This window comes from Salmo salar, chromosome ssa29, assembly GCF_905237065.1.
Source record: "Salmo salar chromosome ssa29, Ssal_v3.1, whole genome shotgun sequence".
Classification (NCBI taxonomy): domain Eukaryota; kingdom Metazoa; phylum Chordata; class Actinopteri; order Salmoniformes; family Salmonidae; genus Salmo; species Salmo salar.
The window spans coordinates 36,364,050-36,508,228 of NC_059470.1; the positions used below are offsets into that span (position 1 = coordinate 36,364,050).

Here is a 144,179-nt window from a genome sequence, read left to right on the forward strand (position 1 = left end):
TACAACACCCGTTCACTCCCCCTATCTGAGATATCTGCTGCAGCCCTCATCCTCCACCTTACAACACCCGTTCACTCCCCCCTATCTGAGATATCTGCTGCAGCCCTCATCCTCCACCTTACAACACCCGTTCTGCCAGTCACATTCTGTTAAAGGTCCCCAAAGCACACACATCCCTGGGTCGCTCCTCTTTTCAGTTTGCTGCAGCAAGCAACTGGAACGAGCTGCAGCAAACACTCAAACTGGACAGTTTTATCTCAATCTCTTCATTCGAAGACTCAATCATGGACGCTCTTACTGACAGTTGTGGCTGTCAGTAAGTTGATGTATTGTTGTCTCTACCTTCTTGCCCTTTGTGCTGTTGTCTGTGCTCAATAATGTTTGTACCATGTTTGTGCTGCTACCGTGTTGTGTTACTACCATGCTGTTGTCATGTTGTATTGCTACCATGCTGTGTTGTCATGTTTTGCTGCCTTGCTATGTTGTCGTCTGAGGTCTCTCTTTATGTAGTGTTGTGTTGCCTCTCTTTATGTAGTGTTGTGTTGCCTCTCTTGTTGTGATGTGTGTTTTGCCGTATATTTATATTTTATTTATTTTATTTTTAATCCCAGCCTCCGTCCCCACAGGAGGCCTTTTGCCATTTGGTAGGCCGTCATTGTAAATGAGAATTTCTTAACTGACTTGCCTAGTTAAATAAAGGTTAAATAAAAAGTCCAATGGCGGCGAGCTTTACACCCTTCCAGCCTGCACTTGGCATTGCACATGGTGATTTTAGGCTTGTGTGCGACTGCCTGGCCATGGAAACACATTTCATGAAACTCCCGACAAAGAGTTATTGTGCTGACGTTGCTTCAAGAGGCAGTTTGGAACTCGGTAGTGAGTGTTGCTACCGAGGACAGAAGATTTTCACACGTTGCGCGCTTCAGCACTCGGCGGTCCCGTTCTGTGAGCTTGTGTGGCCTACCACTTCGCGGCTGAGCTGTTGTTGCTCCTAGAAGTTCGCACTTCACAAAAACAGCACTTACAGTTGACCGGGGCAGCTCCAGCAGGGCAGAGATTTGACGAACTTAGTTGGAAAGGTGGCATCCTATGACGGTGCCACATTGAAAGGCGGCATCCTATGACGGTGCCACATTGAAAGGCGGCATTCTATGACGGTGCCACGTTGAAAGGCGGCATCCTATGACGGTAAGGGCCATTCTACTGCCAATGTTTGTCTAGGGATATTGCAAGGCTGTGTGCTCGATTTTGTACACCTGTCAGCAACTGGTGTGGCTGAAATAGCTGAATCCACTAATTTGAAGGGGTGTCCACACCTACTGACGCAGGTGTCCAGACGTTGTACTACAGCTCCTGTCTTATCATTATCATTAAATCCTTAAAGGTACCAATATGCAGAAATCGCTCCGCCAATTTTACTGAGATCATGTCTCATGACGGCCGGTGTGTCGGTAATATGGGACACTGCAATAGCCCTGAGACTAACACACTTCCACACCTCGATTAGGCTGATATAAATCCTCATTATTAAGTTTAATGATTTTTCAATATGAGCGTCAATATTTCCATATAGGATACACTTTCTCATTCTGAACTTCTAACGTGAGTGGGACGGGTGTGGCTTTGTGACAATGATCAAGAGCAGCTGCTCACTGATTTGATAGCTCTAACCCAGCTAACTCCTCCGACACTGCCAAAACATAAACTATAAACCAGTTCCGAACCAACCCCATGCTGAGAGAGATTAAACAGGTCCAAACCAACCCCATGCTGAGAGAGATTAAACAGGTCCAAACCACCCCCACTGAGGAGAGATTAAACAGGTCCAAACCAACCCCATGCTGAGAGAGATTAAACAGGTCCAAACCAGCCCCATGCTGAGAGAGATTAAACAGGTCCAAACCAACCCCATGCTGAGAGAGATTAAACAGGTCCAAACCAACCCCATGCTGAGAGCGATTAAACAGGTCAAACCAACCCCATGCTGAGAGAGATTAAACAGGTCCAAACCAACCCCATGCTGAGAGAGATTAAACAGGTCCAAACCAACCCCATGCTGAGAGAGTTTAAACAGGTCCAAACCAACCCCATGCTGAGAGAGTTTAAACAGGTCCAAACCAACCCCATGCTGAGAGAGATTAAACAGGTCCAAACCAACCCCATGCTGAGAGAGATTAAACAGGTCCAAACCAACCCCATGCTGAGAGAGATTAAACAGGTCCAAACCAACCCCCATGCTAGGAGAGATTAATCAGGTTTAAACCAGCCCCATGCTGAGAGAGATTAAACAGGTCCAAACCAACCCCATGCTGAGAGAGATTAAACAGGTCCAAACCAACCCCATGCTGAGAGAGATTAAACAGGTCCAAACCAACCCCATGCTGAGAGAGTTTAAACAGGTCCAAACCAACCCCATGCTGAGAGAGATTAAACAGGTCCAAACCAACCCCATGCTGAGAGAGATTAAACAGGTCCAAACCAACCCCCACTAGGAGAGATTAAACAGGTCCAAACCAACCCCATGCTGAGAGAGATTAAACAGGTCCAAACCAACCCCTACTAGGAGAGATTAAACAGGTCCAAACCAACCCCATGCTGAGAGAGATTAAACAGGTCCAAACCAACCCCATGCTGAGAGAGATTAAACAGGTCCGAACCAACCCCATGCTGAGAGAGATTAAACAGGTCCAAACCAACCCCATGCTGAGAGAGATTAAACAGGTCCAAACCAACCCCATGCTGAGAGAGATTAAACAGGTCCAAACCAACCCCATGCTGAGAGAGATTAAACAGGTCCAAACCAGCCCCTACTAGGAGAGATTAAACAGGTCCAAACCAACCCCATGCTGAGAGAGATTAAACAGGTCCAAACCAACCCCATGCTGAGAGAGATTAAACAGGTCCAAACCAACCCCATGCTGAGAGAGATTAAACAGGTCCAAACCAGCCCCATGCTGAGAGAGATTAAACAGGTCCAAACCAACCCCATGCTGAGAGAGATTAAACAGGTCCAAACCAACCCCATGCTGAGAGAGATTAAACAGGTCCAAACCAACCCCATGCTGAGAGAGATTAAACAGGTCCAAACCAACCCCCACTAGGAGAGATTAAACAGGTCCAAACCAACCCCATGCTGAGAGAGATTAAACAGGTCCAAACCAACCCCATGCTGAGAGAGATTAAACAGGTCCAAACCAACCCCATGCTGAGAGAGATTAAACAGGTCCAAACCAACCCCATGCTGAGAGAGATTAAACAGCTCCAAACCAACCCCCACTAGGAGAGATTAAACAGGTTTAAACCAACCCCATGCTGAGAGAGATTAAACAGGTCCAAACCAACCCCATGCTGAGAGAGATTAAACAGGTCCAAACCAACCCCATGCTGAGAGAGATTAAACAGGTCCAAACCAACCCCATGCTGAGAGAGATTAAACAGGTCCAAACCAACCCCCACTAGGAGAGTTTAAACAGGTCCAAACGAACCCCTGCTAGGAGAGATACAATACGTCCAAACCAACACCTTCTCTGAGAGATTAAACAGGTCCAAACGAACCCCTGCTAGGAGAAATTAAACAGGTTAAAAGCAACCCTTGCTGAGAGAGATTAAACAGGTCCAAACCAACCACTGGGAGAGATTAAACAGGTCCAAATCCAATTGTGCTCAGACACATTTCCAAACAGCCTCCGACCATCCTCCTTCCCACAAGAACACAAACGTTGCTCAAAGCCAAAGATGCTCTTCAACACAATCCGAACAAACAAACATCAAACAACTGAGACTGAAGCAGCAACTGCTGCCACTGACCAGGTCTCATTGAGGCCCAGCCTCTTGGTGTGTTTTACTGACCAGGTCTCATTGAGGCCCAGCCTCTTGGTGTGTTTTACTGACCAGGTCTCATTGAGGCCCAGCCTCTTGGTGTGTTTTACTGACCAGGTCTCATTGAGGCCCAGCCTCTTGTGTGTTTTACTGACCAGGTCCCATTGAGGCCCAGACTCTTGTGTGTTTTACTGACCAGGTCTCATTGAGGCCCAGCCTCTTGTGTGTTTTACTGACCAGGTCTCATTGAGGCCCAGCCTCTTGGTGTGTTTTACTGACCAGGTCTCATTGAGGCCCAGCCTCTTGGTGTGTTTTACTGACCAGGTCTCATTGAGGCCCAGCCTCTTGGTGTGTTTTACTGACCAGGTCTCATTGAGGCCCAGCCTCTTGGTGTGTTTTACTGACCAGGTCTCATTGAGACCCAGCCTCTTGGTGTGTTTTACTGACCAGGTCCCATTGAGGCCCAGACTCTGGTGTGTTTTACTGACCAGGTCCCATTGAGGCCCAGACTCTGGTGTGTTTTACTGACCAGGTCCCATTGAGACCCAGCCTCTGGTGTGTTTTACTGACCAGGTCCCATTGAGACCCAGCCTCTGGTGTGTTTTACTGACCAGGTCTCATTGAGGCCCAGACTCTGGTGTGTTTTACTGACCAGGTCCCATTGAGACCCAGCCTCTGGTGTGTTTTACTGACCAGGTCCCATTGAGGCCCAGACTCTGGTGTGTTTTACTGACCAGGTCCCATTGAGGCCCAGCCTCTGGTGTGTTTTACTGACCAGGTCTCATTGAGACCCAGCCTCTTGGTGTGTTTTACTGACCAGGTCTCATTGAGGCCCAGACTCTGGTGTGTTTTACTGACCAGGTCCCATTGAGGCCCAGCCTCTGGTGTGTTTTACTGGGATCTTTAGAAACACCCTGATCCATTTTGTACAATACATAATTCATTTCCATGGCAACACAAAGTGAATTGTGCCGTATCAAGCGACACATACGCTGTGAAAGTCTTTGGAGACGAATGTTCACATATGGCTGAAAGGATAGATTTTCTTAATTGATGGCAGTGTATGGTGACATTAAAAATAACCCTGACACAGAATGTTTTCTGTTCCTGTCACATCTAATTCATCACATACCTTCTGTGGCGGGGGAAAAAAAATGATGAAACATTATCACATATTTTCTTCTGGTATGTTCCTTCCAATAAGCGCTACTATAGTACTGTAAGCATTTCAGACAGATAGACAAAACTAACAAAACAAAGGTTTGAATCTTTAGGGAGAGAGAGAAAAATGTATAAGTGTTTCAGAGTAGGAGTGCTGATCTAGGATCAGGTCCCCCTGTCCTTGTAGGCCGTCATTGTAAATAAGAATATGTTCTTAACTGAATAGCCTAGTAAAATAAAGGTTAAATAAAAAATACATTAAAAAAAAAGTCTTATTCACTGTGATCTAACAGGCAAAACTGATCATCGATACATTAGGTCCGCCGAACTCCACTAGCAAGTAAAAGTTGACAGCAGTCCTTCCACACAGGGGACAGACAGGGCAGTGTACCAGAATATTAATAATAATAATCCAATAAGGGAAAAGTCTGTCCAAAATGGCACCCTATTCCCTATATAGTGCACTACTTTTGACTAGAGCCCTATGGCACCCTATTCCCTACATGGTGCACTACTTTTGACCAAAGCCCTATGTCACCCTATTCTCTATATAGTGCCCTACTTTTGACCAAAGCCCTATGGCACCCTATTCGCTATATATAGTGCACTACTTTTGACCAAAGCCCTAGGGTTTTGGTGCCATTTGGTAGGCAGACAACAACTCCAGTGATGTTCTGTTCTACATTATGTCCCTCTACTCTGGTGACTCTCAGTTAGCAGTGACTCTCCGCTACTTAACTAACCATTCGAAATGGCTCTCTGTTGCTTAACTTACCGTTAAACTGGCTCTCCGCTACTTAACTAACCATTACTAATGGCTCTCCACTACTTAACTAACCATTACTAATGGCTCTCCGCTACTTAACTAACCATTACTAATGGCTCTCCGCTACATAACTAACCATTACTAATGGCTCTCCGCTACTTAACTAACCATTACTAATGACTCTCCGCTACTTAACTAACCATTACTAATGCCTCTCCACTACTTAACTAACCATTACTAATGGCTCTCCGCTACATAACTAACCATTACTAATGGCTCTCTGCTGCTTAACTAACCATTACTAATGGCTCTCCGCTACATAACTAACCATTACTAATGGCTCTCCGCTACTTAACTAACCATTACTAATGGCTCTCCGCTACTTAACTTACCATTCGAAATGGCTCTCTGTTGCTTAACTTACCGTTAAACTGGCTCTCCGCTACTTAACTAACCATTCGAAATGGCTCTCTGCTGCTTAACTAACAGTTAGCAATGTCTCACTGCTGCTTAACTAAGAGTTATTTATGGCTCTCTGCTGCTTAACTAAGAGTTAAACTGGCTCTCCGTGACTTAACTAACCATTCAAAATGGCTCTTTGCTGCTTAACTAACCGTGAGAAATGGCTCTCTGCTGCTTAACTAACCATTGGAGCCCCCCAGGGGCACAACAGTGGTAGGCCTGATCACCGACAACGACGAGACAGCCTATAGGGAGGTCAGAGACCTGGCCGGGTGGTGCCAGAATAACAACCTATCCCTCAACGTAACCAAGACTAAGGAGATGATTGTGGACTACAGGAAAAGGAGGACCGAGCACGCCCCCATTCTCATCGACGCGGCTGTAGTGGAGCAGGTTGAGAGCTTCAAGTTCCTTGGTGTCCACATCACCAACAAACTAACATGTTCCAAGCACATCAAGTCAGTCGTGAAGAGGGCACGACAAAGCCTATTCCCCCTCAGGAAACGAAAAAGATTTGACATGGGTCCTGAGATCCTCAAAAGGTTCTACAGCTGCAACATCGAGAGCATCCTGACTGGTTGCATCACTGCCTGGTACGGCAACTGCTCAGCCTCCGACCGCAAGGCACTACAGAGGGTAGTGTGTATGGCCCAGTACATCACTGGGGCTAAGCTGCCTGCCATCCAGGACCTCTACACCAGGCGGTGTCAGAGGAAGGCCCTAAAAATTGTCAAAGACCCCAGCCCCCCCAGTCATAGACTGTTCTCTCTACTACCGCATGGCAAGTAGTACCGGAGTGCCAAGTCTAGGACAAAAAGGCTTCTCAACAGTTTTTACCCCCAAGCCATGACTCGTGAACAGGTAATCAAATGGCTATCTGGACTATTTGCATTGTGTGCCACCACAACCCCTCTTTTACCCTGCTGCTACTCTCTATTTATCATATATGCATAGTCACTTTAACTATACATTCATGTACATACTACCTCAGTTATATATGGCTCTCTGCTGCTTAACTAACTGTTAGATATGGCTCTCTGCTACTTAACTAACCATTATATATGGCTTCCTGCTGCTTTGGAGAGTCAATCAAGGAACCAGCGGCTCCAACGAGTCCTCTACAACAACAGGCTGTGATGTCACCCTACTGCATACTGTTTACCTTCTACAGTGGAGCTCAATCAATCTGTCTGCTGTTAGGGATGAAGGATATTAATGTTTTAATGGTCTCATTCAACACAATCCTTCACAACAGACAAATAGCAAGATATTCAGTATTCAGCGTAGGTTAGTGAACGCATAAGAAGAGCAACAAATTTAGATAATTGTTTTAATTGAAAGACTGTACATTTCATTTTGTTTACATTGTAAAAGGTCATGATTTGATTGATGTTAAAGTTAAAAAGAGATAGGAATGAAATACAAGTATGGTAAAATAACTGGGTGGGAATACTATCAACAGCATCTATACAAAATGAATCACTATTGCTATAATGACAATGTGACCATCTGAATTCAAACCAGGAAGAAGAAAAATAAACTAAAAATCAGCCATTTAAAAAAGGATCATGAAAGAATTAAAGTCTTGCCTACTGACCAAAACTTGTTTTAACAAAAAGGTATGAAATAGGTAGTAGACTTTTATAATATAACATAAATACAGGAAATATTAACATTATTCACAAGTCAAGAGTATAAAAAACATCTGAACATGTCTAGCCTAGATATATATTTAAGGATCCAACCCTTTTTTTTCAATTTTCACCTAAAATGACAAACCCAAATCTAACTGCCTGTAGCTCAGGACCTGAAGCAATGATATGCATATTCTTGATACCATTTGAAAGGAAACACTTTGAAGTTTTGTGGAAATGTGAAATGAATGTAGGGGAATAGAACACATTAGATCTGGTAAAAGATCATGTTTTTTTTTTCTTCATCATCTTTGAAAGAGAAAGGCCACAATGTATTATTCCAATTCAGGCGAAATTTTGATTTTGGACACTAGATGGCAGCAGTGTCTGTGTAAAGTTTTATACTGATCTAATGAACTATTGCATTTCTGTTCAAAATGTTGTATCAAGTCTGCCCAAATGTGCCAAATGTTTATTGATACATGTTTATTGATACAAGTTCATAACTGTGCACTCTCCTCAAACAATGGCATGGTATTCTTTCACTGTAATAGCTACTGTAAATTGGACAGTGCAGTTAGATTAACAAGATTTGAAGCGTTCTGCCCATATCAGACATGTCTATGTCCTGGGAAATGTTGTTGTTACTTACAATGTAATGCTAATCACATTAGCGCACGTTAGCTCAACCGTTCCGTGGGGGGACACCGATCCTGTAGAGTGTATCATGGTATCTCATATGGTATCTCATGATAGCAAAACAATCCAGTACTAATAGTCAATTGATAAAATAAACAACACATGTACTGTAATTTTTGTGAACAAACACACACAGTACGCACAGTACACACAATACACACAGTACATACAGTACACAACCATAAGAAAATAGACATCAATGTTTGGCAAAAGGAAATTGAAGAATGTATACATTTTATACAGCTATATTTTTTCATAATTTTAATATAATAACACTAAACAGTTAAGTCTTGCAACGCACATGTTAGCAGATTTTACTAATCCTGAATTTATATGTATATTTTTCAAGCAGCATCAGTATGGGTGGCCACCTTGCCTGCGGTTTTGACTCGAGTTTGATTTTAAAGTGCTGGTGAGTGTCACTATGTCCTTTGTGATAGTTAAGTGCTTTAGTGAGCATTACAAAAATATTGTTTTCAAGGGGCAACATAACAGAGACATCGATATTATGCTCTGTTTTTCTCTACTGATGGAAAAGACACAAAATGATTATTTAGAAGTGATGAATAAGAACCTATATAAAATGGATAAATCACCTCCATGGTGAATTCCTCTCTGCTTCAGTAGATAGTGGCATCTGTGTCACAGCAGGTCATGTCGTGTAAAGACGAGTCCAGTCGATTCAAGTTGATTCCAGTTGATTTTCTTCATTGGGGGATTTAGTCCCAAAATAGATTAAATAAATGGAGAAACACAGCAAGGCCTTTCCCATCATGCTATTGAGGAGTTATACCTGACTGCTGTATAGACCATGATACAGAGACATAACAGACAACAACACTAACAGACCTCATACAGTAGCCATGCATAATGAGTTAGCGTTGCAACTTGACTATTCGATTTTTTTTGATTGGCAGGTGAAGAGCTATTTGATTTTTTTGATTGGACGGTGAAGAGCGTGGCTGTCCAATGGGTTTGCCAAACGGCTGATTCAGCATCATGTGACCTCAGCGAAGGCGATGTGATTCTAAAAAAGGAGGAAAGACAACATTAACGTAATAAAGACGAGTTACAGAGGGAAAAAAAGTTTTCTGAAGAAATAAAAAGCTTTTGAAATGAAGAAGTGCAAATCCTTACGAAGCTGAAAGCTGTTAGAAGCTGTTAGACCAAGGCTGCTGTTCAGCATGCCTATGAGCAGGGAGGAAGTTATCATCAGGTGGCTTTGCTCAACACAGCTTTGGGAGTAAAGCAAGGGAGAGGGGGAATCTGTGTGTTTTAGTAGTTTTAAAAAGTAGTACTTCAAGATGAATGTGGGAGCCTTAGAGCGAGGGGTGTGTGAATAGGTGAGTGAATAGGGGGGTAAATGTGGGGGTGAATGGTGAACAGGGTTAAAGAGGGGGGGTGAATAGGGATAAATAAAGGGGAATGGTGGGGTGAACAGGTGGATTAATAGAGGGGGAATGGGGGTTAATGGGGGATAAATGGGGGGTGAATGGGTATGAATGGAGGAGTTAATGGGGTGAATAGGGTGGGTGAATGGGGGGGTTAATAGGGGTGAATAGGGGGGTTAATAGGGGTGAATAGGGGGGTTAATAGGGGTGAATAGGGTGGGTGAATGGGGGGTGAATAGGGGGGTGAATGGAGGGGTTAATAGGGGGGTGAATGGAGGGGTTAATAGGGGTGAATAGGGTGGGTGAATGGGGGGGTGAATAGGGGTGAATAGGGTGGGTGAATTGGGGGTGAATAGGGGTGAATAGGGTGGGTGAATGGGGAGTTAATAGGGGTGAATAGGGTGGGTGAATGGGGAGTTAATAGGGGTGAATAGGGGGGTGAATGGGGGGTTAATAGGGTGGGTGAATGGGGGTGAATAGGGGTGAATAGGGTGGGTGAACGGGGGGGGGTCAATAGGGGGGTGAATGGAGGGGTTAATAGGGGTGAATAGGGTGGGTGAATGGGGGGTGAATAGGGGTGAATAGGGTGGGTGAATGGGGGTGAATGGGGGTGAATAGGGGTGAATGGGTGGGAATGGGGCGGTTTAATAAGGTGGGTGAATGGGGGTTAAATGGGGGGTTAATAGGGGTGAATAGGGTGGGTGAATGGGGGGGTGAATGGGGGGTTAATAGGAGTGAATAGGGTGGGTGAATGGGGGGTGAATAGGGGGGGTGAATGGGGGGTGAATAGGGGTTAATAGGGTGGGTGAATGGGGGGGTGAATAGGGGGGTGAAGGGAGGGGTTAATAGGGGTGAATAGGGTGGGTGAATGGGGGGTTAATAGGGGTGAATGGGGGGTTAATAGGGGTGAATAGGGTGGGTGAATGGGGAGTTAATAGGGGTGAATAGGGTGGGTGAATGGGGGGTTAATAGGGTGAATAGGGTGAGTGAATGGGGAGTTAATAAGGGTGAATAGGGTGGGTGAATGGGGAGTTAATAGGGGTGAATAGGGTGGGTGAATGGGGGGGTTAATAGGGTGGGTGAATGGGGGGTTAATAGGGTGGGTGAATGGGGGTGTGCGGAGTGTACTCTAGCTATATGCTACCTTGATAGTCTAGATCAACTGTCATATAACCCCTCTCTGTGTCAGATGCAGGATACATATGGCGTTCAAAAAGTATTCTTAATCAGTTTACACAACAGCAGTTATAATTCATAAGGTTTTAGGAATGCTTCATTAAGCCCTTAAAATGTTGTAGTTTGTTTAAAATGGGACTGAAGACTGATGCAGTTATTTGTTTCAGTGTTGCTGGGTAAAGAAAGATGGGTGGACTGAGAGGAGGGAGTCACCCCACCACAGCCTGACTGATGCAGTGCAAGAGGTTGGTAAGGCCTCACATCTAAGGTTAATTAACATAAACACATTGAACATCTCTTGGCTTCTAAACATAGCCAACCAGCCATTGACGCAGACCTTTGGAACATCTACATTTTATTAAAAAGTCTAATAAATCCATGTAATATAACCTACACCATAACATTAAATCCATGACTTATTTTAGACAGGTCTAAAGAAACATGATATCAAGAAAATGTAGTCTATTTCATTTTGAACAGAACAGCATACTCTGGAGTTGTCCTTATGTTAGGTCCTGATCTGGCTATGCCATATGGCTGTGGGCTACACTAGTTCATTTAGCAGGTCCTGATCTGGCTATGCCATATGGCTGTGGGCTACACTAGTTCATTTAGCAGGTCCTGATCTGGCTATGCCATATGGCTGTGGGCTACACTAGTTCATTTAGCAGGTCCTGATCTGGCTGTGCAATATGGCTGTGGACTACACTAGTTCATTAAGCAGGTCCTGATCTGGCTAGGCCATATGGCTGTGGGCTACACTAGTTCATTTAGCAGGTCCTGATCTGGCTGTGCAATATGGCTGTGGACTACACTAGTTCACTAAGCAGGTCCTGATCTGGCTAGGCCATATGGCAGTGGGCTACAATAGTTCATTAACCTCTCTAGGGTAGGTGGCAGGCAAATCGTCCCACCTACGCAACAGCCAGTCTAATCCCGTGGCGCGATATTCAAATACCTTAGAAATGCTATTACTTCAATTTCTCAAACATATGACTATTTTACACCATTTTAAAGACAAGACTCTCCTTTATCTAACCACACTGTCCGATTTCAAAAAGGCTTTACAACGAAAGCAAAACATTAGATTATGTCAGCAGAGTACCCAGCCAGAAATAATCAGACATCCATTTTTCAAGCTAGCATATAATGTCACATAAACCCAAACCACAGCTAAATGTAGCACTAACCTTTGATGATCTTCATCAGATGACAACCCTAGGACATTATGTTATACAATACATGCATGTTTTGTTCAATCAAGTTCATATTTATATCAAAAAACAGCTTTTTACATTAGCATGTGACGTTCAGAACTAGCATACCCCCCGCAAACTTCCGGGGAATTTACTAACAATTTACTCAATTACTCACGATAAACGTTCACAAAAAGCATAACAATTATTTTAAGAATTATAGATACAGAACTCCTCTATGCACTCGATATGTCCGATTTTAAAATAGCTTTTTGGTGAAAGCACATTTTGCAATATTCTAAGTACATAGCCCAGCCATCACGGGCTAGCTATTTAGACACCCAGCAAGTTTAGCCTTCACCAAAATCAAATTTACTATAACAAAAATGTTATTACCTTTGCTGTTCTTCGTCAGAATGCACTCCCAGGACTTCTACTTCAATAACAAATGTTGGTTTGGTCCCAAATAATCCATCGTTATATCCAAACAGCGGCGTTTTGTTCGTGCATTCAAGAAACTATCCGAAATGGTAAATCAGGGTTATGAGCATGGCGCATTTCGTGACAAAACATTTCTAAATATTCCATTACCGTACTTCGAAGCATGTCAACCGCTGTTTAAAATCAATTTTTATGCAATTTATCTCGTAAAAAAGCGATAATATTCCGACCGGGAATCTACGTTTCGGTAAATAGAGGGAAAAAAAGAAAGACGGGGGCGACCAGTGCACGCACCTAAGCCCACTGTCCCCTGATCGGCCACTTGACAAAGGCGATAATGTGTTTCAGCCTGGGGCTGGAATGACGACATTCAGCTTTTTCACGGGCTCTGAGAGTCTATGGGAGCCGTGGGAAGTGTCACGTTACCGCAGAGATCCTTTGTATTTGGAATGAGATGTCAAAGAAAGCCAATAAATGGTCAGACAGGCCACTTCCTGTAAAGGAATCTCTCAGGTTTTTGCCTGCCATATGAGTTCTGTTATACTCACAGACACCATTCAAACAGTTTTCGAAACTTTAGGGTGTTTTCTATTCATATCTAATAAGTATATGCATATTCTAGTTACTGGGTAGGAGTAGTAACCAGATTAAATCGGGTAAGTTTTTTATCCGGCTGTGTAAATACTGCCCCCTAGCCCTAACAGGTTAATGTAACTTTAGTTGTTCTACAAACGTTGGGCTATATGTTTTGATGTTTAATACATTCTAAGGCTGCATGATGTGGCTGGTTTGATTAAAGTCGCATGATAGGCATGAGCTCTACTTCGTTTTTTTGCAAAGGCTGCACACACTTCATCAGTCTCTCATTCACAATTTTACAAGCACTTGATAACGCCTCGAATTTCCCGGCGGCATCCCCTTTGTGTGGCCGTAATGCCCCCTAAACAAATACATGTATTTTGCAGCCAGTGTCCGTTGCGCCCTTGAGCTGAATATAATAATTATAATTCCTTTCTCCCGGCTGCATGCTCATAAGTACCTCTCACTCACATGGCTCTCTCAGATATCTCAGTTCTTATTAGCTGATGCCTGTCACGTGATCGGGTCCTTCCCACAGGCTACAAAAGAAGACAGACACATCGGGGCGTGCGTCCTTATCAAATTCCGAGGCACATATTGAAGATGTTGGAAGAACTGTCCATATTTGCATGATTCTTCGTCTGCCTACAAGACGAGTAGGCCTAACAAACAGCAAAAGCACTAGCCTATGTCAATCTACTATCCCCCATAGTAGAAAAGTTGACCTATTCTATTCCAAACAGTCTGGGACAGTTGTGGGACACGAAAGATCCCAAATTAATACAACAACTATCATCAAGAAACCTTTTAAAATCAATGAGGCTGATGCAACAGATCAGAACTTTAGCTTAACATTTTTATCATCTATTAGGCTATTTCTTCACATTATAAGCGCTGCAATGCGCACACGTACATGTCATCTATGCACTTAAATAGCGAATGGAGGTCGCTTTTCCCGAGGTTTATTTCAATGCCAGCCAGGTAGGCTATACTCCTGTTGTAAAGAGAAGCAATGTGCTTAATATTAGGAAAGTAGATACAGAAATATAGTAGGCCTAGCCCACAGAAAGCTGATGGGATCCTCCTCTTTTTAATAGAGGCCATCACTCTGATCTTTCTCTCAATCATTTCATAGCCTATATATAAATGTTGCGCAACATGTGCTCATGGGCGTTCATGAAGTGTTTGATTAGATTTTCGAAAACATTTGCAATGATGTCAGAGTGATTAGAGGGACAATAGAGTGCTGAGTACCAGGCAGTTAGCAAGTTTGGTAGGCTACTAATGACCATCAGCTGCATAAGAACTTGGAGATGCCTTGTTACCGTGACTAAACGGTCACGTTGGAGTTGACTGTGGTGATGACTCATGACCACCTGTGTGGCGGTAATGTGGTCACCGTAACAAGCTTAGTCACATCACATAATTCATAGCACCGCTCACTAACTAGTTGCTATATGACAGTACGAACAAATGCTCTTGAGCACCTGAGACATTGAGAACGTTGAGTAACTAACTATTACCTCCCACAGTAAAACAGCTCTGAAGAGCTTGATGCAGTGGAAAAACAGGACCCACGGGTCAATATTGTGGTTGGCAGGAAGGGATTATAATACATTTTCACCAACCACAGTAAGATAACTATGTGAGTGAGTCACTGGTAGAGAAAGACACAGTATTGTTAGGGTCAGTGCTCTGCTTCCACACAACACAGCCTCATTGAAACTGGGGGATTGCATGTTCTGTTTAATGCATTATTTTATGCCAACAGTACACTCTTCCAATTGGCTGGTTTTCACCTAAAAAAGTATAGAATTCAGAGAATATATTGATGTGTATCGGTGCATTATATAGTGCTAAGTTTATTCATTACATTAGTAGGGAAGAGTGGGGTACGTTGAGCCATTTTTTACATTCAGCATCACTCCGTCAAGGGAAATATAGTATTCTTTCTGACAAAGATATATACATATATTTCAGGATGTTGTGTTTCCCTGGAAATAATCTGAATTAATGTAAATATAACAGTTTTGAAAACATATTTTGTCCAATAAAACTGGTATGGGATAAATTAAGCATATTGACAGGGTAAGTTGAGATGCCTACACATTTCGGTACTGAATGAGATATTACCACTACCTTTTTAAAGCCATGTTTATCTATATTTCCCAAACACAATTCATCACAAACACTTTTTTGTCTTTTAATAAATTGAATCATCTTTTAACATAAGTTTAACGCCTAAGAAATACGTTTAAAAAATTTTTTTAACATAGACCAGACCCTGCTGTTACTTCATATCCCAGCGATAATACAAGAGAAGAAAACACTTCAATTTGCTCAACTTGTCATTAGCAAACATTTTGACTATATTGCCTCGCACATCTACAAAGAGGGCACTTTCATGCTAGGTTTAGGACCTCATATTGAAGCTTATAGAGACCCTAACTAATGTATAGAACAATAAAAAAAAAGATCTACTTTGGTTTAGGTAGAAGCATCATGAAACCTCTAACACGATAAATTCATTTGACTTGGTGAAAATATCTTTTTTTTGGATCTACTGCATCTTGCTTACCACTTTTTAAATGTGGTTTCTTCCTTCACAGACTCCATGAAATGATGTCCTCTTTCTAAATATTATTATTATTATTTGACCTTATTGGCCCTGGTAAAAAGTAGTGCACTACAAAGAGAATAGGATGCCATTGTTCCAGAGAGTTGGCAGGCAGGCTTGGAGCCTAGAGTTGGCAGGCAGGCTTGGAGCCCTTACACAAAGGGCTGGATACATTTATTGCCTTGTGTTCTGCCCCAGAATGCGCTCTTTGAAAGACCAATAAGGCTCATCCCCAATGTCTGTCTCAGACAGGAGTTTAGCGGTACTGATATGCACAGAATAAATAAGATACGCAAACCGGCCAGTTTGATAGGTACACCCATCTAGTACAGTCTGACCTCAATTGCATCCAGAATAGCCTAAAGTCTTTGGGACATTCTACACAGTGTCGGAAACGTTCCACAGGGATGTTGGTCCATGCTGACGGAAAGGCATCACGCAGTTGCTACAGATTGGATGGTGATACATCATGCTGCTAACAGCCCGTTCCCTCTCATCCATTTATTCTCTATAGGGTTGAGGTCTGGGGACTGACCAGGACACTCAGGTAAACTGAACTCACTCATGTTCCAGGTGATGTTTTTCCACTCCTCAATTGTCCAGTGTTGGTGATGGCGTTCCCACTGGAGCCTCTTCTTCTTGGTTTTAGCTGATAGGAGTGGAACCCGGTGTGGTCGTCTGCTGCAATAGCCAATCCGTGACAAGGACCGATGAGTTGTGCATTCCGAGATGTTGTTCTGCACACCTCTGTTGTACTGCACTGTTATTTGTCTGTTTGTGGCCGGCTTGTTAGCTCGCACGATTCTTGCCTTTCTCCTTCGATCTTTCATCAACAAACTGTTTTCTCCCACAGGACTGGCGCTTACTGGGTGTGTTTTGCTTGTCTCACCATTCTATGTAAACCTTAGACACTGTCGTGTGTGAAAAGCCCAGGAGGCCGTTTCTGAGATACTGGAACCGGTGCCAGGCGATCAGACCACTCTGAAAGTCACTTCGGTCACTTGTTTACTCCATTCTAACGTTCAATGGAACAGTAACTGAATGCCTCGATGCCTGTCTGCCTGCTTTATACAGCAAGACATGTTCAAAATGTTATTTATGTGCTAAAAACAACCTTGGTTAGAGTGTGACAGTATAGCAATCCTATACAATACGGTACATTTGGAAAGAATTCAGACCCCTTGACTTTTTCCACATTTTCTTATGTTACAGACTTATTCTGAAATTGATTAAATAGCTTTTTTCCCCCCTCATCAATCTACACATGATACTCCATAATGACTTAGCAAAATGTTTTTTTTTTTAAGACAAGAAAACTGAAATATCATATTTACATAAATATTCAAACCCTTTACTCAGTACTTTGTTGAAGCACCTTTGGCAGCGATTACAGCTTTGAGTCTTCTTGGGTATGACACTACATTGTTTAATTGAATCAATTTTAGAATAAGTCTGTAATGTAACAAAATGTGGAAAAAGTCAAGAGGTCTGAATACTTTCAGAATGCACTGTATATCCAAAGTGTACATAGGGTAGTGGGCAGGGTGTAGTGGACAGGGTGTAGTGGACAGGGTGTTTCTACAGGGTGTAGGGTGTTTCTACAGGGTGTAGGGTGTTTCTACAGGGTGTAGTGTTTCTACAGGGTGTAGTGGACAGGGTGTTTCTACAGTGTTTCTACAGGGTGTAGGGTGTTTCTACAGGGTGTAGGGTGTTTCTACAGGTTGTAGGATGTTTCTACAGGGTGCAGGGTGTTTCTACAGGATGTAGGGTGTTTCTACAGGGTGTAGGGTGTTTCTACAGGGTGCAGGGTGTTTCTACAGGGTGCAGGGTGTTTCTACAGGGTGTAGGGTGTTTCTACAGGGTGTAGGGTGTTTCTACAGGATGTAGGGTGTTTCTACAGGGTGTTTCTACAGGATGTAGGGTGTTTCTACAGGATGTAGGGTGTTTCTACAGGATGTAGGGTGTTTCTACAGGGTGTTTCTACAGGATGTAGGGTGTTTCTACAGGGTGTAGGGTGTTTCTACAGGATGTAGGGTGTTTCTACAGGGTGTTTCTACAGGATGTAGGGTGTTTCTACAGGGTGTAGTGTGTTTCTACAGGGTGTAGTGTGTTTCTACAGGGTGTAGGGTATTTCTACAGGATGTAGAGTGTTTCTACAGGGTGTTTCTACAGGGTGTAGGGTATTTCTACAGGATGTAGGGTGTTTCTACAGGGTGTAGGGTGTTTCTACAGGGTGTTTCTAAAGGGTGTAGGGTGTTTCTACAGGATGTAGGGTGTTTCTACAGGGTGTAGGGTGTTCCTACAGGGTGTTTCTAAAGGGTGTAGGGTGTTTCTACAGGATGTAGGGTGTTTCTACAGGGTGTAGGGTGTTTCTACAGGGTATAAGGTGTTTCTACAGGGTGTAGGGTGTAGGGTCGAGTAGAGCATAGCGGATAGGGTTGAATACCTGCAATGTGATGTACTTATCCAGCGGGCTCTCCACTCTAGACATGTTCTCCTGTGGGGGGTCTTCACCACTCAGCAACAGCTCGCCTTTGAAGTTATGCACCACACACACCACCTAGAACACACAGCAGGGAGAGACAGGGGTTATACACCACCTAGAACACACAGCAGGGAGAGACAGGGGTTATACACCACCTAGAACACACAGCAGGGAGAGACAGGAGTTATACACCACCTAGAACACACAGCAGGGAGAGACAGGAGTTATACACCACCTAGAACACACAGCAGGGAGAGACAGGAGTTATACACCACACCACCTAGAACACACAGCATGAAGAGACAGGAGTTATACACCACCTAGAACACACAGCAGGGAGAGACAGGAGTTATACACCACCTAGAACACACAGCAGGGAGAGACAGGAGTTATACACCACCTAGAACACACAGCAGGGAGAGACAGGAGTTATACACCACCTAGAACACACAGCAGGGAGAGACAGGAGTTACACACCACCTAGAACACACAGCAGGGAGAGACAGGAGTTATACACCACACCACCTAGAACACACAGCAGGGAGAGACAGGAGTTATACACCACCTAGAACACACAGCAGGGAGAGACAGGAGTTACACACCACACCACCTAGAACACACAGCAGGGAGAGACAGGAGTTTAATTGTGACCTCTATCTGACCAGCTGGTCATAATTGTGACCTCTATCTGACCAGCTGGTCATAATTGTGACCTCTATCGGACCAGCTGGTCATAATTGTGACCTCTATCGGACCAGCTGGTCATAATTGTGACCTCTATCGGACCAGCTGGTCATAATTGTGACCTCTATCGGACCAGCTGGTCATAATTGTGACCTCTGTCTGACCAGCTGGTCATAATTGTGACCTCTGTCTGACCAGCTGGTCATAATTGTGACCTCTGTCTGACCAGCTGGTCATAATTGTGACCTCTGTCTGACCAGCTGGTCATAATTGTGACCTCTATCTGACCAGCTGGTCATAATTGTGACCTCTATCTGACCAGCTGGTCATAATTGTGACCTCTATATTATGTCCTATATTACTTAGCCTACTGGTCATAGATAAAACCTCTCTAGGGTATGTGGGACGAAATCGTCCCACCTACTCAACAGCCAGTGGAATCCCGTGGCGCATTATTCAAATACCTTAGAAATGCTATTACTTCAATTTCTCAAACATATGACTATTTTACACCATTTTAAAGACAAGACTCTCGTTAATCTAACCACACTGTCCGATTTCAAAAAGGCTTTACAATGAAAGCAAAACATTAGATTATGTCAGCAGAGTACCCAGCCAGAAATAATCAGACACCCATTTTTCAAGCTAGCATATAATGTCACATAAACCCAAACCACAGCTAAATGCAGCACTAACCTTTGATGATCTTCATCAGATGACACTCCTAGGACATTATGTTATACAATACATGCATGTTTTGTTCAATCAAGTTCATATTTCATTCAAAAACCAGCTTTTTACATTAGCATGTGACGTTCAGAACTAGCATACCCACCGCAAACTTCCGGTGAATTTACTAAATTACTCACGATAAACGTTCACAAAAAACATAACAATTATTTTAAGAATTATAGATACAGAACTCCTTTATGCAATCGCTATGTCCGATTTTAAAATAGCTTTTCGGCAAAAGCACATTTTGCAATATTCTGAGTAGATAGCTCGGCCATCACGGGCTAGCTATTTTGACACCCACCAAGTTTGGCCCTCACCAAACTCAGATTTACTATTAGAAAAATTGGATTACCTTTGCTGTTCTTCGTCAGAATGCACTCCCAGGACTTCTACTTCAATAACAAATGTTGGTTTGGTTCAAAATAATCCATAGTTATGTTCAAATATCCTTTGTTTTGTTCGTGTGTTCAAGACACTATCCGAAGGGTGACGAAGTGTTACGCGCCCGACGCGTTTCGTGACAAAACATTTCTAAATATTCCATTACCGTACTTCGAAGCATGTCAACCACTGTTTAAAATCAATTTTTATGCGATTTTTCTCGTAAAAAAGCGATAATATTCCGACCGGGAAACCCTGTTTTTGTTCAAAGACGAGAAAATAAAAACATGGTGTCGCCTCGTGCACGCGCCTCCAGTCTCATTGTTCTCTGATCGACCACTATCCAAATGCGCTACTGTTTTTCAGCCAGGGGCTCCAAAGGCATCATTCAGCGTTTTGCCGCCTTCTGAGAGCCTATGGGAGCCGTAGGAAGTGTCACGTTACAGCAGAGATCCTCAGTTTTCAATAAAGAGAGTGTAGAAGCCCAAGAAATGGTCAGAGAGGGCACTTCCTGTAAGGAATCTTCTCAGGTTTTTGCCTGCCATATGAGTTCTGTTATACTCACAGACACCATTCAAACAGTTTTAGAAACTTTAGGGTGTTTTCTATCCAAAGCCAATAATTATATGCATATTCTAGTTTCTGGGCAGTAGTAATAACCAGATTAAATCGGGTACGTTTTTTATCCGGCCGTGCAAATACTGCCCCCTATCCCCAACAGGTTAAGACCTCATCCTAACCTGGTAATGATCAGCTGACTACAGCGTATTACCTACGTACAGTACTACCTACAGAGGATAGCAATTGGATACATAAAACATTGTTCGTGACATTTCTATCTGTTTCCATAGCAACTAATTAAAGTTTAAATCTGCAAAATAGTCTTACATTTAAAATAGATCAAGCAACGACACAAACAAATCTACATCACCATTTATTGCATATCTGATTATACAGTAATCATATCTTAATTCACCCACAGACAGAAAGACTGGGACACAGAACATAAACAGGCAGATCATTTGATTTGATTAATGATTAAAAAGAGTGGTGGGGGGGGGGGGTCAGATCCTCATCAAGGACCTCTGAACACAGAGGGGGCGATCCCGGAGCATAGTGGCCATCTTGAAGAGTGGGAGGGGGTCAGATCCTCATCAAGGACCTCTGAACACAGAGGGGGTGATCCCGGAGCATAGTGGCCATCTTGAAGGGTGGGAGGGGTCAGATCTGCAATGAAGAGAATCAGCAAATTACAATTTTATCAATTCGAGATTGTAAAAGATAACTAGAACAGGACATTCCCGAAGAAACTTTGCTGACTCAAAGCATTTCCATGGAACTAGTTGAAGAACCACCAAGGATGTCAGGTGCATATTTTAGGACTTTCCAGAGGGCCCGCAACACATCAACCTCCTGAGTTTTCTGGCTTTTCATGACACTTACTGGAAGAATAAAAAGAGAAGAAAATAAATGAACGATTGGCATAATGTGGACGTACAGGACACGACTGAACAGTAACACTTTGTGAAGTATCTTCAGTCAGAATCTAAAAGGGTTCTTCGGCTGTCCCCATAGAAGAACCCTTTTTGGTTCCAGGGAGAACACTTTTAGGTTCCAAGTATACTAAACACCTGCTCTTTCCATGACATAGACTGACCAGGTGAATCCAGGTGAAAGTTAGGATCTGTTATTGATGTCACTTGTTAAATCCACTTCAATCAGTGTAGATGAAGGGGAGGAGACAGGGTAAAGAAGGATTTCTAAGCCTTGAGACATGGATTGTGTATGTGTGCCATTCAGAGGGTGAATGGGCAAGACAAAGGATTTAAGTGCTTATGAACGGGATATGGTAGTAGGTGCCAGGCGTACCGGTTTGTGTCAAGAACTGCAGCGCTGCTGAGTTTTTCACACTCAACAGTTTCCTGTGTGTATCAAGAATGGTCCACCTCCAAAAGGACATCCAGGCAACTTGACACAACTGTGGGACGCATTGGAGTCAACATGGGCCAACCTCCTTGTGGAACTCTTTTGACACCTTGTAGAGTCCATGCCTCGACAAATTCAGGCTGTTCAAAGGGCAAAGGGGGTGCAACTCAATATTAGGATTGTGTTAATATTTGGTATACTCAGTGTAGATCCCTCTGTGGAAAGGGTTCTACATGGAACCCAAAATATTTATACCTGGAACCAAGAGGGTTCTACATGGAACCAAAAAGGATTTTTCAAATGGTTCTCCTATGGGGACAGCCGATTAACCCTTTTAGGTTCTAGATAGCAGGCGTTTAAGATAAGGCAGTCATGGGCAGCTGAATAGCACGTCTCCTGGGGAATCCAGTCTCAGTGAGACCTGATGCAGAGAAAAAACGTGTAATGATCATCAGCATAGCTAGTACAAACCTAGCTCTTACCAACCTAGCTCTTACCAACCTAGCTCCTACCAACCTAGCTCTTACCAACCTAGCTCTTACTAACCTAGCTCTTACCAACCTAGCTCGTACCAACCTAGCCCCTACAAAAGATCAGTATCAAACAGAACAAAAATGTAAATTTTGCACACATAACTGACTGTCAATGACTATGGATTTAAAGAGGGGTGTGTCTGCTCTCTCCTTCACCTGGGATGTGGCAGAATAGGTCACTGGTAACTGAGTGGGTGGCCAAGCACTGCTGTAGAGGCCATGCATCAGGTCATTGACATGTTTCAGGAACTGTAAAGACAGAGACAAATGATGCTTAACCAATTACCTAAGGTCTTCACTGAGTTAGACTTAACCTAGCAAGTACATTGACTAAAGTATGTTACCACCCAGCAATCTGGCAGTCAGAGGAGAGCGAGAGAGAGAGAGAGAGAGAGAGAGAGACATAAAAACAGGTATTTTTCCATTCCTTATTCAGCAGGCTGGATAACTTCTGTACTTCTGCCCTTTGTACCTTCTCCATCCTTCCATCCAAGATATAAGATTCCTGGAAGAAAGGAGAATCAAGAATTGAAAAGGGCAGTTAAGAGTTGTAACATTAGAATGAGTGTTGAGGGGGAGTATGGATAGGCAAAATGTATTGTATTGTCAAAAATACACAAAAATACAAGGATCACTGATGATTCAAGAAAGACTTTACATCCATATTGTGGGGTGCAAGTTTAAAAAATAATTTGGCTAGCTTACAATCTCTCACACACACTGTTTCCTGTATTCACTAATCTCTCTCTCTCATTTACTGTCATTAACTAAATAGATATCAAAATGTCAAAACGTTACTAGCTAGCTACAACAGGTACAAATGTAACTTTACCATGTCCATGGAGGATTATAGGACTGAACTCCACTCCATGATGTAGGAAATTTATGATGAATTTCACCAATGACGTTGAGCCCAGACCAGGATTTGTGGATTCTAGCCATGACTATCTAGCCATGACTACATCGATTCGCCCAAGGTCAATACTTCAGAAAATGTAAATTGTGAAACTCCCACTTTGTACCTATGTTTGTTCTCTCTAGTGCCTTTTTTGTTTGCTGAAATCCATACTTTTTCAATAAACGTTACTCAAATACAACCACAGATTGTTTTCTCATTGCTGTTACTCTGTTTGATTAACGTTTATAGAAAAAGTATGGATTTCAGCAAACAAAGAAAAGCACACACGTACATTATCTTGAAACACCGAGCTACAGGGCAAGATGGCTAACCACAGCCCCAAATGAGCTAACTCCAGCACTCCCAAAAAGCTAGGGTTGTTACAGTATTGTATGTTACTTAGTTATTGCAACATAGAGGACCGTAGGCTGTGACACAGTGATGTCATAGCGGTGTAGTGGAGGATGGTAGGCTGTGACACAATGATGTCATAGCGGTGTAGTGGAGGATGGTAGGCTGTGACACAGTGATGTCATAGCGGTGTAGTGGAGGACCGTAGGCTGTGACACAGTGATGTCATAGCGGTGTAGTGGAGGACTGTAGGCTGTGACACAGTGATGTCATAGCGGTGTAGTGGAGGACTGTAGGCTGTGACACAGTGATGTCATAGCGGTGTAGTGGAGGACTGTAGGCTGTGACACAGTGATGTCATAGCGGTGTAGTGGAGGACTGTAGGCTGTGACACAGTGATGTCATAGCGGTGTAGTGGAGGACTGTAGGCTGTGACACAGTGATGTCATAGCGGTGTAGTGCAGTGGTTCCTCTTGTTTAGACAAGTGTTTTAGTGCTTAAGGAAGACTTTAATTAGGTGACTTACTTCCAGACACTAAAGCCCCGTTTCCACTGGCACTTAAAATTAGGGCCAAAATCGAGCAGACTAGAATGGAATTCTCAAATTAAATCTGGTTCGAGGGAAACCCGTACCAGCGCAGACCAGTTTCACAACTGGTGTCAGCTCAATTAGAATTCCGGCTTGTGACACCGTTACTATGCAACCACCAAGCTGATCACTGCTGAATGCTGATACCTCATTTAGCTAGCTTGTTTGGGCTTGTTGATGTTAGCTAGAACATGGACAAGCAGTACTGCAGTAGTCAGACATGACACAAATTACCACAATAGCTAGATCCTGATGTTAAATAGCAAATCAGAGTTTAAATAAGCTAGCTAGCTAACGTGAGCTAGCCGTACTTTAGCTGGCCAAGACGTATTGAAAGCTAGCTAGCTACATCATATCAAACCTGTCGTCTGCTTTGCTTGGTTAGCTAGCTACCTAATAGCCAATGCCATGGCAAGTAAAGTGGGAATCTAGCTAGCTAGCCTTTTATGCTAGTGATGATGCTAACCGTTTAGCTAGTTAACTAAAGTCAGCAAGCTAAATACATGGCTCTAAGTCTGGCTAGTGTAACCGATGTGAAGTGGCTAGTTAGTTAGCGGTGGTGCGCGCTAATAGCATTTCAATCAGTGACGTCACTCGCTCTGAGACCTGAAGTGGTTGTTCCCCTTGCGTTGCAAGGGCCGCGGCTTTTGTGGCGCGATGGGTAACGATGCTTCGTGGGTGTCAGTTGTTGATGTGTGCAAGGGTCCCTGGTTCGAGCCCAGGTTGGGGCGAAGAGAGGGACGGAACCTACACTGTTACACTGGCAGGAGTATGGGGTAACGTTAGTTACAGCATGGTGAGGGTGAATTACATTCCTCAACATCTTGCTAGCTAGCGAGCAACATTAGCGAAGCCAGCTGCAGTCACATAATGGCTACCTCGCAACATAACATAATTTCACATTTCTGGAGGCAGTGGAAATTCTAATTGAGCTAGCCCACCAAGGACAGCCCAAACTGAGTTGACTTCGAAGTGCAAATGGAAACAGGGCTTAAGTAAAACCCTATATATCCAAACTTTGTATAACCTAACCTTATACACTGAGTGTACTAAACATTAAGGACACCTGCTTTTTCCGTAACAGACTGACCAGGTGAATCCACTTCAATCAGTGTAGATGAAAGGGAGGAGACAGTTTAAAGAAGGATTTTTAAGCCTTGAGACAATTGAGACATGGATTGTGTATGTGTGCCATTCAGACAGAGGGTGAATGGGAAAGACACAATATTATAAGTGCCTTGGAATGTGCTATGGTACTTGGTGCCAGGTGCACCGGTTTGAGTGTGTCAAGAACTGCAACGCTGCTGGGTTTTTTACACTCAACAGTTTCCCAACCTGACACTGTGGGAAGCATTGGAGTCAACATTGGAAAGCATCCCTGTACAACGCTTTCGACACTTTGCAGAGTCCATGCCCCAATGAATTGAGGCTGTTCTGAGGATAAAAGGGCGTGCAACTCAATATTAGGAAGGTGTCCCTAATGTTTTATACACTCAGTGGAGAAGCTTGCCTGCCCTAGATTCTCTGTTTGATCCGTCATGACACGAACCGGCATCAGACATAGAAATGACTATGTGTAACCGATGTGAAATGGCTAGTTAGTTAGCGGTGGTGCGCGCTAATAGCGTTTCAATCGGGTGACGTCACTCGCTCTGAGACCTGAAGTAGTTGTTCTTGCTCTGCAAGGGCCGCAGCTTTTGTGGCGCGATGGGTAACGATGCTTCGTGGGGTGTCAGTTGTTGATGTGTGCAGAGGGTCCCTGGTTCAAGCCCAGGTTGGGGCGAGGAGAGAGACGGAAGCTATACTGTTACAAATAGTCAATCAAATCATCAATCAATGTGAATCACAGACATCTCGTTAAAGTAACATCTGATGCTCAATCATATGCTTGAGCACCAACCTTGGAACGGGTTAGTAGTAGCATCATGGCACATTAAACGACTAGAGTTTAATTGATCTAAACTTCTCTCACTTCAATGCAATACTGAGAGGCAGCAATGACGCTCTACATCAGGGTTCTCCCATCATGTTCCAGTTATTACTATAACCTTGTCCTCTGATTTAAAGTGCCACCAGCCATGTTTTTAGCTCGCACAAAGTTAGAATCCATTAGAATCCATTATGAAAGGTGGTTCATTTCAGCAGTAACCACTAATAGCACTCAACAGTTTGGTGGGTTCAGCTTTAATGGTGCTGTGTCTCTTTAGAGTGAATGTCCTACTCTCCTAGCCTAGCCTAGCCCAGCCCACTACCCTATTCATCTCAGCTCCCATGTGCTAGAGAGAGAAGACAGAAAAGAGGAGAGAGAGAGAAGAGAGAGACAGAAAAGAGGAGAGAGTGACAGAGTGAGAGACAGAGGAGAGAGAGAGAGAAGAGAGACAGAGAGACAGAGAGACAGGAGAGAGAGACAGGAGAGAGAGACAGAGGAGAGAGAGAGTGACAGAAAAGAGGAGAGAGTGACAGAGAGAGAGAGACAGAGACAGAGGGAGAGAGAGAGAGACAGAGGGAGAGACAGAGAGACAGAGGAGAGAGAGAGAGAGAGAGAGACAGACAGAGGAGAGAGAGACAGATGAGAGAAAGACAGAGGATCTTGGATCTTATAGAGTTCCACTGAGGGGGAACGAGGTGGCTGCTAACATCCACATTATGTTTATCCCGTTCTGTGTACAGTACAGATATGGACAGGTCGATGGCTGGTTCAGACATCTGGGACCAGCCAGCCTCATGAACATCCATTGGACTACAAAGCCAGAACCACACCCCTGGCCCAGTCACCTCCAGAGTGGAACAGGAGCACTAGGATGAAGAGTTACGATGTTGAGTGACAGTAGAAGTTTCCCCTATATACGATGATGTGTGCCTAAAGCTACAATATGGGTGGTCTGCTATGGAGCTGCTGAAGGGAGATGGATCTGGAGGAGTGACGGCTGTGTGGGGCAGGAGGGTAGGATGATGTCAGACAGGTACTTGGGTCCAGGGTGGTGGACAGCTTGGTAGGTGTGAACCAGGATTTTAAAGTCAATGTGTGAGCATATGGGGAGCCAGGTAGAGGTTGAACAGCACTGGAGGGATGTTCTCACAGGGGGGAGGTGTGGTTGAGGACAAGTGCAGCACAGTTCTGGACATATTGTAGCCTTCTTAGGCACTTGTCAGATGTGTCAACTAACAAGGCATTACAATAGTCCAGACGGCATGCTATAAAGGCGAGGATGAGTCGCTCAGCTGCAGGCTGTGACAGCATAGGTTGTAACCTGGCAATGTTCCATAAAAGTGATCACACTTTTGATGTGGGTCTCAAACGAGAGTTGACTGTCAAATATCCTACCCATGTTGAGAACCTCCCTGGAGGGGAAGGACCTTGACACCATCAGTATTGAGTCTCTAGCTGCTGAACCTCCCTGGAGGGGAAGGACCTTGACACCATCAGTATTGAGTCTCTGGCTGCTGAACCTCCCTGGCGGGGAAGGACCTTGACACCATCAGTATTGAGTCTCTAGCTGCTGAACCTCCCTGGAGGGGAAGGACCTTGACACCATCAGTATTGAGTCTCTGGCTGCTGAACCTCCCTGGAGGGGAAGGACCTTGACACCATCAGTATTGAGTCTCTAGCTGCTGAACCTCCCTGGAGGGGAAGGACCTTGACACCATCAGTATTGAGTCTCTGGCTGCTGAACCTCCCTGGAGGGGAAGGACCTTGACACCATCAGTATTGAGTCTCTAGCTGCTGAACCTCCCTGGAGGGGAAGGACCTTGACACCATCAGTATTGAGTCTCTAGCTGCTGAACCTCCCTGGAGGGAAGGACCTTGACACCATCAGTATTGAGTCTCTGGCTGCTGAACCTCCCTGGAGGGGAAGGACCTTGACACCATCAGTATTGAGTCTCTAGCTGCTGAACCTCCCTGGAGGGGAAGGACCTTGACACCATCAGTATTGAGTCTCTAGCTGCTGAACCTCCCTGGAGGGGAAGGACCTTGACACCATCAGTATTGAGTCTCTGGCTGCTGAACCTCCCTGGAGGGGAAGGACCTTGACACCATCAGTATTGAGTCTCTAGCTGCTGAACCTCCCTGGAGGGGAAGGACCTTGACACCATCAGTATTGAGTCTCTAGCTGCTGAACCTCCCTGGAGGGGAAGGACCTTGACACCATCAGTATTGAGTCTCTAGCTGCTGAACCTCCCTGGAGGGGAAGGACCTTGACACCATCAGTATTGAGTCTCTAGCTGCTGAACCTCCCTGGAGGGGAAGGACCTTGACACCATCAGTATTGAGTCTCTAGCTGCTGAACCTCCCTGGAGGGGAAGGACCTTGACACCATCAGTATTGAGTCTCTGGCTGCTGAACCTCCCTGGAGGGGAAGGACCTTGACACCATCAATATTAAGGCTGCCACTGCTGTTGTTGTTACTGATGGTGCAGTGCCAATCAGTGCAACCTGTGTCGTTTGCAGTTTAACTGCAGGAAACTGCATAGGATGTCCTGCAGGCAGCTGACCAGGAGTGCAGTGCCATTGTCAGTGTTTGTGAGTGACATACAGCTGAGTGTCAACAGCATTTAAAGTTAAAGCTCAGTCCGTGTTTCCTCATTATGTTTCCCAGTGGCAGCATGTAGATACAAGACAACAGTGGCCCTAGGACCAAGCCTTGAGGGACCCCCCTGGTGGACCACCACCAGGGAATAGGCTGCTATTTTGGACACAACCCATAGTGATGCTGATCCAGGTTCTACAACAAAAGTGGTACGGTGTCCAAATTATGACAGCGTCAGAATCACAAGGAGTTGGTGAACGAGGCTGTCCAAATATGCACGCCGTACATTGTGAGGATTGTGATGCTGCTGCAGGACAGGTTCTTACCAGGAAAGTGGCAATGGCCACTCCTATGATGAATCCAGCGATGACGTCAGACCAGTGGTTCCGGTACTCAGCCACTCTGTTGAGTCCCGTGAGGAAAGCCAGATACATCAGACCCAGGGACAGCACAGGCTTGGCTAGCCTCGTTCCTTTGACTTCCACTGTACATGTGATGTAACTCTAGAAGATAGTAATGAACATACTGTTATCTCTTCACATCTCAGTGGATCTCTTTTTATTAAATTAGTGAAAAATAATCTACAGAAATCAACAATGAACATGCTGTTATCTCCTCACATCCCTGTACTGAGGTCAAAAAGGTAATATATATGCTGACAGGTTATACCACAATGTGTGGTTTCATTTAATTACCTCTATTAGTTTGTCCATACTATCAAAGAGTGCACTGACTTTCAATGGGAACGCTCTGAGAAACGAGGTCAGCTCTATTGTACAGTACACAATGATTGTCTCATTCAGATTCTGAAGAAGGGCCACAAGTCTAGCAGTCTGTGATAATGCTAGCAGCAACAAGGGATAACGCTAGCACCAGACTGTGATAATGTTACCAGCAGTCTGTGATAATGCTAGCACCAGACTGTGATAATGTTACCAGCAGTCTGTGATAATGCTAGCACCAGACTGTGATAATGCTAACACCAGCCTGGGATATCGCTAGCACCAGCCTGTGATAATGTTACCAGCAGTCTGTGATAATGCTAGTGCCAGCCTGTGATAATGCTAACACCAGCCTGTGATAATGCTAACATACTGTGATAATGTTACCAGCAGACTGTGATAATGCTACTAACAGCCTGTGATAATGCTATCACCAGTCTGGGATAATGCTACCAACAGCTTGTGATAATTCCAGCACCAGTCTGGGATAATGCTAACACCAGCCTGTGACAATGCTACCAACAGCCAGTGATAATGTTACCATCATCATGTGATAATGCTATCACCAGCCTGGGATAATGCTAGCAACAGCCTGTGATAATGCTACCAGCAGCCTGTGATAATTCTACCAGCAGCCTGTGATAATGCTACCGGCAGCCTGTGATTATGCTACCAACAGCCTGTGATAATGTTACAGACAATGAGGGTATAACAGGAATAATCCCCAATCTCCAGAGTGCTGCTAAAAAAACAGATGTATTGTCACAAACAATGGATATAGGTCCAGTGAAATGTGTTGTTTTACAGTAGTTTTATACTAGCATGCACCAAGCTTTACAGTAGCATGCTAACCACTAAACAACTGTGTGTTTGACTATAGCAAGCTAACTGGCGCTTACTGCTAATAAACAATGTGCTTTAAAATACAACTATGTGTTTTAGAGTAGTATGCTAATACCGCTAACCGCTACAAAACAATCTTCTTTAACATAGTATACTAACACCGCTAACTGCTACAAAACAATCTTCTTTAACATAGCATGCTAATACCGCTAACTGCTACAGAACAATCTTCTTTAACATAGTATACTAACACCGCTAACTGCTACAAAACAATCTTCTTTAACATAGCATGCTAATACCGCTAACTGCTACAAAACAATCTTCTTTAACATAGCATGCTAATAAAGCTAACTGCTACAAATAATCTTCTTTAACATAGCATGCTAATAAAGCTAACTGCTACAAAATAATCTTCTTTAACATTAGCATGGAAATACCGCTAACCGCTACAAAACAATCTTCTTCAACATAGCATGCTAATACCGCTAACTGCTACAAACAATGGCCCTGCTAACTGACCTACATGCTGTAAAGATCTGGGATCAGTTTTCCCTTTAAAATCATAATGAATAAGATTAAGATCCCAGTAGTGGTTTGTTCTGTAATAGGCAGGGTATCCCCCAAACGACCTGCAGTTGTGTAAAGTACTTAAGTAAAAATACTTAAAAGTACTATGTAAGTCATTTTTTGGGGTACTTTATTTTACTATTTATATTTTGGACAACTTTTACTTTTACTTCACCACATTGCTGAAGATAATAATGTACTTTTTATTCCTTACATTTTCCCTTACACCAAAAAGTACTCTTTACATTTTGAATGCTTAGCAGGACAGGAAAATTGTATAATTTACGCACTTATCAAGAGAACATCCCTGGTCATCCCTACTGCCTCTGATCTGGCAGACTCACTAAACACAAATGCTTCGTTCGTAAATGATGTCTGAGTGTTGAATTGTGCCCCTGGCTGTCTGTCAATGAAAAAAACTAGAACATTGTGTTCTCTGGTTTGCTTAATATAAGGAATTTTAAATGATTTATACTTTTGATACTTAAGTACATTTAAAACAAAATACTTTAAGACTTTTACTCAAGTAATATTTTACTGGGTGACTTTCACTTTTACTTGAATCATTTTCTTTTAAGTTATCTTTACTTTTACTCAAGTATGAACATGAAGTACTGACGACCTGGCATGTCAAGAAGAGACAAACAACAACTGAAGTGACATCAAACTTCAAATGAGCTAGACTAGGATTTTGGCCTCTGAAGCTGTGTATCATATTTATAATCACAAAATGGCAGCATGTTTTTCTTTTTAATCAGACGATCGAGTGAAAGATTAATTAAAGTGTTTTTAATTAGCTAATTGTGTTATACGGATATGTGATGACATGTGAAGCCACACATGACGACACGTTGTCTAATTTGGTTTCAGAGACCTGAGTTTATGGTTCCAAACTCTTGTCTTGAGGATGATTCATTCAAAACGAACGTTAAATGTTACATTTCTAAGAATCAAACACGTATACCAGTAGGCTATACAGTATGTATTGTGTGTATGTTTACGCACAATGTTCATTATCAATACGTTTGTCATGATCTGTTGTGATGTTGGATATATTAACCATGTTCCATGTAAGGCTTTCAGTTCCATGAAATGTTCCCAGATCTAGCCTGCGTCCAAAATGCACCTTATTTCCTGCATAATGCCCTGGTCAAAGGTAGTTTACTACCCAGAGTGCCCTGGTCAAAGGTAGTTTACTACCCATAGTGTCCTGGTCAAAAGGTGTTTACCACCTATAGCGTCCTGGTCAAAAGTAGTGCATTACCCAGAGTGCCCTGGTCAAAAGTAGTTTACTACCCATAATGCCCTGGTCAAAAGTACTTTACTACCCATAATGCCCTGGTCAAAAGTAGTTTACTACCCATAATGCCCTGGTCAAAAGTAGTTTACTACCCATAGTGCCCTGGTCAAAAGTAGTGCAACATAGCGCCCTGGTCAAAAGTAGTGCAACATAGCGCCCTGGTCAAAAGTAGTGCATTACCCAGAGTGCCCTGGTCAAAAGTAGTTTACTACCCATAATGCCTTGGTCAAAAGTAGTTTACTACCCATAGCGCCCTGGTCAAAAGTAGTTTACTACCCATAATGCCCTGGTTAAAAGTAGTTTACTACCCATAATGCCCTGGTCAAAAGTAGTTTACTAGCCATAGTTCCCTGGTCAAAAGTAGTGCAACATAGTGCCCTGGTAAAAAGTAGAGTATTACCCAGAGTGCCCTGGTCAAAAGAAGTGCACTATATAGTGAATAAGGTTTCAGACAGCATCAGTCTGCTACTATTATTTTCCCTGTGCTTAATACTGTCTCTCACACTCAAATCATTCAACTAGTAGGCTTTCCAGAGTGAGTAGGGTGAATCAGCAGAAATCCTCTTTATGTAAAGTAACAAGCTTAGTCTGCTATGAGTCAGTGGAGGATTTCCTTTTCAGCGTTACCATAAAACTTAAATTAAACGCTGAGTCTCAAATAGCCCCCTGTCCCTTTTAATAGCTGGTCAACTGCACACATTTCAGGAAATAAACACCTGTTTCAAATAAACACCCGCTGTAAATGAATTATTTACGAGGTTACCATGAATTGCCATGACTTGTTTACAAGGTTTAATGTTTGATTTGTTACATTAAATAATTCAGTAATGACTCGAAAAAATGATGGCAATCATTCGTTTTTATCTCCAGTAGGAAACTGCTATCCATTGGCCGCTAACAGCTGACAACTGCTAGTTAACTGGCAAGCAAAAAAAAAAAACGTCAACAACTTTGGGAGTACAGACCCAAAGAAATTGGTCCCCCCCCCCCCTCTAGTGGCGAAAGTAAGAACTGCTGAAAATGCACAGTTAAAGAGGAGAATAATTATTCAGGCAAGGCGTGCTAAAACAAAAGAAACATGATACAAACCACATTTCCATCCAACATTTTCATGCAGATGAATTACCTGACGCATGGAAAAAGTCATAACTGGGCTGATGGAAACATGAAATGCGGGTACAATTTTATAAACGCTGACAGAGAATTTGTTCGTTCGACATGGTGGGATCTTTTTGTGTCTGTAAAATGAATTACGCGAGAAATGGCGTTGGAAATGCCTTTATGCGCAAATATTGATATAATTAACACAGTGGAGGCTGCTGAGGGGTGGAACGGCTGAAAATACTGGAACGGAGCAAATGGAATGGCATCAAACACCGAGAACTCATTTGTTTAATGTATTTGATACCATTCCACTGATCCAACTCCAGTCGTTACCACAAGCCCGTTCTCCCCAATTAATGTGTCATCCACCTCCTGTGTTAAAAACATCATATGGAAGTAAAATTGGACTCACGCAACAATATGTTGTGTGGTCGTCCCACTACGACTCGGGAAAGCAGTTTATTGGGCTACAGATTAAATAAATGACGATGAACTTCACAGGGTGGTGAATGTGCAAGGTGATGAGCTTGATGTTCCTTTCCAATAAATATCGAGGGTGTTATTCTGGTGATATGATGATGGATGTTTGGCTGCCATTTAACAAAAACAAAATAATATTTATCTTATCCATAATAATCTCAAAACGTAGGTAGGCTACCCGCACTGTACAGCATCTGTGCCAAGGCTGTAGGTACATTCGTTATATAACCCACCCAGTTTTTGTGACAAAACCATCAATAGATTTAAAAAATGCGATGGAAACCCATTTACATTTTTTCATTTTTTTTTCATTCAGTACATGAGAATTTAATGGTAAAAGTCATGTTTATGTGCACTATGTCATCACGCGCAGACTTTATCCACAAAAAGTCCGTTTGATGGAAACAAATCTCTGGTGGGAAAATGCGCATATTGATTTATGCAGATTTTTGAATATTCGTATGCAAATCTGTCGTCGCCAATGGAAACCAGCTATAGTGTGTAAATGATGACACAGTGCAGGAAATGCAAGAAATTGATTAAAATGATGGAAGTGAATGCTGTAATTAAAAAAAAGTTTATGCAAATGAGCAAAAGCTCTGTGCATTAAGTAAATAGAAGCCTGGCACAAATAGAAGCCTGTCACAACTGCCTGTTGTGTTCAGTGATTTAAGGAAATAAATGGCCAGGCTATTATTCAAAGTTTATCGAAATCAAATCAAATTTATTGGTCACATACATGTGTTTAGCATATGTTATTGCGGGTGAAGCGAAATGCTTGTGCTTCTAGCTCCGACAGTGCAGTAATATCTAACAGTTTCACAACATATAACCCAAAATACACGAATATCGAAGTAAGGAATGGATTAAGAATGTACATGTCTGTCAGAACGTTATATTAAGCCATTTCTCTGATCTACAGCAAACAGCCAAACAGATTGCATTCAGTGGCCAAATAGGATATTCGTAGCCAAGATAGAAAAATACATCCAAGAATCAGTCAGGACTGTTTCAGTGTGTGTGTGTGTGTGTCCGTCCGTCCGTCCGTCTGTGCTTGCGTGTAGAGTAGACCAGCGTGGAGTAGATGTATGCACTCAAGGCCTTTTATGTGGCCTGTAGGCCTGGAGATGCTAAACGTGTTTATGTTAATTTTTGGTCAATTACTCTGAGACCGACAGTCTTTTGCATAACAATAACCAAAGCTCCAGTCCTATACAATACAGAGAAAAATAGATCTGCATTCTGCGGGCTTCATGGAAGAAATTGGATTTTACAAAGTTAAATATCAAATGTGAAATCTTCAACCAATTGTATCTCACCACCAGACACTCTTCGACTCGAATCCAGCGTCCAAAACGAAAACAAGATTTCCGGACACGAGAGTTAAGCCCAATCTGACAGGAATTGATGAACGGCTTATAGGGGTTTACACACTAACAGGATATATTTAGCAGTGTTCTCCACATCTCGTCATAGCCATCAAAGAAGCAGCTGAATAGCAGCACATTCAAGACCTGGCATCTATTAGGCCTACTTACTAAGTCCACTTGTTTCTTCAAGGACTGTTATAAAGGCCGTCCCTCATAGAATGTCCTAAGATTTCGCAGGGATGTCTGTAATGTCAGAAATCCTACTATTCTGCACATATCATCAATATGGAAACACTTACTCTAGTTATTACATTCCGTTAGTTAGTAGTTATAACACATCCGACTCAACTATTCAACTTGTATCTTTTGGTTCCTACTAATCTTTAGTTCTCACTCACAGCAAGATAGAAGGCTGCATAGACGCTGAGCGCAGCCTCTTTGGAGGGGAAGGTTTTGCGTGCGCGCAGGATATCCTCCTGGTTCCCGGTGCAGGCCTCCTGTTGGCTGATGTAGATCAGGGTGTGCTGGCAGCCCAGGGCTGTGTAGTTGGGCTTACACACCGTCAGGAAGTGGGGGGCCAAATTCCCAGTCACCACCTGGCCGGCGTTCACAAAGATGTCCACGGTGAACAGGCCGAACATGTAGACCCCTGGATAGAGGGGGAGATAGACACTGGTTAGACCCCTGGATAGAGGGGGGAGATAGACACTGGTTAGACCCCTGGATAGAGGGGGGAGATAGACACTGGTTAGACCCCTGGATAGAGGGGGAGATAGACACTGGTTAGACCCCTGGATAGAGGGGAGATAGACACTGGTTAGACCCCTGGATAGAGGGGGAGATAGACACTGGTTAGACCCCTGGATAGAGGGGGACATAGACACTGGTTAGACCCCTGGATAGAGGGGGAGATAGACACTGGTTAGACCCCTGGATAGAGGGGGACATAGACACTGGTTAGACCCCTGGATAGAGGGGGGGAGATAAACACTGGTTAGACCCCTGGATAGAGGGGGACATAGACACTGGTTAGACCCCTGGATAGAGGGGGAGATAGACACTGGTTAGACCCCCTGGATAGAGGGGGACATAGACACTGGTTAGACCCCTGGATAGAGGGGGACATAGACACTGGTTAGACCCCTGGATAGAGGGGGAGATAGACACTGGTTAGACCCCTGGATAGAGGGGGAGATAAACACTGGTTAGACCCCTGGATAGAGGGGGACATAGACACTGGTTAGACCCCTGGATAGAGGGGGAGATAGACACTGGTTAGACCCCTGGATAGAGGGGGGAGATAGACACTGGTTAGACCCCTGGATAGAGGGGGACATAGACACTGGTTAGACCCCTGGATAGAGGGGGACATAGACACTGGTTAGACCCCTGGATAGAGGGGGGAGATAAACACTGGTTAGACCCCTGGATAGAGGGGGACATAGACACTGGTTAGACCCCTGGATAGAGGGGGAGATAGACACTGGTTAGACCCCTGGATAGAGGGGGAGATAGACACTGGTTAGACCCCTGGATAGAGGGGGAGATAGACACTGGTTAGACCCCTGGATAGAGGGGGAGATAAACACTGGTTAGACCCCTGGATAGAGGGGGACATAGACACTGGTTAGACCCCTGGATAGTGGGGGAGATAAACACTGGTTAGACCCCTGGATAGAGGGGGGACATAGACACTGGTTAGACCCCTGGATAGAGGGGGAGATAGACACTGGTTAGACCCCTGGATAGAGGGGGAGATAAACACTGGTTAGACCCCTGGATAGAGGGGGGAGATAAACACTGGTTAGACCCCTGGATAGAGGGGGACATAGACACTGGTTAGACCCCTGGATAGAGGGGGAGATAAACACTGGTTAGACCCCTGGATAGAGGGGGGAGATAAACACTGGTTAGACCCCTGGATAGAGGGGGAGATAGACACTGGTTAGACCCCTGGATAGAGGGGGACATAGACACTGGTTAGACCCCTGGATAGAGGGGGAGATAAACACTGGTTAGACCCCTGGATAGAGGGGGGAGATAGACACTGGTTAGACCCCTGGATAGAGGGGGAGATAGACACTGGTTAGACCCCTGGATAGAGGGGGAGATAGACACTGGTTAGACCCCTGGATAGAGGGGGAGATAAACACTGGTTAGACCCCTGGATAGAGGGGGACATAGACACTGGTTAGACCCCTGGATAGAGGGGGACATAGACACTGGTTAGACCCCTGGATAGAGGGGGACATAGACACTGGTTAGACCCCTGGATAGAGGGGGACATAGACACTGGTTAGACCCCTGGATAGAGGGGGACATAGACACTGGTTAGACCCCTGGATAGAGGGGGACATAGACACTGGTTAGACCCCTGGATAGAGGGGGACATAGACACTGGTTAGACCCCTGGATAGAGGGGGGACATAGACACTGGTTAGACCCCTGGATAGAGGGGGACATAGACACTGGTTAGACCCCTGGATAGAGGGGGACATAGACACTGGTTAGACCCCTGGATATAGGGGGGAGATAGACACTGGTTAGACCCCTGGATAGAGGGGGACATAGACACTGGTTAGACCCCTGGATAGAGGGGGGAGATAAACACTGGTTAGACTCCTGGATAGAGGGGGAGATAAACACTGGTTAGACCCCTGGATAGAGGGGGGAGATAGACACTGGTTAGACCCCTGGATAGAGGGGGGACATAAACACTGGTTAGACCCCTGGATAGAGGGGGACATAGACACTGGTTAGACCCCTGGATAGAGGGGGGAGATAAACACTGGTTAGACCCCTGGATAGAGGGGGAGATAAACACTGGTTAGACCCCTGGATAGAGGGGGACATAGACACTGGTTAGACCCCTGGATAGAGGGGGGACATAGACACTGGTTAGACCCCTGGATAGAGGGGGACATAGACACTGGTTAGACCCCTGGATAGAGGGGGGAGATAGACACTGGTTAGACCCCTGGATAGAGGGGGAGATAGACACTGGTTAGACCCCTGGATAGAGGGGGAGATAGACACTGGTTAGACCCCTGGATAGAGGGGGGGAGATAGACACTGGTTAGACCCCTGGATAGAGGGGGAGATAGACACTGGTTAGACCCCTGGATAGAGGGGGAGATAGACACTGGTTAGACCCCTGGATAGAGGGGGACATAGACACTGGTTAGACCCCTGGATAGAGGGGGGAGATAAACACTGGTTAGACCCCTGGATAGAGGGGGACATAGACACTGGTTAGACCCCTGGATAGAGGGGGAGATAAACACTGGTTAGACCCCTGGATAGAGGGGGGACATAGACACTGGTTAGACCCCTGGATAGAGGGGGGAGATAAACACTGGTTAGACCCCTGGATAGAGGGGGACATAGACACTGGTTAGACCCCTGGATAGAGGGGGAGATAGACACTGGTTAGACCCCTGGATAGAGGGGGGAGATAAACACTGGTTAGACCCCTGGATAGAGGGGGACATAGACACTGGTTAGACCCCTGGATATAGGGGGAGATAAACACTGGTTAGACCCCTGGATAGAGGGGGACATAGACACTGGTTAGACCCCTGGATAGAGGGGGAGATAAACACTGGTTAGACCCCTGGATAGAGGGGGGACATAGACACTGGTTAGACCCCTGGATAGAGGGGGACATAGACACTGGTTAGACCCCTGGATAGAGGGGGGAGATAAACACTGGTTAGACCCCTGGATAGAGGGGGACATAGACACTGGTTAGACCCCTGGATATAGGGGGGGAGATAAACACTGGTTAGACCCCTGGATAGAGGGGGACATAGACACTGGTTAGACCCCTGGATAGAGGGGGACATAGACACTGGTTAGACCCCTGGATAGAGGGGGAGATAAACACTGGTTAGACCCCTGGATAGAGGGGGGAGATAAACACTGGTTAGACCCCTGGATAGAGGGGGACATAGACACTGGTTAGACCCCTGGATAGAGGGGGAGATAGACACTGGTTAGACCCCTGGATAGAGGGGGAGATAGACACTGGTTAGACCCCTGGATAGAGGGGGACATAGACACTGGTTAGACCCCTGGATAGAGGGGGACATAGACACTGGTTAGACCCCTGGATAGAGGGGGAGATAAACACTGGTTAGACCCCTGGATAGAGGGGGACATAGACACTGGTTAGACCCCTGGATATAGGGGGAGATAGACACTGGTTAGACCCCTGGATAGAGGGGGACATAGACACTGGTTAGACCCCTGGATAGAGGGGGAGATAAACACTGGTTAGACCCCTGGATAGAGGGGGAGATAAACACTGGTTAGACCCCTGGATAGAGGGGGACATAGACACTGGTTAGACCCCTGGATAGAGGGGGAGATAGACACTGGTTAGACCCCTGGATAGAGGGGGGAGATAAACACTGGTTAGACCCCTGGATAGAGGGGGACATAGACACTGGTTAGACCCCTGGATAGAGGGGGGACATAGACACTGGTTAGACCCCTGGATAGAGGGGGGACATAAACACTGGTTAGACCCCTGGATAGAGGGGGAGATAAACACTGGTTAGACCCCTGGATAGAGGGGGACATAGACACTGGTTAGACCCCTGGATAGAGGGGGGAGATAGACACTGGTTAGACCCCTGGATAGAGGGGGAGATAAACACTGGTTAGACCCCTGGATAGAGGGGGGACATAGACACTGGTTAGACCCCTGGATAGAGGGGGGAGATAGACACTGGTTAGACCCCTGGATAGAGGGGGGAGATAAACACTGGTTAGACCCCTGGATAGAGGGGGGAGATAAACACTGGTTAGACCCCTGGATAGAGGGGGACATAGACACTGGTTAGACCCCTGGATATAGGGGGGAGATAGACACTGGTTAGACCCCTGGATAGAGGGGGAGATAGACACTGGTTAGACCCCTGGATAGAGGGGGAGATAGACACTGGTTAGACCCCTGGATAGAGGGGGGAGATAGACACTGGTTAGACCCCTGGATAGAGGGGGGAGATAGACACTGGTTAGACCCCTGGATATAGGGGGAGATAGACACTGGTTAGACCCCTGGATAGAGGGGGAGATAAACACTGGTTAGACCCCTGGATAGAGGGGGGACATAGACACTGGTTAGACCCCTGGATAGAGGGGGAGATAAACACTGGTTAGACCCCTGGATAGAGGGGGACATAGACACTGGTTAGACCCCTGGATAGAGGGGGAGATAGACACTGGTTAGACCCCTGGATAGAGGGGGAGATAAACACTGGTTAGACCCCTGGATAGAGGGGGACATAGACACTGGTTAGACCCCTGGATATAGGGGGGAGATAAACACTGGTTAGACCCCTGGATAGAGGGGGACATAGACACTGGTTAGACCCCTGGATAGAGGGGGGAGATAAACACTGGTTAGACCCCTGGATAGAGGGGGGACATAGACACTGGTTAGACCCCTGGATAGAGGGGGACATAGACACTGGTTAGACCCCTGGATAGAGGGGGGAGATAAACACTGGTTAGACCCCTGGATAGAGGGGGACATAGACACTGGTTAGACCCCTGGATATAGGGGGGAGATAAACACTGGTTAGACCCCTGGATAGAGGGGGACATAGACACTGGTTAGACCCCTGGATAGAGGGGGACATAGACACTGGTTAGACCCCTGGATAGAGGGGGGAGATAAACACTGGTTAGACCCCTGGATAGAGGGGGGAGATAAACACTGGTTAGACCCCTGGATAGAGGGGGACATAGACACTGGTTAGACCCCTGGATAGAGGGGGAGATAGACACTGGTTAGACCCCTGGATAGAGGGGGAGATAAACACTGGTTAGACCCCTGGATAGAGGGGGACATAGACACTGGTTAGACCCCTGGATAGAGGGGACATAGACACTGGTTAGACCCCTGGATAGAGGGGGGAGATAGACACTGGTTAGACCCCTGGATAGAGGGGGGACATAGACACTGGTTAGACCCCTGGATATAGGGGGGAGATAGACACTGGTTAGACCCCTGGATAGAGGGGGACATAGACACTGGTTAGACCCCTGGATAGAGGGGGAGATAAACACTGGTTAGACCCCTGGATAGAGGGGGAGATAAACACTGGTTAGACCCCTGGATAGAGGGGGACATAGACACTGGTTAGACCCCTGGATAGAGGGGGAGATAGACACTGGTTAGACCCCTGGATAGAGGGGGGAGATAAACACTGGTTAGACCCCTGGATAGAGGGGGACATAGACACTGGTTAGACCCCTGGATAGAGGGGGGACATAGACACTGGTTAGACCCCTGGATAGAGGGGGGACATAAACACTGGTTAGACCCCTGGATAGAGGGGGAGATAGACACTGGTTAGACCCCTGGATAGAGGGGGGACATAGACACTGGTTAGACCCCTGGATAGAGGGGGGAGATAGACACTGGTTAGACCCCTGGATAGAGGGGGAGATAGACACTGGGTAGACTCCTGGATAGAGGGGGACATAGACACTGGTTAGACCCCTGGATAGAGGGGGAGATAGACACTGGTTAGACCCCTGGATAGAGGGGGAGATAAACACTGGTTAGACCCCTGGATAGAGGGGGGAGATAAACACTGGTTAGACCCCTGGATAGAGGGGGACATAGACACTGGTTAGACCCCTGGATAGAGGGGGAGATAGACACTGGTTAGACCCCTGGATAGAGGGGGAGATAAACACTGGTTAGACCCCTGGATAGAGGGGGAGATAAACACTGGTTAGACCCCTGGATAGAGGGGGAGATAGACACTAATAAAGTGATCTTAACTTTCCACGTCCACCACTAATAAACTGAGCTTGTCGTCATTTTTCTTCCCCTCACACATTAAGACAATGAAAACTGTTTTTGTAACATCCATTTATGAAAGATTATAGTTTCTCACATTATTTGAAAAACACTCTCCCGGCCTCACCAAGCCTCGGTGTGAAAGAGAAAAATATCATAATCTGATGATGTCATATTATCCAGTGGAAACGTCATAAAATAATGGGGGAAACTAACAGCTGTCCTGAGCTCACTGGTCTGGGAAACTCTGAGGACTCGGAATAGGCCAGTTAATACAATGTTGCAAGTTCGCTAGAGAAAAGCTTCAGGCCAAACCCAGTTGATTGATTACTTAGTTAAAAAGTTATAGGCATACTGCTGCATTGGCCCATAGGCTATTTCTGAGTACGATGTGCTCATTTCTTTAGCCACAAATGGATTACGGTCTATCAATGTGTCCATATGGCAGAGGCTGGTGTTCTCACATTAGTTGGACTCTGTGTCTCTGCATCTTAATGCGGCTTTCAGCTTTGAAGCCCACTTAGCTGGAAGAGCAGAGAAAAAAGGCTTCATTAATGTTGAGTGGCTTTCTGTTTTGTATCCCTGTCTCCTTGTTTTACATTTTAGTCACTGCTTTCTCATCTTCTGTATTCTTAATTAAAGGGAAGTAGGGATGAGACGAGATGAAAGGAGGGGGTGAGACAAGAGATAGGATGAGATGAGAGGAGGGGGTGAGACAAGAGATGGGATGAGACAAGAGATGGGATGAGACAAGACGAGGGGGTGAGACAAGAGATGGGATGAGACGAGAGGAGGGGGTGAGACAAGAGATGGGATGAGATGAGGGGAGATGGTGAGACAAGAGATGGGATGAGACGAGAGGAGGGGTGAGACAAGAGATGGGATGAGACGAGAGGAGGGGGTGAGACAAGAGATGGGATGAGACGAGAGGAGGGGGTGAGACAAGAGATGGGATGAGACGAGAGGAGGGGGTGAGACAAGAGATTTGATGAGATGAGACGAGCTTGGATGAGATGAGACAAGAGGGTGAGACAAGAGATGATATGAGACGAGAGTTGGGATGAGATTAGAGGAGGGTAGATGGGATGAGATTAGAGGAGGATAGATGGGATGAGATTAGAGAAGGGTAGATGGGATGAGATTAGAGAAGGGTAGATGGGATGAGATTAGAGGAGGGTAGATGGGATGAGATTAGAGGAGGGTAGATGGGATGAGATTAGAGGAGGGTAGATGGGATGAGATTAGAGGAGGGTAGATGGGATGAGATAAGAGGGTAGATGGGATGAGATTAGAGGAGAGATGGGATGAGATTAGAGGAGAGATGGGATGAGATTAGAGGAGGGTAGATGGGATGAGATTAGAGGAGAGATGGGATGAGATTAGAGGAGGGTAGATGGGATGAGATTAGAGGAGGGTAGATGGGATGAGATTAGAGGAGGGTAGATGGGATGAGATAAGAGGGTAGATGGGATGAGATTAGAGGAGAGATGGGATGAGATTAGAGGAGAGATGGGATGAGATTAGAGGAGGGTAGATGGGATGAGATTAGAGGAGAGATGGGATGAGATTAGAGGAGGGTAGATGGGATGAGATTAGAGGAGGGTAGATGGGATGAGATTAGAGGAGGGTAGATGGGATGAGATTAGAGGAGGGTAGATGGGATGAGATTAGAGGAGGGTAGATGCTGACGGACTTCTGTCAGATGCATTACTTCAACAGTGACTCACTAGATAAGACTCAGACGAGACTGAGACGAGACTGAGACGAGACTCAGACGAGACTCAGACGAGACTCAGACGAGACTCAGACGAGACTACTATAAGACTCAGACAAGACAAGACTCAGACAAGACAAGACTCAGATTAGTAGACAAGTATTTGGCAGTAGATTTCAGAAGCCTGACAATGTTCCACTTAGTAGAAGCACAAATAATCCGGGCCGGTCGCCTGTCTGTGGAAAGGCTACGTATGGGGTTTAGCTAAATAATTACTTAGCTGGCAATGTAGACGGGGGAAATCATATTCATATTAAGCAGATATATTTAATCAAACTTTTCAATATTCAATCAAAAAACAAAAACTTCAAAGCCCATCTCTTTTTTGTGTAATTGATCCCATGTCTTACCATCTGGGTGTGGTGTGTGGTGGGTAGAGGATGAATGGGTAGAGGATGGATGGGTAGAGGCTGGATGGGTAGAGGATGAATGGGTAGAGGATGGATGGGTAGAGGATGGATGGGTAGAGGATGGATGGGTAGAAGATGGATAGGTAGAGGCTGGATGGGTAGAGGCTGCATGGGTAGAGGCTGGATGGGTAGAGGATGAATGGGTAGAGGATGGATGGGTAGAGGCTGGATGGGTAGAGGATGAATGGGTAGAGGATGAATGGGTAGAGGATGAATGGGTAGAGGATGAATGGGTAGAGGATGGATGGGTAGAGGATGAATGGGTAGAGGCTGAATGGGTAGAGGCTGAATGGGTAGAGGCTGGATGGGTAGAGGCTGAATGGGTAGAGGCTGAATGGGTAGAGGCTGAATGGGTAGAGGCTGGATGGGTAGAGGCTGGATGGGTAGAGGATGAATGGGTAGAGGCTGAATGGGTAGAGGCTGAATGGGTAGAGACTGGATGGGTAGAGGATGAATGGGTAGAGGCTGAATGGTTAGAGGATGAATGGGTAGAGGATGAATGGGTAGAGGATGGATGGGTAGAGGATGAATGGGTAGAGGATGGATGGGTAGAGGCTGGATGGGTAGAGGATGAATGGGTAGAGGATGAATGGGTAGAGACTGAATGGGTAGAGGATGAATGGGTAGAGGATGGATGGGTAGAGGATGAATGGGTAGAGGCTGAATGGGTAGAGGCTGAATGGGTAGAGGATGAATGGGTAGAGGCTGAATGGGTAGAGGCTGAATGGGTAGAGGCTGGATGGGTAGAGGCTGGATGGGTAGAGGCTGAATGGGTAGAGGCTGGATGGTTAGAGGATGAATGGTTAGAGGATGGATGGGTAGAGGCTGGATAGGTAGAGGATGAATGGGTAGAGGCTGGATGGGTAGAGGCTGGATGGGTAGAATATGAATGGGTAGAGGATAAATGGTTAGAGGCTGGATGGGAAGAGGCTGGATGGGTAGAGGCTGGATGGGTAAAGGCTGGATGGTAGCGGCTGGATGGATAGAGGATGATGGGTAGAGGCTGGATGGGTAGAGGCTGGATGGGTAGAGGCTGAATGGGTAGAGGATGGATGGGTAGAGGCTGGATGGGTAGAAGATGGATGGGTAGAGTCTGTATGGGTAGAGTCTGTATGGGTAGAGTCTGGATGGGTAGAGGCTGGATGGGTAGAGGCTGGATGGGTAGAGGCTGGCTGGGTAGAGGCTGGATGGGTAGAGGCTAGATGGGTAGAGGCTGAATGGGTAGAAGATGGATGGGTAGAGGCTGGATGGTTAGAGGCTGGATGGTTAGAGGCTGGATGGTTAGAGGCTGGATGGGTAGAGGCAGGATGGGTAGGGTCTGGATGGTTAGAGGCTGGATGGGTAGAGGCTGGATGGGTAGAGCATGAATGGCAGAGATTGGATGGGTAGAGCCTGGATGGGTAGAGGCTGGATGGGTAGAGGCTAGATGGGTAGAGGCTGGATGGGTAGAGGCTGGATGGGTAGAGGCTAGATGGGTAGAGGCTAGATGGGTAGAGGCTGGATGGGCAGAGGCTGGATGGATCTTGATAACGTTGATGCTGACTGAGGAACTGAGGTTTCACTGCATCAGACAATGGCTCACGAAATGTCTCTCACAGACACACACCACACCACACACTACACACTACACACACACACACACACTGTCCGAGGATGGTACAGGGTTGAAGAGGTTAGGTTAAGGTACTGTAAGGATGGTACAGGGTTGAAGAGGTTAAGGTACTGTAAGGATGGTACAGGGTTGAAGAGGTTAAGGTACTGTAAGGATGGTACAGGGTTGAAAAGGTTAAGGTACTGTAAGGATGGTACAAGGTTGAAGCGGTTAGGTTAAGGTACTGTAAGGATGGTACAGGGTTGAAGAGGTGAAGGTACTGTAAGGATGGTACAAGGTTGAAGCGGTTAAGGTACTGAAAGGATGGTACAGGGTTGAAGAGGTTAGGTTAAGGTACTGTAAGGATGGTACAGGGTTGAAGAGGTTAAGGTACTGTAAGGATGGTACAGGGTTGAAGAGGTTAAGGTACTGTAAGGATGGTACAGGGTTGAAGAAGTGAAGGTACTGTAAGGATGGTACAGGGTTGAAGAGGTTATGGTACTGTAAGGATGGTACAAGGTTGAAGCGGTTAGGTTAAGGTACTGTAAGGATGGTACAGGGTTGAAGAGGTGAAGGTACTGTAAGGATGGTACAAGGTTGAAGCGGTTAAGGTACTGAAAGGATGGTACAGGGTTGAAGAGGTTAGGTTAAGGTACTGTAAGGATGGTACAGGGTTGAAGAGGTTAAGGTACTGTAAGGATGGTACAGGGTTGAAGAGGTTAAGGTACTGTAAGGATGGTACAGGGTTGAAGAGGTGAAGGTACTGTAAGGATGGTACAGGGTTGAAGAGGTTATGGTACTGTAAGGATGGTACAGGGTTGAAGAGGTTAAGGTACTGTAAGGATGGTACAGGGTTGAAGAGGTTAAGGTACTGTAAGGATGGTACAGGGTTGAAGAGGTTATGGTACTGTAAGGATGGTACAAGGTTGAAGCGGTTAGGTTAAGGTACTGTAAGGATGGTACAGGGTTGAAGAGGTTATGGTACTGTAAGGATGGTACAGGGTTGAAGAGGTGAAGGTACTGTAAGGATGGTACAGGGTTGAAGAGGTGAAGGTACTGTAAGGATGGTACAGGGTTGAAGAGGTGAAGGTACTGTAAGGATGGTACAGGGTTGAAGAGTTTAAGGTACTGTAAGGATGGTACAGGGTTGAAAAGGTTAAGGTACTGTAAGGATGGTACAAGGTTGAAGAGGTGAAGGTACTGTAAGGATGGTACAGGGTTGAAGAGGTTAGGTTAAGGTACTGTAAGGATGGTACAGGGTTGAAGAGGTTAAGGTACTGTAAGGATGGTACAGGGTTGAAGAGGTGAAGGTACTGTAAGGATGGTACAGGGTTGAAGAGGTGAAGGTACTGTAAGGATGGTACAGGGTTGAAGAGGTTAGGTTAAGGTACTGTAAGGATGGTACAGGGTTGAAGAGGTTAAGGTACTGTAAGGATGGTACAGGGTTGAAGAGGTTAAGGTACTGTAAGGATGGTACAGGGTTGAAGAGGTGAAGGTACTGTAAGGATGGTACAGGGTTGAAGAGGTTAGGTTAAGGTACTGTAAGGATGGTACAGGGTTGAAGAGGTTATGGTACTGTAAGGATGGTACAGGGTTGAAGAGGTTAAGGTACTGTAAGGATGGTACAGGGCTGAAGAGGTGAAGGTACTGTAAGGATGGTACAGGGTTGAAGAGGTGAAGGTACTGTAAGGATGGTACAGGGTTGAAGAGGTGAAGGTACTGTAAGGATGGTACAGGGTTGAAGAGGTGAAGGTACTGTAAGGATGGTACAGGGTTGAAGAGGTTAGGTTAAGGTACTGTAAGGATGGTACAGGGTTGAAGAGGTGAAGGTACTGTAAGGATGGTACAGGGTTGAAGAGGTGAAGGTACTGTAAGGATGGTACAGGGTTGAAGAGGTGAAGGTACTGTAAGGATGGTACAGGGTTGAAGAGGTTAAGGTACTGTAAGGATGGTACAGGGTTGAAGAGATGAACAAGTGCACATCATCGCTCCGCTTTGAACCTTGAAAGACCTGTGGGAGACGTAGAGGGCTGCTCTCCAGGATGGCTGTCATCTCTAACAGTCATCCATGTAGAGACCATAGAGTGGTGCCCTGAAAACTAGCTGATCCCTTCACAATAAGAGCGTGAAGAAAGGCAAATACTTAAGAGCGAGCGTGTTGTTATGTTCTAAATGTAATCTTTGCCCACAGAGCATTGACATGTGAGTCATTATGCAAAGTCAGTCTAAATAAAAGACCTCGATGAGATGACTAGTTTCCTTCCTGTGATGTATTTTCCTGCTCTGAAGGGAAAATAATGGCATCACGCATGCAAGCAAGCAAGAACACAAAAACACACACACACACACACACACACACACACACACACACACACACACACACACACACACACACACACACACACACACACACACACACACACACACACACACACACACACACAGCTGTGTTTCTGGCCTCTAGTAATATGAACTGAATAAAGAAATCAGGGACAGATGATCAAATAAACAGAATCAGAGATCAGCCAATCAGAGGGTTCCAGGATAGCTAGGGCCGTATCATTACAGAACAAGAACAGCCAATCAGAGGGTTCCAGGATAGCTAGGGCCGTATCATTACAGAACAAGAGCAGCCAATCAGAGGGTTCCAGGATAGCTAGGGCCGTATCATTACAGAACAAGATCAGCCAATCAGAGGGTTCCAGGATAGCTAGGGCCGTATCATTACAGAACAAGAGCAGCCAATCAGAGGGTTCCAGGATAGCTAGGGCCGTATCATTATAGAACAAGAGCAGCCAATCAGAGGGTTCCAGGATAGCTAGGGCCGTATCATTACAGAACAAGAGCAGCCAATCAGAGGGTTCCAGGATAGCTAGGGCCGTATCATTACAGAACAAGAGCAGCCAATCAGAGGGTTCCAGGATAGCTAGGGCCGTATCATTACAGAACAAGAGCAGCCAATCAGAGGGTTCCAGGATAGCTAGGGCCGTATCATTACAGAACAAGAGCAGCCAATCAGAGGGTTCCAGGATAGCTAGGGCCGTATCATTATAGAACAAGAGCAGCCAATCAGAGGGTTCCAGGATAGCTAGGGCCGTATCATTACAGAACAAGAGCAGCCAATCAGAGGGTTCCAGGATAGCTAGGGCCGTATCATTACAGAACAAGAGCAGCCAATCAGAGGGTTCCAGGATAGCTAGGGCCGTATCATTATAGAACAAGAGCAGCCAATCAGAGGGTTCCAGGATAGCTAGGGCCGTATCATTACAGAACAAAAGAGAATAAAATGATGCTGTGTCTCTGAGATATAATACCTGTAATTGGTTGAAGAGGTACTGTACTGGTGCACTACAATACACTGCAGCAGGCTGCTGTGTTCGACCTGTGTTGAAATGATCCCCCGTACAGGCTGCAGTCTGCTAGGGAGGCTTAGGTGACCGTGGTATCCCGATCTGATCCCATTGGATAATGCCCTTAGATTATCAGACAGACATAAATCCCCTCTTCTAGTGAGCTGCGTCATCCATACCTGTACAGCCAGCCGGGGGCCGTGGTAGCTACTGCTGGCTGCTGGGGCTGACATGATCTGCAGAACTAACTGTAAAATCAACACAGTCTTATTAAAACAATGTGGTCCTGTTATACTAAGTTATCCATGTAACAGCCTATGTGATTTGTAGAGAGACAGAGACATGAGAAGAGTGTATTCTCTCAAGGATCATGGTGATACTCCGTTGTAGCTGTAGTTTATCTAAAACAACCACTTAAGGGTGAGAGCAAAGAAGAGGTGACTTTATACAGTACTGTACCACTTCCTTCAGGGATCAGTACTTCCTTCAGGGATCACCACTTCCTTCAGGGATCAGTACTTCCTTCAGGGATCAGTACTGTACCACTTCCTTCAGGGATCACCACTTCCTTCAGGGATCAGTACTGTACCACTTCCTTCATGGATCAGCACTTCCTTCAGGGATCAGTACTGTACCACTTCCTTCAGGGATCAGTACTGTACCACTTCCTTCAGGGATCAGTACTGTACCACTTCCTTCAGGGATCAGTACTGTTCCACTTCCTTCATGGATCAGTACTTCCTTCAGGGATCAGTACTGTACCACTTCCTTCATGGATCAGTACTTCCTTCAGGGATCAGTACTGTACCACTTCCTTCAGGGATCAGTACTGTACCACTTCCTTCAGGGATCAGTACTGTACCACTTCCTTCAGGGATCAGTACTGTACCACTTCCTTCAGGGATCACCACTTCCTTCAGGGATCAGTACTGTACCACTTCCTTCAGGGATCACCACTTCCTTCAGGGATCAGTACTGTACCACTTCCTTCAGGGATCACCACTTCCTTCAGGGATCAGTACTGTACCACTTCCTTCAGGGATCAGTACTGTACCACTTCCTTCAGGGATCAGTACTGTACCACTTCCTTCAGGGATCAGTACTGTTCCACTTCCTTCAGGGATCAGTACTGTTCCACTTCCTTCAGGGATCAGTACTGTACCACTTCCTTTAGGGATCAGTACTGTACCACTTCCTTCAGGGATCAGTACTGTACCACTTCCTTCAGGGATCAGTACTGTACCACTTCCTTCAGGGATCAGTATTGTACCACTTCCTTCAGGGATCAGTACTGTTCCACTTCCTTCAGGGATCAGTACTGTTCCACTTCCTTCAGGGATCAGTACTGTACCACTTCTTTCAGGGATCAGTACTGTACCACTTCCTTCAGGGATCAGTACTGTTCCACTTCCTTCAGGGATCAGTACGGTCCATTCTCTACCTTCAGGGATCAGTACTGTTCCACTTCCTTCAGGGATCAGTACTGTTCCACTTCCTTCAGGGATCAGTACGGTCCATTATCTACCTTCAGGGATCAGTACTATTCCACTTCCATCAGGGATCAGTACTGTACCACTTCCTTCAGGGATCAGTACTGTTCCACTTCCTACAGGGATCAGTACTGTACCACTTCCTTCAGGGATTAGTACGGTCCATTATCTACCTTCAGGGATCAGTACTATTCCACTTCCTTCAGGGATCAATGCTGTACCACTTCCTTCAGGGATCAGTACTGTACCACTTCCTTCAGGGATCACCACTTCCTTCAGGGATCACCACTTCCTTCAGGGATCAGTACTGCACCACTTCCTTCAGGGATCAGTACTGTACCACTTCCTTCAGGGATCAGTACTGTACCACTTCCTTCAGGGATCACCACTTCCTTCAGGGATCAGTACTGTACCACTTCCTTCAGGGATCACCACTTCCTTCAGGGATCAGTACTGTACCACTTCCTTCAGGGATCACCACTTCCTTCAGGGATCAGTACTGTACCACTTCCTTCAGGGATCAGTACTCTACCACTTCCTTCAGGGATCAGTACTGTACCACTTCCTTCAGGGATCAGTACTGTTCCACTTCCTTCAGGGATCAGTACTGTACCACTTCCTTCAGGGATCAGTACTGTTCCACTTCCTTCAGGGATCAGTACTGTACCACTTCCTTCAGGGATCAGCCACTTCCTTCAGGGATCAGTACTGTACCACTTCCTTCAGGGATCACCACTTCCTTCAGGGATCAGTACTGTACCACTTCCTTCAGGGATCACCACTTCCTTCAGGGATCAGTACTGTTCCATTTCCTTCAGGGATCAGTACTGTTCCACTTCCTTCAGGGATCAGTACTGTACCACTTCCTTCAGGGATCAGTACTGTACCACTTCCTTCAGGGATCAGTACTGATCCACTTCCTTCAGGGATCAGTACTGTACCACTTCCTTCAGGGATCACCACTTCCTTCAGGGATCAGTACTGTACCACTTCCTTCAGGGATCACCACTTCCTTCAGGGATCAGTACTGTACCACTTCCTTCAGGGATCAGTACTGTTCCACTTCCTTCAGGGATCAGTACTGTTCCACTTCCTTCAGGGATCAGTACTGTACCACTTCCTTCAGGGATCAGTACTGTTCCACTTCCTTCAGGGATCAGTACTGTTCCACTTCCTTCAGGGATCAGTACGGTCCATTATCTACCTTCAGGGATCAGTACTGTTCCACTTCCTTCAGGGATCAGTACTGTTCCACTTCCTTCAGGGATCAGTACGGTCCATTATCTACCTTCAGGGATCAGTACTGTTCCACTTCCTTCAGGGATCAGTACTGTACCACTTCCTTCAGGGATCAGTACGGTCCATTATCTCCCTTCAGGGATCAGTACGGTACCACTTCCTTCAGGGATCAGTACTGTACCACTTCCTTCAGGGATCAGTACTGTACCACTTCCTTCAGGGATCAGTACTGTTCCACTTCCTTCAGGGATCAGTACTGTACCACTTCCTTCAGGGATCAGTACTGTTCCACTTCCTTCAGGGATCAGTACTGTACCACTTCCTTCGGGGATCAGTACTGTACCACTTCCTTCGGGGATCAGTACTGTACCACTTCCTTCAGGGATCAGTACTGTTCCACTTCCTTCAGGGATCAGTACTGTACCACTTCCTTCATGGATCAGTACTGTACCACTTCCTTCAGGGATCAGTACTGTACCACTTCCTTCAGGGATCAGTACTGTACCACTTCCTTCAGGGATCAGTACTGTACCACTTCCTTCAGGGATCAGTACTGTACCACTTCCTTCAGGGATCAGAGCTGTACCACTTCCTTCAGGGATCAGAGCTGTTCCACTTCCTTCAGGGATCAGAGCTGTACCACTTCCTTCAGGGATCAGTGCCTGTACCACTTCCTTCAGGGATCAGTACTGTACCACTTCCTTCAGGGCTCAGTACTGTACCACTTCCTTCAGGGCTCAGTACTGTCCATTATCTCCCTTCAGGGCTCAGTACTGTCCATTATCTCCCTTCAGGGCTCAGTACTGTCCATTATCTCCCTTCAGGGCTCAGTACTGTCCATTATCTCCCTTCAGGGCTCAGTACTGTCCATTATCTCCCTTCAATGCATGTAAAAGTATGTGATTCTATATGAGGAGCCACTGTCCATATGGACCTAATTTGCATGAATTGCACCATGGCTACTGAGCATGTATTGCGCCATGGCTAGGGACAAGACAGAGAGGCATTGCAACATGGCTAACCAGCATGCATTGCACCATGGTTAGGGACAAGACAGAGAGGCATTGAAACATGGCTAACCAGCATGTATTGCGCCATGGCTAGGGACAAGACAGAGAGGCATTGCAACATGGCTAAACAACATGCATTGCACCATGGCTAGGGACAAGACAGAGAGGATTTAATACATAAAATATATGCCACTAAGCAGATGCTTTTATCCAAAGTAGTCTATATATTATGCATGTGTGTGTCAGTGGAGGGTGCTGACAAGAGGACAGCTCATAATAATATCAGGAACGGAGCAAATGGAACGGCATCAAAAACTCCACTGATTCCACTCCAGTCATTACCACGAGCCCGTCCTCCCCAGTTAAGGTGCCACCAACCTCCTATGTGTGGAATAACGTGAATGAACATCCTTTTAAAAGACTGAGAAAAATGAACTGGCGCACGGGGAACATTTCATTTTGAGAAAATGGCCGATAACGTACTTTCTATAAATATGACAATTTATGTCACATTAATTAATCTCTTATTCATATATCACTTCTAAACTGACAAATAAACATAAAATATACCTTTTACAAATACATCAGCACGTTTAATACATTTGTTTCAAGCAATAGAGAATATGCTTTGAGTACTGGTCTGTAGGGCAAATCTGCTGTTTTGTGCAAATTCTCCATCCCTTTGATCAAAAGGCTTTTGTATGGCTGGTGAAATGTGCAGAACATTAATAAGCTATGCCTGCCCCATATGTAAGGCCCCTCTTTACTTTCTTGACTGTGTCATGGGACCTGCGCTTACGCTTGGCACTCTCCATTGACGCAGCATCAGCTCTCACACAACTCCTCTCTGATATTGCTTCCAGTTTCACCCAAAGTGCTGTCAAGCCTAAATGTGTTCATCACATTTGATATAGCAGTGGCTCCCTCATTGAACGTGTCTACCCAGTGGCTACCCACCCTATGATATAGCGGTACCATTTTCTGTGCAATCTCTCTATTCAAAAACGTATGTCCTCCAAGGTTTTTGTGACAGGGTGGATCTTCACCATTTTCTATGGCTCACTGGTACCGGCACCTATGCACTGTCATGACGTTGGCCTGTGGGTAAGGTTTATGACCCCCCATAAATACCTTTCTCCCTTCCCCTCTCTCTGACCCTACTGAAGGACTTTTGAATTGCCTTTGTTAAATATAGAGAGTCTGGGAACATCAAACAAGTGGGGGGAAAGGAACCATATTTCGGTAATAGAACCAGTTGGAAATATACCAGGTACTTAATGAATATGATGTCTGTTCAGTTGTCATCTGAGACATTATGACTGATGACAGGACGACATAAACTGTACCTTTGAAAGTCTACACATTCTAGTTATCAGATTCACATGGAATTGTTGTGCAATTTAAATGTTTGATATTGAAACTGTTTGTTAGAAGATTAATTGTAATTTTAGCTTCCAAATGAGAGAATTGGGTTTTCATAAGGAAAGTGCCCTGCTTAATCAGTGGCCCGCCCCTGTGAAGAGACATGGGTTATAAACGATGAAACACACCCTTCTCCCTCTCCACTATATAAGCCTTTGACGAAAAGATAACCACATGTTCCAGTACGTGAGGTCTGCAGCCTCTACGTTAGAAGGACACACATGTCAAGTACAGAACTAAGCCAACCTCGGCGTGAGCTTTGGTTGCGAATGGTATGAACTTTGAACTCGTATTCATTACAGAAGTGATACTTCCTAGCCGTTGAGTTAGCAGCGGCCGCTGTAAACGTGGGCTAACAGCATCTCTGTTATGTCTGGTTCTATATCTGTATCTTCAGCATCTCTGTTATGTCTGGTTCTATATCCTGTTGGGGATAGGGGGCAGTATTTGGACGGCCCGATAAAAAACATACCCGATTTAATCTGGTTACTACTCCTGCCCAGTAACTAGAATATGCATATAATTGTTTGATTTGGATAGAAAACACCCCAAAGTTTCTAAAACTGTTTGAATGGTGTCTGTGAGTATAACAGAACTCATACGGCAGGCCAAAACCTGAGAAGATTCTAAACAGGAAGTGCCCTCTCTGACCATTTCTTGGCCTTCTTTGTCATCTCTATCCAAAACAGAGGATCTCTGCTGTAACGTGACACTTTCTAAGGCTCCCATAGGCTCTCAGAAGGCGCCAGAATGTTGAATGATGACTCTGCAGTTACTGGCTGAAAAACAGTCGCGCATTTGGTAAGTGGTCGATCTGAGAACAATGAGACGGCGTGCTTATTTGGATTATTTGGAACCAAACCAACATTTGTTGTTGAAGTAGAAGTCCTGGGAGTGCATTCTGACGAAGAACAGCAAAGGTAATCCAATTTTTCTTATAGTAAATCTGAGTTTGGTGAGTACCAAACTTGGTGGGTGTCAAAATAGCTAGCCTGTGATGGCTGGGCTATCTACTCAGAATATTGCAAAATGTGCTTTCATCGAAAAGCTATTTTAAAATCGGACACCGCGATTGCATAAAGGAGTTCTGTATCTATAATTATTAAAATAATTGTTATGTTTTTTGTGAACGTTTATCGTGAGTAATTTAGTAAATTCACCGGAAGTGTTCGGTGGGAATGCTAGTCACATGCTAGTCACATGCTAATGTAAAAAGCTGGTTTTTGATATAAATATGAACTTGATTGAACAAAACATGCATGTATTGTATAACATAATGTCCTAGGAGTGTCATCTGATGAAGATCATCAAAGGTTAGTGCTGCATTTAGCTGTGGTTTTGGTTTTTGTGACATTATATGCTTGCTTGAAAAATGGGTGTCTGATTATTTCTGGCTGGGTACTCTGCTGTCATAATCTAATGTTTTGCTTTCGTTGTAAAGCCTTTTTGAAATCGGACAGTGTGGTTAGATTAACAAGAGTCTTGTCTTTAAAATGGTGTAAAATAGTCATATGTTTGAGAAATTGAAGTAATAGCATTTCTAAGGTATTTGAATATCGCGCCACGGGATTCCACTGGCTGACGCAAACATCCCACCTAGCCCAGAGAGGATATCTGTATCCTCCTTCAGCATCTCTGTTATGTCTGGGTCTATATCTGTATCCTCCTTCAGCATCTCTGTTATGTCTGGGTCTATAGCTGCCTGCGACCCGGAACCGGGTGAGTCTGCCACCAGTCCGGAGCCGCCAGAGCCGCCCGCCAGTCCGGAGCCGCCAGAGCCGCCCGCCAGTCCGGAGCCGCCCGCCAGTCTGGAGCCGCCAGAGCCGCCTGCCAGTCTGGAGCCGCCAGAGCCGCCTGCCAGTCTGGAGCCGCCCGCCAGTCCAGAGCCGCCCGCCAGTCCGGAGCCGCCAGAGCCGCCCGCCAGTCCGGAGCCACCAGAGCCGCCCGCCAGTCCAGAGCCGCCCGCCAGTCCGGAGCCACCAGAGCCGCCCGCCAGTCCAGAGCCGCCGCCAGTCCGGAGCCGCCCGCCAGTCCGGAGCCGCCCGCCAGTCCAGAGCCGCCCACCAGTCCAGAGCCGCCCGCCAGTCCAGAGCCGCCCGCCAGTCCAGAGCCGCCAGAGCCGCCCGCCAGTCCGGGGCCAACCGCCAGTCTGTAGCCACCAGGGTCGCCTGCCAGCCGGGCGCAGCCAGGGGAGCCACCTAAGTGGGCTAAGCCAAGGGTGGAGCGGGGTCCACGTCCCGCACCTGAGCCACCTCCAGTATAGGTGGGTTGGGGAGGGGGGGTGTAGCACAGGTGCCATCGTTGACGGCAGCCACCTTCCCTTCCCTCCCTTTAGTTAGGGGTTTATTTTGTTTTTGTTTTTTTGAGGTGCATCCGGGGTCTGCACCTTTAGGGGGGGTACTGTCATGTCCTGACCAGTATAGGGGTTATTTGTTATTGTAGTTTGGTCAGGACTTGGCAGAGGATTTTTGTTTTATGTGGTTCGGGGTGGTGGTTTGTTTAGAAGGGTGTTTGATTTATTATTTCTGGGTTTTGGGTTATGTTCTATGTTTTTGTATTTCTATGTTCTTTCAAGTTTAGTATTTTCTATGTTAGGTATTGGGTGTTGAACTCTCAATTGAAGGCAGGTGTTTGTAGTTGCCTTTGATTGAGAGTCCTATATATAGGGATGTGTTTTGTTTGTTAATTGTGGGTAGTTGTCTTTAGCACTGCTGTAGTAAGTATAGCCTGTTAAACTGTCTTCTGTCGTTCTTTTGTTTATTGTTTTTCTCGTGTTCACATTTATTTAATAAATTAATATGATGAGCACGCAACCCGCTGCGCCTTGGTCCTCTCTTCACGACGACAGCCGTTACACTGGTTCTGTATCTTCAGCATCTCTGTTATGTCTGGGTCTATATCTGTATCCTCATCCTCCTTCAGCATCTCTGTTATGTCTGGTTCTATATCTGTATCCTCCTTCAGCATCTCTGTTATGTCTGGGTCTATATCTGTATCCTCATCCTCCTTCAGTAACTCTGTTATGTCTGGTTCTATATCTGTATCCTCCTTCAGCATCTCTGTTATGTCTGGGTCTATATCTGTATCCTCATCCTCCTTCAGTAACTCTGTTATGTCTGGTTCTATATCTGTATCCTCCTTCAGCATCTCTGTTATGTCTGGGTCTATATCTGTATCCTCATCCTCCTTCAGTAACTCTGTTATGTTGGATATGTCTGCATCTCTTCAGTAATTAGTCTGGGTCTATATCTGTATCCTCATCCTCCTTCAGTAACTCTGTTATGTCTGGGTCTATATCTGTATCCTCATCCTCCTTCAGTATCTCTGTTATGTCTGGGTCTATATCTGTATCCTCGTCCTCCTTCAGTATCTCTGTTATGTCTGGGTCTATATCTGTATCCTCATCCTCCTTCAGTATCTCTGTTATGTCTGGGTATATATCTGTATCCTCGTCCTCCTTCAGCATCTCTGTTATGTCTGGGTCTATATCTGTATCCTCATCCTCCTTCAGCATCTCTGTTATGTCTGGGTCTATATCTGTATCCTCATTCAGCATCTCTGTTATGTCTGGGTCTATATCTGTGTATCCTCTTCTAATTAGCTTTGCAGCACTCTCCAATGACTTCCTCCCTCTCTGAATCTCTGCAACTAAAGTGTGTGGGGGGGTAGTACTTATTATGTCTGTTCGACATTACAGTCATAACTGCAGGACTGAATATCAGCATGTTACCCTCTGTAAATATCAGCATGTTACCCTCTGTAAATATCAGCATGTTACCCTCTGTAAATATCAGCATATTACCCTCTGTAAATATCATTATATTACCCTCTGTAAATATCAGCATGTTACCCTCTGTAAATATCAGCATGTTACCCTCTGTAAATATCAGCATGTTACCCTCTGTAAATATCAGCATGTTACCCTCTGTAAATATCAGCATGTTACCCTCTGTAAATATCAGCATGTTACCCTCTGTAAATATCAGCATATTACCCTCTGTAAATATCAGCATGTTACCCTCTGTAAATATCAGCATGTTACCCTCTGTAAATATCAGCATGTTACCCTCTGTAAATATCAGCATGTTACCCTCTGTAAATATCAGCATGTTACCCTCTGTAAATATCAGCATGTTACCCTCTGTAAATATCAGCATGTTACCCTCTGTAAATATCAGCATGTTACCCTCTGTAAATATCAGCATGTTACCCTCTGTAAATATCAGCATGTTACCCTCTGTAAATATCAGCATGTTACCCTCTGTAAATATCAGCATGTTACCCTCTGTAAATATCAGCATGTTACCCTCTGTAAATATCAGCATGTTACCCTCTGTAAATATCAGCATGTTACCCTCTGTAAATATCAGCATGTTACCCTCTGTAAATATCAGCATGTTACCCTCTGTAAATATCAGCATGTTACCCTCTGTAAATATCAGCATGTTACCCTCTGTAAATATCAGCATGTTACCCTCTGTAAATATCAGCATGTTACCCTCTGTAAATATCAGCATGTTACCCTCTGTAAATATCAGCATGTTACCCTCTGTAAATATCAGCATGTTACCCTCTGTAAATATCAGCATGTTACCCTCTGTAAATATCAGCATGTTACCCTATGTAAATATCAGCATGTTACCCTCTGTAAATATCAGCATATTACCCTATGTAAATATCAGCATGTTACCCTCTGTAAATATCAGCATGTTACCCTATGTAAATATCAGCATATTACCCTATGTAATATCAGCATATTACCCTATGTAAATATTAGCATATCAGCATGTATTTACTTCATGTAAAGCTAATTTCTCAGTAATCACAGTAGGCTACAGCCCTATGACACTGTAGGTCTATGTGACAGTTTCATTGTATAGTTATGGTTTCCTATCTCTCTGTTTTATTCACTTTGAATACATTTGTTGTAGCCAGGAAATACATATTATTTATACACAGCAGGCCACCTGACAATAATGGGCCACTCTCCCTTTTTATTTACCTGTCATTCTCCTGTCATGTCTCTGATATGTGCTGAGACACAGGGAAGGAATCCCTAGGACTTTGACAATTTTCTTTAGAGTTGCATAACCAAGTACAAGTTTGTGGGCTAGAAGAACCATCCTCACATTTATATCAAATGCCACATCTCCCCTGGAGCACTCCTGCAGCCTGGAGGAAGTGTAAACACTCTTATTAAATTCATCACGATCACCTTCAGAATTACAGAATCCCTGGTTGGTGGGGTCTATGGTGATTTTTAGTCCAGTGTTTAAACACGTAGGGGAAATTGAATCATGTACAATTTGGTTTATTTGTGACATGTGGAATAAAAGCCACTCTTGGCTGGCTGCTATCTGGTTGATCGCTGCCAGTTGTCATCTTTATCTCAATTTGCGTCTCGGCGAGCTGCTGGGGGCCTACCTCCTTTTCCTCCTCTACCTGACCTGTCACTGCCTCGATCGGCTGATCAGGCAACTTTTTTCTTTCACTGTCTTTCTCGCATTGGCTAACTGAGATCGCCTATTTTTATTCACACACTGTAGGTATATTCTTTGAGATTTTCTCATTTTGTCTCTCTTTACATGGATTCTTCGCGGAGATATTTTTAAAACAAGGAAGTGCTACGCGACACGTGAGGCCTTTTAACCAATCAGGTTGCCGGAAAGGGTCTTTTAATGCCAGTAACCAATCGGATGTCAGGAAATGATTCATCTTTCAGCACGAGCCATTATGTCTACAAAGGATATAGCCATGTATGGACTAGCTAACGATATGCTCCGGAAAACAAGCTTTTTGAATGATATATGATTCAACGTGGAAAGTTTTAAAAATAGCGGTTGAAGTTCCGGATGAAACATGCTAACAAGAAGGAAATATAGGCTATGTGTAGTTGACGGATAAAATGATACAAATCAAGTATTTATATACATTATTGCCGATTTATTTGTACATTTTATGAAAGTCAGGATGTGATAGTTCCAAAATCTGAAAATTGAAAGATGGAATTTAAATGTTTGCCTGTGGTGCCTGGCCTTAATAATGACTCTATGGTGTACCCAGACACACATATTCATTTGACAAATGTTTAGATAATAGTGATAATGACTCTATGTGTCACGTCCTGACCCTAGTAAGATGTAATTTTCTATAGTAGAGTTGGTCAGGGCGTGACAGGGGGTGTTTTGGGGTTTTCTATGTTTTATACATCTATGTTTAAGTTCTAGTTTTTCTATTTCTATGTTGGGATTGTTTGGGGTTGATCTCTAATTGGAGGCAGCTGATCCTCATTGCCTCTGATTAGAGATCATATTTAAGTAGGGGTTTTTCTTCCTGGGTTTTGTGGGTAGTTATTTTCTGTTTAGTGTATGTCACCTGACGGAACTGTTTTCGGTTGTTTTGTTTAAGTATATTCATTAAAAGTAAATATGAGCACTCTACACGCTGCGCCTTGGTCCCCTTTATTCGACCCGAGTTACAGAACTACCCACCATGTATGGATTACGTTACACTATGGCGTACCCAGACACACATATTAATTTGACAAATATTTAGATGATAGTGATAATGACTCTATGGCGTACCCAGAAAGCGAAAGGTCCTTTGCACCAAAGGGTTGAGGTAGCAGCAGTCTCCAGTCTGGATGGTCTTCTCCTGGTCATCCAGCTCTTTAGAGGAGTACTGTATCAAAAACAGGACAGCCTCTGAGATCATCATCTAGACAAGTAAAGAGAGAAAGAGATTATTAACAAATAAGCATCTTTTCTTTAAAGAAAATATCCACACACACACACACACACACAAAAAATTCATCCCCAAATCTGGTATTTATGACTCCTAACTCCACCCAAAAACTATATTTTGGTGCTTGTTTCATTAGTCCATTGTTGACACAGTCCCAAAATGTTTTACTTGTCAGCAATTCAGTTTTCAAGATATGTAACTTTCAAAATACAGAAATCATCCTGTGTGATGCAGCTTGCTTCATATGATGCTCCACACACACACAGTACCACATCTCCTCTAACACACTGTACCACACACACACACACACACACACACACACACACACACACACACACACACACACACACACACACACACACACACACACACACACACACACACACACACACATCTCAAATCAATCAATGTAATTGGTCACATACACATATTTAGCAGATGTTATTGAGGGTGTAGCGAAATGCTTGCGCTTCTAGGCTCCAACAGTCCAGTAGTATCTAACAATTCACAACAATACACACAAATGTAAATGAATGGAATTAAGAAAATGTAACTATTAGGACGAGCAATGTCGACGTGGCATCGACTAAAATACTGTAGAGTACAGTATATACATATGAGATGAGTAAAGCAGTATGTAAACATCATTAAAGTGACTAGTGTTCCATTATTAATAAAGTGACTAGTGATTCCATGTCTATGTATATAGGGCAGCAGCCTCTAAGGTGCAGGGTTGAGTAACTGGGTGGTAGCTGACTAGTAATGGCATTGAAACAGTTTGATTGCCTTGAGATAGAAGCTGTTTTTCAGTCTCTCCATCCAAGCATTGATGCACCTGTACTGCCCTCGCCTTCTAGATGATAGCAAGGTGAACAGGCCATGGCTCGGTTGGTTGATGTCCTTGATAATATTTTGGGCCTTCCTGTGACACTGGGTGCTGTAGGTGTAATGGAGGGCAGGCAGTGTGCTCCCGGGGATGTGTTGGGCTGACCGTACCTCCATCTGGAGAGCCCTGCGGTTGTGAGCGGTGCAGTTGCCATACCAGGCGGTGATACAGCCCGACAGGATGCTCTCAATGGTGCATCTGTAAAAGTTTGTGAGGGTCTTAGGTGACAAACCAAATTTCTTCAGCCTCCTCCTCACTGTCTGTGTGGGTGGACCACTTCAGATTGTCAGTGATGTGTACGCCGAGGAACTTGAAGTTTTTCATCTTCTCCACTGTGGTCCCGTCGATGTGGATAGGGGCGTGCTCTCTCTGCTGTCTCCTGAAGTCCATGATCAGCTCCTTAATTTGTTGACGTTGAGGAAGAGGTTATTTTCCTGGCACCACTCCGCCAGGGCCCTCACCTCAACCCTGTAGGCTGTTTCATCATTGTTGGTTAATCAGGCTTACTACTATTGGGTTGTCTGCAAACTTGATGATTGAGTGTCCACGCCGTCATGGGTGAACAGGGAGTATAGGGAGTACAGGAGGGGGCTGAGCACGCACCCTTGTGGTGCCCCTGTGTTGAGGATCACCATACTGGAGGTGTTGTTTCCTACCTTCACCACCTCAGGGGCGGCTCGTAAGAAGTCCAGGACCCAGTTTCACAGGGCAGGGTTCAGACCCAGGGCCCGAGCTTAATGATGAGCTTGGAGGGTACTATGGTGTTGAAGGCTGAGCTATAATCAATGAACAGCATTCTTACATACATTTTCCAATCAGTTATGGTACCAACTGCTCTATACGGAAGTGAAGTATGGGATCCGCTCTCTAATAATGAAATTACCAAATGGGACAAACATCCAATCGAAATACTGCATGCAGAGTTTTGCAAGACTTTACTTCAAGTGCAAAGAAAACCTCCAGATAACACATATAGAGCAGAAATGGGCCAAAACCCCCTCGTCATTCAAATAGAAAAAAGAGCCATCACATTTTACAAAAAGTGACCCCAAAACATTCCATCACACACGCTCTACAATGTCAAGAGATGAAACCAGAGAAGAGTCCCCTCAGCCAGCTGGTTCTGAGGCTCAGTTCACTAACCCAAACCAACCACATACAGCCTCAGGACAGCACTCAGAAAATCTGGCCCAAACAAATCATCACAAGGCAAAAATAAAAATATATCACCTATTGGAAAGACACAACAAAAAAATCATAGTAAACGTCAATGCTATTTGTCTCTAAACAGACAGTACATGGTGGCAGACTATCTGACCACTGTGACTGATAGAAAACAGAGAGGACAGGAGAGGTAGAGACAGAGCTGCACTTCCTGTTACACTGTGACAAATACTCAGACCTAAGACAATCTTTCTTTCCGAAAACTATCATTGAGTACAACGAATTTCAAACTATAAAAGCGGAAGAAGAAATCAGATATTTACTGGGTGAAAAGCCAAATATGTGTCCTCCTGCCACAACCTGAGGGATAGCCAGTGAAAAGCCAAATATGTGTCCTCCTGCCACAACCTGAGGGATAGCCAGTGAAAAGTGCAATGTAATGTCAATAAAATGTCCCATTTAGTTTTGTCCCTTTCATACCAGGTCATGTGTCTTCTCAGTCAGGTTGAGACTGGTCTACTACTATTGCTGTAATGTATTATTCTCATTAATATTGTTGTTGTAGTTGCTGATAATGGTAATCCCATTTCCACTACTACTAGTATTATTGCTGTTTGGTCACACCATTTTTGTTAAATGTATACTTTGAGTGAGTGAGTGAGTGAGTGAGTGAGTGAGTGAGTGAGTGAGTGAGTGAGTGAGTGAGTGAGTGAGTGAGTGAGTGAGTGAGTGAGTGAGTGAGTGAGTGAGTGAGTGAGTGAGTGAGTGAGTCAGAGAGACAGAGTGAGTGAGTGAGACAGAGAGACAGAGTGAGAGAGAGAGTGAGAGAAAGAGACAGAGAGAGAGAGACAGAGAGAGAGAGACACAGAGAGAGAGACAGAGAGAGAGAGACAGAGAAAGAGAGACAGAGAAAGAGAGACAGAGAAAGAGAGACAGAGAAAGAAAGAGAGAGACTAAGGTCTGATGTATCAGGTCCCAGTTGAGGATACAGTGATAAAGATTCTTCCTCCTCTCTATGTAAGGCAGGGGAACAGAACAGCCCAGGGCCTTGCTGAGGCCCACGGCCACCAGAATCTAGGTTACACACATTGAGATCCACACTCAAGGCCAACTAAACCACCTCAGCAAGATGTCATACTGTATGAGCTTCACTTTCTCACATTCTTTTTTTCTCCTCTTGACATCAATAGAGCTTCTTAATGGTGTATAGTATATTGAAGAATAAAATGAATGAGAATACAGAAGCTTATCCTGTAGCAGCAAAGATAATGCATTATCTATACTACACAGTACTATTATACTACACAGTAATCTGGGTACCCTATTCTGGTATCAACCTCCTTTGGAAAGTGCAGTGGTGTAAAGTACTTAAGTAAAAATACTTTAAAGTACTTAGTCGTTTTTTTGGGGGGTATCTGTACGTTACTTTACTATTGATATTTTTGCCAACTTTTACTTCACTACATTCCTAATGTCAGGTATCAGTGTGCAGCGGTAGAACGGAGTAAAATACATACTTTACTCGAAAGGAAACAGCAATAATTTCCACGCAGGGAAAAACACACCAGCGCACAGAAGTCTAGAACACTAAACAAAGAACAAACAGGCACAAAACCATGTGGGAACCAGAGGGTTAAATAGGGAATAAATTATAACGTAATGGGAACCAGGTGTGTACAATCAAGACAAAACAAATGGAAAAAGAAACGTAGATCGGTGGCGGCTAGAAAGCCGGTGACGTCGACCGCCGAACGCCGCCCGAACAAGGAGAGGAGCCGACTTCGACGGAAGTCGTGACACCTAAAGAAAATGAGGTACTTTTTACTCCTTATATTTTCCTTGACACCCAAAAGTACTGTTTACATTTTGACAGGAAAATGGTCCAAATAAAACACTTATCAATAGAACATCCCTGGTCGTCCCTACTGCGCCCCTGATCTGGCAGACTCACTAAACAGAGAACATCCCTGGTCATCTCTACTGCCTCTGATCTGGCAGACTCACTAAACAGAGAACATCCCTGGTCATCCCTACTGCCTCTGATCTGGAGGACTCACTAAACAGAGAACATCCCTGGTCATCCCTACTGCCTCTGATCTGGAGGACTCACTAAACAGAGAACATCCCTGGTCATCCCTACTGCCTCTGATCTGGAGGACTCACTAAACAGAGAACATCCCTGGTCATCCCTACTGCCTCTGATCTGGAGGACTCACTAAACAGAGAACATCCCTGGTCATCCCTACTGCCTCTGATCTGGAGGACTCACTAAACAGAGAACATCCCTGGTCATCCCTACTGCCTCTGATCTGGAGGACTCACTAAACAGAGAACATCCCTGGTCATCCCTACTGCCTCTGATCTGGAGGACTCACTAAACAGAGAACATCCCTGGTCATCCCTACTGCCTCTGATCTGGAGGACTCACTAAACAGAGAACATCCCTGGTCATCCCTACTGCCTCTGATCTGGAGGACTCACTAAACAGAGAACATCCCTGGTCATCCCTACTGCCTCTGATCTGGAGGACTCACTAAACAGAGAACATCCCTGGTCATCCCTACTGCCTCTGATCTGGAGGACTCACTAAACAGAGAACATCCCTGGTCATCCCTACTGCCTCTGATCTGGAGGACTCACTAAACAGAGAACATCCCTGGTCATCCCTACTGCCTCTGATCTGGAGGACTCACTAAACAGAGAACATCCCTGGTCATCCCTACTGCCTCTGATCTGGAGGACTCACTAAACAGAGAACATCCCTGGTCATCCCTACTGCCTCTGATCTGGAGGACTCACTAAACAGAGAACATCCCTGGTCATCCCTACTGCCTCTGATCTGGAGGACTCACTAAACACAAAATGCTTAATTTGTAAATTATGTCTGAGTGTTGGAGCGTGCCCCTGGCTATCTGTCAATACAAAAATATATAATAATCGTGCCATCTGGTTGGCTTAATATACGGAATTTGAAATGGTTTATACTTTTACTTTTGATAATTAAGTATATACTTTTAGACTTTTACTCAAGTAGTATTTTACTGGGGGACTTTCACTTTTACTTGAGTCATTTTCTATGAAGGTATCTTTTAATTTTAATCAAGTATGACAATTGAGTACATTTTCCACCACTGGGAACGTGGGATATTTGATATCCAATGATACTGAATCATTGTTATCCGTCATCTACTATACAATCTGTCATTTTCACAGGCATTAACGGTAAGTTTTTACGTGACACCCAGTGTCATAACATGTCATAACAGCTGTCATAACCCGTCTTAATATGGTCATTTCACTGTCATGACCCATACATTTACACCTGTTGTGAAATATATTGTGTTATTTTATGGTTGGTTATGACACCTACATAAGAGTGTTAAAACCCAACACGGTAGTTATTTTATAGCTGGTTATGACACCTACATAAGAGTGTTAAAACCCAACACGGTAGTTATTTTATAGCTGGTTATGACACCTACATAAGAGTGTTAAAACCCAACACGGTAGTTATTTTATAGCTGGTTATGACACCTACATAAGAGTGTTAAAACCCAACACGGTAGTTATTTTATAGCTGGTTATGACACCTACATAAGAGTGTTAAAACCCAACACGGTAGTTATTTTATAGCTGGTTATGACACCTACATAAGAGTGTTAAAACCCAACACGGTAGTTATTTTATAGCTGGTTATGACACCTACATAAGAGTGTTAAAACCCAACACGGTAGTTATTTTATAGCTGGTTATGACACCTACATAAGAGTGTTAAAACCCAACACGGTAGTTATTTTATAGCTGGTTATGACACCTACATAAGAGTGTTAAAACCCAACACGGTAGTTATTTTATAGCTGGTTATGACACCTACATAAGAGTGTTAAAACCCAACACGGTAGTTATTTTATAGCTGGTTATGACACCTACATAAGAGTGTTAAAACCCAACACGGTAGTTATTTTATAGCTGGTTATGACACCTACATAAGAGTGTTAAAACCCAACACGGTAGTTATTTTATAGCTGGTTATGACACCTACATAAGAGTGTTAAAACCCAACACGGTAGTTATTTTATAGCTGGTTATGACACCTACATAAGAGTGTTAAAACCCAACACGGTAGTTATTTTATAGCTGGTTATGACACCTACATAAGAGTGTTAAAACCCAACACGGTAGTTATTTTATAGCTGGTTATGACACCTACATAAGAGTGTTAAAACCCAACACGGTAGTTATTTTATAGCTGGTTATGACACCTACATAAGAGTGTTAAAACCCAACACGGTAGTTATTTTATAGCTGGTTATGACACCTACATAAGAGTGTTAAAACCCAACACGGTAGTTATTTTATAGCTGGTTATGACACCTACATAAGAGTGTTAAAACCCAACACGGTAGTTATTTTATAGCTGGTTATGACACCTACATAAGAGTGTTAAAACCCAACACGGTAGTTATTTTATAGCTGGTTATGACACCTACATAAGAGTGTTAAAACCCAACACGGTAGTTATTTTATAGCTGGTTATGACACCTACATAAGAGTGTTAAAACCCAACACGGTAGTTATTTTATAGCTGGTTATGACACCTACATAAGAGTGTTAAAACCCAACACGGTAGTTATTTTATAGCTGGTTATGACACCTACATAAGAGTGTTAAAACCCAACACGGTAGTTATTTTATAGCTGGTTATGACACCTACATAAGAGTGTTAAAACCCAACACGGTAGTTATTTTATAGCTGGTTATGACACCTACATAAGAGTGTTAAAACCCAACACGGTAGTTATTTTATAGCTGGTTATGACACCTACATAAGAGTGTTAAAACCCAACACGGTAGTTATTTTATAGCTGGTTATGACACCTACATAAGAGTGTTAAAACCCAACACGGTAGTTATTTTATAGCTGGTTATGACACCTACATAAGAGTGTTAAAACCCACGTTTATTTAACAAACAAAAACATCCCTGCCAAGAAGTTTCCTTTCATTTGAAAGTGAAGTTACAACAATAACAAAGGATTGAAGAAACAAAGAAAATACACTTTATGACACTGTCATGAAGCATTATGACCATCATAATCATATAAGCCAGATAGGCCTATCCTGTGCATCAGTCAAAAAGAGGGCGTCTTGTCCTGCTCCTGAAATCTGCTCCTGCATTCATCCCAGTCATCAGCAACGGAGCACTGGGGTAGGTGCATGTCTGACATCAACGTGTACCCAATTACAATGATAATTTAATATGGTACATTTCCGAAAACGTTAAATAACACAGACATAGTGTTGACAAGTAGAGTATGATGTCATGGAATGTTGTGCATTGTTTGGTAGGGTTTGTGGTGTAAATACGGGTCATGACAGTGTTATGACCATATTATGACAGGTTATGACGAGTTATGTCAGCTGTTATGACCATATTATGACATGGTTATGATCGTAATGTGTTATGACCCTGGGTGTCAAGTGTTACCGCATTTGGTAATAACATCTGTTGGACACGAGGTGAAAATGGTCACATCTGTGTAATAATGTAAAGCTCAGCCTGGGACGACTATTAAAAAGACGTCCTCCGGGCAATTTAAAAAAAAAACGTACTGTTGAAAAGCGATATCCCAGGTATAAATACAGTAAAGTGCACACACGAAAGGGTACAATAATACATTTTTGTGCTAAAACAGAGTTAATTTTTTATTTATTATTACACAACTAAAAAACTTCAAAGAGTTGGTCTGATGGTCTATTGTGACGTCATCGGCCTTCCCCCCTTGCTTGAGGAACAAACAGAGGAGCAATAGAGAACTAAAGAGGAAACGTTATTAGCGGAGATGTGTGGCTCTAGAGGAGGCAAACCTTCCCTATTGGGAGGCTAATGGAGCCCAGCTGAGGGTAATAAGTCAATCAAGTGTGTGATTGACTGGACAATCAGCTCCAGCATTTGATTAGGCTGCTGCAGCTCCCATTTGAGGGAGAGAACTGGAGACAGCAGCAGACAGGTTGAGGCTGGAAGACTCTCTGTTTGATATAAAAGTACAACTTGAACGAACAAAGGTTAAGTTTATTATTTTTAAGCATTTATGTTGTGCAATTATGAAATAAAACTTCAGTTTGAAGTGTTCATTCTGCCTTCACTGAGCCTCTGTACCCTGAGAACCCTCTTAGATCTGAGCCCAGGCTCTGCAACAAGGTCTGTCTGTTTAGACTGACATTACAAGGCTGGTTCATGGTGTCTGTTTAGACTGACATTACTGGGCTGGTTCATGGTCCCTGTTTAGACTGACATTACTGGGCTGGTTCCTGGTGTCTGTTTAGACTGACATTACTGGGCTGGTTCCTGGTGTCTGTTTAGACTGACATTACTGGGCTGGTTCATGGTGTCTGTTTAGACTGACATTACTGGGCTGGTTCATGGTGTCTGTTTAGACTGACATTACTGGGCTGGTTCATGGTGTCTTTTTAGACTGACATTACTGGGCTGGTTCATAGTTGTTTAGACTGACATTACTGGGCTGGTTCATGGTGTCTGTTTAGACTGACATTACTGGGCTGGTTCATGGTCCCTGTTTAGACTGACATTACTGGGCTGGTTCATGGTGTCTGTTTAGACTGACATTACTGGGCTGGTTCATGGTGTCTGTTTAGACTGACATTACTGGGCTGGTTCATGGTGTCTGTTTAGACTGACATTACTGGGCTGGTTCCTGGTGTCTGTTTAGACTGAAATTACTGGGCTGGTTCATGGTGTCTGTTTAGACTGACATTACTGGGCTGGTTCATGGTGCCTGTTTAGACTGACATTACTGGGCTGGTTCCTGGTGTCTGTTTAGACTGAAATTACTGGGCTGGTTCATAGTGTCTGTTTAGACTGACATTACTGGGCTGGTTCATGGTGCCTGTTTAGACTGACATTACTGGGCTGGTTCATGGTGTCTGTTTAGGCTGGTTCATTGTGTCTGTTTAGACTGACATTACAAGGCTGGTTCATGGTGCCTGTTTAGACTGACATTACTGGGCTGGTTCATGGTGTCTGTTTAGGCTGGTTCATTGTGTCTGTTTAGACTGACATTACAAGGCTGGTTCATAGTTGTTTAGACTGACATTACAAGGCTGGTTCATGGTGCCTGTTTAGACTGACATTACAAGGCTGGTTCATGGTGTCTGTTTAGACTGACATTACTGGGCTGGTTCATGGTGTCTGTTTAGACTGACATTACTGGGCTGGTTCATGGTGTCTGTTTAGACTGACATTACTGGGCTGGTTCATGGTGTCTAGACTGACATTACTGGGCTGGTTCATGGTGTCTGTTTAGACTGACATTACTGGGCTGGTTTGTGGCGTTTTACTCGGCCGTTTCACATGAGGAATGATATATCCTGTCTGAATATGAATCCTTTATAAAGTTAGCTAGCTAGCTGTGTGCTGCTCTCGGGTTAAGTCCCCCCCCCTCTCCTTCCTGTCTGTCTCATGACTGACTATTTAAGCACACAACCACATCCTCTCAGAACCATAAACTAAAACCATTGTGTGCGCAGAAATGCTAATCACTTGTTCGTAGAAGAAGCTTGAGATTTGCATGTTGGTCATAAATAAAAGATTGCAATTGAGATTGAGTGGTCAGGGGTTTTAACCACAACCAAACACCAAGAGTTGAAGGGACGGACTTGCAACATAACAAAATCACTGATTGCTTTGGGAGAAAAAATGATTAATTTATTATCAATTGTTTATTTATTGTCAGTAGCCAACAGCCATACTACTTACCATTCAAAACATTCAATGTGTACAACAACTGAACCATAGTACTCTCTCTGAATGAATATAGCTTTAATGACTTGAAAACTTTCCACTTGCAATAGTTTAGGAAGGAATTGCTATGTGTTTGGCTGCACCAGCAAACAGAAGAAAGAGCATAAACCTGACTATCTCTACTTGCATTATTCATGTTGTCTCTCTGAGTGGTGTGTCATGAAGCAAGCCCTGTTTTAAAGACATTCAGCACCACTTAGCTATGCTCTGCTAAAACACCTAAATACTGTCACCACTTCCATACCAGCGGTCCTAAATACTGTCACCACTTCCATACCAGCAGTCCTAAATACTGTCACCACTTCCATACCAGCGGTCCTAAATACTGTCACCACTTCCATACCAGCGGTCCTAAATACTGTCACCACTTCCATACCAGCAGTCCTAAATACTGTCACCACTTCCATACCAGCGGTCCTAAATACTGTCACCACTTCCACTTCCATACCAGCGGTCCTAAATACTGTCACCACTTCCATACCAGCAGTCCTAAATACTGTCACCACTTCCATACCAGCAGTCCTAAATACTGTCACCACTTCCATACCAGCAGTCCTAAATGCTGTCACCACTTCCATACCAGCGGTCCTAAATACTGTCACCACTTCCATACCAGCGGTCCTAAATACTGTCACCACTTCCATACCAGCAGTCCTAAATACTGTCACCACTTCCATACCAGCAGTCCTAAATACTGTCACCACTTCCATACCAGCGGTCCTAAATACTGTCACCACTTCCATACCAGCAGTCCTAAATACTGTCACCACTTCCATACCAGCAGTCCTAAATACTGTCACCACTTCCATACCAGCGGTCCTAAATACTGTCACCACTTCCATACCAGCGGTCATAAATACTGTCACCACTTCCACTTCCATACCAGCGGTCCTAAATACTGTCACCACTTCCATACCAGCAGTCCTAAATACTGTCACCACTTCCATACCAGCAGTCCTAAATACTGTCACCACTTCCATACCAGCGGTCCTAAATACGGTCACCACTTCCATACCAGCGGTCCTAAATACTGTCACCACTTCCATACCAGCAGTCCTAAATACTGTCACCACTTCCATACCAGCAGTCCTAAATACTGTCACCACTTCCATACCAGCGGTCCTAAATACTGTCACCACTTCCATACCAGCGGTCCTAAATACTGTCACCACTTCCACTTCCATACCAGCGGTCCTAAATGCTGTCACCACTTCCATACCAGCGGTCCTAAATGCTGTCACCACTTCCATACCAGCAGTCCTAAATACTGTCACCACTTCCATACCAGCGGTCCTAAATACTGTCACCACTTCCACTTCCATACCAGCGGTCCTAAATGCTGTCACCACTTCCATACCAGCGGTCCTAAATGCTGTCACCACTTCCATACCAGCAGTCCTAAATACTGTCACCACTTCCATACCAGCAGTCCTAAATACTGTCACCACCTCCATACCAGCGGTCCTAAATGCTGTCACCACTTCCATACCAGCAGTCCTAAATACTGTCACCACTTCCATACCAGCGGTCCTAAATACTGTCACCACTTCCACTTCCATACCAGCGGTCCTAAATGCTGTCACCACTTCCATACCAGCGGTCCTAAATGCTGTCACCACTTCCATACCAGCAGTCCTAAATACTGTCACCACTTCCACTTCCATACCAGCGGTCCTAAATGCTGTCACCACTTCCATACCAGCAGTCCTAAATACTGTCACCACTTCCATACCAGCGGTCCTAAATACTGTCACCACTTCCACTTCCTTACCAGCGGTCCTAAATGCTGTCACCACTTCCATACCAGCGGTCCTAAATGCTGTCACCACTTCCATACCAGCAGTCCTAAATACTGTCACCACTTCCATACCAGCAGTCCTAAATACTGTCACCACTTCCATACCAGCGGTCCTAAATGCTGTCACCACTTCCATACCAGCAGTCCTAAATACTGTCACCACTTCCATACCAGCAGTCCTAAATACTGTCACCACTTCCATACCAGCGGTCCTAAATACTGTCACCACTTCAATACCAGCGGTCCTAAATACTGTCACCACTTCCAAACCAGCGGTCCTAAATACTGTCACCACTTCCACTTCCATACCAGCGGTCCTAAATACTGTCACCACTTCCATACCAGTGGTCCTAAATGCTGTCACCACTTCCATACCAGCGGTCCTAAATGCTGTCACCACTTCCATACCAGCGGTCCTAAATGCTGTCACCACTTCCATACCAGCGGTCCTAAATACTGTCACCACTTCCATACCAGCAGTCCTAAATACTGTCACCACTTCCATACCAGCAGTCCTAAATACTGTCACCACTTCCATACCAGCAGTCCTAAATACTGTCACCACTTCCATACCAGCGGTCCTAAATACTGTCACCACTTCCATACCAGCGGTCCTAAATACTGTCACCACTTCCATACCAGCAGTCCTAAATACTGTCACCACTTCCACTTCCATACCAGCGGTCCCAAATACTGTCACCACTTCCACTTCCATACCAGTGGTCCTAAATACTGTCACCACTTCCATACCAGCGGTCCTAAATGCTGTCACCACTTCCATACCAGCGGTCCTAAATGCTGTCACCACTTCCATACCAGCGGTCCTAAATACTGTCACCACTTCCATACCAGCAGTCCTAAATACTGTCACCACTTCCATACCAGCAGTCCTAAATACTGTCACCACTTCCATACCAGCAGTCCTAAATACTGTCACCACTTCCATACCAGCGGTCCTAAATACTGTCACCACTTCCATACCAGCGGTCCTAAATACTGTCACCACTTCCATACCAGCAGTCCTAAATACTGTCACCACTTCCACTTCCATACCAGCGGTCCCAAATACTGTCACCACTTCCACTTCCATACCAGCGGTCCTAAATACTGTCACCACTTCCATACCAGCGGTCCTAAATACTGTCACCACTTCCACTTCCATACCAGCGGTCCCAAATACTGTCACCACTTCCACTTCCATACCAGCGGTCCCAAATACTGTCACCACTTCCACTTCCATACCAGCGGTCCTAAATACTGTCACCACTTCCACTTCCATACCAGCGGTCCTAAATACTGTCACCACTTCCACTTCCATACCAGCGGTCCTAAATGCTGTCACCACTTCCATACCAGCGGTCCCAAATACTGTCACCACTTCCACTTCCATACCAGCGGTCCTAAATACTGTCACCACTTCCACTTCCATACCAGCGGTCCTAAATACTGTCACCACTTCCATACCAGCGGTCCTAAATACTGTCACCACTTCCACTTCCATACCAGCGGTCCTAAATACTGTCACCACTTCCACTTCCATACCAGCGGTCCTAAATGCTGTCACCACTTCCATACCAGCGGTCCCAAATACTGTCACCACTTCCACTTCCATACCAGCAGTCCTAAATACTGTCACCACTTCCACTTCCATACCAGCGGTCCTAAATACTGTCACCACTTCCATACCAGCGGTCCTAAATGCTGTCACCACTTCCATACCAGCGGTCCTAAATACTGTCACCACTTCCATACCAGCGGTCCTAAATACTGTCACCACTTCCATACCAGCGGTCCCAAATAACCAGAGTAAATATAGGTAACAATTTGAATCACTGGAGAGAAGTTAGGGCCCTAAAAAGTCTGAAGCAGAGATGGCCTGTTTTCTGCTTGACAGGTAACTTTACCATGACGTTGCGTCAGCTAGTAGCTAGCTAACTGTGATGTTTGTGAATGGAGAATCCGGGTTAGCTTTACGCTTTCTAAATGATATGGCTGTCTTGATAAATAAAACCAGTCAGGATATTGTCACAAAGAGAAGCGGACCGAAGTGCAGTGTGTGTGTCGTTCCACATTTTATTTACACTGAAACTATGCGATACATAAACTAAAGAACAAAACAACAAACCGTGACGCAGAGGTGAAACATACACTACTCAAAAAACAATCTCCCACAAACCCAGGTGGAAAAAAAACCCTACTTAAGTATGATCTGCAATTAGAGACAACGAGGACCAGCTGCCTCTAATTGGAGATCATCCCAAACAAAACCAACATAGAAATACAAAACTAGAAAAAAAAACTGTCACACCCTGACCTACTCTACCATAGAAAATAACAGCTTTCTATGGTCAGGACGTGACAGATATTGACATCAGCATGTGTGTTTATGAGAGTCATGATCATTTAGAACATACTCACGTTTTGTTGAAGGCTAGCTAAACGTTACGCTAACGTTTCACGTGCATTTCTCTGTTCGACAGTGAAAGAACTGTAATGGTGCTTGGCAGTAAAGTTGCTAGCTAACATTATGTGGCTTGGTAGAGAGTTTACAAGCGAGTGAGCTAGGTTTTGTGACATACATTAGCGAGTGTGCTAGGTTTTGTGACATACATTAGCGAGTGAGCAAGGTTTTGTGACATACATTAGCGAGTGAGCTAGGTTTTGTGACATACATTAGCGAGTGAGCTAGGTTTTGTGACATACATTAGCGAGTGAGCTAGGTTTTGTGACATACATTAGAGAGTTAGCTAGGTTTTGTGAAATACATATCATGTGATTTAACAATGGGACATGCCCAAAATAAAAAAATTTAGTTATGAAAAGGCCACACAACAATCCACTCCAATGTAAGTGTTACCACTACCTGCTTTATCAAGCATTGGAGTGGCGTCCAGCACCACGCTGTCAGATAAGTGAGAGCACATGCTTCATTTCAATAGGAGAATAGCTAGATATCTTTTTCCTATTCCTTTCAATGATGGCTATTGGGTAGTGTGAACTTTCTTGAGTGTCAATCATTTCTGGTTGGTTTCTCTGCTTTTGTGTCCCTTTCTTTGAGCCTGCCTTCTTTCAGTGGGTGTGTCTCTCTGGTACTGTCATGTCTCCATCTCTAGTGTTCAAAATGTTTGCCAGTAATGAAGATACTATATGCTTGGAGTATAACCGACTGTCTTTTTCTAAAGGGGGGATGAGTTTCTCGACGAGCCTGGAGGGGTTGAGCTAGATGGGAGGAGCCTGGAGGGGTTGAGCTAGATGGGAGGAGCCTGGAGAGGTTGAGCTAGATGGGAGGAGCCTGGAGGGGTTGAGCTAGATGGGAGGAGCCTGGAGAGGTTGAGCTAGATGGGAGGAGCCTGGAGAGGTTGAGCTAGATGGGAGGAGCCTGGAGAGGTTGCGCTAGATGGGAGGAGCCTGGAGTGATTGAGCTAAATGGGAGGAGCCTGGAGAAGCCTGGAGGGGTTGAGCTAGATGGGAGGAGCCTGGAGGGGTTGAGCTAGATGAGAGCACCGTGGAGGAGCCTGGAGGGGTTGAGCTAGATGAGAGCACCGTGGAGGGGTTGAGCTAGATGAGAGCACTGTGGAGGAACCTGGAGTGGTTGAGCTAGATGAGAGCACTGTGGACGAGCCTGGAGTGATTGAGCTAGATGGGAGGAGCCTGGAGGGGTTGAGCTAGATGGGAGGAGCCTGGAGGGGTTGCGCTAGATGGGAGGAGCCTGGAGGGGTTGAGCTAGATGGGAGGAGCCTGGAGGGGTTGAGCTAGATGGGAGGAGCCTGGAGGGGTTGAGCTAGATGGGAGTACCATGGAGGCAACAGGCTACACTAAAGTCTTTTTCAGTTAACCATTCCCAGACATTATCACCCTATATGTGTATTGCCATATCCTATTCAGTCAATTTACTTTTTTGTTATGTTCTATTTAGCCTGATGTATATGAGCATCTCCGAACAGACCGTAGAAGTAAATGAAGATGAGGTCAATGCCCTAATGAACAGTGTGGAAGTGTAACATTGTTCTTGGTATTTGTGATGTGCTAGTGTACTTTTGTTGTTTGTATTTACAATTTACCTTTATAATATTATTCTGTCTTATTTGTGATTGAATCGATTGGGATGATGAAATTGGTGCTGATGAGACCTGGAGTCCCTCAAAGAAATCACAGGTGAATGAAGATACTGACGAAGAGGAGTCTGACGAGTTTGAAGATTCCGGGGACAGCAACTCGGATGAAGAATACATTCCTTCACTTTGTGTTCGGTATGTTTATCATTCTATGCCTTTAGCTATGTATACATTTTTACATTTGCATTTTATGCTACATCTGTACCATTTTTCGAAAGAAATGTATCCACATAATTTTCTAGGTGTTAAAACAGAATGGGTGAATCTCTCCATCTACCGCTGGCCATTGATAGACTACCGGTCATCAGTGTGGAAGAGACAGTGCATGACTCCATCCTTTTAGAAGACTCTTCTGCCACAGACGCGCCTCCGTCCACAAACAGACGCGCCACCGTCCACAGACAGACGCCCCACCGTCCACGGACAGACGCGCCTCCGTCCACAGACACGCCTGCCCCACATCAAGTGATTTGTGAGGATGACATCATTGGCAAGCATACATCCATCACTTCAGAAGTCAGTTCAATAGATCTGATTAACTCTCTTGTGCTGCCTGTTGATCAGTGCCCATCAATTGGAGAGGCACAGCAAGCATCATTGAATGGGTGAGTTAATCCAATCCTAACGTTGGTTTGTTGTACTTCTCTACATGCAATGAAGAACGTCAGACTCGTATCTTTGAACTTCCTGTGCTATTTAAACATTGGTTGGCATCCACCAAAATTAAGGATTCTTGAGCAAATGTATTTGTAAAAACAAAAGCTGTAATAGTGTGTATTTTTAGATTATAATTTGGATATAATATTTTATATTATATTTAGTATATATATTTTTTATCCAGGTTGTGTCTCATATATATATATGGTAGTATGGAAACTATTGAAGTCTTTATCTTACAGATCTGCCCTAAAGACAATGGCGTCTGGAAATGGAAGTCTCAGCCCACAGTGAGGAGACTCCGGGATGCTGGCCTTCGAGGCAGAGTTACAAAGAAAGAAAAATACACAGTTGCAAAGAAAACGAACCTGGCCAAGTAAATCCATGCAGTGAGTATTTCATTATAGATATTACAGTATATCTTTTTTTACTTTTATGATGCGACGATGTTGCGACGATGTTGTAATTGTTATCAGCACAGATTAAAGGCCAGGCAGAACTCATCCTATGGATAAAGGAGGTTGGCAATCACAGATTAAAGGCAGAACTCATCCTGTGGATGAAGGAGGAAGTCAACCACTGTTGATGGTGGTGTAAAAGGGAGGACACATATGAGGAGTTTATTGTAAGTCATATTTATCTTGTCTTATTTATTACTCTCATTTGTGTTATGATTGACTGATATACTTACTGTATTGTGTTTAGCTGTGAGCTATGGTTGGGAAACTCTCCATTAGGGTAATGGTTGGTAAACCCTCCATTAGGGTGATGGTTGGTAAACCCTGCTTTAGGGTGATGGTTGGTAAACCCTCCATTAGGGTGATGGTTGGTAAACCCTGCATTAGGGTAATGGTTGGGGAACCCTGCATTAGGGTGATGGTTGGTAAACCCTGCGTTAGGGTAATGGTTGGTAAACCCTGCATTAGGGTAATGGTTGGGGAACTCTTCATTAGGGTGATGGTTGGTAAACCCTGCATTAGGGTGATGGTTGGGAAACTCTCCATTAGGGTAATGGTTGGTAAACCCTGCATTAGGGTAATGGTTGGTAAACCCTGCATTAGGGTGATGGTTGGTAAACCCTGCATTAGGGTGATGGTTGGTAAACCCTGCATTAGGGTAATGGCTGGTAAACCCTGCATTAGGGTAATGGTTGGTAAGCCCTGCATTAGGGTAATGGCTGGTAAACCCTGCATTAGGGTAATGGCTGGTAAACCCTGCATTAGGGTAATGGCTGGTAAACCCTGCATTAGGGTAATGGTTGGTAAACCCTGCATTAGGGTAATGGCTGGTAAACCCTGCATTAGGGTAATGGCTGGTAAACCCTGCATTAGGGTAATGGCTGGTAAACCCTGCATTAGGGTAATGGCTGGTAAGCCCTGCATTAGGGTAATGGCTGGTAAGCCCTGCATTAGGGTAATGGCTGGTAAACCCTGCATTAGGGTAATGTCTGGTAAACCCTGCATTAGGGTAATGGCTGGTAAACCCTGCATTAGGGTAATGGTTGGGGAGGATTACTATTTAGTCGATTTGATGACGCAGTCATTATGACTTGTCTGTGTTTGTTACAGATCAACAGCCCGATCTTGAGTCCTACCTGAACCATATTCTGAAGAACACCAGCAAGCGTTTTTTCCTTCTCACCACCAGTCTGAGGCCAGGCCACTGCTGGCAGCACTAGATTACATCTTCCACAAGGACAGACCAGCCAGGCAGAACACAGATGGAACCAAGATCTACTGTCCCAACTCTATTTGAAGTCGATAGGTTAGAAAAGGAAGTGTTTGAACAACAGAACTTTTCAAGTCTGCCCAACGCACCTGTTCGCACTCACACATTGGCCACGGGGTCTTTCTAAATGAATATTTACTGAATTGCTTACATCCTCTCTCTCTCTCCTTGCCTCCTTTTCAAAACCTACCGGAGAAGAGGGTCAGAGGAGGGTGACCGTGGACCTTCTTCTACCATACGATTAAGAAGTAGGCAAGGTTGTGGGATGCAAGAAAAATGTAGTCCTTGAATATAAACAGGAACGTCTAAGTGTATTTGCAGTGTATGTAAACCATCCAATCGCCTTTCTCTAAACCAATGGGGGAGGTGATGCACAACCTTATTTGTTCTGTTGTAGTCAGATTGTTTATATTTAATAACACGATGCATACTCTCAAATTCTGTTGACTTATAGCTATAGAAGACTGTATTTAAAAAAAAATTTAAAAGCTAAACATTGGAGTGTCTACAGACTAAAGACTAAGAAGACAATTTGAGGAAGCGGGTTGGAATCTGGCGGCGGGATGCCAAGGAGAAGAACCTTAAGGCCTGAAGACCCTAGAAGACTTGGACTCCTACCCCCTATTCCTCCATCAACAACTGAGGAACTGAGAAGAGGCCTAGGTAAGTAAAAAACGGAAGGCAGGAATATAATTGCATTAGACCTCAGAGTGAGTTATAACAAAGCCTGTAGGAGACAGTTCCTATACGGTCAATGAATAGTTGTATTTTTATCATTTCACGGTATCGGTACACTTCTTTCCCTCCCCCCTAGCATTGGGTGAACCTGGAGACCATACGGGAGCTACAGAAACCTTCTCTAGCTCAGTAACCCTTGGAGAAACCCAGGTAAAGACCCACATACATTCAAACCATTTTACACCAAGTACATTACAATGAAGCGGTTTAATTTAGTTCTTTGCACTACATAATTCTTTGCCCCTCATAGTAACAATTATATTTGTTCTGATGTATCTGTTGGAATACATCTCTAGATTATTAACAGTAAAGGCCCTGATAGACCAAGACCCCTGCTGCTAGACCTCTCTAAAGACCCCTCTGAAGCCTCCAGTATCAAGCAACTAGGGCTGAGACCTCCCTGCCTGCCTCCCAGTCCCAGTCCCAGTCCCAAAACACAGCACTTTCTCCATGTATCAGGCCACACACACAGACTGGTGACAGGAACACACACATGGACAGCTGGCATAGCGAAGAAACGGGATGAAGTTAGCATCGATATAATGCTGTACAGAGGGCCTGCAGTGGCAGACCATTTTCATAGGTTTACTTTGCGCGTGTAAATATGGCCATACTTTTGAGAGCGCATTACTTACTTAAAGGCCCACCAGCATCACGTGATCACCCCATTCAATTTGCCAAGCAGCTCCTCCTAAAAGCCTCGTCACAAAAAAAGTGACATCACTTGCAAACCGAATCATTGGTTTCGAAGACAAAATAAGAGTGACAATGTGATTGTAGCCTATTGAAACAACACAGAGCAGATCCTCTCCCTCCCCATTAGGATAGCTACCATTTTTCTGGGTAGCTAAGGGTTAACTTGCGTTTGATCGTGTTCACATTGTATCTTAATATCTTAAAGCTGGAATCAGCGAGTCGTCTGCGACCTCTTTTGTTATTTCATTTGTAACGAAACCCAGCACTTAACTAATTTTTTGTCACTTCTCTTTTCGTGTCGAGTTGATCCAATACTAATAACATTACTGATGATGATACTTGTTCAGTAGAACATAAAAAATAAAAAACACGGTCCCTGCTACCACAACTGGTTCTCAACTGGTTCTCAACTGGTTCTCTACAGTTTATCTACTGGTTCTCTACAGTTTATCTACTTTTTGTCTAGTGGTTTGTCTACTGGTTCTCTACAGTTTATCTACTTTTTGTCTACTGGTTTATCTACTGGTTCTCTATTGGTTCTCTACTGTTTCTCTACTGTTTCTATCCTGGTTCTCTACTGTTTCTATCCTGGTTCTCTACTGTTTATCAACTAGCTAGCAGCTAGTAGAATGTAAACTCTGCTGTTTACATTCTAGCTCTCTGGCGCACGCTCATGCACACTCCCTCATGCTCAAGTGCTCTCTCCCTCTCTCTCGCATCTATATGCTCTCTCACAGCCAAGCAGCTCCTCCTAAAAGCCTCTTCACAAGAAAAGTGACATCACTTGCAAACCGAATCATTGGTTTCGAAGACACCAAGAAGCGGGGGAGAAACCTGGGGTCATGGACGACTCGCTGATTACCACTTTAAATATGTCATTGAGTTCATTTGTCCTGGATTAGTTATGCGTTTTATATCCCAGTTGGAAACTCCTCTGGAATATCGGTACCATAACCTAATCATTTCATGCCTCTGTCTTATTTCACTTTCATATGTCTTATTTCATTGGATATCCCATGTCTCCTTGAATAGCAAGGTTTGGAGTAAGTTCTCATTTATCTACATAGGCCTGGTTCCACACAAGTCATTGGTGTTAGCTGTTGTTTTGAGGGTGACATTTCAACAAATTATGTCAATGGTAACCAACTTCTAATATAGACAAACGCCGTCTAAAATGTGTAAAATTGTGTGTTTTAAAACTTTATATCCAGAGAAAAACATATGCAAAACAAACTAATGTAAAATGATTTATTCACTTTCAGATGTATGAATAAAATTGGACATTTTCCCATTTTAACATTTGTTGTGCTGGGAGAAAATGCAGTGATGATACTTTTGGGTAAGAAATAAACGAACAACCTTCTAGAATCTTTGATATGACATGGTGTGCCCAGTAAGAAGGTTACTGATGTCCTGAAGACATACCTGGCAGGTGTTTGTGTGTGGAGAATGCAAATTGAGGGAGAGGATGTGTTCTGTTCACAGCAAGTGACATATCAATACTAATATCATGCCAATAAGTGTCTGGCAAACAGACACTCTTTGGACATAACACTAGTATGTCATCATGTGACACGCTTTGAGAATCCTAGCGCCCTGTGTGGAACCTAGTGTTCTGTGAATAGGGATCAAGTGTTCCTGATTTTCCAAACACATCAACTGGGGATGACAACTCAGGTTTCCTGCATCAAGGGCTCCACGCTACCACATCACAAACTGTGTGTAGTCAGCATGCCGGTACTCCCCGGGAGTCATCTCCAGGCTCTGCTGCATCAGCCACTGCCAACACGTCAACACCTATACCGCTTGTGTAAACGTAAATATCCGTTGTCTAGGCGGTAATGGGTGAAATGTGGCAGCTGGCTTACACAGAAGTCTGGTCCCTGACCGTAACACTTCCTCTCTCTCTGTCTGTAGGCGTCTCCCTGCAGTTACCAAGGTTACCACCTGGTACATGTGCAGGTGGTGGCTCATCATGCCGCCGCCGGAAAGTCTCAAGGACATCAAAAACCAACCCTGGCTCTCGCTGAAGCATCAGCCTCGCCACATCATCCAGCTCCCTGATGAGGAATTGCTGAATGAACAGATGCGCACATAACCTACTATCATTAAAGCACAATGTGATGTTTCCCTCTACACTCAACTAAAGGTATTTTTCATATGTATGATAGGTCTACGATTCATTCAAAAACCAATTCAAACACTACTTTCTATTGTAAATTGATTAAACTATATCATGTTTCTTTTGAATGTAGTATGTGTGGGGGAAATACCAAAGACCAAAATGTTTTCAGCCACCAATTATTGTGTTCATACATTAACTATTCAAGAAAAAAAAAGTGTAACTGTAATACGCCAAGCTTCCACGACGTGGGAGAAAAATAAAGATACAGTGAGGGAAAAAAAGTATTTGATCCCCTGCTGATTTTGTACGTTTGCCCACTGACAAAGAAATGATCAGTCTAGAATTTTAATGGTAGGTTTATTTGAACAGTGAGACACAGAATAACTACAAACAAATCCAGAAAAACGCATGTCAAAAATGTTCTAAATTGATTTGCATTTTAATGAGGGAAATAAGTATTTGACCCCTCAGAACCAGCCAGACCAACAGAGTCAGCCAGACCAACAGAACCAGCCGTACAGACAGAACCAGCCGTACAGACAGAACCAGCCGTACAGACAAAACCAGCCGTACATACAAAACCAGCCGTACAGACAAAACCAGCCATACAGACAGAACCAGCCGTACAGACAGAACCAGCCGTACAGACAGAACCAGACACCACCATCATACACCAGCTTGGGTACGTGCTCTGCCCTTTCAAAAGCGGAGGATAAAATAATTAAGGGAAAAGGAAAGCTTCAAACGTGTGGATCAACGAGAGACATTTCTTACCAAGTGAGACAGACCTGTGGTGGTTAATGAGAGATGTTTCTTACTCAGGGAGACAGACCTGTGGTGGTTAATGTGGTTAATGAGAGATGTTTCTTACTCAGGGAGACAGACCTGTGGTGGTTAATGAGAGATGTTTCTTACTCAGGGAGACAGACCTGTGGTGGTTAATGAGAGATGTTTCTTACTCAGGGAGACAGACCTGTGGTGGTTAATGAGAGATGTTTCTTACTCAGGGAGACAGACCTGTGGTGGTTAATGAGAGATGTTTCTTACTCAGGGAGACAGACCTGTGGTGGTTAATGAGAGATGTTTCTTACTCAGGGAGACAGACCTGTGGTGATTAATGTGGTTAATGAGAGATGTTTCTTACTCAGGGAGACAGACCTGTGGTGGTTAATGAGAGATGTTTCTTACTCAGGGAGAAAGACAACATGCAACAACTTCAATGATTTTACTGAGTTACAGTTCATATAAGGAAATCAGTCCATTGAAATGAATGAATTAGGCCTTAATCTATGGATCTATCCCTGCACATTGTAAATATAGTATTGGCACAGATGCTGGAACTGACCCTGTATATAGCTACTGACCCTGTATATAGCTACTGACCCTGTATATAACTACTGACCCTGTATATAGCTACTGACCCTGTATATAGCTACTGACCCTGTATATAGCTACTGACCCTGTATATAGCTACTGACACTGGAACTGACCCTGTATATAGCTACTGACCCTGTATATAGCTACTGACCCTGTATATAACTACTGACCCTGTATATAGCTACTGACCCTGTATATAGCTACTGACCCTGGAACTGACCCTGTATATAGCTACTGACCCTGTATATAGCTACTGACCCTGTATATAGCTACTGACCCTGTATATAGCTACTGACCCTGTATATAGATACTGTCCCTGTATATAGCTACTGACCCTGTATATAGCTACTGACCCTGTATATAGCTACTGACCCTGGAACTGACCCTGTATATAACTACTGACCCTGTATATAGCTACTGTCCCTGAAAATAACTACTGACCCTGTATATAACTACTGACCCCGTATATAACTACTGACCCTCTATATAGCTACTGACCCTGGAACTGACCCTGTATATAGCTACTGACCCTGTATATAGCTACTGACCCTGGAACTGACCCTGTATATAACTACTGACCCTGTATATAGCTACTGACCCTGTATATAGCTACTGTCCCTGTATATAGCTACTGACCCTGTATATAGCTACTGTCCCTGTATATAGCTACTGACCCTGTATATAGCTACTGACCCTGTATATAGCTACTGACCCTGTATATAGCTACTGCCCCTGTATATAACTACTGTCCCTGTATATAGCTACTGACCCTGGAACTGACCCTGTATATAACTACTGAGCCTGTATATAGCTACTGACCCTGTATATAGCTACTGACCCTGGAACTGACCCTGTATATAGCTACTGACCCTGTATATAGCTACTGACCCTGGAACTGACCCTGTATATAACTACTGACCCTGGAAATGACCCTGTATATAGCTACTGACCCTGGAACTGACCCTGTATATAGCTACTGTCCCTGTATATAGCTACTGTCCCTGTATATAGCTACTGACCCTGTATATAGCTACTGTCCCTGTATATAGCTACTGACCCTGTATATAGCTACTGACCCTGTATATAGCTACTGACCCTGTATATAGCTACTGACCCTGTATATAGCTACTGACCCTGTATATAGCTACTGACCCTGGAACTGACCCTGTATATAGATACTGACCCTGTATATAGCTACTGACCCTGTATATAACTACTGACCCTGTATATAGCTACTGACCCTGTATATAGCTACTGACCCTGTATATAGCTACTGTCCCTGTATATAGCTACTGACCCTGTATATAGCTACTGACCCTGTATATAGCTACTGACCCTGGAACTGACCCTGTATATAGATAATGACCCTGTATATAGCTACTGACCCTGTATATAACTACTGACCCTGTATATAGCTACTGACCCTGTATATAGCTACTGACCCTGTATATAGCTACTGACCCTGTATATAGCTACTGACCCTGTATATAGCTACTGACCCTGTATATAGCTACTGTCCCTGTATATAGCTACTGTCCCTGTATATAGCTACTGACCCTGTATATAGCTACTGACCCTGTATATAACTACTGACCCTGTATATAGCTACTGAGCCTGTATATAGCTACTCACTGACCCTGTATATAGCTACTGACCCTGTATATAGCTACTGACCCTGTATATAGCTACTGACCCTGTATATAGCTACTGACCCTGGAACTGACCCTGTATATAGCTACTGACCCTGTATATAGCTACTGACCCTGTATATAGCTACTGACCCTGGAACTGACCCTGTATATAACTACTGACCCTGTATATAGCTACTGACCCTGTATATAGCTACTGACCCTGTATATAGCTACTGACCCTGTATATAGCTACTGACCCTGTATATAGCTACTGACCCTGGAACTGACCCTGTATATAGCTACTGACCCTGTATATAGCTACTGACCCTGTATATAGCTACTGACCCTGGAACTGACCCTGTATATAACTACTGACCCTGTATATAGCTACTGACCCTGTATATAGTTTACTTACTTTCTCGTGTTCTTCTTATTTACATTTCTTGTGTGGTTTTGTTTCTACTTTAATTTATTTTATAGTACTACAGTCTTATTGATTACTGCATTGTTGTGATAAGAGCTCACAAGAAAGACATTTCTCTGTACCTGTACGCATGACATTATAACGTGGAACTATCTACTTCCCCAGAGCCAGATGAACTTGTGGATACTATGTTGAAGTATTTGCGTCCAGTATGAAGGAAGTCAGAGCTAGTTTCACGAGCCAATGCTAACTATCTTAGCCCGTACCCAAAGTCTTCCAGTCTTTGTGCTAAGCTAGGATTGACCTGCAAAACTAACTCAAACTTCCCACGTATTGGATGTAGATACATACAAAATGGTATCCATGAGTTTATCCGTTCTCTGGGGAAGTAGATAAAGGGCTTCATTGCCAACATCCACAAGTATCCCTTTAAGATCGTCACACTGGCACAGTGTTTGTATGCGCATGTGTTGTATTTTGTTTAGAATCGAGCAGAATGTTAGTTGTCATATTTTTGGGATCTAATACAAAAGCATAATCCACACACACCATAAATACTTAGAATCTAATACTTGTAAACTGAACGAGTATTTACATCTTAATGTCAGGCGATTAAAAAAAAAAAAATACACAAATGGATCAACTTCTGGAGTGTTCTGGAATGGACCAATTTCTTAATTGAACAGATTGAATGTAAAACTACGCATGTTATACGTGAGGATTATAATGCACTGCAACTGCCCGGATCAATCTAGAAAGGCTGTAGCGTCTAACAGTTTAAGAGTGTCTATTTACTGTACATACAGTAGGCAAACCTATGTGTCTAATAAACTGTAGTACATTTACATCCAATGTAAATCAAATAAGAAATCTCTAAACAGCACATTTTAAGGAGGCAATATATTTTCTGCTAACACTACTTTATAGAAGATCACACACACACACACACACACACACACACACACACACACACACACACTATGTGTAGAGAGTTTTTCCACCAGCCAGGGATGGAAATGAATATGTGATTCTGTTTTAGGTCATCCTCCATCTTGCAGACACTTTCCTTCAGTTGTTTAAAAAAAAAAAAAATTAATGGTTTATTGGGAAATGTGGACAGGTGTTGTTGTTACCAACAAAACCCAATTATGTTGTCAGTGTCATATAATGATGAGATATACAACACAGAGATATGTTTGTGGCCCTATATCACAACACAGAGATATGTTTGTGGCCCTATATCCCAACACAGAGATATGTTTGTGGCCCTATATCACAACACAGAGATATGTTTGTGGCCCTATATCACAACACAGAGATATGTTTGTGGCCCTATATCCCAACACAGAGATATGTTTGTGGCCCTATATCACAACACAGAGATATGTTTGTGGCCCTATATCACAACACAGAGATATGTTTGTGGCCCTATATCACAACACAGAGATATGTTTGTAGCCCTATATCACAACACAGAGATATGTTTGTAGCCCTATATCACAACACAGAGATATGTTTGTGGCCCTATATCACAACACAGAGATATGTTTGTAGCCCTATATCACAACACAGAGATATGTTTGTAGCCCTATATCACAACACAGAGATATGTTTGTGGCCCTATATCACAACACAGAGATATGTTTGTAGCCCTATATCACAACACAGAGATATGTTTGTGGCCCTATATCACAACACAGAGATATGTTTGTGGCCCTATATCACAACACAGAGATATGTTTGTGGCCCTATATCACAACACCATGGCTTAACACTGACGGAGAGAAAATAACCATTTTTTTTTAAAAAATTAGTTTTTTATTTGAAATATGGTTGACGGGATCTGAAATATGTACATGAAATCCCAACGCATGTCTGAATGGAGACTGGAGACGCCCAGTCGAAACATTACATGAAAGAGGAGTTAGATATGACTGACAACCATTCGGGTCCTCGACACTCAGTCCAACAGAGGATCCTGTGGAGCAGCAGCCTTCACCCACATCCATAGAATCTGTCTGTTTCATGCCAGTGAAAAGTGATAATCTCTTTCTTGAATAAGGAAACAAACGCAGTTGGGTAAAGGGTAATTTCCCCTATGTGCATTCTGCCAATCAAATGCTCAAACGTCCTCTGCAGCGACATGAATGCATGTCATAATGCATGGAAAACAGTGGCCAGACATTCTATTGGTTTTGGCTTACAGGTTGGGCTTGCAGAAAGAACCATCATTTTTCATTTTCAACAGTTTTCAAATATGTAAACTCGACACCCAACATCTTATCTCATAGGCAAGACGAAGCGATTTTCTAAGGCATTATTAAACCTTAAAGATATTACAAAATGTGATCATTAGACATACCTCCTACGCTCAGCAGCTGGGGTTATAAGAGTCAAAAATAACCAAGGTATTATTGTTATACCTGATGTGTTATTCTACACTGTCTTGCAAGAGAGGGTTTCTAGATATAGAGCCAGTTGGCTGAACGAGGACAAGGTAAATATGAATCTAGCTGGTTTTTCTACGCATCGGCAGGACAGGACGGCAGAGTCTTGTAAAACTCAAGGATGGGGCGGGTCACTTTGTTAACAACTGTTAACATCTCTAATATTAAATATTAAAGTCTTGATGTTTCCGCTCGCCCGAGTTAGAATACCTCATGATAAGCTGTAGACCATACTATTTAACAAGAGAGTTTTTTTCATCTATACTGAACAAAAAATATAAATGAAACATGTAAAGTGTTGGCGCTGCCATCCAGGACTTCTATACCAGGCGGTGTCAGAGGAAGGCCCAAAGAATTGTCAAAGACTCCATCCACCCCAGTCATAGACTGTTCTCTCTGCTACTGCACGGCAAGCGGTACCAGTGACCAAGTCTGGAACCAACAGGAACCTGAACAGCTTCTACAGCCAAGCCATAAGACTGCTAAACCAGGCTGCTACACCAGGCTGCTACACCAGGCTGTTAAACAGCTAATCAAATGGCTACCGGGACTACCTGCATTTACCTTTTTTACAACAAACAATCTTACACTGACTCTACCCTACATCACATTGGACTCTACCCACACGCGCACATTGGACTCTGCGCACATTGGACTCTTGTATATAGCCATGTTATTACCCGGTACTCCCTGTATATAACCATGTTATTACCTGGTACTCCCTCTATATAGCCATGTTATTACCCGGTACCCCCTGTATATAACCATGTTATTACCCGGTACTCCCTGTATATAACCATGTTATTACCCGGTACTCCCTGTATATAGCCATGTTATTACCCGGTACACCATGTATATAGCCATGTTATTACCCGGTACCCCCTGTATATAGCCATGTTATTACCCGGTACCCCCTGTATATAGCCATGTTATTGCCCGGTACTCCCTGTATATAGCCATGTTATTACCCGGTACTCCCATGTATATAGCCATGTTATTACCCGGTACTCCCTGTATATAGCCATGTTATTACCCGGTACTCCCTGTATATAGCCATGTTATTACCCGGTACTCCCTGTATATAGCCATGTTATTACCCGGTACTCCCTGTATATAGCCATGTTATTACCCGGTACTCCCTGTATATAGCCATGTTATTACCCGGTACTCCCTGTATATAGCCATGTTATTATCTACTCCCTGGTACATTGTAATGAAGTCATCTAGAACAGGGCTGTAATGATGTCATCTAGAACAGGGCTGTAATGAAGTCAACTAGAACAGGGCTGTAATGAAGTCATCTAGAACAGGGCTGTAATGATGTCATCTAGAACAGGGCTGTAATGATGTCATCTAGAACAGGGCTGTGATGATGTCATCTAGAACAGGGCTGTAATGATGTCATCTAGAACAGGGCTTTAATGATGTCATCTAGAACAGGGCTGTAATGATGTCATCTCTAACAGGGCTGTAATGATGTCATCTCTTACAGGGCTGTAATGATGTCATCTAGAACAGGGCTGTAATGATGTCATGTAGAACAGGGCTGTGATGATGTCATCTAGAACAGGGCTGTAATGAAGTCATCTAGAACAGGGCTGTAATGAAGTCATCTAGAACAAGGCTGTAATGAAGTCATCTAGAACAGGGCTGTAATGATGTCATCTAGAACAGGGCTGTAATGAAGTCATCTAGAACAGGGCTGTGATGATGTCATCTAGAACAGGGCTGTGATGATGTCATCTAGAACAGGGCTGTGATGATGTCATCTAGAACAGGGCTGTGATGATGTCATCTATAACAGGGCTGTGATGATGTCATCTATAACAGGGCTGTAATGATGTCATCTAGAACAGGGCTGTAATGATGTCATCTAGAACAGGGCTGTAATGATGTCATCTAGAACAGGGCTGTGATGATGTCATCTAGAACAGGGCTGTGATGATGTCATCTAGAACAGGGCTGTAATGATGTCATCTAGAACAGGGCTGTAATGATGTCATCTAGAACAGGGCTGTAATGATGTCATCTAGAACAGGGCTGTAATGATGTCATCTAGAACAGGGCTGTAATGATGTCATCTAGAACAGGGCTGTGATGATGTCATCTAGAACAGGGCTGTGATGATGTCATCTATAACAGGGCTGTGATGATGTCATCTATAACAGGGCTGTGATGATGTCATCTAGAACAGGGCTGTGATGATGTCATCTAGAACAGGGCTGTGATGATGTCATCTAGAACAGGGCTGTGATGATGTCATCTAGAACAGGGCTGTAATGATGTCATCTAGAACAGGGCTGTGATGATGTCATCTAGAACAGGGCTGTGATGATGTCATCTAGAACAGGGCTGTGATGATGTCATCTAGAACAGGGCTGTGATGATGTCATCTAGAACAGGGCTGTAATGATGTCATCTAGAACAGGGCTGTGATGATGTCATCTAGAACAGGGCTGTAATGATGTCATCTATAACAGGGCTGTAATGATGTCATCTATAACAGGGCTGTAATGATGTCATCTAGAACAGGGCTGTAATGATGTCATCTAGAACAGGGCTGTGATGATGTCATCTAGAACAGGGCTGTGATGATGTCATCTATAACAGGGCTGTGATGATGTCATCTATAACAGGGCTGTGATGATGTCATCTAGAACAGGGCTGTGATGATGTCATCTAGAACAGGGCTGTGATGATGTCATCTAGAACAGGGCTGTGAATGATGTCATCTAGAACAGGGCTGTAATGATGTCATCTAGAACAGGGCTGTGATGATGTCATCTAGAACAGGGCTGTGATGAAGTAATCTAGAACAGGGCTGTAATGATGTCATCTAGAACAGGGCTGTGATGATGTCATCTAGAACAGGGCTGTAATGATGTCATCTAGAACAGGGCTGTGATGATGTCATCTATAACAGGGCTGTGAATGATGTCATCTAGAACAGGGCTGTGATGATGTCATCTAGAACAGGGCTGTGATGATGTCATCTAGAACAGGGCTGTGATGAAGTCATCTAGAACAGGGATGTAATGAAGCATGTCATGTATCAACGACTGCATACCTCACAGGGTGGTCTAGTTGAGCCCAGGGAAACTTTTAAATCGGAGGCTATGTTTCTAAATCTGATTAAAATGTCAGTTTTTCCCAAGTGTGTGTTGTGCCACCATTGACTTCAGACTTCTAGCCGTGCACAGACTACATAACTAATTTGTATGTTCGATCTAGGACTTTTATATCTATGAATTCATCAACCCTGATATAAAGATACAAAGTACATAAGGTGTCAGTAACGTGAAATACCAGTCGGAATCAACATGTGTACAGTAATTGCTTGCAGTGGCAACTCGAGACAGGAATCAATTGCTGTCAGCGAGTATTGTGATTTATAGTCTACGCTCAGTGTATTTTCATATGCAATTTCATTGCCTATCAACATATAATTGGTCACGAAATGTAAACTCTATTTTAACAGAAACTAATCTATGACCATTAATATATTATTCTGCAGTCTATTCCAATACACACCCATCATAGAAATAGGGAATATAGATCAACTCACCACAAGTGTAGGGACCACTGCCACGAGCGCATACAGTAAAGTCGGTGGGATCGCGCTGGACTCCTCCGGTCCGAGGTAAGGCTTCACGTAGGCATTGTCATAGCAGAAGAACCCTTGGACGTGCACGTTGAACGTGTCCGTGTACTCGAAGTAGTACGCTAGCATGACCGTCCCCGTCATGATCACCAGCTGAAAATAAAGCATGTTCGTCAAAGGTAGAGGAAAGAACATTTAACAAATCACTTCACTGAGGAGAGAAAGCCCTGCCATTCATGCAGCCTTCTCCGCCCTAGCCTAGAGCAACAGCCTGACCATAACAACTCCGGTCATCACCACATGTCTCCTACTGCCACTCATGCTTGTTAAAAAATGCATTGCCGGTAATATTCACAGAGCATTTTTCTGTCATGGCACATCGAGTTGGTCCCTGGCACCGGAATGAACAAGACAGCGATGAAAACTTGGTGAGTGGGAGGGAGGGAGGGAGGGAGCGCGGCCGTGGGTCTGATTCTAGGATGAATGTGTGTGTGTGCGCGTGTACAGCGGCTGTCGCGTTTCGCTCCTATTTACCGTGGGCAGCATGACAGAAAAGAGAAAGCGCTGCACTTCGTCTATCCGTTGAGCACGGGCAGTGAATGATTGACTCCGAGCTACTCGTTAGAGCTTTAGATTCGGCTCCAGATCACCGTAACCGTCAGTCTAAGAAGTGCGTCAGCATTAGAACCCTTTGGAGAGAAATGTACCATTCCTATTAATATTCATTATATGCGCGTCCGCATGTGTCCGAAAGACTCCAACAACAGAACGCAGTAATTAAATCTGATGTCAACCTCACTAGTCTACACCCCAGACAACTAGATTATACTATACTATTGTACATGTAACCAAGACAACTAGATTATACTATACTTGTAACGATCGTCGTATATACTGGACCAAGGCGCAGCGGGTTGAGTGCCCATTTTATTTATAACACTTAATTAACAGAACACGAACGAACGAACGAACGAACGAACGAACGAACGAACGAACGAACGAACGAACGAACGAACGGTTTTGCACGCTAACACAGCAGTGCAACAACAACTTCCCACAAATCCCATGACAAAAACACCCCTCTTAAATAAGACCTTCAATTAAAAGCAATGAAGAGCAGCTGCTTCCAATTGAAGGTCAATCCCATCAACTAAACATAGAAATATAAAGACTAGACTAAAACATAGAAATATACTAACCGAACATTAACCAAAACCCCGGAACACTCTAAACAAACACCCCTCTACATAAACACATATCCCAACAAACCCCGAACCACATAAAACAAACACCCCCTGCCACGTCCTGACCAAACTACAATAACAAATAACCCCTATTACTGGTCAGGACGTGACAGTACCCCCCCCCGATGCACCTACACAAAAAATAACCCTTAAAAGAATGATCCCAAATTAAAGGGAGGGACAGTTCTTGTGCTACCCCCCCCCCCTACTATGGAGGTGGCTCAGGCTCCGGACTTACTCCCCCACCTAACCTATAACTAGATTATATTATGCTATTGTACATGTAACCCAGACAACTAGATTATATTATACATGTAACCCAGACAACTGAATTATATTATACATGTAACCCAGACAACTAGATTATATTATACATGTAACCAAGACAACTAGATTATACTATACATGTAACCAAGACAACTAGATTATATTATACATGTAACCCAGACAACTAGATTATATTATACATGTAACCCAGACAACTAGATTATATTGTACATGTAACCCAGACAACTAGATTATATTATACATGTAACCCAGACAACTAGATTATATTATACATGTAACCCAGACAACTACATTATATTATACATGTAACCCAGACAACTAGATTATATTATACATGTAACCCAGACAACTAGATTAAATTATACATGTAACCAAGACAACTAGATTATATTATACATGTAACCCAGACAACTAGATTATATTATACATGTAACCCAGACAACTAGATTATATTATGCCTGTAACCCAGACAACCAGATTATATTATACATGTAACCCAGACAACTAGATTATATTATACATGTAACCCAGACAACTAGATTATATTATACATGTAACCCAGACAACTAGATTATATTGTACATGTAACCCAGACAACTAGATTATATTATACATGTAACCCAGACAACTAGATTATATTATACATGTAACCCAGACAACTAGATTATACTATACTATTGTACATGTAACCAAGACAACTAGATTATACTATACTATTGTACATGTAACCCAGACAACTAGATTATATTATATTATGTTTATATTTGTAAAATACTAAAGAAAGGTATGTAACAAATAGCTTTGGCCACATTTTTTCAGAAGAAAAGGTATTCTAAAAATGGATAATATGTCTGAGTGTAACCACAATCTGACTTTCAGGAAATGGATAATATGACTGAGTATAACCACAGTCTGATTTTCAGGAAATGGATAATATGACTGAGTATAACCACAGTCTGATTTTCAGGAAATGGATAATATGTCTGAGTATAACCACAGTCTGATTTTCAGGAAATGGATAATATGTCTGAGTATAACCACAGTCTGATTTTCAGGAAATGGATAATATGTCTGAGTATAACCACAGTCTGACTTTCAGGAAATGGCAGTTAAAGTCAAGTACACTGCATTTAGAATAACAAACACGAAACAACTATTTAGACACAATCGCCATCTTGTCGAAGATACTACATATAGTCCAGTTTGTAACGTTCTCTATGAAATGGGCTTTTAAATGGATGTGCAATTCAATGGAGTGAGCGTTGAAATGATGGATGTACTGTATGTCCATTTAAAAGTGGTTACAATTCATGACATTTTGATGATGGTAGTATGATAAACTACCAAAAATACATGTTTTCATCCACTTTTTGACATTTTTTATTATGACTTTTGAAAATACTAATATCAATGGACCAAATCCCCCTCCCCCCCAAAAAATATATATAATTTTTTAAGTACATGCAAAAAGGTAATTTTAGCCTGTGGTGCTTGGCCTTAAGGCTAATGTATAGTTCTCTTAGGGTTAATTCTCTGACTGGAGGCTTCACATTCTGGGGCCAATCTTTACCCATTATTCCAGATGTCTCAATGTGCGTTACAGATCAGGGGTATTTTAGCCCTGCACAAACTCTCTACAGATCAGTGGTCTTTTAGTCCTGCACAAACTCTCTACAGATCAGGGGTCTTTTAGCCCGGAACAAACTCTCTACAGATCAGTGGTCTTTTAGCCCGGAACAAACTCTCTACAGATCAGTGGTCTTTTATCCCTGCACAAACTCTCTACGGATCAGTGGTCTTTTAGTCCGGAACAAACTCTACAGATCAGTGGTCTTTTAGCCCTGAACAAACTCTCTACAGATCAGTGGTCTTTTAGCCCTGAACAAACTCTCTACAGATCAGTGGTCTTTTAGCCGTGAACAAACTCTCTACAGATCAGGGGTATTTTAGCCCATTTGGCTCAAACTCTTTATGAAAGGCCAGACAATGAGTAGCCGGTGAATCACAATGGTCCATTACTTGAGCCGCATCATCGCACCGCTGCACAAAGATCCAATCATCCCAAAGGATCTACACATCTGTCCAATTACTGATGAGGAACAGGACATGTCAGCTCTGGGGAGTCAGTGTTTAGGAACAGGACATGTCAGCTCTGAGGAGTCAGTGTTGAGGACCAGGACATGTCAGCTCTGAGGAGTCAGTGTTGAGGACCAGGACATGTCAGCTCTGGGGAGTCAGTGTTGAGGAACAGGACATGTCAGCTCTGAGGAGTCAGTGTTTAGGAACAGGACATGTCAGCTCTGAGGAGTCAGTGTTTAGGAACAGGACATGTCAGCTCTGAGGCATCAGTGTTGAAGAACAGGACATCATCACTGATTAACACTCTTCATATTTTCAAGCATGGGTATGCTTGTCATCAGCAAGGACTAGGGAGTTTATTTGGCTAATTTCTTGTTCTCTCCATGTAAATCCTCGTAACACGAACAGCAATTCCATTGAACAATTTCAGGCGTACTGTATCTACAACCATTGTGAATTGACTCAAGAAGAACAACTCGCCACGACAACGTGCACCAGGTTAGGCCAGTTAGTCCTGCATGCTCAGCTAGCCCCGTACACAACGAAGAGTCTGTCACGGCAACCATCGATGTCGACGACCTAATCCAGAACCAGAGCAAAGTGGTGTTGGAAGCAATCTCTGACATGAGGGTGGACTTTTCTACCAAACTCTAAACTGTCCTTCCAGGGATTAGTGAAGTTAAACGTGACCTTCAGGCCTACTCCACATGCTTGGACGAAGCAGAGAAATTCATTAGCACAGTGGAAGATACTGTCGTCACTGTCAAAACAACACCCGAAAAGTTGGAAAAACAGTTGGCCAACTTTACTTTAAAACTAAGCTCGCTCGATAACAACCACAAGAGGTCAAACTAAAGACTGGTTAATTTACCCTAAAGATAGGAAATGGTGACGCAGTTGCATTTCTCGAGATGGCTGCCCGAGGCATTGTGGCCAAAAATTTTCCGGGCCCCCTGTGCATTGAAAGTGCCCATCGGCTTCCAGCTTCTACATGCCCAATAAGCCACCCCTATCTCCGAGTCCTTATCATAAAGTTTCGTAACATTCAAGACAAAGTCAGAGGGATGCAAAAGCCAGGGCCAAGGACAAAGTGATGTACGGTGGCTGAGATCATGTGCTTCCCTGACCTATCCGCGGACTTCTACCGAAAAAGAAAACGCTACGATGGGGTCAAACGCCAGCTCCAGGTACCTCAACATTGCCTATGGAATAGACTTCGTGAGAAGACACTTTGTTTTGTTTAGCGTCGCTTAGGTTAGACTGCTCCCTTTACAAGGTCTGTCGTCCACCAGAATGCACTTCGTGATTAGGGGGAGGTGGGAGGGGAAGCTTTGGATGTCTTGGTTGTGGAGACAGGGAGAGCATTCGAGAGCGACGTATGTTTGTTGTTGAAACGCTCTTGAACGCTGAACGAGAGACCTCGGTTTATTGTTTGTTGTTGAAACGCTCTTGAACGCTGAACGAGAGACCTCGGTTTATTGTTTTTGTAAAGCTGACAGTGTTTTTATATATTTTTTTATTTGATTTTGGATCCTGCGTTTCTGTTGAGATTGGTTGCTGTGAGTGCTGCTGTCTGTCCCGGGATCCCTTCAGATTCTGCAGAGGTGGAGAGACACGGAAGCCCAGCTGGCCTAGCTGGCTCAGCGATTGAATGTTTCCAGCACTGTTCCAGGAGCTGATTTTACTTTGCTTTGTTCCGGGACAATATGGACCATGCTGACTTTCAATGTAGCAACTGCTTGCTTGCGGAGGACTACAGGATCAAAGTAGCTACTCTTAGCAAGCAAGTAGCAAACGTACACAAGCTACTGGGGAATCCACGCCCGCCTACTTTTCCCTTTTCTTTCACCCCAGTAGCCGGACGCCGCTCTGGTCTGGTGGAAATATCGCCGCCGTGTCGGCTCTCCACAGCCGACTGGCCGGTGCTCAGCAGGGTTCCATCCTCGAAGGGGTCTCCTCCTTCCCTGGAGAACGGAGCTGTTGTCGACCCAACCAACCAGCCATGGAGGTATGTCACTCACCGTGGAAGTGTAAGAAAGCGTCCTCTAGAAACGAGGGTATCCTTGGAGATGTTGAGCCCGGACCTGACACAGACCAGAAACAGCTTTGCCGCCCTGGATCCAGAGGTTCCAGCGCCTTCTTCCTTGGGGGCTTCCCGTTCAAAATCGGATCCGGAGGTACCTGCATCTTCGTCCTCTGTTCTGTCTCCCTCTCAGGTGGCATCTACCTCGGGTTCAGATCCTCGGAGCTCCCACCCTTATCAGACTGTGAGGTTGCCTGAGAGACTGGCCCGTTTAACATCACCAGCTGTCATCATAGGCAGCTCTATGATGAGAAACATCTCGGTCCCCAAGGCAAAAACCCTGTGTTACCCAGGAGCACGAGTACAGGACATAACAAGGCTGCTTCCGGCTGTTCTACGACAGATGCCGGGAACTGACACTGTTGTAGTCCATGTGGGGTCAAACGACATCAGGAGGGCTAGCTTGGAAAATCTGAAAATGGATTTTAAAATAACTGATTTTAGCACTAAAATACTCCAAAAAACAGCCAATCGTTTCAGGTCCAGTACCATCGTTGGGCCGCGGGTGTGAGAGATTCAGCAGGCTACTGGCATTACACATTTGGCTAAAAGATTATTGAAACCTCAAATACATCTCATAATGAATAATGTGGAAATTGAGCAAGTTGACGTGACTAAACTGCTTGGAGTAACGCTAGACTGTAAACTGTCATGGTCAAAACATATTGATACAACAGTAGCTAAGATGGGAGAGAAGTCTGTCCATAATAAAGCGCTGCTCTGCCTTCTTAACAACACAATCAACAAGGCAGGTCCTACAGGCCCTAGTTTTGTCGCACCTGGAGAGGGACTTGGGAAAATTGCAGTTGGCTCAGAACAGGGCAGCATGGCTGGCCCTTAAAAGTATACAGAGAGCTAACATTAATGACATGCATGTCAATCTCTCATGGCTCAAAGTGGAAGCGAGATTGACTTCATCATTACTTGTTTTGTAAGCGGTGTTGACATGCTGAAGGTACCGAGCTGTCTGTTTAAAATACTGGCACACTCGGACACCCATACATACCCCACAAGACATGTAACCAGAGGTCTCTTCACAATCCCCAAGTCCAGAACAGACTATGGGAAGCGCACAGTATTACATAGAGCCATGACTACATGGAACTCTATTCCATATCAGGTAAATGATGCAAGCAGTAGAATCAGATTTAAAAAGCAGGTAAAAATACACCTTATGGAACAGCGGGGACTGTGAAGTAACACAAACATAGGAACAGACACATGCATACACACATGATAACATACGCACTATACACACACGTACACAATGGATTTCTGCGTTGCAAATATGTGGTAATGGTGTATGGGCCTGAGGGCACACACTTAGTGTGTTGTGACTTCTGTAATGATTGTATTGTAATGTTTTTAATATTGAATAACTGCCTTAATTTTGCCAGACCCCAGGAAGAGTAGCTGCTGTCTTGGCAGCAGTTAATGGGGATCCATAATAAACCCCTGGAAGAGTAGCTGCTGCCTGATGGGGATCCATAATAAACCCCAGGAAGAGTAGCTGCTGCCTAATGGGGATCCATAATAAACCCCAGGAAGAGTAGCTGCTGCCTAATGGGGATCCATAATAAACCCCAGGAAGAGTAGCTGCTGCCTAATGAGGATCCATAATAAACCCCAGGAAGAGTAGCTGCTGCCTAATGGGGATCCATAATAAACCCCAGGAAGAGTAGCTGCTGCCTAATGGGGATCCATAATAAACCCCAGGAAGAGTAGCTGCTGCCTAATGGGGATCCATAATAAACCCCAGGAAGAGTAACTGCTGCCTAATGGGGATCCATAATAAACCCCAGGAAGAGTAGCTGCTGCCTAATGGGGATCCAATAATAAACCCCAGGAAGAGTAGCTGCTGCCTGATGGGGATCCATAATAAACCCCAGGAAGAGTAGCTGCTGCCTAATGGGGATCCATAATAAACCCCAGGAAGAGTAGCTGCTGCCTAATGGGGATCCATAATAAACCCCAGGAAGAGTAGCTGCTGCCTAATGGGGATCCATAATAAACCCCAGGAAGAGTAGCTGCTGCCTGATGGGGATCCATAATAAACCCCAGGAAGAGTAACTGCTGCCTAATGGGGATCCATAATAAACTCCAGGAAGAGTAGCTGCTGCCTGATGGGGACCCATAATAAACCCCAGGAAGAGTAGCTGCTGCCTAATGGGGATCCATAATAAACCCCAGGAAGAGTAGCTGCTGCCTAATGGGGATCCATAATAAACCCCAGGAAGAGTAGCAGCAGTTAATGGGGATCCATAATAAACCCCAGGAAGAGTAGCAGCAGCTAATGGGGATCCATAATAAATACAAATACAAATGGGGTTCAGTGTTTTACTGTTAGGATAGATTTATGTTTGTTTGTTTCAACAGATCTTTACATATTTTCGTAACTACAAAATACTAATGTTGTCCTGGTGGTTACTAAACATATTTTAGATATGCCTTTATGCTATAGCTTATTCCATGTTTACATCTTTGGTTAAATGACTTCAAATGCAAAACTGATATGTACTTTGTGGAATGTCCGTGGAGTTGGTAAACTATCCAAGCTTGAACAGTTTATTACTAGTCTTTATTAAACAACTTCATTCATCTATTGTGTTCCTACAAGAAACTGACTTGTTCAAGGATGAGCTACTTCATTAAAGTATGCAGGAGATGGCAAGGGCAAGTAACGGCATCCTGTTTCTCCTCTCATTCTCGTGGTGTTATGGTTTTAGTTCACAAATCTGTTCCATTTCAAGTGAATAATATTATAACTGATAAAGCTGGAAAATACATTTTGAAACAGGGAACTCTTTTCAATGAGCGTATTGATCTGGCTAACGTTTATGGTCCTAACGATGATAATCCCAAATTCTTTGATAATTTATTTCTATTGATAACCTCCCTTTTCTGGTAAAGTCTTAATGGCAAGGGGATTAGACACTTCCCACTAGCAGAGTAGAAAGAAATTACAACATTTCATTAAGGACTTAAATGGATGTGATCCATGGAGGACTCAGAACCCGAGTAAAAGTGTAACCGGCGGCAGGGAAGTCAGACGCAGGAGAGCAGGAACTAGGTAATAGCCGAAGCAGTTTAATAGCAAAACCAACGGCATAAAAATAACAAGATATGGGTATAAAAACCCGTCGCACACCTATCAACATGTGCACAAGCACGTACAATAAACAATCCCACACGAAGACATGGGGGGAACAGAGGGTTAAATACACAACAAATAAATAAAAAAATAAAAAATGTATGAAATGTATGCATTCACTACTGTAAGTCGCTCTGGATAAGAGTGTCTGCTAAATGACTAAAATGTTAAAAAAAAATGTAAAAAATGATTGAGGGAATTGAAACCAGGTGTGAGGAAAAACAAGACACATGAAAAATGAAAAGTAGATCGATGATGGCTAGAAGACCGGCGAAGCCGAGCGCCGAGCGCCGAGCGCCGCCCGAAACAAGGAGAGGACCCGACTTCGGCGGAGGTCGTGACAAAAAGGGATTATTCATGTTACTCGTCGACAATTAAATCATATTTCTCATATAAATTACTTTTCAGTTTCTTGCTCATTGCATCCCAATTTTTCCACCATTCATTTTTCCATATGGGATTTTAGAACTACTGCATATTAGGTCTGTGTTTGGTGTAGGCTTACACTGGCATGACGTTTTGATAACCACGCAAATCTCTCTCAGACATGGTAACTTTTATCAATATATTTGCCCCCCCCTAATTAGCCCCCCATTAGTGGCTATCCTACAGAACTTTACATCATATCACAAACTTTGACGTAATCAGGCGCAGAATGGAAAAAAAATCGAATTGACAAGTAACCTAGGACGTAGATATTTAGTTTCTTGTGTAAATAATTGATAGTGTATTTCTCATGTGTATTCTTATTTAGCATTTTTAATTTACTATAATTTTTTGAAGTACGCTGGCCTTTGTAGCTAACTGGCTAAAATTGTATTTGATGTCACCTCATGGATAAGTGTGACTTTTCCGACCTCTGTAAGCGAGCCCTGTGGGTTAAGGTAAGCCCTGTTTGCTAGCTGCCAACAAACTATTTTGGTTTGGTCAAAGATATGTGGCTAGCTAAGATGCTTTTGAAAATTAGCTAGATAACCACTGACTGTAGTTACTGGTGGAGGCTGCAGAGGGGAGCTGACCTTGGACCTGGTGCCAGTAAGGACGGTCTACACGGAGGCTGTAAAACACTCCTCGATATAGAAATCCTTCGACTTCACTGCCTCAAATGGTAAGATCCGATCCACCATAGAGAAACTTGACCTCCACCACTGCTGTCATGGCCACCAGACCATCCGGTGAGGATCCCAGGATCCCAGACCCCGTGACTCAAAGCCCTGACTTCTGCACATCCATCCCTGTACACATTTTTAATGCCTTGATGCCCTCCTCCCTACATTACAGGCAACACCCCATCTAACCACTGTGATCTGAGGACCCTTTTTTAGCAGCGACGGAGGAGTAATCCACTTGGTCCTAACCGCTGCTCCATAATTGCTGGCCTTCAACCTTCCTCTCCTCATGGTGTGCTAGCTGTCCAACTGTTGCCTGCCGTATAGCCTCCTGCTGCTCCAACGATAGTGCCATGCCAGCCAGGATGCCTGCATGCTCAAAGTGCCCTTGTTTTTCTTTTTTTAACAATGTCCGTTACAGACAGGGATGACAGGGAGGGTAGCGGTTGTCAAGGAGACATGCCATTCCACTGAACCTACCACAGAGACGGTTCCTTAGCCACTGAAGATCGTCCTCTGTTGGCTCTCGGGACAGAGGGTTGTAGTCTTCAGCCCTCCTCTGTGGGCTCTCAGGACAGAGGGTTGTAGTCTTCAGCCTTCCTCTGTGGGCTCTCGGGACAGAGGGTTGTAGTCTTCAGCCTTCCTCTGTGGGCTCTCAGGACAGAGGGTTGTAGTCTTCAGCCTTCCTCTGTGGGCTCTCAGGACAGAGGGTTGTAGTCTTCAGCCTTCCTCTGTGGGCTCTCGGGACAGAGGGTTGTAGTCTTCAGCCTTCCTCTGTGGGCTCTCAGGACAGAGGGTTGTAGTCTTCAGCCTTCCTCTGTGGGCTCTCGGGACAGAGGGTTGTAGTCTTCAGCCTTCCTCTGTGGGCTCTCGGGACAGAGGGTTGTAGTCTTCAGCCTTCCTCTGTGGGCTCTCGGGACAGAGGGTTGTAGTCTTCAGCCTTCCTCTGTGGGCTCTCGGGACAGAGGGTTGTAGTCTTCAGCCTTCCTCTGTGGGCTCTCGGGACAGAGGGTTGTAGTCTTCAGCCTTCCTCTGTGGGCTCTCGGGACAGAGGGTTGTAGTCTTCAGCCTTCCTCTGTGGGCTCTCGGGACAGAGGGTTGTAGTCTTCAGCCTTCCTCTGTGGGCTCTCGGGACAGAGGGTTGTAGTCTTCAGCCTTCCTCTGTGGGCTCTCGGGACAGAGGGTTGTAGTCTTCAGCCTTCCTCTGTGGGCTCTCAGGACAGAGGGTTGTAGTCTTCAGCCTTCCTCTGTGGGCTCTCAGGACAGAGGGTTGTAGTCTTCAGCCTTCCTCTGTGGGCTCTCGGGACAGAGGGTTGTAGTCTTTAGCCGGGTACAGGTCCTCCACTAACTGCACCTGGTTGGGAACAGCTGGCTTCCTCCACTCGCATTCCTCATCAAGTAAGGCCGATATTGTGAACCTCCAAAATAGGCTGCATGGCTACACTGATGAGCTCCACGGAGGCATTCACATGTGGTAGAGAGAATCCCCTGGTCATATAGACCTGTCAACAGGAAGGAGGTTAAGTGCTACATGCCTTTCAATGCATGATTTTGAACACCTTGAAATGTATTTTTTTTTGTAAGAAATGTGCTATATAAATAAAATTTGATTTATGACATTACAGCTGTAGAATATTTAATAAACTGTAATTTTCACATGAGGACAAGTGTAGTTTTTCCATCAACTTTGAATTAAATAACTTAAATCAAATAGATCAAGACTATGTGAATGCATGTACCAATCAATAATTGATAAATGCGTTGTCTTTGAAGATATGTCTCTAGTCATGAAACTACAATACAGGCTGGATGTCTATAGATATTCCTTCTCATCAATGACAACATTCTAGAACTGAGTTATCACTCATTGAAGTCTGGTATCCTGGGTAATCTGGGTAATGATTATATCGTTGATAAAGTGACTCTTTCCTTGTAAAATTGTTGACAGCTGTATAGAATAGGGTTTAATTTTTTTTCCTGGTATTTTACCAATGTTCCATCCTGAGAATAAATCACTTTTCTCCCTGGTAACCCCGGTATTTCCCGCCAAAACCAGAAGTGTCATTCAAAAGCATTTAAATATGTCTGGATTTGATTAGAGCTTTGATCAGCATGAAAATGCAAACCTGATGCTACCACATATTAAATACATTTAATGAGCCCAATACCTATATGATATAGTCTACTGCACATTACATATAACAGAAAAACATAGAAGCCCATAGATGTAGCTAGCTATAAGCTCTCTTGGGTAAATAAATGAAACTAGCTCCAGTAGGCTAATCTTTTGGAGTGTGAACTGTATTACTGTACTGTATGACATGGACTGGAATTATGCACCTCGTTCAAACCATGATAAAGCAGAGGAGAATGTGATTCTGGTGCAGCACATGTGGCCTACAAAGTTACAAGTACAGACTAGTATAGGCTAGTGCCGGCTAGTGCAGGCTAGTGCAGGCTAGTACAGGCTAGTGCAGGCTAGTATAGGCTAGTATAGGCTAGTATAGGCTAGTACAGGCTAGTACAGGCTAGTGCAGGCTAGTGCAGGCTAGTACAGGCTAGTGCAGGCTAGTATAGGCTAGTATAGGCTAGTACAGGCTAGTACAGGCTAGTGCAGGCTAGTATAGGCTAGTACAGGCTAGTATAGGCTAGTACAGGCTAGTATAGGCTAGTATAGGCTAGTACAAGCTAGTGCAGGCTAGTGCAGGCTAGTGCAGGCTAGTATAGGCTAGTGCAGGCTAGTGCAGGCTAGTACAGGCTAGTGCAGGCTAGTGCAGGCTAGTACAGGCTAGTATAGGCTAGTACAGGCTAGTACAGGCTAGTGCAGGCTAGTATAGGCTAGTATAGGCTAGTGCAGGCTAGTATAGGCTAGTACAGGCTAGTGCAGGCTAGTACAGGCTAGTTAATTTGATTTTAATTTTGAAATATAATGGGGCCTGTGTGTATAATTAGTAGGCTGACGCATATGTACCTTTCATAATATTTCCCCTAATGTTATTAGCCTACCTCCTCTTTCTCTCTCTAGTGTTGCTTCATTCCTTCCTCGCTTTCAACAGTTACATGAAATACATTTCGTTGTCCTTATCTTCATCATTCTAATGACATCCTTGAATAATATAGGACAATAATTAGATGCAGAAGGCTTACACTTCCCTTAATGAAAATGGAACGGTTATGGGTCTGAATAAATAACTGCTGTAGCCTGAATATATTACCTGAAAGAGGCAGGCTATGGCATTTATATACTCTATAGGGCTTTATGTCAATCTAGAACAGGATTATCTATTTTGGATGCAATTTGAATGGAGTTGATGGAGAGAGAGGAGAGGAGAGGAGAGAAGAGAGAGAGAGAAAGAGAGAGAGAAAGAGAGAGAGATAGACTGCGAGAGAGTCCATTGATTTAAAGCAATGATATTCGAGTGATAGGCTGTTTTAAAAAATCAACTATAATCTTTACAATTTAAAAACAAGGTGACCCCCGAAAGCCAGATGGAGATGTGTAAATTAAACGCGCATTCGGTCTTTATATTACTGTAGCATAGGCTAGGCTGCTGCAAATGTAAGCCTACTTGTCACCAGAAAAAAAGTTACCATGGTGAGATGATAGGTCTACATACTGAGATGGACTGTCTGTCCCCACCCTGAGATGGGCTGTCTGTCCCCACCCTGAGATGGGCTGCCTGTCCCCACCCTGAGATGGGCCGCCTGTCCCCACCCTGAGATGGGCCGTCTGTCCCCACCCTGAGATGGGCTGTCTGTCCCCACCCTGAGATGGGCTGTCTGTCCCCACCCTGAGATGGGCTGCCTGTCCCCACCCTGAGATGGGCTGCCTGTCCCCACCCTGAGATGGGCTGCCTGTCCCCACCCTGAGATGGGCTGCCTGTCCCCACCCTGAAATGGGCTGTCTGTCCCCACCCTGAAATGGGCTGTCTGTCCCCACCCTGAGATGGTCTGTCCCCACCCTGAGATGGGCCGTCTGTCCTCACCCTGAGATGGGCTGTCTGTCCCCACCCTGAGATGGGCCGTCTGTCCCCACCCTGAGATGGGCCGTCTGTCCCCACCCTGAGATGGGCCGTCTGTCCCCACCCTGAGATGGGCCGTCTGTCCCCACCCTGAGACGGGCCGTCTGTCCCCACCCTGAGATGGGCTGTCTGTCCCCACCCTGAGATGGGCCGTCTGGCCCCACCCTGAGATGGGCTGTCTGTCCCCACCCTGAGATGGGCCGTCTGTCCCCACCCTGAGATGGGCTGTCTCTTCCCACCCTGAGATGGGATGTCTGTCCCCACCCTGAGATGGGATGTCTGTCCCCACCCTGAGATGGACTGTCTGTCCCCCACCCTGAGATGGGCTGTCTGTCCCCACCCTGAGATGGTCTGTCTGTCCCCACCCTGAGATGGGCCGTCTGTCCCCACCCTGAGATGGGCCGTCTGTTCCCACCCTGAGATGAGCCGTCTGTCCCCACCCTGAGATGGGCCGTCTGTCCCCACCCTGAGATGGGCTGTCTCTTCTCACCCTGAGATGGGCCGTCTGTCCCCACCCTGAGATGGGCCGTCTGTCCCCACCTTGAGATGGGCCGTCTGTCCCCACCCTGAGATGGGCCGTCTGTCCCCACCTTGAGATGGGCCGCCTGTCCCCACCCTGAGATGGGCCGTCTGGCCCCACCCTGAGATGGGATGTCTGTCCCCACCCTGAGATGGGATGTCTGTCCCCACCCTGAGATGGACTGTCTGTCCCCCACCCTGAGATGGGCTGTCTGTCCCCACCCTGAGATGGTCTGTCTGTCCCCACCCTGAGATGGGCCGTCTGTCCCCACCCTGAGATGGGCCGTCTGTTCCCACCCTGAGATGAGCCGTCTGTCCCCACCCTGAGATGGGCCGTCTGTCCCCACCCTGAGATGGGCTGTCTCTTCTCACCCTGAGATGGGCCGTCTGTCCCCACCCTGAGATGGGCCGTCTGTCCCCACCTTGAGATGGGCCGCCTGTCCCCACCCTGAGATGGGCCGTCTGGCCCCACCCTGAGATGGACCGTCTGGCCCCACCCTGAGATGGACCGTCTGTCCCCACCCTGAGATGGGCCGTCTGTCCCCACCCTGAGAAGGGCCGTCTGTCCCCACCCTGAGCGTTGATTCATCATGCAGAAGCCGTTGAGAAGCCAGATTTAGACATTGCATATAATTGAACAGTTACAGTTCACGCCATGCTGTTCATATAAATAATGTATTACAATTTACCAGTTTCTAAAAAAATGTAAGGAAAAAAAATAAGTGGTTTTGGGGGGTAAATCTCGGTAACTGGGTTCCCTCCATTCAACCCTTGTATAGAACAAATCAAGGTTCATTTGTCACGTGCGCCGAATACAACACCTTACAGTGAAATGCTTACTTACAGGCTCTAACCAGCAGTGCAATGTCTAAGTTAAAGAACACATTGTATTGCTAAGATGCTTAACTTAATAGCTACAGTCACAGACACAGAATAAACTTTATTCCTCATGCTGGCCCTGAGCAAACCGGTAAGTTGCCCCTCACTATAGCTGCACTTCTCCACATGACCAGACTTCTAGTGGTCTTCTCCACATGACCAGACTTCTAGTGGTCTTCTCCACATGACCAGACTTCTAGTGGTCTTCTCCACATGACCAGACTCCTAGTGGTCTTCTCCACATGACCAGACTTCTAGTGGTCTTCTCCATCTGACCAGACTTCTAGTGGTCTTCTCCACATGACCAGACTTCTAGTGGTCTTCTCCACATGACCAGACTTCTAGTGGTCTTCTCCACATGACCAGACTTCTAGTGGTCTTCTCCACATGACCAGACTTCTAGTGGTCTTCTCCACATGACCAGACTCCTAGTGGTCTTCTCCACATGACCAGACTCCTAGTGGTCTTCTCCACATGACCAGACTCCTAGTGGTCTTCTCCACATGACCAGACTTCTAGTGGTCTTCTCCACATGACCAGACTTCTAGTGGTCTTCTCCATCTGACCAGACTCCTAGTGGTCTTCTCCACATGACCAGACTTCTAGTGGTCTTCTCCACATGACCAGACTTCTAGTGGTCTTCTCCATCTGACCAGACTTCTAGTGGTCTTCTCCACATGACCAGACTTCTAGTGGTCTTCTCCACATGACCAGACTCCTAGTGGTCTTCTCCACATGACCAGACTTCTAGTGGTCTTCTCCACATGACCAGACTTCTAGTGGTCTTCTCCATCTGACCAGACTTCTAGTGGTCTTCTCCACATGACCAGACTTCTAGTGGTCTTCTCCACATGACCAGACTTCTAGTGGTCTTCTCCACATGACCAGACTTCTAGTGGTCTTCTCCACATGACCAGACTTCTAGTGGTCTTCTCCACATGACCAGACTTCTAGTGGTCTTCTCCATCTGACCAGACTTCTAGTGGTCTTCTCCACATGACCAGACTTCTAGTGGTCTTCTCCATCTGACCAGACTTCTAGTGGTCTTCTCCACATGACCAGACTTCTAGTGGTCTTCTCCACATGACCAGACTTCTAGTGGTCTTCTCCATCTGACCAGACTTCTAGTGGTCTTCTCCATCTGACCAGACTTCTAGTGGTCTTCTCCACATGACCAGACTTCTAGTGGTCTTCTCCACATGACCAGACTCCTAGTGGTCTTCTCCACATGACCAGACTTCTAGTGGTCTTCTCCACATGACCAGACTTCTAGTGGTCTTCTCCACATGACCAGACTCCTAGTGGTCTTCTCCCCTTTTACTGCTCTTATACTGATCCTTGAAAAATGTCTGAAATAGACACCAAAGTCAACGTACTGTACAAACAATTATCTAGGCTAAGTAAAACAAAATGATAACGTGTAGTCTGTGCCTAGCTGAGACAGAGAAAGGGGAAGAAGCTCACCACTTTATTTATTTCAATACAGCGCTTGGATTAATCATGGATTTTGTGCGTTGGTCTCTGATACCGCTGGTGAACGGTAGCTGACAGGGTCGTCGGCTAGAGATGACGTGCAGGAGCTTCCCGCAGGAATTTGGAAGCTTGCTGAGGTCTTCCCCGTTGCTAATGAGTATTTAGCATTTTTTTGGGGGGGGGGGTAAATTTATCCAAATATATTGATAAAACTCACCTTGTCTGAGAGAGAATTACACGGTTATTATCATGTCACACCAAGATAAGCCAACACCAAACACATAGTTCGTTTGAAGTTTTTGTTTACACTATGTGAAAAATGTATGGTGGAAAAATTATTACAACCATTTCTGTGTTTGACCGCTAGGTTTGAAGAGTATTGTGACACATCCACTGTGGTAGACTTTTGGGATACGACATTTGTGAAAGGATCCTCTAGATGGCGCTTGAATACCAGCTAGTTACAGGACCCTAACTTCCCTCATAATGTTGGCATGAATATAGATGTTTATTTTACATTTAAACACTGATCAGCGTGTACCAGATGGGAGGATTCTCAAAGAATATATAAGGAACCAAATATACGTTTTAACAGTTTCAAATCAATTCAATCAAATATGAAAATGAGCGAGATGGACAGTAAAATCGGAGAATTGGAGAGGGAATCTTTTTTTGGATCGCTCAGCAGAATTAAACCTGGAATTATTGGCTCGTAAAGTTAAAGCATGAAGACTTTTTCCACTTCAAAGGCTGCTATCAGCTTAAAACAAGTCCTTATTTGATCAAGGTGAAAAACACCGTACATTTCTAATAAATGACGCATTAAGAAGTCAAATTCAGACCGAATCATTAATACAATTCACAATTTACAAGGACAATTATCAATGTATCCCGTAGAACAGAACAGAAGTGATTCCTACAACAAAACACTTTCTTATTCTGAATCTCTAATCAGACATCACCTTTTAGATGGACTTGATTCTCTCTCTATTTCAGAAGATACAAAATTGGATCTGGAAAAGGAATTGGAGATGGAGTTGAAATATCTGATGTTATTTTAAACAGGAAGGGCGTTAAAGAGGCAGGTCCAGAAGGACTCCCAATAGATATAAGATATTTAAGGACAAACTTCTAGATCCACTGTTGGATATGTATGCTGATGTCACGTCCTGACCATAGTAAGATGTTATTTTCTATGGTAGAGTTGGTCAGGGCGTGACAGGGGGGTGTTTTGTGTTTTTCAATGTTTGTTTATGCTTTGGTCTGCTCCTTTCGACAGCTGTGACAGCTGAATGCTTTCAGCAAGGTTGTTTCCCTTCCTCTTTAAGGAGTACTTTAGTCACTCTTAGCCTGATAATCCATTAACAAAATGTGAAAGTTAGAGACAGATCTCTTCTGAACTCCCATATCTAATACACAAACACCAAAATGGCTTTGTGAAAAAACATCAAGGTTTTCCGATGTGAGGAGCATACTGAACATAGTGCTTGCGTGAAGGATCCCCTGATACTGCCATACTCTCACATGTGTGAAGGGTTCCCTGATACTGCCATACTCTCACATGTGTGAAGGGTCCCCTGATACTGCCAGACTCTCACATGTGTGAAGGATCCCCTGATACTGCCATACTCTCACACAATGTTCCCTCAATTTTGTTTCATCACTGAGCAAATTTCAGGTCTGCTGAGCACAAACTTGAACGTGCTAAGCACATGCCACTTCCAGCGTGCATTTACTATGAACACTGAGGCTGTACACACTTTAAGTTAGTTTTAGTAGGGGCAAAGTAGGCTACTGTGGTTATTTGATCATAATGTAGACCAACCAGAGTGGCCTACCATCAAAAACAATGGAGAAAATGCATCCCATAACATTTTAACATTGAAATAGCTTTTCTATCATCCAGCCAATAGTAGCAACCAATGTGTGGTGTAGTAGCAACCAATGTCTGCCCTTGAATTGCGTTCCCATGCAAAACTAGACAGAAGGCTAACAACTAAACCTTCAATAAAACTCCCAAGGCGTGACTTTTCTTGAATGAATATTGAAAACGTTTATGTTGTGAAACTGCAAAATGCAGAAAAGAATATACTTTAGTATTCAATTCAAATCGACATACTGTAGCTGTACGTTACACATTTCAAGTTGAAGTTGCGTGAAAATACAAAAACACGTGTCGAGGGTACCATGTATCTGGCATGACGCCAAACCATATAGCTAATTGTTACTCATATGGTAATTGGCTAACTCCTTCCATTACTCTAATAATGTACAACCATCTCTGTAGAATAACAAAGCATATTACACTAGACACAGTAACAAAACTACAGTATTGTATGTTTTACAATTCATTTGCATGACGCACGAGCAAAGTAATACAGCTGACGGCATACATGGAAAGCATTGCAGTTTGTGTGAGTAAATACAACCAACCAACATTGATATGTAAGCAACTCTATCAATAACAAGATTATCATCACTAGCTAAATGCTTGAATCGAACTTACAAACAAATATTTTCCGAGGCTGAAGCGTGACAAGAAATAACTACACTGAAAGACCTGCACCGTAGCGTTGTTTTCAGCTGCTTCTATGCGTGCAGAACATAATTCTCTATTTCCTGTTTGCGTACAGTCTAAGTACCAGAAAGCTCCACTAGGGGGAGAATAACACCATGGAACACAATGAAAATCCATCTTAACCATTGTAATAAAATGATCTGTTACCTTCTAACAGGATGGCAGCACACCTACATTCCATGAGACTTTTGAAAAGCACATGAACCTGTTTACCCACTTGTCCTTCAGACAAGGAGGAGACTGAACATGTTGTTGTGTTGTTTGATACTGCCATACTCTCACATGTGTGAAGGATACCCTGATACTGCCATACTCTCACATGTGTGAAGGATCCCCTGATACTGCCATACTCTCACATGTGTGAAGGATCCCCTGATACTGCCATACTCTCACATGTGTGAAGGATCCCCTGATACTGCCATACTCTCACATGTGTGAAGGATCCCCTGATACTGCCATACTCTCACATGTGTGAAGGATCCCCTGATACTGCCAGACTCTCACATGTGTGAAGGATCCCCTGATACTGCCATACTCTCACAATGTTCCCTCAATTTTGTTTCATCACTGAGCAAATTTCAGGTCTGCTGAGCACAAACTTGAACGTGCTCAGCACATGCCACTTCCAGCGTGCATTTACTATGAACACTGAGGCTGTACACACTTTAAGTTAGTTTTAGTAGGAGCGAAATAGGCTACTGTGGCTATTTGATCATAATGTAGACCAACCAGAGTGGCCTACCATCAAAAACAATGGAGAAAATGCATCCCATAACATTTTAACATTGAAATAGCTTTTCTATCATCCAGCCAATAGTAGCAGCCAATGTGTGGTGTTCAGTGTAGACCTACATTCCACGAGACTTTTGAAAAGCACATTAACCTGTTTATCCACTTGTCCTTCAGACAAGGAGGTGACTGAACATGTTGTTGTGTTGTTTGATGCAAGAAACCACTTTACAAAATAAAATGTATTATTATTCCCATACCAATATTACAGAGAATCAGCAAATTATACTACCCTCTGCCTATTGGCTACTTAGATTATTCAAGCCTCTTTCAAAATACAACACTGCCCCTTTAAGACAGAACAAAAGCTCTCTATATGACTCGATTTTACATGTTTTGTGCTCTTGTAGGAAGTAATCACTCCCCCATACACTACCATTCAAAAGTTTTGGGTCACTTAGAAATGTCCTTGTTTTTGAAAGAAAAGCACATTTATTGTCCATCAAAATAATATCAAAATGATCAGAAATACAGTTGTCACGTCTGTCTGAAGAATGGGACCAAAGTGCAGCGTGTGTATCGTTCCACATTTTATTTTCACTGTGACACTATGCAAGATATACAAATAAACTAAAGCACAAAAACAACAAACCGTGACAAAGAGGTGCAACATACACTAACTCAAAAACAATCTCCCACAAACCCAGGTGGGAAAAACAACTACTTAAGTATGATCTCCAATTAGAGACAACGATGACCAGCTGCCTCTAATTGGAGATCATCCCCCCCCCCAAAAAAACATAGAAATACAAAAACTAGAACATAACAACATAGAAAATCTAAACTAGACAACAAAAACTGTCACGCCCTGACCTACTCTACCATAGAAAATAACAGCTTTCTATGGTCAGGACGTGACAACAGTGTAGACATTATTAATGTTGTAAATAACAATTGTAGCTGGAAAGGAATATCTACATCGGCGTACAGAGGCCCATTATCAGCAACCATCACTCCTGTGTTCCAACCCAGCCAACAGTAGCAGCCAATGTGTGGTGTTCAGTGTAGACCTACATTCCATGAGATTTTGAAAAGCACATTAACCTGTTTATCCACTTGTCCTTCAGACAAGGAGGTGACTGAACATGTTGTTGTGTTGTTTGATGCAAGAAACCACGTTTACAAAATAAAATGTATTATTATTCCCATACCAATATTACAGAGAATCAGAAATATTATATTACCCTCTGCCTATTGGCTACTTAGATTATTCAAGCCTCTCTCAAAACACAACACTGCCCCTTTAAGACAGGAAAAAAAACTCTTTACCTGAATCACTTTTCAAAGATGTCTAGGAATGTACATGCTTTGTGCTCTTGTAGGAAGCAATCAGTCCCCTAATGCTGACTGCAAGAGAGACTGAATCCAGTTGTATAGCTTTCATTTGTGAATACAGAACAAAGATTAAAATATCTTGGTAGTCTTTTATCTATTTCTATCAGTTCCTCTGTTTCCACCACCTTTAAACCAGACAGATACTGTAACATTGTTTCTGGAGCAACAGAAAAACAAGACTTAAATTTACTCTTCTTTATTTGTCCTATCACAGAGGTGGGGTTACATCTTCCGAACCTACAGTGGCATTACTGGGCTGCCCAACTGAGGGCTGAATGAGGGCTGCACTACTGAGGGCTGAATGAGGGGTGCACTACTGGGGGCTGAATGAGGGCTGCACTACTGGGGGCTGAATGAGGGCTGCACTACTGGGGGCTGAATGAGGGCTGCACTACTGGGGGCTGAATGAGGGCTGCACTACTGAGGGCTGAATGAGGGCTGCACTACTGAGGGCTGAATGAGGGCTGCACTACTGAGGGCTGAATGAGGGCTGCACTACTGAGGGCTGAATGAGGGCTGAATGAGGGCTGAATGAGGGCTGAATGAGGGCTGCACTACTGAGGGCTGAATGAGGGCTGAATGAGGGCTGCACTACTGGGGGCTGAATGAGGGCTGCACTACTGAGGGCTGAATGAGGGCTGCACTACTGGGGGGCTGAATGAGGGCTGAATGAGGGCTGAATGAGGGCTGAATGAGGGCTGAATGAGGGCTGCACTACTGAGGGCTGAATGAGGGCTGAATGAGGGCTGAATGAGGGCTGAATGAGGGCTGCACTACTGAGGGCTGCACTACTGAGGGCTGCACTACTGAGGGCTGCACTACTGAGGGCTGAATGAGGGCTGCACTACTGAGGGCTGAATGAGGGCTGAATGAGGGCTGAATGAGGGCTGAATGAGGGCTGAATGAGGGCTGCACTACTGAGGGCTGCACTACTGAGGGCTGCACTACTGAGGGCTGCACTACTGAGGGCTGAATGAGGGCTGCAGTGTTTTGGTTCTCCAAGGAACCGTTCATACACTGGCTGCGGACTGAAATGTTGTCCAATGAAGGCTTAACTTTGGATGGATATTTGTATTCTGCTCCCTTGAAGAAACTAAAGAAGAATACTACTAAACCTTTTGTTAAAGCATCCTAACTATGTGGCACAAAGTACAGCAATATCTGTCTGAATCCCCTGTATTATCCAGCTTTACACCAATTTGGAGCAATGACAATTTCGCAGCAGGTAAAAATGACTTGGGGTTTAAAGAATGGGCAAGATAAAGGTATTGTTAAAGTAACGGACTTTTACAATGACGACGGGCTCATGTCGTTTGAAGAAGTGTGGCACAGGATCCCAGTGGCTCAGTTGGTAGAGCATGGTGTGTGCAACGCCAGGATTGTGGGTTCGATTCCCACGGGGGGCCATTAAATAAATAAAAAAAATGCATGAAATGTATGCATTCACTACTGTAAGTTGCTCTGGATAAGACCGTCTGCTAAAATGACTGAACTGAAATGTAAAATTTAACTTACCACAAAAGCATTTTTCAAATACTTATTTTTTCCAGTCCAAAACATTCTGCCCTACAACCTTCTTTGACCACTGTAGAAACGTGCTCTGTTAATCTGTGTGATGGGAGAGGTCACATGACTTTACTATAATAGGAAAATGGTAGCTACGCTTAAAGACAACTCTGATAGCAAGAGACTTCAGTGGATACAAGATATGCAGGAAGATATTTCAGCAGAGGACTGGGGTATGATATCCTCTAGAGCTCAGATACAGACAATAAACACCCATCTGAGATTGTTGCAGTACAATTAGGATAATGAGAACATATATCACCCTGTTATGCTTCAAACATTTGACCCTAATACCCAAGAACTGTGTGTTAAATGAAACACACATCTTGTCCCCTGGAATCATTGCCTGTGGGAGTGTGCTAAGATACAAACGTTTTGTAGCTCAGTACTGCTCTATATCTCTGAGATTACCTTTACCCCAATACCACTAATCCCTAAACTATACCTCCTAAATCTTTACCCAGAGAACATCTCTTCACATAGGAGAGAAAATAAAATGGTTGACCTCTGTTACACACTAGATGTTTCATTTCTCTCCACTGGAAGAATGTCAGCTTCACCTCGTTAAAATAATTAACGCCAAGTCTGGCTCTTAAAAATTGTACTTATATAGTGAAAAAGAAAGCCCCAGTTTTATGATATTTAGGGTCTGTTCTTTGAATTTTTGCAAACCGGTGACATTGTAGAAGTATTGGCACTGTAAACCTGTATATTGTCTCATTGTTTATGTGAATATTGGCCAAAGTTGAAGCATAGTCTGCATTACGTGATGCATATTTTGGGATTCATTGGAAATGTGAGGAACTTCGTTTTTTCTGTTTATCTGTTTGTTTTTGTAGTTATGTTTTAATTTTGGAGTTGGGAGGTGGGGGGGCAATACAATGGTATTTCTGTAACTGGTGGGGGGGCAATACAATGGTATTTCTGTAACTGGTAGGGGGGGCAATACAATGGTATTTCTGTAACTGGTAGGGGGTGGGGGGGCAATACAATGGTATTTCTGTAACTGGTGGGGGGGGCAATACAATGGTATTTCTGTAACTGGTTGGGAAGTGGGGGGGTCAATACAATGGTATTTCTGTAAGTGGTTGGGGGGGGGGGCAATACAATGGTATTTCTGTAACTGGTGGGGGGGAATACAATGGTATTTCTGTAACTGGTAGGGGGGGGCAATACAATGGTATTTCTGTAACTGGTTGGGGGTGGGGGGCAATACAATGGTATTTCTGTAACTGGTAGGGGGGGGCAATACAATGGTATTTCTGTAACTGGTGGGGGGGGGCAATACAATGGTATTTCTGTAACTGGTAGGGGGGGGCAATACAATGGTATTTCTGTAACTGGTTGGGAGGTGGGGGGCAATACAATGGTATTTCTGTAACTGGTTGGGGGTGGGGGGGCATACAATGGTATTTCTGTAACTGGTAGGGGGGGCAATACAATGGTATTTCTGTAACTGGTTGGGAGGGGGGGGCAATACAATGGTATTTCTGTAACTGGTAGGGGGGGGCAATACAATGGTATTTCTGTAACTGGTATGGGGGGGCAATACAATGGTATTTCTGTAACTGGTAGGGGGGGGCAATACAATGGTATTTCTGTAACTGGTAGGGGGGGGCAATACAATGGTATTTCTGTAACTGGTAGGGGGGGCAATACAATGGTATTTCTGTAACTGGTAGGGGGGGCAATACAATGGTATTTCTGTAACTGGTAGGGGGGGCAATACAATGGTATTTCTGTAACTGGTAGGGGGGGCAATACAATGGTATTTCTGTAACTGGTAGGGGGGGCAATACAATGGTATTTCTGTAACTGGTAGGGGGGGGCAATACAATGGTATTTCTGTAACTGGTAGGGGGGGGCAATACAATGGTATTTCTGTAACTGGTAGGGGGGGGCAATACAATGGTATTTCTGTAACTGGTAGGGGGGGCAATACAATGGTATTTCTGTAACTGGTAGGGGGGGGCAATACAATGGTATTTCTGTAACTGGTAGGGGGGGGCAATACAATGGTATTTCTGTAACTGGTAGGGGGGGGCAATACAATGGTATTTCTGTAACTGGTAGGGGGGGGCAATACAATGGTATTTCTGTAACTGGTAGGGGGGGGCAATACAATGGTATTTCTGTAACTGGTAGGGGGGGCAATACAATGGTATTTCTGTAACTGGTGGGGGGGGCAATACAATGGTATTTCTGTAACTGGTAGGGGGGGCAATACAATGGTATTTCTGTAACTGGTAGGGGGGGCAATACAATGGTATTTCTGTAACTGGTAGGGGGGGGCAATACAATGGTATTTCTGTAACTGGTAGGGGGGGGCAATACAATGGTATTTCTGTAACTGGTAGGGGGGGCAATACAATGGTATTTCTGTAACTGGTAGGGGGGGCAATACAATGGTATTTCTGTAACTGGTAGGGGGGGGGGGCAATACAATGGTATTTCTGTAACTGGTAGGGGGGGCAATACAATGGTATTTCTGTAACTGGTAGGGGGGGCAATACAATGGTATTTCTGTAACTGGTAGGGGGGGGCAATACAATGGTATTTCTGTAACTGGTAGGGGGGGGCAATACAATGGTATTTCTGTAACTGGTAGGGGGGGCAATACAATGGTATTTCTGTAACTGGTAGGGGGGGGCAATACAATGGTATTTCTGTAACTGGTAGGGGGGGCAATACAATGGTATTTCTGTAACTGGTAGGGGGGGCAATACAATGGTATTTCTGTAACTGGTAGGGGGGGGCAATACAATGGTATTTCTGTAACTGGTAGGGGGGGCAATACAATGGTATTTCTGTAACTGGTAGGGGGGCAATACAATGGTATTTCTGTAACTGGTAGGGGGGGAAATACAATGGTATTTCTGTAACTGGTAGGGGGGGGCAATACAATGGTATTTCTGTAACTGGTAGGGGGGGCAATACAATGGTATTTCTGTAACTGGTAGGGGGGGCAATACAATGGTATTTCTGTAACTGGTAGGGGGGGCAATACAATGGTATTTCTGTAACTGGTAGGGGGGGGCAATACAATGGTATTTCTGTAACTGGTAGGGGGGGCAATACAATGGTATTTCTGTAACTGATTGGGAGGTGGGGGGCAATACAATGGTATTTCTGTAACTGGTTGGGAGGTGGGGGGGGCAATACAATGGTATTTCTGTAACTGGTAGGGGGGGGCAATACAATGGTATTTCTGTAACTGGTAGGGGGGGGCAATACAATGGTATTTCTGTAACTGGTAGGGGGGGCAATACAATGGTATTTCTGTAACTGATTGGGAGGTGGGGGGCAATACAATGGTATTTCTGTAACTGGTTGGGAGGTGGGGGGGCAATACAATGGTATTTCTGTAACTGGTAGGGGGGGCAATACAATGGTATTTCTGTAACTGGTAGGGGGGGGCAATACAATGGTATTTCTGTAACTGGTAGGGGGGGGCAATACAATGGTATTTCTGTAACTGGTAGGGGGGGCAATACAATGGTATTTCTGTAACTGGTAGGGGGGGGCAATACAATGGTATTTCTGTAACTGGTAGGGGTGGGGGGGCAATACAATGGTATTTCTGTAACTGGTAGGGGGGGCAATACAATGGTATTTCTGTAACTGGTAGGGGGGGCAATACAATGGTATTTCTGTAACTGGTAGGGGGGGGCAATACAATGGTATTTCTGTAACTGGTAGGGGGGGCAATACAATGGTATTTCTGTAACTGGTGGGGGGGGCAATACAATGGTATTTCTGTAACTGGTAGGGGGGGCAATACAATGGTATTTCTGTAACTGGTAGGGGGGCAATACAATGGTATTTCTGTAACTGGTGGGGGGGGCAATACAATGGTATTTCTGTAACTGGTAGGGGGGGGCGATACAATGGTATTTCTGTAACTGGTAGGGGGGGGCAATACAATGGTATTTCTGTAACTGGTAGGGGGGGGGCAATACAATGGTATTTCTGTAACTGGTAGGGGGGGCAATACAATGGTATTTCTGTAACTGGTAGGGGGGGGCAATACAATGGTATTTCTGTAACTGGTGGGGGGGGCAATACAATGGTATTTCTGTAACTGGTGGGGGGGGGCAATACAATGGTATTTCTGTAACTGGTTGGGAGGTGGGGGGGCAATACAATGGTATTTCTGTAACTGGTAGGGGGGGGCAATACAATGGTATTTCTGTAACTGGTGGGGGGGCAATACAATGGTATTTCTGTAACTGGTTGGGAGGTGGGGGGCAATACAATGGTATTTCTGTAACTGGTAGGGGGGGCAATACAATGGTATTTCTGTAACTGGTAGGGGGGGCAATACAATGGTATTTCTGTAACTGGTAGGGGGGGCAATACAATGGTATTTCTGTAACTGGTAGGGGGGGCAATACAATGGTATTTCTGTAACTGGTGGGGGGGGGCAATACAATGGTATTTCTGTAACTGGTAGGGGGGGCAATACAATGGTATTTCTGTAACTGGTTGGGAGGTGGGGGGCAATACAATGGTATTTCTGTAACTGGTGGGGGGGGCAATACAATGGTATTTCTGTAACTGGTAGGGGGGGGCAATACAATGGTATTTCTGTAACTGGTGGGGGGGGGCAATACAATGGTATTTCTGTAACTGGTAGGGGGGGCAATACAATGGTATTTCTGTAACTGGTAGGGGGGGGCAATACAATGGTATTTCTGTAACTGGTAGGGGGGGCAATACAATGGTATTTCTGTAACTGGTGGGGGGGGGCAATACAATGGTATTTCTGTAACTGGTAGGGGGGGGGGCAATACAATGGTATATCTGTAACTGGTGGGGGGGGGCAATACAATGGTATTTCTGTAACTTGTGGGGGGGGGGCAATACAATGGTATTTCTGTAACTGGTAGTTGTCCTATTAGAAAATAACAAAAATGTTTAAAATATTATTTTAAATGGAATAGAGCAAAGCTAAGTCTGTTTTCCAGCAGCCACTGGGAGACACCTTTCAGCAGGACAATAACCTAAAACACAAGGACAAAAATATACACTGGAGTTGCTTACCAAGAAGACATTGAATGTTTGAGTGGCCTAGTTTCAGTTTGGACTTAAATCATTTTAGAAATCTATGGCAAGACTTGAAAATGTCTGTCTAGCAATGATCAACAACCAACTTGACAGAGCTTGATGAAAATTTAAAATAACAATTTGCTAATATTGTACAATCCAGGTGTGCAAAGCTCTTAGAGACTCACCAAGAAAAACTCACAGCTGTAATCGCTGCCAAAGATCATTCTAACATGTATTGACTCAGGGTTGTAAATTAGACATTTCTGTGAGGTTGTAAGTGATTTTGAATTGAGGTTGTACCACAACAGAATGTGAAATAAGTCAAGGGGTATGAATACTCTCTGAAAGCACTGTAATGCAATACTTCTGACCAATAACTTGGTTTCTCTTTGTTCTACTATAAAACACTGCTCTGATCACACACACGTCAACTTGGGGTTTTTCCAAGAACAAAACAAACTTACTGCAACACAGATATTGACAATGCTAAATCTGTAAATCTGTAATTATGAACTAGTATTATTCACCTAGTAAGTAATAAAACAAAGCCAAAGTAACTAGGGCCTTACAGTAATCTAAACCGTCTTTCTGAATGGAAGGGTTATCATCAATGGATTGGTACGTCCAGAGTTATAGTGTCCTCAACAGTAGCAGGTGAGGACCCAGCCCTCTGGCTTCAGGAGAGGACCCAGCCCTCTGGCTTCAGGAGAGGACCCAGCCCTCTGGCTTCAGGAGAGGACCCAGCCCTCTGGCTTAAGGAGAGGACCCAGCCCTCTGGCTTCAGGAGAGGACCCAGCCCTCTGGCTTCAGGAGAGGACCCAGCCCTCTGGCTTAAGGAGAGGACCCAGCCCTCTGGCTTAAGGAGAGGACCCAGCCCTCTGGCTTCAGGAGAGGACCCAGCCCTCTGGCTTCAGGAGAGGACCCAGCCCTCTGGCTTCAGGAGAGGACCCAGCCCTCTGGCTTCAGGAGAGGACCCAGCCCTCTGGCTTCAGGAGAGGACCCAGCCCTCTGGCTTCAGGAGAGGACCCAGCCCTCTGGCTTAAGGAGAGGACCCAGCCCTCTGGCTTCAGGAGAGGACCCAGACCTCTGGCTTCAGGAGAGGACCCAGCCCTCTGGCTGCAGGAGAGGACCCAGCCCTCTGGCTTAAGGAGAGGACCCAGCCCTCTGGCTTCAGGAGAGGACCCAGCCCTCTGGCTGCAGGAGAGGACCCAGCCCTCTGGCTTCAGGAGAGGACCCAGCCCTCTGGCTTCAGGAGAGGACCCAGCCCTCTGGCTTCAGGAGAGGACCCAGCCCTCTGGCTTCAGGAGAGGACCCAGCCCTCTGGCTTAAGGAGAGGACCCAGCCCTCTGGCTTCAGGAGAGGACCCAGCCCTCTGGCTTCAGGAGAGGACCCAGCCCTCTGGCTTAAGGAGAGGACCCAGCCCTCTGGCTTAAGGAGAGGACCCAGCCCTCTGGCTTCAGGAGAGGACCCAGCCCTCTGGCTTCAGGAGAGGACCCAGCCCTCTGGCTTCAGGAGAGGACCCAGCCCTCTGGCTTCAGGAGAGGACCCAGCCCTCTGGCTTCAGGAGAGGACCCAGCCCTCTGGCTTCAGGAGAGGACCCAGCCCTCTGGCTTCAGGAGAGGACCCAGCCCTCTGGCTTCAGGAGAGGACCCAGCCCTCTGGCTTCAGGAGAGGACCCAGCCCTCTGGCTGCAGGAGAGGACCCAGCCCTCTGGCTTAAGGAGAGGACCCAGCCCTCTGGCTTCAGGAGAGGACCCAGCCCTCTGGCTGCAGGAGAGGACCCAGCCCTCTGGCTTCAGGAGAGGACCCAGCCCTCTGGCTTCAGGAGAGGACCCAGCCCTCTGGCTTCAGGAGAGGACCCAGCCCTCTGGCTTCAGGAGAGGACCCAGACCTCTGGCTTCAGGAGAGGACCCAGACCTCTGGCTTCAGGAGAGGACCCAGCCCTCTGGCTTCAGGAGAGGACCCAGACCTCTGGCTTCAGGAGAGGACCCAGACCTCTGGCTTCAGGAGAGGACCCAGCCCTCTGGCTTAAGGAGAGGACCCAGCCCTCTGGTTTTAGGTTGGCAATACATTCACAGTACAGTATAGTCACAGCACAGTATTATCACAGTACATTCTCCAACAGAGATAAATGTTCTTTTGTCATTTGCCACTTCATACCATTTCACCTCCGTTTGGTAAAATTGCCAATTAATTTCAGAATTGAAAAAATTGTGCATCTTGCTTAAATCTGAATGATTCAAAGTCCCTTAAGATAAGAGAAATACATTTGTCAGATTTATATTAAAGGCTACAAATCAAATATTAGCTTGACTGTGTCTTTAAAGTATCCACCCCCTAAGGCAAACAGAGGGCGTAGTCATAAGGCCTCATATCTAAAGCACACACTTTCTCTTTCTCTCTCATTCTCTTTCTGTGAACAGTGAACGCGACACGGTCAGCTCCAGAATGGCTACATCTTCCTCTACCCTGACCGACCACCTCTACTGCGCCATCTGTTCAGATATCTACACTGACCCTGTGTCTCTCAGCTGCCAGCACACCTTCTGTAAGAGATGCCTTGAACCGACCCTAGAGGCTGGACTCCATCCCCGCTGCCCTGAGTGTAGAGCTCCGATCACGGAGAGAAACTTCCAGATCAACAGACTGGTTAGGAACATGGCGGACCAGCTGAGACTGGAGCAGGGTAGACAGGAGAACACCAGAGGACAAAGTTCTACAGCTGAGAGAGGAGACGAGTGTCCTGAGCACGGAGAAGCTATGAAGCTGTTCTGTGTGACAGACAGGAAGTTGATCTGTCTGGTCTGTAAGGAAGGGAGAGACCACAGAGGACACACATTCAAACCTATGAGAGAGGCACAGGAGGATCTGATGACAGAAGTGGTCTCAGCATTAGGTATACTGAAGGAAGACTTGAACCTAGCGCAACATAAAAGAGAAAGTCAACAAAGAAACATCTCTAAGAGAGGAGAGAAATCCAGCCAAGTCAAGGAAAAAATCAGGACCCAGTTTGAGGAAGTAATCAACAAGCTGAAGCAGAGAGAAGAGGAGGCGATGAGAGAGATAGACAGGAGGGAGGGTCTTGTCAACATCAAAATGGAGAAACATCTGACTGAAATAAAGAGACACGAGACTGATGTGAAAAAGAGAGAGACCTCGCTTCAGTCTGGACTGGACATCACTGACCCCAGGAAGTTCCTTCAGTGGTGGACAGAGAAGGGTCGCGCTACATGTTTTAACCGGCAGGATTGTCCAGACATCTACAGGCAGATTTGTCCAGACATCTACAGAATATTCAGTGTGGAAGAACAAAGGCAATCTGAGGGCTATGAAGATCCTGACACCCTCTTGGGTTTTATTGGCTGGGAGGGCATTGAGAAAAGCCTTGAATGGAAATTATGTCAATTAGATAGGTCTGATGATGAACGTTGTGTCCTCTCTTGATTACAGTTCAGAAACTACTTTCACTTTGACAAAAATTATGATTCACTGAAAATCTGTATCGCGTTCATATCTGAAGACGATTAATATGGTTTACTACTCTGACAGTTGGATGATTCCATGCCAGTGTAGCCACAAAATATTTTTAGTATCTCAGATTGTTCTTTTGTCTTGTGGTTTCTTAAATTGTTCTTTAAATCATCAGAGCAGAAACAGCGGCCCTCTGTCTCAGTGTGTGGAGCTCATGTATCTGATGCTGTCTGGTCAAAAAGAGTATGACATGTTGTCGCAGAGCATTCCGCCTCAGTTGATAATAAAATGATGAAATAATCAGCGTTGAGCTGAGCTCAACTATGGGTGGTCCTGGTGCAGCAAGAAACAACAAGGGAGGCCAGTTTGGATTTGGCATCACACCAATCAAATCACATCAAAAGCAAAATGTCCTTGCAGAAAAAGTGTTATGTTCCTGGTCTGATTGTGACATAAAATCTAATTATATTGCTCTCATACACATATTTTACAGATGTTATTGTGGGCGTGGCAAATTACTTGTGTTCCTAGCTCCAACAGTGCAGTAGTATCTAACAATTCACCAAAATATACACAAATCTTAAAGTAAAATAATAGAATTAAGAAATATAGAGCAATGTCGGAGTGTATGTATATATATATATATAATGTGATGTACAGACATTATGGACAGTAGATGGATAGAATATGTAGTATATCTGAGGGAAACATGGATAGAGTAGTATACTGCATGTACAGCAATAGTTTAATAGGATAGGCCTTGACTAGAACTCAGAACATACAATTGAAGTAGGTAAAACAATATGTAAACATTAAAGTGACTCGATTACAATGTAAACATTATTAAAGTGACTAGAATACAGTATAAACATATAAAGTGTATAAAACAGTATGTAAACTTTATTAAATTGACTATAATACAGTATAAACATATAAGTGGTTAAAACATTATGGAAACATTAAAGTGACCAGTGTTCCATTATTAAAGTGACCAGTGTTCCATTATTAAAGTGACCAGTGTTCCATTATTAAAGTGACCTGTGTTCCATGTCTATGTATATAGGGCAGCAGTCTTCAAGGTGCTTGGTGAGTGACCGAGTGGTATTCTGCTAGTGCCAGAGAATAAGTTCATGGCAGGGTACTGGCTGGAGGCCGGCTAGTGATGGCTATTTACAGTCTGATGGCCTTGTGATGCAAGCTGTTTTCTTGTCTCTCGGTCCCAGCGTTGATGCATCTGTACTGACCACGCCTTCAGGATGATAGCAGGGTGAACATGCCGTGGCTCGTGTGGTTGTGGTCCTTGATGATTTTTTGGGCCTTCCATTGACACTGGGTGCTGTAAACGTAGATGGCCTAGCCCTGCGGTTATGTGCGGTGCAGTTGCCATACCAGGAGGTGATATAGCCCGACAGGATGGGGATGGCATACAGTTATACAGTATGCAGCTGTTATTTTTGCATTTTTGACTAAAGTCAACCTTTCAGTAGAACTTGTGCACCAATATTGAATTATAAAAGCCAGTAATAGTAAATGAAGTGTCCTTTAATATAGACCACATGGAGAATTCAAAAGATATGATTTTGAAAAAATGCTTGCTAAAGATATATATATAATATAAAGAAATTAAATAAAATCTGCATTTTGACATGTCCCTGTGTCCCTTGTAGGAGATTTTAACCCACTTAATTCAGCCTCATTGTAAAGCCCTAGTTATTTTGTTGCTTTGACAAAATCATTTCTGAAGAGTATTATTTATTTCATGTGATTAGTGATTCCTTTACGTTTGTCACTCATTTTAAGGTCAACCCTGTTACGTGAACTGAACTCTCGTTTCAATATTGTGAAACTATGTTTTGTATGAAGTTAAACAGAATTACAGAATGTAACAATGTGGAGAAATCAGCATTATTATTATTATTATTATTATTATTATTATTATACATTTCTTTAAAAAGTTACACTTCTCAAAAAGGCACCAAATTGGAGGAATGACCCATCAATACAAATATCACCTACAGTTGAAGTCAGAAGTTTACATACACCATAGCCAAATACATTTAAATACATTCACAATTTCTGACATTTAATCCTAGTAAAAGTTCCCTGTCTTAGGTCAGTTAGGATCACCACTTTATTTTAAGAATGTGAAATGTCAGAATAATAGTAGAGAGAGTGATTTATTTCAGCTTTTCTTTCTTTCATCACATTCCCAGTGGGTCAGAAGTTTACATACACTCAATTAGTACTTGGTAGCATTGCCTTTAAATTAACTTGGGTCATAGCCTTCCACTAGCTTCCCACAATAAGTTGGGTGAATTTTGACCCATTCCTCCTGACAGAGCTGGTGTAACTGAATCAGGTTTGTAGCCCTCCTTGCTCGCACACACTTTTTCAGTTCTGGCAACAAATTTTCAATAGGATTGAGGTCAGGGCTTTGTGATGGACTTTGTTGTCCTTTTGCCACAACTTTGGAAGTATGCTCGGGGTCATTGTTAATTTGGAAGACCCATTTGCAACCAAGCTTTCACTTCCTGACTAAAATCTTGAGATGTTGCTTCAATATATCCACATCATTTTCCATCCACATGATGCCATCTATTTTGTGAAGTGCACCGGTCCCTCCTGCAGCAAAGCACCCCCACAACATGATGCTGCCACCCCCATGCATCACAGTTGGGATGGTGTTCTTCAGCTTCCAAGCTTCCCCCTTTTGCCTCCAAACAAAACGATGGTCATTATTATTTTATTATATATATTTTTTTAATCTTTATTTAACTAGGCAAGTCAGTTACGAACAAATTCTTATTTTCAATGACAGCCTAGAAACAGTGGGTTAACTGCCATGTTCAGGGACAGAACGACAGATTTTTACCTTGTCAGCTCGGGGATCCGATCTCGCAACCTTTCGGTTACCAGTCCAACGCTCTAACCACTAGGTTACCTGGCCAAACAATTCTATTTTTGTTTCATCAGACCGGACATTTTTCCAAAAATTACGGGCAGGGAGAGGGCACAAAATGCAAATAGTCTGGGTAACCACCTGTTCAGGAGTCTTATGGCTTGGGGGTAAAAACTGTTGAGAAGACTTTTTGTCCTAGACTTGGCACTCCGGTACCGCTTGCCATGCGGTAGTAGAGAGAACAGTCTATGACTGGGGTGGCTGGGGTCTTTGACCATTTTTAGGGCCTTCCTCTGACACCGCCTGGTGTAGAGGTCCTGGATGGCAGGCAGCTTTGCCCCAGTGATGTACTGGGCCGTACGCACTACCCTCTGTAGTGCCTTGCGGTCGGAGGTTGAGCAGTTGCCATACCAGGCGGTGATGCAACCGGTCAGGATGCTCTCGATGTTGCAGCTGTAGAACCTTCTGAGGATCTCAGGACCCATGCCAAATCTTTTTAGTTTCCTGAGGAGGAACAGGCTTTGTCTTGCCCTCTTCACGACTGTCTTGGTGTGTTTGGACCATTCTAATTTGTTGTTGATGTGGACACCAAGGAATATGAAGCTCTCAACCTGCTCCACTACAACCCCGTCGATGAGAATGGGGATGTGCTCGGTGCTCCTTTTCCTGTAGTCCACAAGGTCCTTTGCTGTTGTTCTGGTATTGATTTGCACTTTTCGCACCAAATATGTATGTTCATCTCTAGAAGACAGAATGCGTCTCCTTCCTGAGCGGTATGATGGCTGCGTGGTCCCATGGTGTTTATACTTGCGTACTATTGTTGGTACAGATGAGCGTGGTACCTTCAGGCACTTGGAAATTGCTCCCAAGGATGAACTAGACTTGTGGAGGTCTACAATTTGTTTTCTGAGGTCTTGGCTGATTTCTTTTGATTTTCCCATGATGTCAAGCAAAAAAGGCACTGAGTTTGAAGGTAGGTCTTGAAATACATCCACAGGTACACCTCCAATTGACTCAAATTATGTCAATTAGTCTATTAGAAGCTTCTAAAGCCATGACATCATTTTCTGGAATTTTCCAAGCTGTTTAAAAGCACAGTCAACTTAGTGTATGTAAACTTCTGACCCACTGGAATTGTGATACAGTGAATTATAAGTGAAATAATGTGTCTGTAAACAATTGTTGACAAAATTACTTGTGTTATGCACAATGTAGATGTCCTAACCGACTTGCCCAAACTATAATTTGTTAACTAGAAATATGTGGAGTGGTTGAAAAACGAGTTTTAATGACTCAGACCTAAGTGTATGTAAACTTCCGACATCAACTGTACATGATCACCATAGTGCATCCTAAATGGCATCCTATTCTCTATATAGTGCACTACTTCAGACCAGAGCCCTATGGCACCCTATTCCTTATATAGTACACTACTTTAGACCAGAACCCTATGGCACCCTATTCCCTGTATAGTGCACTACTTTGGACCAGAGCCCTACGAGCTCTGGTCAAAAGTAGTGCACTATATAGAGAATGTACACTAGTTAAATGAAGAATAAATAAAAAATGTAGCATTTAAATATGCTGTGTTGTGCTAATGAGAAACATGGAGGTGTCTCTGTTACCACCGGCACAGATCTAGGATCAGTTTACCCTCCCCAAACCTTTACTTAAACCATGAGGGGATAAAATACACCCATGACCATAGATCAGCATCAACGGGCGTGTTCTCCTTGGCTGTCTCTCAGTTCATCTCTCCTCAATTCCTTGCAACCTCTCTCCTTGCCTCCTTCTCAAAATGTCTTGGAGGAGTAGATCCCACTCCGAGGGGAGGAAGCAGTCAATGAATCTTCTGCTCCAATGTGCTCTGAGAAGGAGACGAGGAGGGAGGATGTGAGGGGGAAAAAATGTGATCCACACGGTGCAAGTTTTCTTATTCCTAATGGGTTTCTTCATTGCTGGATGAGTGTTGTCTTCAGTATGAAGGAAAATACCACCACCTAGTGGTGGGATCTAAGAAGGCACAACTAATCATTTTAGGCTGCACTTCCCATGACTACCAGTAGATGGCAATGTAACTGATTGATTAGCACAGGACAGTGAAGCAATGATGAGGCTTGCATTTTTGTGCAGTTATTTTTTTCACCAGTGGATGGCGATCTAGCATTGTTCATGAATATTAGTCTGTGGATCACATCTATTCATCACTTTTGTCTGTGTCCTTCCTACATGGCACCCTATTCTCTTAAGGCAGTGTAGGGTTAATATTTGGGAAAGTCTTGAAACAAAAAACAACTTCTACTTTTAAAAATCCACCTTGCCAGAAACAAGTCTCTCACCGTTGCCGCTTGCTATAGACCACCCTCTGCCCCCACTGTGCTCTGGACAAAATATGTGAACTGACTGCCCCCCATCTATCTTCAGAGCTCGTGCTGCTAGGTGACCTAAACTAGGACATGCTTAACACCCTGGCCATCCTACAATCTAAGCTTGATGCCCTCAATCTCACACAAATTATCAATGAACCTACCAGGTTCAACCCCAAATCCGTAAACACGGGCACCCTCATAGATATCATCCTTACCAACCTGCCCTCCAAATACACCTCTGCTGTTTTCAACCAAGATCTCAGCGATCACTGCCTCATTGCCTGCATCCGTAATGGGTCAGCGGTCAAACGACCACCCCTCATCACTATCAAATGCTCCCTAAAACACTTCAGCAAGCAGGCCTTTCTAATCGACCTGGCCCGGGTATCCTGGAAGGGTATTGACCTCATCCCGTCAGTAGAGGATGCCTGGTTGCTCTTTAAAAGTGCCTTCCTCACCATCTTAAATAAGCATGCCCCTTTCAAAAAATGTAGAACCAGGAACATGTATAGCCCTTGGTTCTCTCCAGACCTGACTGCCCTTGACCAGCAGAAAAACATCCTGTGGCGTACTGCATTAGCATCGAATAGCCCCGTGATATGCAACTTTTCAGGGAAGTTAGGAACCAATACACACAGGCAGTTAGGAAAGCTAAGGCTAGCTTTTTCAAACAGAAATTTGCATCCTGTAGCACAAACTCAAAAAAGTTGTGGGACACTGTAAAGTCCATGGAGAATAAGAGCACCTCCTCCCAGCTGCCCACTGCTCTGAGGCTAGGAAACACTGTCACCACCGATAAATCCACTATAATTGAGAATTTCAATAAGCATTTTTCTACGGCTGGCCATGCTTTCCACCTGGCTCCCCACAGCAACTCGCCCAAGCCTCCCCCATTTCTCCTTCACCCAAATCCAGATAGCTGATGTTCTTAAAGAACTGCAAAACCTGGACCCCTAAAAATCAGCCGGGCTAGACAATCTGGACCCTCTCTTTTTAAAATTTTCAGCTGAAATTGTTGCAACCCGTTACTAGGCTGTTCAACCTCTTTCGTATCGTCTGGGATTCCCAAAGATTGCAAAGCTGCCACGGTCATCCCCCTCTTCAAAGGGGGAGACACTCTAGACCCAAATTGCTACAGACCTACATCTATCCTACCCTGCCTTTCTAAGGTCTTCGAAAGCCAAGTCAACAAACAGATTACTGACTTCGAATCCCACCGTACCTTCTCCGCTATGCAATCTGGTTTCAGAGCTGAACATGGGTGCACCTCAGCCATGCTCAAGGTCCTAAACGATAAATCGATAAAAGACAATACTGTGCAGCCGTATTCATCGACCTGGCCAAGGCTTTCGACTCTGTCAATCTCCACATTCTTATTGGCAGACTCAAAAGCCTTGGTTTCTCAAATGATTGCCTCGCCTGGTTCACCAACTACTTCTCTGATAGAGTTCAGTGTGTCAAATCGGAGGGCCTGTTGTCCGGACCTCTTGCAGTCTCTTTGGGGCTGCCACAGGGTTCAGTTCTCGGGCCGACTCTCTTCTCTGTGTACATCAATGATGTCGATCTTGCTGCTGGTGATTCTCTGATCCACCTCTATGCAGACGACACCATTCTGTATTCTTCTGGCCCCTCTTTGTAGACTGTGTTAACCTCTCTGGGCTAGGTGGGACGAATTCGTCCCACCTACTCAACAGCCAGTTGAGTCCTGTGGCGCGTTATTCAAATACCTTAGAAATGCTATTACTTCAATTTCTCAAACATATGACTATTTTACAGCATTTTAAAGACAAGACTCTCGTTAATCTAACCACACTGTCCGATTTCAAAAAGGCTTTACAACGAAAGCAAAACATTAGATTATGTCAGCAGAGTACCCAGCCAGAAATAATCTGACACCCATTTTTCAAGCTAGCATATAATGTCACATAAACCCAAACCACAGCTAAATGCAGCACTAACCTTTGATGATCTTCATCAGATGACAACCCTAGGACATTATGTTATACAATACATGCATGTTTTGTTCAATCAAGTTCATATTTATATCAAAACCAGCTTTTTACATTAGCATGTGACGTTCAGAACTAGCAAACCTCCGGTGAATTTACTAAATTACTCACGATAAACGTTCACAAAAAACATAACAATTATTTTAAGAATTATAGATACAGAACTCCTTTGTGCAATCGAGGTGTCCGATTTTAAAATAGCTTTTCGGTGAAAGCACATTTTGCAATATTCTCAGTAGATAGCCCAGCCATCACGGCTAGCTATTTAGACACCCACCAAGTTTAGCCCTGACCAAAGTCAGATTTACTATTACAAAAGTTTGATTACCTTTGATGTTCTTCGTCAGAATGCACTCCCGGGACTGCTACTTCAATAACAAATGTTGGTTTGGTCCAAAATAATCCATCGTTATATCCAAATAGCGGCGTATTGTTCGTGCGTTCAAGACACTATCCGAAGTGTAAATAAGGGTCACGAGCATGGCGCAATTCGTGACAAAAAATTCTAAATATTCCATTACCGTACTTGAAGCATGTCAACCGCTGTTTAAAATCCATTTTTATGCAATTTTTCTCGTAAAAAGCGATAATATTCTGACCGGGAATCTGCGTTTAGGTAAACAGAGGAAAGAAAACAAAGCATTCGGTCGACGCGGGCACGAGCCTGAGTCTCACAGTACTGTAACCAGCCACTACCCAAACGCGCTACTTTTTTTCAGCCAGAGCCTGCAAAGCCACGATTCAGCTTTTTGCCGCCTTATGAGAGCCTATGGGAGCCGTAAGAAGTGTCACGTTATAGCAGAGAGCCTCAGTCTTCAATAAACAGAGGCAAGAAGAACGACACCTTGTCAGACAGGCCACTTCCTGCATGAAATCTTCTCAGGTTTTTGCCTGCCATATGAGTTCTGTTATACTCACAGACACCATTCAAACAATTTTAGAAACTTTAGGGTGTTTTCTATCCAAAGCCAATAATTATATGCATATTCTAGTTACTGGGCAGGAGTAGTAACCAGATTAAATCGGGTACGTTTTTTATCCAGCCGTGTCAATACTGCCCCCTAGCCCTAACAGGTTAACTAACCTCCAGTCGAGCTTCAATGCCATACAACTCTCCTTCCGTGGCCTCCAACTGCTCTTAAATGCAAGTAAAACTAAATGCATGCTATTCAATCAATCACTGCACGCACCCGCATCACTACTCTGGACGGTTCTGACTTAGAATATGTGGACAACTACAAATACCTAGGAGTCAGGTTAGACTGTAAACTCTCCTTCCAGACTCACATTAAGCATCTCCAATCCAAAATGAAATCTAGAATTGGCTTCCTATTTCGCAACAAAGCATCCTTCACTCATGCAGCCAAGCATACCCTCGTAAAACTGACCATCCAACCGATCCTCGACTTCAGCGATGTCATCTATAAAATAGCCTCCAACACTCTACTCAACAAATTGGATGCAGTCTATCACAGTGCCATCCGTTTTGTCACCAAAACCCCATATATTACCCACCACTGTGACCTGTACGCTCTCGTTGGCTGGCCCTCGCTTCATACTCGTCGCCAAACCCACTGGCTCCAGGTCATCTACAAGTCTCTGCTAGGTAAAGCCCCGCCTTATCTCAGCTCACTGGTCACCATAGCAGCACCCACCCGTAACACACGCTCCAGCAGGTATATCTCACTGGTCACCCCCAAAGCCAATTCCTCCTTTGGACGTCTTTCCTTCCACTTTTCTGCTGCCAATGACTGGAATGAACTGCAAAAATCTCTGAAGATGGAGACTCTTACCTCCCTCACTAGCTTTAAGCACCAGCTGTCAGAGCAGCTCACAGATCACTGCACCTGTACATAGCCCATCTGTAATTAGCTCATCCAATCTACCTCATCCCCATACTGTATTTATTTATTTATCTTGCTCCTTTTCACCCCAGTATCTCTACTTGCACATTCATCTTCTGTACATCCTACCATTCCAGTGTTTAATTGCTATATTGTAATTACTTCGCCACCGTGGCCTATTTATTGCCTTTACCTCTCTTATCCTACCTCATTTGCACACACTGTATATAGATTTTCTACTGTATTATTGATTGTATGTTTGTTTATTCCATGTGTAACTGTGTTGTTGTATGTCGAACTGCTTTGATTTATCTTGGCCAGGTCCCAGTTGAAAATGAGAACTTGTTCTCAACTAACCTACCTGGTTAAATAAAGGTGAAATAAAAAATATATTTTTTAAAACTCTATACCAGGCGGTGTCAGAGGAAGGCCCTAAAAAATGTCAAAGACTCCAGCCACCCCAGTCATAGACCGTTCTCTCTGCTACCGCATGGCAAGCGGTATCGGAGCGCCAAGTCTAGGTCCAAGAGGCTTCTAAACAACTTCTACCCCCCAAGACATAAGACTCCTGAACACCTAATCAAATGGCTACCCAGACCATTTGTCGCCCCCCCCCCCTCTTTTACACCGCTTTTACACCCCCCTCTTTTAACTCTACCTACATGTACATATTACCTCAACTAACCGGTGCCCCCGCACATTGACTCTGTATCGGTACCCCCCTGTATATAGACTCGCTATTGTATTCTGCTGCTCTTCAATTACTTGTTCATTTTATTTCATACACATATATATATATATATATTTTTTTTTACTGCGTTGTTAGTTAGGGGCTCGTAAGTCAGCATTTCACTGTAAGGTCTACTACACCTGTTGTATTCGGTGCATGTGACAAATAACATTTTATTTGATTTGATTGAACACAACCTTGGGAGTCTGTGGCTGAAACAGACCTGATTCTACAAGTTAACTAATCATCAAGCCCTTGACATGTTGAGTCAGGGATTTTATGTGCTGTTGGTGGTAGTCGAGGACCGGCGTTAGGAAACACTGACATAGGGAGTAGGGTACCATGTAAACACAGCCACAGTCTTCTACCAACAGGCCTACAGGTTGGAAACATTGAAGATGAATGAGAGAAGCTTCAGTACTTCAACATGGAACCTTGCTGCAACTGTCTTTTTGTAGTTAAAGCCCATTGTTAACAATCAAATAATTATACAAAATATGGAAGTACTCAGTACTGTTAAAATCTTATCTATATGTAGATTAATACATGACAATTCACCCTCATAACAACCAGTAGGAATCTGACAACTGGATCATCATTGAACAATTAAGAACAGCTCTAGTCAGACTTGAGCTCTAGTCAGACTTTAAGTCAGACTTGAGCTCTAGTCAGACTTTAAGCCAGACTTGAGCTCTAGTTCTAGCCAGACTTTAAGCCAGACTTGAGCTCTAGTTCTAGCCAGACTTTAAGCCAGACTTGAGCTCTAGTTCTAGCCAGACTTTAAGCCAGACTTGAGCTCTAGCTCCAGCCAGACTTTAAGCCAGACTTGAGCTCTAGCTTCAGCCAGACCTTAAGCCAGACTTGAGCTCTAGCTTCAGCCAGACTTGAGCATAATGTACGTTAGACCCCCTGATCAGACAGGGCTCTGTCCCAAATAACACTCTATTCCCTATATAGAGCCTTACGGGCCCTGGTAAAAAGTTGTGCACTACAATGGGATGGTGGCATCTACTGCAGTGTGTGTGTGTGTGTGGGGGGGGGGCACTCCCTGTGGCCTTGAAACCACAAAAACCGACTGGAATTGCTGTCTGGGGAACACACTGTCTGCTGTCTGCCTGAGTGACTGTTATAGGACATCATCTACAGTGAATTCGGAAAGTATTCAGACCCCTTGACTCTCTCCACATTTTGTTACATTATTCTGACATTGATTGAATCTGTTTTTTCCCCTCATCTACAAACAATACCCCATAATGACAAAGCAAAAACTGTTTTTTAGAAATGTCACATTTACATAAGTATTCAGACCCTTTACTCAGTACTTTGTTGAAGCACCTTTGACAGCGACTGCAGCATTGAGACTTCTTGGGTAGGACGCTACAAGCTTTGCACACCTGTATTTGGGGAGTTTCTCCATTCTTCTCTGTAGATCCTCTCAAGCTCTGTCAGGTTGGATGGGTAGCATAGCGTAGCTGCATAGGTATTTTCAGTTCTCTCCAGAGATGATCGATCTGGTTCAAGTCTGGGCTCTGGCTGGGCCACTGAAGGACATTCAGAGACTTGTCCCGAAGCCACCACTGTGTTGTCTTGGCAGTTTCCTTAGGGTCGTTGTCCTGTTGGAAGGTGAACCTTCGCCCCAGTCTGATGTCCTGAGTGCTGAGGTTTTCATCAAGGATCTCTCTGTACTTTGCTCCATTCATCTTTCCCTCGATCCTGACTAGTCTCCCAGTCCCTGCAGCTGAAAAAGATCCTTACAACATGATGCTGCCACCACCATTCGTCACCGTAGGGATGGTGCCAGGTTTCCTCCAGATGTGATGCTTGGCATTCAGGCCAAAGAGTTCAATCTTGGTTTCATCAGACCAGAGAATCTTGTTTCTCATGGTCTGAGAGTCCTTTAGGTGCCTTTTGGCAAACTCCAAGCGGGCTGGCATATGCCTTTTACTGAGGAGTGGCTTCCATCTGGCCACTTTATCATAAAGGCCTGAAAGAACCTTCTGGAAGGTTCTTCCATCTCCACAGAGGAACTCTGGAGTTCTGTCAGAGCGACTATCAGGTTATTGGTCACCTCCCTGACCAAGGTCGTTCTCCCCCAATTGCTCAGTTTGGCCAGGTGGCCAGCTCTAGGAAGAGTCTTGGTGGTAACAAACTTCTTCCATTTAAGAATGATGGAGACCACTGTGTTCTTGGGCACCTTCAATGCTGCAAAGATCTGTACCTCGACACAATCCTGTCTCGGAGCGCTACGGACAATTCCTTCGACCTCATGGCTTGGTTTTTTCTCTGATATGCACTGTCAACTGTGGGACCTTATATAGACAGGTGTGTCTCTTTCCAAATCATGTCCAATCAATTGAATTTACCACAGGCTGACGCCAATCAAGTTGTAGAAACATCAAGGATGATCAATGGAAACAGGATACACCTGAGCTCAGTTTCAAGTCTCATATCAAAGGGTCTGAAAAATTATGTAAATAAGATATTAATGTTTTAAGGTTCTATACATTTGCAAACAATTCTAAAAACTTGTTTTCGCATTGTCATTATCGAGTATTGTGTGTGATGATGAATGACGAAAAAAGGATTTTAATCAATTTTAGAATGAGGCTGTAACGTAACAAAATGTGGAATAAGTCAAGGGGTCTGAATACTTTCAGAATATACTATATACACACAGAGAGCAGCCTTCCCCAACACCAGTCCTCACTCTAACCAGACCCTGTGTGGTAGATACAGGAACACAGAGAGCAGCCTTCCCCAACACCAGTCCTCACTCTAACCAGACCCTGTGTGGTAGATACAGGAACACAGAGAGCAGCCTTCCCCAACACCAGTCCTCACTCTAACCAGACCCTGTGTGGTAGATACAGGAACACAGAGAGCAGCCTTCCCCAACACCAGTCCTCACTCTAACCAGACCCTGTGTGGTAGATACAGGGACACAGGACTGTCTGTGTTTTCTGTAAGTGGAAGATAGATGAAGTAGGAAACAGTCTCGTCCTTCTCCACTGTCTCACACAGCCTCATCAGCAAATATCTTTACAGCACCAAACACTGACCACTGGGTCTCTATTGAACTAGGACCCTCCAAGGTGTTTTCCTGTCCTACGCTCTGAGATTGAGGGAAAGACACCCTCTTCATTTACACCTGGTCCTTTGTGCTCTTTTAGTGAGCAGAACTTTACTCCTTCTCTCTCTAATCTCCTCTAACGTCTCAGTTCTTTATCCTGGACTTCTCTCCAAATTAGTTTCCACATCACAGGTGGTTGGTGGCACCTTAATTGGGGAGGACAGGTTTGTGGTTATGACTGGAGCGGAATTAGTGGAATGGTATAAAACACATGGTTTCCATGGTTTCATGTCATTCCATTCACTCCATTCACTCTGTTCCAGCCGTTATTATGAGCTGTCCTCCCCTCAACAGCCTCCACTGTTCCACATGTACAGAGAGAGGGGAAATTAAGGGCGTTAGTTTGCTGAGAGAAATACAGTATAGTTCCACAGGACAGAAGAAAGTACATTATTACAGTACAGTATAGTCACAGTACAGTATGGTATAGTCACAGTACAGTATAGTCACAGTACAGTATAGTCACAGTACAGTATAGTCACAGTATAGTAACAGTACAGTATAGTGACAGTACAGTATAGTCACAGTAGAGTATAGTCACAGTACAGTATAGTCACAGTATAGTAACAGTACAGTATAGTCACAGTACAGTATAGTGACAGTACAGTATAGTCACAGTAGAGTATAGTCACAGTAGAGTATAGTAACAGTACAGTTTAGTAACAGTACAGTATAGTAACAGTACAGTATAGTCACAGTACAGAAGAAAGTACATTATCCAACACAAAGATACATGTTCTTACCACTTTATTGTCATTTGTCATTTCATACCATTTCACTTCCCTTTGGTAAAATTGCCATTTCATTTCAAAAGTGAAAAATATTTTGTGCATCTTGCTGAAAGATTCAAAGTCCCTTAAGATAAGAGATATTTGTTGAGGACTTCAAATAAAATATTAGCTTGACTGTGTCTTTAAAGTATCCACCCCCTAAGGCAAACAGAAGGCGTAGTCATAAGGCCTCATATCTAAAGCACACACTTTCTCTTTCACTTTCACTTTCTCTCTCTCTCTCTCTGTCTCTCTCTCATTCTCTTTCTGTGAACAGTGAAAACGACACAGTCATCTCCAGAATGGCTACATCTTCCTCTGCCCTGACCGACCACCTCTGCTGCGCCATCTGTAAAGAGATCTACACTGACCCTGTGTCTCTCAGCTGCCAGCACACCTTCTGTAAGAGATGCCTTGAACCGACCCTAGAGGCTGGACTCCATCCCCGCTGCCCTGAGTGTAGAGCTCCGATCACGGAGAGAAACTTCCAGATCAACAGACTGGTTAGGAACATGGCGGACCAGCTGAGACTGGAGCAGGGTAGACAGGAGAACACCAGAGGACAAAGTTCTACAGCTGAGAGAGGAGACGAGTGTCCTGAGCACGGAGAAGCTATGAAGCTGTTCTGTGTGACAGACAGGAAGTTGATCTGTCTGGTCTGTAAGGAAGGGAGAGACCACAGAGGACACACATTCAAACCTATGAGAGAGGCACAGGAGGATCTGGTGACAGAAGTGGTCTCAGCATTAGGTATACTGAAGAGAGACTTGAACGTAGTGCAATATAAAAGAGAAAGTCAACAAAGAAAGATCTCTGAGAGAGGAGAGAAATCCAGCCAAGTCAAGGAAAAAATCAGGACCCAGTTTGAGGAAGTAATCAACAAGCTGAAGCAGAGAGAAGAGGAGGCGATGAGAGAGATAGACAGGAGGGAGGGTCTTGTCAACATCAAAATGGAGAAACATCTGACTGAAATAAAGAGACACCAGACTGATGTGAAAAAGAGAGAGACCTCGCTTCAGTCTGGACTGGACATCACTGACCCCAGGAAGTTCCTTCAGTGGTGGACAGAGGTGGGTCGCTCTTCGTGTGATACAAGGCAGGTTTGTCCAGACATCTACAGGCAGGATTTTCTAGACATCAACAGAATATTCAGGCTGGGAGAACAAAGGCAATCTGAGGGCTATGAAGATCCTGACACCCTCTTGGGTTTTATTGGCTGGGAGGGCATTGAGAAAAGCCTTGAATGGAAATTATGTCAATTAGATAGGTCTGATGATGAACGTTGTGTCCTCTCTTGATTACAGTTCAGAAACTACTTTCACTTTGACAAAAATTATGATTCACTGAAAATCTGTATCGCGTTCATATGTGAAGACGATTAATATGGTTTACTACTCTGACAGTTGGATGATTCCATGCCAGTGTAGCCACAAAATATTTTTAGTATCTCAGATTGTTCTTTTGTCTTGTGGTTTCTTAAATTGTTCTTTAAATCATCAGAGCAGAAACAGCGGCCCTCTGTCTCAGTGTGTGGAGCTCATGTATCTGATGCTGTCTGGTCAAAAAGAGTATGACATGTTGTCGCAGAGCATTCCGCCTCAGTTGATAATAAAATGATGAAATAATCAGCGTTGAGCTGAGCTCAACTATGGGTGGTCCTGGTGCAGCAAGAAACAACAAGGGAGGCCAGTTTGGATTTGGCATCACACCAATCAAATCACATCAAAAGCAAAATGTCCTTGCAGAAAAAGTGTTATGTTCCTGGTCTGATTGTGACATAAAATCTAATTCTATTGCTCTCATACACATATTTTACAGATGTTATTGTGGGCGTGGCAAATTACTTGTGTTCCTAGCTCCAACAGTGCAGTAGTATCTAACAATTCACAAAAATATACACAAATCTTAAAGTAAAATAATAGAATTAAGAAATATAGAGCAATGTCGGAGTGTATGTATATATATATATAATGTGATGTACAGACATTATGGACAGTAGATGGATAGAATATGTAGTATATCTGAGGGAAACATGGATAGAGTAGTATACTGCATGTACAGCAATAGTTTAATAGGATAGGCCTTGACTAGAACTCAGAACATACAATTGAAGTAGGTAAAACAATATGTAAACATTGAAGTGACTCGATTACAATGTAAACATTTTTAAAGTGACTAGAATACAGTATAAACATATAAAGTGTGTAAAACATTATGTAAACTTTATTAAAGTGACTAGAATACAGTATAAACATATAAAGTGTGTAAAACAGTATGTAAACATTTTAAAGTGACTATAATACAGTATAAACATATAAAGTGGTTAAAACATTATGGAAACATTAAAGTGGCCAGTGTTCCATTATTAAAGTGACCAGTGTTCCATTATTAAAGTGACCAGTGTTCCATTATTAAAGTGACCAGTGTTCCATTATTAAAGTGACCAGTGTTCCATTATTAAAGTGACCAGTGTTCCATTTTTAAAGTGACCAGTGTTCCATTATTAAAGTGACCAGTGTTCCATTATTAAAGTGACCAGTGTTCCATTATTAAAGTGACCAGTGTTCCATTATTAAAGTGACCAGTGTTCCATTATTAAAGTGACCAGTATTCCATTATTAAAGTGACCAGTGTTCCATTATTAAAGTGACCAGTGTTCCATTATTAAAGTGACCAGTGTTCCATTATTAAAGTGACCTGTGTTCCATGTCTATGTATATAGGGCAGCAGTCTTCAAGGTGCTTGGTGAGTGACCGAGTGGTATTCTGCTAGTGCCAGAGAATAAGTTCATGGCAGGGTACTGGCTGGAGGCCGGCTAGTGATGGCTATTTACAGTCTGATGGCCTTGTGATGCAAGCTGTTTTCTTGTCTCTCGGTCCCAGCGTTGATGCATCTGTACTGACCACGCCTTCAGGATGATAGCAGGGTGAACATGCCGTGGCTCGTGTGGTTGTGGTCCTTGATGATTTTTTGGGCCTTCCATTGACACTGGGTGCTGTAAACGTAGATGGCCTAGCCCTGCGGTTATGTGCGGTGCAGTTGCCATACCAGGAGGTGATATAGCCCGACAGGATGCTCTCAATGGTGCATCTGTAAAAGTTTGTGAGGGTCTTAATAGCCAAGCCCAAATTTCTTCAGCCTCCTGAGGTTGCTGTTGCGCCTTCGTCACCACACTGTCTGTGTGGGTGGACCATTTCAGATTGTCAGTGATGTGTACACCGAGGAACTTGAAGCTTTTCACCTTCTCCACTGCGGTCCCGTCGATGTGGATAGGGGCGTGCTCCCTCTGCTGTCTCCTGAAGTCCACAATCAACTCCTTCATTTTGTTGACGTTGTGGGAATTGTTATTTTCCTGTTACCACTCCGCCAGGGCCCTAACCTCAACCCTGCAGACTGTCTCTTCATTGTTGGTAATCAGCTTACTACTGTTTTATTGTCTGAAAAGTTGATGATTGAGATGGAGGAGTGCGTGGCCACGCAGTCATGGGTAAACAGGGGGTACAGGACGAGGCTGAGCACGCACCCTTGTGGTGCCCCTGTGTTGAGGATCAGTGTAGTGGAGATGTTTCCTACCTTCACCACCTCAGGGGCGGCCCGTCAGGAAGTCCAGGACCCAGTTGCACATGACGGTGTTCAGACCCAGGGCCTCGAGCTTAATGATGAGCTTGGAGGGTACTATGATGTTGAAGGCTGAGATGTAGTCAATGAACATGATTCTTACATAGATATTCATCTTGTCCAGATGGGATAGTGCAGTGTGCAGTGTGATGGAGATTGCATCATCTTTCGGTCTATTGGGGCGGTAAGCAAATTGAAGTGAGCCTAGGGTGTCCGGTAAGGTGGAGGTGATATGATCCTTAACTAGTCTCTCAAAGCACTTCATGATGACAGGAGTGAGTGCTACGGTGTGATAGTCATTAAGTTCAGTTATCTTAGCGTTCTTGGGTATGGGAACAATGGTGGACATCTTGAAGCAAGTGGGGACAGCAGACTGGGATAGGGAGAGATTGAATATGTCGGTAAACACTCCAGGCAGCTGGTCTGAGCATGCTCTGAGGACGCGGCTGGGGATGCCGTCCGGACCGGCAGCCTTGCTAGGGTTAACCCGGCTTAAATGTCTTACTCACGTCGGATACGGAGAACGAGAACTCACAGTCCTTGGGAGCCACCTGTGTCAGCAGTACTGTGTTGTCCTCAAAGGGGGCGAAGGTGTTTAGCTTGTCCGGGAGCAAGACGTCAGGGTCCGCGACATGGCTGGTTTTTCATTTGTAAAATGTGTTGACATGTTGTTATCCTGCAGCAGTGCCTTCTGTTCATTTGGTCTCCCATCCACGGTTTTAACCAAACCCAGCCCTGCTTAGCTTTGATGTTCACTGACCACTACCAGTTGTGTAAAGTACTTAAGTATAAATACTTTAAAGTACAACTTAAGTAGTTTTTTGGGGTATCTGTACTTTTCTTTACTATTTATATTTTTGACTACTTTTACTTTTACTTCACTACATTCATAAAGAATTTAGTTACTCAGGAGGTTGACAACTTATGTAATCAAGATACAGTATATTAGCGTTTCATTTTCAATGAATGTTTTACAAATGTACGACAGCGTGTTCCAGTTCCCGCCAATATCCAGCAACTTAGTACAGCCATTGAAGAGGCATGGGGACAACATTCCGCAGGCCACAATCATCATGAGGCACACCTGGACTTCATCACTTCCTGATTACTTCTTCTTTGTCCAGCACTCTGTTGTATCAACCCATTAGGTAGTATTGCTACTCCTGTTTCTGGATTCACTCCATGTTCCTGTTAAACTCACCTACTGCACCTGCTTCCTGACTCCATGTTCCTGTTAAACTCACCTACTGCACCTGCTTCCTGACTCCATGTTCCTGTTAAACTCACCTACTGCACCTGCTTCCTGACTCCATGTTCCTGTTAAACTCACCTACTGCACCTGCTTCCTGACTCCATGTTCCTGTTAAACTCACCTACTGCACCTGCTTCCTGACTCCATGTTCCTGTTAAACTCACCTACTGCACCTGCTTCCTGACTCCATGTTCCTGTTAAACTCACCTACTGCACCTGCTTCCTGACTCCATGTTCCTGTTAAACTCACCTACTGCACCTGCTTCCTGACTCCATGTTCCTGTTAAACTCACCTACTGCACCTGCTTCCTGACTCCATGTTCCTGTTAAACTCACCTACTGCACCTGCTTCCTGACTCCATGTTCCTGTTAAACTCACCTACTGCACCTGCTTCCTGACTCCATGTTCCTGTTAAACTCACCTACTGCACCTGCTTCCTGACTCCATGTTCCTGTTAAACTCACCTACTGCACCTGCTTCCTGACTCCATGTTCCTGTTAAACTCACCTACTGCACCTGCTTCCTGACTCCATGTTCCTGTTAAACTCACCTACTGCACCTGCTTCCTGACTCCATGTTCCTGTTAAACTCACCTACTGCACCTGCTTCCTGACTCCATGTTCCTGTTAAACTCACCTACTGCACCTGCTTCCTGACTCCATGTTCCTGTTAAACTCACCTACTGCACCTGCTTCCTGCTTCCTGACTCCCTGCGTCTCCGTTACACTGTTTTCCTTTATATGAACTGTAGCTCCGTAAAATGTTGGAAATTGTTGCGTGTTGCGTTTATATTTGTTTTCAGTCTATATATATTATATGTTGTATTTTATGGTGGGGTGTGGCTATGCTAGTACGGCATTGATCAGTTATACAGTTTGCAGCTGTTATTTTTGCATTTTTGACTAAAGTCGACCTTTCAGTAGAAATTGTGCACCAATATTGAATTATAAAAGCCTGTAATAGTAAATGAAGTGTCATTTAATATAGACCACATGGAGAATTCAATAAATATGATTTTGAAAAAATGCTTGCTAAAGTGATACAAAAACAAAATTCAGCGTTTTGACATGTTCCTGTGTCTCTTCTCAGAAGGTTTTAACCCACGTAATCCAGCCTCATTGTAAAGACCTAGTTATTTTGTTGCTTTGACAAAAAACATTCTAAAGAGTATTATTTATTTAATAACATTAATGATTCATTTATGTTTGTCACTCATTTTAAGGTCAACCCTGTTACGTGAACTGAACTCTCGTTTCAATATAGTGAAACTATGTTTTGTATGAAGTTAAACAGAATTACAGAATGTAACAATGTGGAGAAATCAGCATTATTATTATTATTATACATTCCTTTACCAAGTTACACTTCTCAAAAAGCACCAAATTGGAAGAATGTCCCATTAATATAAATATCCCCTACATGATCAC

General features: G+C 44.2%; 1 protein-coding gene and 1 long non-coding RNA gene across 2 annotated transcripts; one reads left to right on the forward strand and one right to left on the reverse strand.

Moving 5' to 3' along the window:
* Positions 1-9,450: 9,450 nt before the first annotated feature.
* LOC106590655 (phospholipid phosphatase-related protein type 5-like) lies at positions 9,451-92,884 on the reverse strand. Its single transcript, XM_045710981.1, has 6 exons — positions 92,461-92,884; positions 61,129-61,261; positions 35,837-36,087; positions 29,379-29,555; positions 18,388-18,501; positions 9,451-9,568 (listed from the first exon to the last, which is right to left on the reverse strand). The coding sequence occupies exons 1-6, from the start codon at positions 92,689-92,691 to the stop codon at positions 9,539-9,541; spliced, it is 936 nt and encodes a 311-aa protein (XP_045566937.1). The 5' UTR covers positions 92,692-92,884; the 3' UTR covers positions 9,451-9,538.
* Positions 77,323-79,487, forward strand: LOC123731557 (uncharacterized). Its single transcript, XR_006762729.1, has 4 exons — positions 77,323-77,677; positions 77,972-78,118; positions 78,206-78,354; positions 79,298-79,487. It is a non-coding gene; the product is annotated as an uncharacterized lncRNA (long non-coding RNA).
* Positions 92,885-144,179: the final 51,295 nt, after the last annotated feature.

What these genes read in the sequence shown, in the direction of transcription:
- LOC106590655 (XM_045710981.1), bottom strand. Translation starts at nt 92,691, where the DNA reads ATGTTCTTTCCTCTACCTTTGACGAACATGCTTTATTTTCAGCTGGTG. An exon ending in TGGCCATTGCCACTTTCCTG is followed by an intron (nt 18,502 to 29,378) that starts GTAAGAACCTGT and finishes TGTGTGTTCTAG; the next exon opens with GTGGTGTGTGTGGTGCATAA. An exon ending in ATAAGTACATCACATTGCAG is followed by an intron (nt 9,569 to 18,387) that starts GTATTCAACCCT and finishes CTCCTTTTTTAG; the next exon opens with AATCACATCGCCTTCGCTGA.